This window comes from Lynx canadensis, chromosome B3 (genome assembly GCF_007474595.2).
Source record: "Lynx canadensis isolate LIC74 chromosome B3, mLynCan4.pri.v2, whole genome shotgun sequence".
NCBI lineage: Eukaryota > Metazoa > Chordata > Mammalia > Carnivora > Felidae > Lynx > Lynx canadensis.
Window position 1 is genome coordinate 375,439 of NC_044308.2, and position 103,711 is coordinate 479,149.

The following is a 103,711-nucleotide window of genomic DNA, read 5'->3' on the forward strand; positions in this document are numbered from 1 at the left end:
AAGGGCAGGGCACATCTCGGATGTCACAGTCCCTGGTCCCAGACATCCAAATACAGATCAGGACGCCCTCAGGATGCAGGTCAGCCCAGGCCAGCCCTGGTTCCTTGCAGGGGATGCCCAGTTGTTGCCTGGGGACCATACAGCCTAAGCTGGCCTGGAGTCAGGACGCTGGGCCCAAAGCTGGCTCACTCTGTCCCCAGGCAAGCCCCTGAATGACACTCTCAGGCCAGTGGGGTTTTTTAGGTCACTAACCCACTCTGTCACAACATTCACATATGATCGACCTACCCTCGGCTTGAATACCTACAGGGATGAGGAACTCACTACTTACCTCTTTGTCTCTGCAAAGACGTGGCTTCGTCTAAGGGAGACAGTGCTGGGAGAAAGCTCCACGTCACCCTGGGTCCTGGCTCTAGTCCCTCCTCCCAGCAGCACCGGCTCCTTGCAGGGGCACTTGTGAGGGACACCTAAGATCTGGGAAGGTGCTTCGGAAACAAGGTCGTGACCACGTGAAGGACATGTAGGACCTGGCTTGGACCGTAGCCGCAGGAAGCCTACGACTAGATTCTTGCAGAATCTAATAGTTGTGTGTTTTGTTTTTTATCAATGGAAACACATTTTTCATACAGTGCAATGTACAAAGATGAGTGGAATGTGGTGACTTTTGACAAAAAGCACGCACTTCTGTAATCAACAACGCTGTAGAAATACAGACGTTTCATCAGCCCGGAACCTTCTTTGCTCCCTTAGAGGCAACCCTCGCCCCCTCTTGTGTAAGCAGCCTGTTTTGACAGACACTGTTGCGGCTGTTCCTGAACACCTTGTAATGGGGATCGCGCAGCGATACCTGGTAACGTCTGGCTTCCTTCACTCGTTACGTCCGTGTTAAGTGTTTTAGCAGCTCGTCCCCGTGTGCTGTTGATGGATGCTGCTGTGCGGCTGGCCCACGATCCCATTATCCGGTCTTCTGTTGAGGGCCTTTGGGTCGCTTCCAGTTTGGGGACTTGATGAATATTCTTGTGTGAGGTTTTTTGCATACGTGCATATTTCACTTTCTTGGATAAATCCCTGGGGTTACCATTGCTGCATCAATGCTTTTGAAGAAGTCACCAGAAGTTTTCCCACATGGTTGTACTGTCCTCACTAGCATTTTGGGGAGCCCCGCATCCTCGTCAGTGCTGGTATTGTTATTCTTTTTAACTTTAGCCATTCCAGTGGGTGAATGGTGGGATCTCATGGTGGTTTCAATTTTAATTTCCCTGAAAACGATGTTGACTGTATCTTCAGGTGCTTACTGGCCATTTCTTATATTCTTTTGTGAAGTGTCTATTCAAGCCTTTAGCCCATTTTGTAACTGGGTTCTTAGTCATTTTGTTATTGTTTGTAGAGATTCCTCATACATTCTGGACATCCGTCCCCCATTAAATATATGTATTGCAGGGGCACCTGGGTGGCTCAGTCAGTTGAGCGTCTGACTTTGGCTCAGGTCATAATCTCCTGGTCTGTGGGTTCGAGCCCCGCATCAGGCTCTGTGCTGACAGCTCAGAGCCTGGAGCCTGCTTCGGATTCTGTGTCTCCCTCTCTCTCTCTCTCTCTCTCTCTGCCCCTGCCCCACTCATGCTCTGTCTCTCTCAAAAATAAATATAAACATTAAATAAGAAAAAAAAAAAAAACAAAGCCAGAGGGGTCTAAAAAGTGGCATTAATTTTCAGGATGTCCAGAGGAGAGTGTGGATTTCTCTAAACCCATAATGAGATATTCCTTTTCCTTTAGAAATGACCCTGCAATTCTCAATTTAGCTTCTTGATCTTCTGGGGCCATACACTGAATCAATCATTTCTGCAAGGTGTCAGATTTTTCCGAATTAGGGAAGAAGGATCGACACTAAATGCTAAGAAGGAAGCAGGACCATTTTCTTCTTCTGCAGAGAATCTCGAAAGCCTTCAGACCAACAATCTAACCAGACAAATGGAGGCTCCAGGATCTGAATTGGAGCCATAGGTGGGATATTTCCCATGTGCATTTATTTAACAGAATGGACTTAATCATTAAAATAGAATCAGTCAAGGGGCATCTGGGTGGCTCAGTAGGTTCAGCGTCTGACTTTGGCTCAGGTCATGATTTCACAGCTCATGAGTTTGAGCCCCGCATCACGCTTTGTGCTAACATCTCAGAGCCTGGAGCCTGCTTCGGATTCTGTGTCTCCCTCTTTCTCTGCCTCTCCCCTGCTCATGCTCTATCTCTCTCTCAAAAATAAATTAACATTGGGGCGCCTGGGTGGCTCAGTCGGTTAAGCAGCCGACTTTGGCTCAGGTCACGATCTCGCGGTCCGTGAGTTCAAGCCCCGCGTCGGGCTCTGTGCTGACAGCTCAGAGCCTGGAGCCTGTTTCAGATTCTGTGTCTCCCTCTCCCTGACCCTCCCCTGTTCATGCTCGGTCTCTCCCTGTCTCAAAAATAAATTAAAAAAAAAAGTTAAAAAAAAAATAAAAAAAAAATAAATTAACATTAAAAAAATAAATACATAAAACCTTTAAAAATATATATATATATTGCAAATATTTTCTTCCAGTGTGTAAATTATCTTCACTTTCTTACTCATGTCTTGATGAACAAACATCTTTTATTTGATAAAATCCAATTTATCTGCTTTTTTCTTTAATGGTTACTGACACGTGTCCTCTCTAAGAAATCTGCCTACACCAAGGTCAGAAAGATACTTAAACATTTTTTTTAATGTTTATTTAGTCTTATTCTTATTCTTACTTATTCTTTGATTGCTGTCCCTCACTTTCCTGCCGGCTCCAAGTGAGAGGCCCATGGGGCAAGGGCCGAGGGAGACCTCCAGCCAACAGCCAGAGAAATTCAGTCCAACAATTCACTTCTGGAGAATTCAGTCCAACAACCACCGGCAGCCACACGAGTAAGCTTGGAGGCAGGTCCTCCCCGGGTTGGGGCTGCAGGTGGAATGCGGCCTGGCTGACGGTTTGCGGCCCCGTGGGAGACTCTGAGCCACAGGCACCAGCTAAGCCCCACCTGGAGTCCCAACCCACAGCAACTGCATCGTGGGACACTTGTTACGCAACAACGAGTGACTGATACACTCACTCCTTTGTGTTTCCGTGCAGCATTTAGAATCATCTTGTCAGTTTCTACAAAAGAGACTGTTGGAATCTTGACTGGGAATGAACAGACTCTATATTTCAAGTCAGGGAGAATCTTCTGGTCCACGAACATAGTCGTATTTTCATTTATTGAGATATTTGATTTCTCTCATCTGTGATTTATAGTTGTCATCGCAGACGCCTTACACGTCTTTTCTTAAATTTGTTTCTAGGAATTGTATGGGTTTTGATGCTACGTAAATGTATTTTGCACTTAATTTTCTAACATTTGTTGTTTGGTATATAGTAATACAACTGATTTTTTAAATGACCGACCTTGTATCCTGTGATCTTAATAAAGTCTTTTATTAGTTCTAGTAACTTTTTTTGGAGACCCCCCCCAAGCTTTCATATTTGCACAGTTTTATTATCTATCAATAAGGATACATCTACTTCTTTGTTCCCAGTCATTTTGCCTTTAAATTCTTCTTGCCTTATGGCACTGGCTAGCACCTCCAATATCACGCTGAGTAAGAAGGAACATCCTTACCTGTTCCTGATATAGTTGGCATTTCCAGTGATCTGCATTCCTTTCTGTAGATTCATGTTTCCTTCTGATGCAATCCTGTCAGCCTGAAAATTCCTGTAGTATTTCTTGCAGCGAAAGTGTCCTAATTATCCTGTGCCTTAAGAAATCACTCAAGGGGCACCTGGGTGGCTCAGTCGGTTGAGCGTCCGACTTCAGCTCAGGTCACGATCTCACGGTCTGTGAGTTCGAGCCCCGCGTCGGGCTGTGGGCTGATGGCTCGGAGCCTGGAGCCTCCTTCCGATTCTGTGTCTCCCTCTCTCTCTGCCCCTCCCCCGTTCATGCTCTGTCTCTCTCTGTCTCAAAAATAAATCAACGTTAAAAAAAATAAACAACAACAAAAAAAATCACTCAAAAGTGTGGTGCCTCAAGCCGGTAACGATCGTTGATTATTTCTCATGGGTCAATAATCTACGGGCACCTTAGCTGAGTAATTCTGGCTCAGGGTCTCTTGAGGCGGCAGTCAAGGTGTCAGCCAGGTGGCCCTCATCCAGAACTGGAGCTTTTGAGCTCCCTTACAGCTGTATTAGTTTCCCGTGGCCACTGTGACGCATCACCGCAAACCTGGTGGCCTAAGACAGCAGGTACTTATTCTTCCGCGGTTCTGGAGGCCATACTCTCCCTGGGCTCTCAAGGCGTCAGCAAGGCCCTCGGGGAGAGTCCGTCCCTCTGTCCCATTTCCGGCATTCGCCCCGGACCCGTGGCCGCACCACTCCCATCCCTGTCTCTGTGGTCGCTCTCCCCTCCCGTGAGGGCCCCTGTCTCTGTGGTCGCTCTCCCCTCCCGTGAGGGCCCCTGTCCCTGTGGTCGCTCTCCCCTCCCGTGAGGGCCCTGTCCCTGTGGTCGCTCTCCCCTCCCGTGAGGGCCCCTGTCCCTGTGGTCGCTCTCCCCTCCCGTGAGGGCCCCTGTCCCTGTGGTCGCTCTCCCCTCCCGTGAGGGCCCCTGTCCCTGTGGTCGCTCTCCCCTCCCGTGAGGGCCCCTGTCCCTGTGGTCGCTCTCCCCTCCCGTGAGGGCCCCTGTCTCTGTGGTCGCTCTCCCCTCCCGTGAGGGCCCCTGTCCCTGTGGTCGCTCTCCCCTCCCGTGAGGGCCCCTGTCCCTGTGGTCGCTCTCCCCTCCCGTGAGGGCCCCTGTCCCTGTGGTCGCTCTCCCCTCCCGGGAGGGCCCCTGTCTCTGTGGTCGCTCTCCCCTCCCGGGAGGGCCCCTGTCTCTGTGGTCGCTCTCCCCTCCCGGGAGGGCCCCTGTCTCTGTGGTCGCTCTCCCCTCCCGTGAGGGCCCCTCTGTCCGCCTCTTGTAAGCGTTACGTGGGATCGCAGGGAGGGCCCACCCGAAGGATCCTGTCACTTTAATCACATAAGCAAAAGTCCTTTTTCGGTTAGGGGTGGGGTGGGGTGGGCTGGGGTAGTAAAGGGTAATGTTCGCAGGTTCCAGAGATTAAGATGTGGATATTTTGGGGGGACAGTTCTCCACTTACCACCCTGGTTGCTGGCCAGACACCTTAGTTTTGCCAGTGGACTCTCTGTAGGCTACTTGACGTCTTGACCTGCCAGCGGGCGGCTGAGCTGGGGTCACCCCAAAGTCTGTTTTACTTGTGCATCCGGCAGCTGCCTGGGGTGGAAAGGCTCGGGATGTGGGATTTGGAAGCTGGGCTCCCCATTATCCCCCTGTATTTCTACGTGGGGCCCTCACGTGGCCTCCTTCCTGGTGGCTTCAAGGCAGCCAGACCTCTGATGTGGTGGGTCAGGGACCCAAAATGCTGTGTCCCGAGAGCCAGGCGAAACCATATCACCTTTTAGGATTTAGCCCTGGAGACCAGAGCGTCACCGCCGCTACGTTGTATTTGATGGAAGCCCGTCGTTTAAGGCCAGCCGTCTCTGAGGACACAACCCCAGTCGGAGGGCGTGAGAGGATTTGCACACACGTGCGGGGGCAGGGGGTGGGAAGCCCTCCCACCTGCCATTCGGATGAAATGTCAGCACTTCATCTTTGTTTTGAAAGCCAATTTACGGGGAAGAGTGCCAGGGTGACCATTTACTGTAGCACTTGAGCGCATAGGGTTCCATCGTCTTTCAGGCCCCTTTGTCCTCATGGAAAGTCAGTCGTCGTGTCCACCTTGGTGTCCTGTTAGGTGGCACACTTCCCCTCCACCCGCCTTGGTTGCTTTTCAAACGTTGTCTGATTTTCTGTCTCTCAAAAATAAATGAACGTTAGTAAAAAGAAGTGGGGGGCACCTGGGTGGCTCAGTCGGTCGAGCGTCCGACTTCGGCTCAGGTCACGATCTCAGGGTTCGTGGGTTCCAGCCCCGCGTCGGGCTCTGTGCTGCCGGCTCGGAGCCTGGCGCCTGCTTCGGATTCTGTGTCTCCCTCTCTCTCTGCCCCTCCCCCACTCGTGCTCTGCCTGTCTCTCAAGAATAAATAAACGTTAATAAAAAAAATTTAAAACAGGGTCTGATTTTCAGCAGCTTCACTGTGATGGATTTAAGTGTGCGTTTACTTCATTTAATGCAGATTAGGCTCAGTCAACACGTATGATTTCTAGATTTTGCCTATAATTTGTAGGCTGGTGTTTTCCCCAAATTTGGGGGAAAATTAGACATTATGTTTTCCAATTTTTTTTGGCCCCATTCTCTTTCTCTTCTCAGGGGCTCCGATTAAATGTGTGCCAGACCATTTGATACTGTCTCTCAGGTCACTGAGGCTTTGCTCTTTCTTTGAACGTAACAGCTTTATGGAGGCAGAATTCATCTGTCATACAATTCACCTGTTTAAGCTGTAAAATTCAACGGTCTTCAGTGCGGCCGTCACCACAGTCACTGTTAGGACATTCCTGTCCTCCCCCAAGAAACCCTGTTAGCAGGGGTTAAGCCTGTCAGCAGTTCCCTTTCCCCTCCAGCCCCCGACCCCAGGAGACCACGAACCTCCTTTTTGTCTCTATCGATTTCTTCTTCTGGGCATTTCGCTTCCGTGAACTCATGTGACTTCTCATCCGCCGTGAATGGCTTGTCCACCGAGCATGTTTCCACGGTTCGGCCACATTGTGCCGTGGGCCGGCGCTCCTTCCTCGAGTGGCCATGGGTTCCAGAGCGCGGACGCGTCTCATTCTGCTCACCTGCTCGCCCACTGGATGACATCTGGGTGTGGTTTCCCTTCCGGGCGTTCGTGAACGATGCTGCTGTGCGCGCCTACGTATAAGTTTTTATCTGGCCATGTTTTCCTTTCTCTTGGGTCTCCGCGCAGGGAGGGAATCGCTGGGTCATCGTGTAACCTTTGAGGACCTGCCAGACTGTTCCCTGCAGCCGTGTGTGAGGGCTCTGACTCCTCACGTCCTCGCGACACTTGTTATTACCTGCCGTTTTGATTACGGCCGTCCCCGGGGGTGGCGTGGTGTCTCGGGGGTTTGGGTTTGCGCTTCCTGATGGCTGACCTTGAGGAGCACCAGTTAACGTGCCCGTGGTCCATTTGTGCGTCTTCCTTGCAGAAATGTCCGTCGAAATCCTCTGCTTTGTTTTCATCAAGTGATTTGTCATTTTATCACCGAGTTGTCGATGTTCTTTGTATATTCTGTGTGTAATTCTCTTATCAGATACATAATTTGCCAATATTTTCTCCCACACTGTGGGTTATCTTTTTGCTTTTTGTGAGGTCCTTTGAAGCGCAAAAGGCTTAATTTTGATGGAGTGCAACTCACCTGTTTTCCTCTTTTGCCCGTACCCTTGACATCATATCTCAGAACGCTGTGCCTAACTCGAGGCCGCATAGACTTATATTTTCTTTTAACAGTTTTGAAGTTTTAGCTCTTACATTTAAGCCTTTGATGTGTTTTGAGTTAAGTTTCTGTGTGTATGACGTGGTCCGATCTCATTCTTTTGCGTGTGGATGTTCGGTTGTCCCAGAATGATTTGTTGCAAAGACTATTCTTTGCCCCATGAGTGGCCTTGGCACCCTTGTGAAAACCAAATGACTGTGAGGTTGGGTTCTGGAGCTTTCACTCTGCCCCATGTATCTAATGTGTTTATTCTTATGCCAGCACGGCATTGTTCTAATTACTGTAGGTGTGTGGTATGTTTTGAAATCAATCCAACTTTGTTCTTACCCAACATTGTTTTGGACATTCTGGGTCTTTTGAATTTTCATATAAACTTTAGACCAGCTTGTTAATTTCTGCAAAAACGTCAGCTGGGGTCTGATGGGGATTATGTTGACCTGTAGATCAGTTTAGGGGGGTATTGTCATACTTACAATGTTATGGCTCTTGATCTCCAGATGCCTTAACATTTGTTCAGATCTTAATTCTTTTTTTTTCAACAACGGTTTGTCATGTTTAACTTTAAAACTCTTTTTTCCCCTCTATTCTTTTGATTGAGAAGTTTCTATTATTCTATCTTTAAGTTCACAAAAATTTTTTAACAGCTTCCAATCTGTTAGACTCATCTGGTAAGTGCTTCATTTCGGAGATTGTACTCTTCTTACCCTTCCTATTCTCATGGGGCAGTCCTCCACTGCTCATCAATTATGTCTACATTTTTTCCTTTAAGTTATCAAACGTGTTGATAACTGCTTGAAAGTCCCTGCATGTTTACTGCACCGTCTGCATTACGTCTGACTTTGTTTCTATTGACTGCCTTTTGTCTTGATTTTGGCTCACATTTCTTGCTTTGTCAGAGGTCTGGTCATTTTTTGTCATATGTTGGAGATTGCGATGATCTGTTAGGAGTACGTCGATTCAAAGACTTTAACTAGTGTCTCGGCCACAGTGCTCTGCCTTTCTGAGTCAGTTGGCCCTGAGAAATCCCTTGTTGCTGTTGCCGAGCTGTGTACAGAGATGTCCGGAGCCCCAGGTTAGGCAGCTCATGTGGTGCCTCAGAGCTCAAAATCTGGAGTCAGACCATCTGGCTTTGAATCCCGACTATTCTGATGACTAGCTGTATCGCCCTCAGCAAATTACTTTGTCTCTGCGCTTGCTCAGCCCCATATAATGGGGGTTATATTGTAATCCGGTACCTACTTTATAGGATTCTTGATATAATTAAATGACTTAATACATGGAAAGCAATCGGAAGGGTCCCTGGCATATGCTAAGTCCTCCGTACACGTTAGTTTGCACTTAAAAAAAAAAAAGTGAAATGGGGGCACCTGGGTGACTCCGTCGGTGAGGCCTCCGGCTCTTGGTTTGGGCTCAGGTCATGACCTTGAGGTCGTGGGATCAAGCCCCACGGCAGGGTCCGTGATGAGCGTGGAGCCTGCTCCGAATCCTGGGTGTCCCTCTCTCTGCCCCTCCCCTGCTGGCGCTCTCTGTCCCTCCCTCTCTCTCTCAAAAACAAAACAAACAAAAAAGAGTATAAACTCTGAAACCTACCTGCCTGCATCTGTTGCCTGACTCTGCGAACCAAGAGACCCTGAGCAAGTGACAAAAATCTCTGTGTACCTCAGTTTCCTTGTCTGTAAAGGGAGAATGGTAGTGAGAGCCACTTCATCGGGCTGCCTGCGGGTCGGACGTGCTGATGTGCATGAGGTGCAGACGGAGTGGCCTGGCGGGCGACAGGTGCTGCACGACGCCCGGTACCAGCTATTACGTAAGTTTATTACGTCACCCCCTTCCCTCTGCCCCTCAGGCCGAGGGGCCCGGCAGCACGGAGGCTTGTGGCCTTGACCCTGCCTAGGGCAGCAGAATTCCAGTGAGGCACCCAAATCCGGTCACAGATGGAAAATCGGAAGGCCCGGCATCCGGGACGTATCTGAGGAAGCTGAGTCCCAGAGAGGACCAGGGACTCACCACGTTCAGCCAGCCGAGGCAGATCCCAGGCTAGAACCCACATGTCCCAGGCCCAGAGAACTTTGTCTCGGGCACAACCGGGTTACCTGCCAGCTCCTTCTGGGTTTTGCAACAGAGCCTGAGGATGGATGCACTTATTTCTAAGCAGCTTTGTGATCTGTCCTGACAGCGCTCTTCATGCTGCTCTCGCCAACTGGGTTAGAAGTGAACTGGCCGGTGGCGCTGACCCCACCCAACACGGCAGGAGCCAACCCAAGAGACCGGGACCAGCCTGGGAGGCTGAAGCCTCATCCCACACCCGCTCCCACTGCTGGAGGGGCTCAGGCCGCAGGGCGTTTGCCCCAGACACCAGGTCCGGGGAACGTGTCTTACACCATCCTGCCCTGTCCCCACCTTTCGGAGAGACTGTGGGTCCCCAGAAGACCTCTGCTTGACCGAGGTCCCCCGTGAGCTGACCTGTCACCAGGGCCTTGGCACTTCCCCCTCGGGGCCAGCCTCCCCCACTGCGCCATTGCCTTGGGACACTTGTAAAATAGTCGAACCTTCGCTCCTTGCCAACTTTCTAACCCCAGCCCCAGCCTGGGTCTGGTGACCCCAGTGACCTTGAATGCTTCTCCGTTTGCTGACTGTCAATGCCACCATCTCTCAGCCTCCAAGGCGAAAGCCAGGATCTTGGTCCCTCTGCCCCATGCCCCCGCAGTGTCTGCATAGATTGCTGCTAAGCCGGTCGTCACCATGGGAAAAGGACCCTCCTGGAGCCGTTGGCCGCGCGGAAGGGAGACATCAGCTCTGAGAATGTGGGCTTAGTTAAGATTTTTATTTCGTGGTAGACAACTATGTTTACTAAAATAACACCCAGCCTCTATGCTAAGTGCTCTGGGAGGGCTCAGCCAGGGCAGCTCCGGAGGGTCCCTCCCAGAGGGCTTCTTGGAAGAGGAGGGATCTGAAGAACAGTGGGCAGGCCAGCTTGTGGGCACTGCAAGGAGATGGAAAGCCAAGATGACACGTGTCCCCAGCCATCCCGAACCTGGAGTTAAGCCCATTTGCCTGGCCTCCTCATCAGTTTAGAAACTGTACCTCCAGAGGGGAGGGCACATGAGGCTGCCCAGGGGGCTGAGAGAGCCAAGCCTGGGGTTCTTGCCAGCCCTTGAACTTTCTGCCGCCGGCTCCCAGCCACTTGCATGCCCAGCACCAAGTCCAATGATTAACATCGCCTCCTGGCCCTCTGCGGGAGAGCAGGAAGGGAGGCCAAGAGGCAGGCGCATCCTCTGAGACAGAGACATGTCCTCAGGGGTTGGGTCAGAGCACAGGTTTCCAAAGTCCACTGGGGACCCCAGGGCGGAGGACGGGGAGAAGCCGTGGGAGGCTGGGGGCTAGTACCGCGGACCCAAGCTGCCGGGCATCCGCGGGTGGCTCTGGTCACGTATTGCAAGGAACAGAGAACTTGAAGAGTTGGGATTTGGGGACGGGCAGAATTTTCTTGAAGTGAGCACGCTGGCACCGACCCACCCCCTCCGCGGAGCGGTCTGCGGGTCTTCTGCCCTCCGACTGGGTTCAGGGCCTTGGAACGGCCCAGCCCCGTCGCGGCCGCTGTGCCCTGCTCCTGGGCCTTCACATAGGATTTAAAATTTCCCCTTAACACCCAGTAGGGCTGTCTGCAGTAGGGGTGAGGGATCCCGGGCCTGCAGGGGTGCCTGGGTGGGGGGCGAAAACTCCAAGGAGCAGGGGCCCTGGTGTTAGAAGGTTCAGGTTCAAGTCCCTGGACCGAGACAAGCCCTGGAGGAGCACCAGAGGGCAAGGCGCAGGCGCGAGGTCATCCTGGGGCAGGGGGCGGGGCTTCCCGGTGCGCAGATGGGGTGCACGCGGTGCAGTGGCGTCCTGGTTCCAGCGCGGGGTCCGGGAGGCGTGGCGTCCGTCCGGCTCTGCCTCCCTCTGCGCACGGACGCCGCGCCCCTGGGCCTGTGTAGGTGCCTCCTCGGGCCGTGGAGCCTGTCCCCAAGTCCCCGGCACGGGGCTGCGGGCAGGGCGCCGGGAGCCGACGCACCCAGAGCCTGGGCACGGTCGTGCATTCCGGAACGGTTAAAAAGGCAAAACAAAACAGGACGAAAAGTGACGCTTCCGGCAGCCGCGGGGCCCAGGCCGGCCCAGGTGCAGGGCCCAGTGGCGGAGCGATGTCGCCCTGCCGAGGACCGAGGACCGCTGCCAACAGGCCGCCCGCCCGCCCCCGCAGGCCCCTCCGGGCCTTCCCACCTGCTTATGTAAGGCCTGCAGGTGGGCCGCTGGGCCGGAGCCAGGTGGGTCGGAGGTGTCGGCCACGCCTTCCCCGGTGCCTTGGGCGGTCCGGGGCGGGTCCCCGCAAGCACGCCCAGCCTCGGCCGCCTCATTACCGGGAGCAGCGCAGCGCGGGCCCCCAGCTCTCGACGGCTGGCTTGGCCCACGGCGCGGGCACACGCTCCGGACCAGCCAACATAGAGGGGGAAGGCCCGCTGGGCCCACGCGGCCCAGAGTCCTCGGCGCGGCCCTCTGCCTGGAAGCCGGGTCCCTAGAGAGCTGCCGGGACTGATCTTCGAGGTGAGACGGGCCACCAGGGGCGTGGGCCACTGTGGCGGGGGTCCAGGAGCCGGTGAGGAAGCTGCTGCCGGGGCAGGCTGCGACCCACCGTGTGACACGGAGCGGGGCACCTGGAGGTGATCTGGCCCGGCTTCCAGCCTGGGCCTCTCAGGGTTGGGGAAATGTTTGGGCCACGCCCTGCACAGAAGACACTGGGCGTCCGGGAGCTGGGCTCTCTGAGCGCCCTGGGCAGAGGGACATCGGGAACAGGGTTGGGGAGGACTGCCAAGGGCGGTGAGGACTCTGCGTAGCAGGAGGCCTGGGGGTCCAGTCTCTTGCCTCATCCTAGTGAGCGGGCCTGCCTGAGAGTAGAGACAGAGGCCTACGGCGGGTCGGTTTCTCAAGCTAGTGGCCTGTGGACTCAGGAGGCAGCAGATTAGAGACCGGTGCCAGGCCCAGAGTGGGTGAGCCCTGCCTGGGGCCCAAGCGGCCTCGGCCGTGACACACGCCGTGTCTCTGTTGCAGGGCGGTCTGGTGGAGCGGGGCCTCCCCCGGGCTGATGAGTTCCCTGCGGTCCCGGCGCTGTCCTGGGTGAGCCAGAGGCCGCGGCCCCGCGGGGACCATGCCAGAGATGCTCCTGCTCAGGTCTGCCGGCTCCGTCCTGAGGACCGTGTAAGGAAGCAGGCCCCGCCTCCTCCACCGGCGCTGGACCCCCGGTCACTGCACTTAATCACCCTCCCAGTCGTACCAAAGCATTGTCTCCTCCTTACTCCCAGAAAGATCCGTGACGGCCCCGGAAGTAGGAGGAGAGCAGACATGCACATGCACTTTGCAGGGCTCACATGTGCTCATGACGCCACAGGGTTGACACGGAGCACCGGGGCTCAGAGAAGGTGCAGTGCCTTGCCCACAGTCACCCAGCTAGTGAAGCGAGCTGAACCCAGGCAGGCCAGTTCTGACGAACCTCAATGCTATGTTGTCCAAGAAGGCATTTATTGAGCCCCTGTTGTGTACAGGACAGTGACCTGGCTGCTAAAGGCTGAAAGGGAAGAAAGACCACAGAGATAGCCAGGCGATGCACCCCCGTCCAGGAGGGGCTCCCATGGGAAAGCCCATGGGCTTGTGTGTCTGCTGACTCCTGCTCTGCACGTCAGTGTGCCCCAGGGCCCAAGGACACACGGCCCACAGAGCTTACCAAGCTATGTGTGGCCTTCAGAGCCTAAACCTGAGTGTTCAAAGGCTGTGAGAGTGAGAGTGTTGCAGATAATCCCTGAGGGCACCCTGGAGGAGTTGCTGAGTGAGGCTCAGTGGGCTCTCCCATCAGCACCTCTGGCAAGACAGGAAGAGAAGAGAGAGACCACCTGACCAGAGATGGTCAGGAGAGGGAGTGCAGGCTCCCCCAGGCCCCCGCCCAGCCCCCACCACACAGTGTATGCACGCCACGCTCCCTTCGAGGGCTTCCTTGCTCCCAGAGCCACTGGGCAGGTGCTAAAGACATTTGGTTTCTGTGTAAGAAGAGGGCTAGGTGCTTATGGGGTGTGTGAGGGCAGGAGTGTGGTGTTCCAGAAGGCCGGGAACACTGTGGTAACCACCTGCGTCGGGCCGGGGCGCTAATCACGGTGGCCCCACCTCACCTGAGGGTCCCTGAGTGGATCCCGGTGCCACGCTGTCCAGAGCACAGGAGTCAGAAGGGCCCAGGTGCGTGTGAGGGGTCAGAGCAGTGGGGACGCTTCGCATGTCACGTGCCCTCTTTTGAGGATGACAGATCCCACTCTGGAAGCTGTGCCTCTGGCTTACAGTCTGGGGACAGCAGGCTGGGTGGTCCGGCTTCGCCATCATGCACCCCAGGGTGCCCCAGGTGAGCGGCTGCCCCCACAGGAACGCAGGGAGGGTGAGCGATGATACAGCAGCGGCGTCCCCAACGCCGATATGGGGGCTGCGGCCACGTGGGAGGGCGCAGACCCCAGCGCGACAGGGCGTGGCTCCCTTCCCGGGCGTGTTCTGAGTGGAAAGGACACCGGTTACTAGTTATGGCCCCGAGTGAGCAGGAACGTTATGGGGAGGTCGGGCTCAGTCGGTGGGCGAGGGTGACATCCCCGGAAAGAGATGGGATCTCAAGGGCTCTGGTGAGGGGAAGAGCAAACTTTCCTCACTTGGAAAATTGGAATTTGGCCTTCTCTTAATTAGGCATCCGGTATCCTTCGGGCACAGGGCTTAGGGGTTGAGTAGGAACCTCTTGCCCGACGTGGGCCGTGAGCAAGCTGTCCCCTGTCACGGCAGGCAGAGGCAGGGGATCCACTCCACCCTGTCACCGAGGGAAGGACAGAGCAGGATGGGGGAGTGGACGTCAGCACATCTGAGTCACGAGAGACCGGCCAAGGTCCCCAGCAAACAGAAGGCTCTAGTCATGATGAGTACGTTTGGCTCGCGGCTTCCTTAGGCGGCCGTCTTTTCCTGTAGTCTGGGTTTCGCTGTTTTAAATCCAGAACCAGTTTATACAGATTTCATTAGCGGGGGAAATGTCTGTGCCTTTTGATGGCGAGGGTTTCCAGACTTGTCTGTGAGGAGGTGGCTCGGATGGCGAGCGATCACAGCCAGTGGCGGCCCTGGCCCGTCGGAGGGTGAGCTGCCCAGCGGGTGCTGTGAAAGGCCAACCCTCTGGAAGACTCGCTCGTCTTCGGGACGTGGCCGGGACAGCATGGACGTTGCACCAAGTTCGTGGCACCCGCGTTGGGGCTCCCGGTGGGGGACCCTCATTCGTGTCTGCGCCCAGAGCTCAGGGCTGTTTGTATCAGTATAATGTGGGGGGGCCCCTCTGCGACCCCAACGTAATGGTGGTGACCAATGACCCACAGTCGGCTGGACAAGCTCCAAGCTCAGAACCCTCCGCCTGGTGCGGAAGCCCCACCCCAGAAATTGTATCCTTTCACCCCTCCGGTGGCTTCCCTGGGACAGGCCACCTTGCTCACACACAAGAAGGGGACCAACTTAGCCCCCACTCAGCCCCCTTGTCCCTACGCCCCTCCCTTCACAACCTCCTGATGTCTTTCGATTTAAAACCTATCAGGTTCTTAAGCAGACTGCCTCCAGGTGGGCCTGGGTGTGTTCGCAAACTTAGTTTGAACCTGCAGTACCAGCAAGAAGTAAGACCGAGTGTGACAAACAGGTAACTGGCCCGACAGCCTGGGAACCGGGTGGGGGTGGGACCAGCCCCACCCTGACGGGAGCCAGGGTCCTGTCCTCAGGGCTGCGGTGACCAGTTGTGCAGGCTGCAGGCTGCACAACTCCAGTAGGCACTGTTTGCATAGCCGATGACTGTGAAATGTGCCCCTGGAGTTGTGTGGGGTTACATTCCTGCCTGGCTGAGGTGTGCACTGACCTCCGTCTGCTCATCACCCGGGCGGTTGAGGTCTGGCCGGTTGAACCCTGAGGAAGAATGCTGCTGTGTGGATCGATAGGTTGACAACGGAGGCCCTACAACCCCTTGGGCTCTCTGGCTGGAAGGGAGATCATTGTCCAGGGCCACCATGCCTGGGAAGCGAGGAGGATGTGGGCCGGAGCTCTCCAGCCCACGCCTGTCCTCTCCACTGGGGAAGGCATAGGGCACCCCGCACGCCCTCCCGGGGAGGAGAGGCCCGTGGGAGCCCTGGCACCGTCCTCAGCTCCGCTCTGAGCTTCTAAGCGTGACTGTTTTCAATGCCTGAGGCCCGGTGGGTGTGGGGTGAGGAGGGGGGCCCCCGCTGGAGTCGTGCTCGGAGTCCTGTCCGGACGGGGACACCGAGTCCAGAGAGAGCCACGCAACAGAGGAGTGTGCTGAGGGTGGCCCTACAGCTACTGAGGTCCTGTTCCCCGACCCCCACGAGGACGCAGAGCAGCCCGCGAGGCGGAGAGAGGCCGGCGGCACCCCCAGGTGCCGACGTGGGTGCGGGGCTGGCACTGGAGCGCCGGGCCAGGCCCCGAGGGTCTCACGCTGTTTCTCCCCTCCCCTCTAGCTGTCCGAGTGATGGGCAGGCGCTCTCCAAAGAGTCCCTCGGCCGTGCTCTCCCGCTCTCGTCCCTGGAGAAGGCGAGGGGTGCCCAGCTGGATCGCTCAGGTGAGCGGCCGGGAGGCCGTGGGCTGCGGGCAGGGGCAGAGGCGAGCCGGGGGCCCGGCACACCCTTCCCTCGTGGCCGCGTCGGGGCCGAGCGCGAGGGAAGGCAGGGGGTGGTTTGGGAGGGCCGCGGCGGGAGGCGGTGGGTTCCTCCCCTGGGGCCGGGCTGCCGGGCCGCTGGGACCCGGTGGAGCCCCTGTGGCCTGCGGCGAGGCCGGTGGGTGGCAGCCAGCAGAGTCCGTGCGGAGGCCTGGAGAGTCATGTGCCCTTTTAAAGACTTTGACCCTCAGATAATTGCACTTTGAGGGAGGCAGAGTTACCATTTACCCCGAAGAGTCATCAAAACGGTAGTAACACAGGGCGTGCTCGTTTTTAATGGCTCATGACAACACTGTGGCACGGCGCGAGCCGAACGAACACGGACACAGCGAGTGCCTGGCACGGAGGGTCGCCGTCCCCTGAGTTCTGCGCTGTCCGTGGGGTGGTCCACTGTTGTCGTTTGTCCCTGTCCGGTGTCACCTCTGGGGGGCAAAGAGCGGCCCGCGGAGGGGCGGGTCTTCCCGGGCTTGAGTCCCCCGGGCTCCTCAGAGCAGCCCCGGTCCCCAGAGCACCCCAACCCCCGGCCCGGGGCTTTGGTGGAAGCCTTTGTGGCGGGCGTATCTCTGTAGAATGATCTTCAGTCCGGGCCCACCTGGCGTCCTCCCCGTGGTCAGCCGAGGCGTGGGTTTCGGGGAGCAAGCGGTAGTGCGTGAGGTGGTGTTTGGACCCCTGGACGGGTGAGGGCGGAACCAGGCAAGAGGTGGAAGGGGCGGCCCGGGGCCCCCTCCCCCAGATTTCCTCTGGCCTGGCTTTCCTGGGCGGGGGACGGGCCTGGTGGGAGGACAGAGGCAGGGTCAAGGCGGAGGTCGCCATGCCCGTTGGAAGAGACGCGAAGAGGCGTAAGGAGGGCGGGTTCCTTGGGCGCCCAGGGCCGCCTGGCTCCCTGCGGAGCAAATGCCGGTCGCCTCCGCCGTGGGGCGCCTGCTGCCATCAGACAAGCTGCTCCTCTCCCAGGCCGAGCATCCCCGGCCAGAGGGGTCTCCTGGCACCGTTTCTGTCAGCGGGCACCGGGAGGAGCCGCCCCACGGGACCCTGCACTGCCCAGGGCACTGCCTGGCAGGCCTCCTGAGCCCCCACGGGCCTGGCGTGCGGCTTGTGCTCGGCCCAGCCTCCCCTGTGCTGCCCCCGTGTCTCTGGGGAGCAGCTACGGAGACGCGCCCGGCCAGGTGCCAGCCTGCTGCCAGGGGCGGGGCGGGGGCAGGGGCGGGGGGCTTCTCTCCAGACTCCCAGGCAACTTGAGGAGCCCGGCTCTCCCCGGGGAGGGGGCGGGAGCCTGTGCTTCTCTCGAAGGTTGGGGGAAGGCGCTGGCTGCGTGGGAGACTAAGGGGCGGGGCTTGGAGGCTACCACCGGGATTGAGCCCTGAGAGGAGGGCGGACTTCTGTTGGACTTGTCCCCTGGGCCGGGCTTTGTGCCGCCGGCACTCTTCACCTCATCTTCAAAGCAGCCCTGGGGCGGGCACTTCCGCATTCCCATTTGATGGAGGAAACCATCTCAGAGAGGCCCCGTGAGTTTCTCAGAGTCACACAGCTAGTGAGAAGTAGAACTCTCAACTGGCCACGCTGCCTCTTTGGGCCTTGGTGACAGTACAGTCCCCTCCAGGCCTGGCCAGCCCCTGCCTCCCCTCCAGCTAACTACTGGGCTAGCAGCCCCCCCCTGGGCGTCTTGCCTTCAGGAGTGAGCGTCCACCTGGGTCTCCTTGAGTTCCCAGAAGCTTGGAGGTCCCCAGGCCCCTGTCCAGGCTAGGCTCTGAGCTGGTGGTGGGGGTGGGGGGCGGGAGCCCCTGACTAGGGCCACAGAGCTGCCAGAATCTGACCCCTACACAAAGGCAGCCTTGTGCCAGGGCCTGGGGACACATTGCTTTCTAGTTCTTTCTAGCTGAGCACAAACCCCCAGCTGGAGCAGGGCAAGGCCAAGACCCCAGGGAAGGGGAGGAGGGCAGGGGAGAGCAGCTGCTGGGGACGGGGCTTCTTCCCCATACCTGTGCTTCCTAGGAACCCCCCACACCCACTGGGGAGCTCTGGTGCTGGGGGTTTCTAGCCCCGTGAAGCCCCTGGTGGGTCAGGGGGTACACAGGGCCCCGCTCAGTCTCTCAGTCTTGCCCTCCCCAGATGCTCAAGGTCATGGCTTCTCTTTGGCTGCAAGGAGACAGATACCACCCTGGTCCTGGGGAGCCCACAGCCTGAGGCTGGGGACAGTGGGAGGCAGAAGACAGCTCAGCTGAGCCTGGGGTGGAGGTGGGGTGGGGGTGGGGAGGGGATGGGAGGGAAGGCTTCCCAGAGAACAGAGGACACTCGAGCAGGTAGATCCTCACCTGAGAAGCGGGAACAGTGGGAACCCCAGCCTCCTCAACCACAAAACAGTGGAGCCTCTGGGGATCCTTGCAGAGACTTTTCCTAATCATATGTCCAGTTCTGTCGAGGTCAAGTGTGGATCAGAGGCCATGTCCAGGCCCAGAGCTGCTCATGGCTCTCCCCGAGGTGCTGACAGGGCGTGTGCACAAAGGAGGGGCCAGGAGGCTGGGCTCAAACCGAAAATGACACAAATGCAGCCTTGGGCAACTGGGGTCCAGCCCCCGGGGTGCCCCTGAAGGTGGTCTCTGTGGGGCTGAGAAGTCTCTGGGGCTTCCAGAGGGAGGGCACCTCTGTCAAGGTTGGGGGTGCCTGCAGGTGTCACTGGGCATCAGGCAGGGACCCGGGGACCAAGGCGCCCATGCAGCCCCTGCCTGGACATTGTCTGGACCCCACCTGGATGTTCCTTACCTGGCCGTTCCCTGCCCCGCCCTGCCCGTGCGTGTCAGGTTGGGGGCACCCGTGCCCTCGGGCTCTGGGCTGAGCTGCTCCCACCCCGGGCCCAGACCTCTCTTCTCTCCAGCCGGTGGAGACCAGCTCAGGGTCCCCTGTGCATTTCCGGAGCACGTCCACCGCCGTGTCCCCAGAGCCCATGTCAGCCCGCCCCAGCCCCGCCCTGCAGATCCAGATTGCAATTCAGATGGGGAAACGGAGGCCCAGGGAGCCCAGGGTTTCTCCGCTTAGTGGCCACAAGTCCACAGCCCCTGGCCCTCGGGCAAGAAGGCTGGCTACCAGGTGGAATGGGTGTCTCCCCTGAACCACTGAGAAACCTCAGACACCGTGCAGCCAACACTCCATTCTAGTGCGTTCCGTACAAGGGCTAGACAAACCGTTCTGTCCCAGGCCGGCCTTGTCCTTATCTGGAGTCACGTCCTTCTCTTTCTCTTATCCGTCCCCTAGAGTGCCTGGCATGGGGTGGGCGGTTTCCAAGGGCCCGTGTGGAGTGGGAGCGTGCCGGCTCTAGTCCGTGACTGGCCTCTGTGGCAGGGACACCAGGGTCCAGTCAGAAGGAGCGTTCTTGGAGAGAGATCTGTCCCTGGCCGAGAACCGCCTTTCTCCTAGGGCCAGCGTACCCCTCCATGTGTACAACAGGCCACTTCCCACAGAAAACATCCCTGGGGCCTCTCCTCTCTGAGTTCTCCTCCCCAGACAACTGAGAGTGATTTCCTCTGCTATTCAGATGCTGTTATTCCAGAGCCCCGAAGAAAATAGCTCCCTGCCTGCCCAGCCACCCCCTGAATAATGGGTGATTGATAAGGTCAGGCCGTGACCTGGGCCGAGGGAGAGAGATAGGAGGAGTAGGGAGATGAGGATGAGGGGGGGGGGGGGAGGATTGATGGTGGAGGATGAAGTGTAATTGGCGTAGGGAGGATTAGGGACAGGAGGATGTGGACTAGGGAGAGAATGAGGGGATTGATGATGAAATGCTGTGTTTTCTTCGGTTTTCTTCGAGGTTATCGGCAGGAGGTCGCCGCTACTCAAGTTACAATTTTGCGTTATGCGTTGTTCTTCGTCTTTCTCCTGGCCAGATGGTCGTTCCCTGTGAACAGCCCACCCGCCTCACTCCCTTCCTTCACCCTCTGCCTCGTGCTCTGGCTGTGGGCTGCATTGTTTGCTGGCTGGGTTCTCTGTCACTTGAATGGCTGTTGCCTTTTGGAGCTGGGTCCAGCCGGGATCTAGGGCGCCTTCCTGGGTGACAGGGACCGTGATTGGGTCCTGGCCGTGCCCTTGGCTGTTACTGTAGCAGTGAGCTTGGTTGGGTCTGGCAGATCTGTGTCCCTGTGAACTTCAAGGTGGGGGTGTGGACGGCTCGGTCGGTAGAGCATGTGACTCTCGATCTCAGAGTCGTGAGTTTCGGGCCACACGTTGGGGGTGGAGCCTACCCTAAAAGAAGAAAAAAACGAAAAGAATAAAGGACTGGCAGGTCACCCTGACTTCGTATGTCTCTACCATCAGCCTGGGGACCACATGGCTTGTGTCCCTCCCTGCTGCTTGGTTCCGGGCGGCCCACCCCGTGGCAGAGGGTCAGGGGACTCGGCCACCACTTTCTCCTCCCCCAACAGCATCCCCCAAGGGAACGGACTGTGGCCCTCCCAGGCCTACACCCGTTCACTGACCTGCCTCTGGGTGCAAGGCAGCCCCCAGGACGGACTGAGGTCTTGTCCCACTTCTGCCCCTACCCTGCTGTGACCTTGGCTATCCCTGCCTCTCCGGGACTCAAGCCTTCTCACTCTGACGTGCTGTGTGGGAATTTGCGACTGGCCCTCTAGCCCCCAGCTAAAGTTCTGTCTGTCGGTATCCCTAATGGGTGGCACACGTGTTCCCACCAGGGGGCGCTTGCAGGGGCGCGGAGTCTAGGGGAGGAAGGGAGAGGTTCCTGAGGCCGAGCGTGGGAGCTTTGTGATGCTCACGCACATGTCTGCACTTGTGACGCACACTGTCCACCCGATGTCCTGTGGACGTTTCCTGGTCGTTAAACGTCCTTAAACACTTCGTTTTAATGGCCACCGAGAGCCCAGGGCGTGGCCGCACCCTGGTGGGTCCCCAGCCCCTGTTGGACATCGGTGACCACAGTACTGTCCTCTGTATCTCTGCTTGGTTCCTGTGGCGCGTCCTGGAAGCCGTGATTTCTGGCTCAAAGGTGACTCCGTCTTGGAGCCCGTGACGTGTGTCACCCGCTTGCCCCCAGGAAGGTTGCGCCACTCACACTCCCACCCTGCACAGCACCCTGGCCAGCAGTGAGTGTCGTCTGGTGCCTGGGGACATCTCTGCTGCTTCAACGCTTTCCACTTTGGGAGAGACCCAGGTCAGCAGCTGGCGGTGGGTCCGGCGGCTTCAGTCCCAGCAGGTGATCATGAGGACAGGCAGGGAAGGAAAGAGCCCAGGAGGTGGCCAGGGACTCCGCTCCCCGCCCGCCGTGGCCTCCGTCACCCTGTAGGTCAGCGCGCCGGCCCCAGACAGCGGCCTCTGTGGCGCAGTGGCCTCGCGGGCCTGGTTCAGGGCCTGGGCTCTGTGCCCAGTCCTGCGGTCGGGGGACACGGCTGGGGTCCACGGCTCAGGCTTGTGGGCGTGTGCGTCCTTCCGAGTGCTCCGTCCACCTTGCTAAGGAACGGGGCTTCTGACTCAAGGTCCAGAGACTTCTATTTGGACAGAGATAAGGCTGAGCGGTGGGGAGCACGTGGAGGTGAGGGGGACAGAGGGGAGCGTGAGACACCCCAGGCTCGGAGATGCTCTGGTCTTCCTTCTGGGCAGCCGGCACCGGAGGCTGAGGCCCCGAGCTGTGGCAGGTGCACCAGAAGGATCCTGAACAGGTCAGGGCCTCCAGGCCTGCGGGACGGGAGCCCCCGTGTGTGGTGGGGAGGGGGCCCAGCAGCGTGGTGGGGGCAGGGGGGCCGAGCACCGCTCAGGCTGGCTGTGAGGAAGGGGGCGGGCCGAGGTCACAGGGGCCAGGAGCCCTTTGGGGAGGGCCTTCCTAGAAGCCACAGTGTGGACACAACCCTGTGGTCAAGGGCAGTCACGGGAGGCCCTCGAACAGGTCAGATCTGGGTTCAGAAAGGTCACTCCGGGAGCCCCAGAACATGGGAAGAGGCAATGGCCTAAGGTGACAGCTGTCCAGGATCACGGCTCCTGAGGCTTCTAGGACTTGGGCAGGAGGCAGGACAGTCCTTTCCCAAAGGAGCTGCGGTCAGCATGGGCCTGTGGGTCAGAAACCCAGCTTTGCCCCCAGCCGGAAGCTGTTCCCCGGCCTGCTTCTCATGGGGTTCTGCGGGGACGGAACAGAGGTTGTGACACAAGACACACACCTCCACCGGTGCACGAGGCAGGTGCTCGGAAGCAGGACCTCTGACCACAGGGGAGTGACTCCGGGGGGTGAGGACTGGTTATCGAGAGGGGCTGGAGGTGGAGCCCCTGGCCCCGCCCCTGCACAGAGACAGAGGGCCCTTCTCTCCTCCTTCCCCTCTGTCCTCACTCGAGCGGGAGCGCGGGTGCCGTGAGGTGAGGCCCGCTGACGGGGGAGGGGTGGTCCGCGCCGGGCGCAGGAGAGCAGAATTTAGATGAAGGAGCTCTAAAATGTCCCCCAAAAGTCCAAAAGCTTTTCCCTTCTGATCCAGTGAACACTTCTAGAACTCTCTCCTTCGGGGAGCCTAGAACGAGGGTGAAAGCTGGGAGCCGTCTGAGTGTCTGGGGGGGGGGGGCGGGGGGGGGCTGAGATGTGCTCCACCAGGGACTTACTGGGTCACAGAACTGAGGATGGGTGACCTGGTCCACACAGTGTTTTCTAGAAGTGTGAGCCGACATTTACAACTCCCAGACGTCGGGTGAGCCTTGGTATCCATTCCCGCCAGGCGGCAGCGCCTAGGCCGAGGGCGGCCTCCCCTTCAGCGGGGCCGTGCCCCCCAGTGCCCCGCCCCCCTGTTCCTCCCTGACACAGAGGCTGGTGTTAGGTCGGGCACCGTCCTGGTCTCGACCAGAAAACAGAAACAGGAGGAGGCTCAGATCAGCCCCTCTGGGGGCTGCCGCTCTTGTTGCTTTGACCTTCTGTCCGGCCGGTCTGTCCCCGGCCCGTTCTCAGGAGGCAGAGGCAGGACTCGGGGTCCTGAGGGAGCCCTGCCTTGGACAGTTCCAGCTGTCCTGACGGCGTGAGCAGACACATGGGCCTCCCGCGTCTCAAAGGCCTCCGCCTCCTTGCTGCATCCCGAAGCCTTGACCGTGCTTCGGGGCCATCAGTACCATCCTCCTCCTGTCAGCCTCCCGCCTACCCCAATCCCTCGCCTGTCTGCCGGCAGCCAAGCACTTTCGGGACCAAAGTCCCGGCTCGAGGAAGGCCCAGGGGCCCCGGGAGTGCGGTGACCCTAGGCCGGCGTGGTCCAGCCGCGGTCTCCCCCTGCAGAGGAGCCGCTGTGGACCACCCGGGCCGACGGCCGCGTTCACCTGCGTGTCCACACCACCTGCCCACAGCCGCCCTACACCGTGCACCAGATGTTCCACGAGTCCCTGGACAAGTACAGGGACCTCCGCGCCCTGGGCTTCAAGCGCCAGGGCGTGTGGGAGCACATCTCTTACTCCCAGTACTACCTGCTGGCCCGGAGAACCGCCAAGGGCTTCTTGAAGGTGAGGGCCCCTCCCTAGACCTGCCCTCCAGCTCTGGGCCCTCGGAGGCCTGCTCCCCGACCCCCCGCCTGACAAGCCTTTAGCAATGATACCTGTGGAGCCTCCAACACTTTCTGGGTGGGTGCGGTGGGCCGGGCCCCGTTCTGAGGGTTTTAACCTTTACTGAGCCCTCATCACCCGCCGGGCACTCAGCACTTACTTTTCGTTTGTGCTCGCGTTCGGATGAGCGGGGCCGCCTGGTGTGCTGGGCGGGAAGGGCCTGGGGTGCCCTCTGACTGGGTGCCTGGAGGCTGTCCCTGCGCTCTGGAAGGGGCCCCGCTGGGCGTGAGAGGCCCCCTTCTGAGCCGGCTGACCGGGCCTGTCTGCCTTGGTCCTGGAGCTCGGCCTGGAGCGGGCCACAGCGTGGCCATCCTTGGCTTCAACTCCCCGGAGTGGTTCTTCTCGGCGGTGGGCAACGGTGTTTGCAGGGTGAGTGGCTGTGGGTGGGGCAGGGTCTCTGGTGGTCGGGGGGGGGGCCGAAGTGGAAGGAGGGTTGTTTCCTCCTCTTCCCCGAACTCCCCTTCCTCCCGGGGGCCCCCTGCCTGTCTGGGCCCTCCAGGGCAGGGGATGGGCCTCTGCACTGGCTCAGACAGGAACCCCTCCTGGTCTCCCGCATGGGCATCGTCACCGGCATCTACACCACCAGCTCCCCGGAGGCCTGTCAGTACATCGCCCACGACTGCCGCGCCAACATCATCGTGGTCGACACACAGAAGCAGCTGGAAAAGATCTTGAAGGTCTGGGGGAGTGCGGAAGTGGGCTTGGGGGCCCCGGGGCCGGGTGTCCTTGTAGACCTCCAGATTACAAAGGGCTTTTCCATCCCTCCCTCCCGGCCCCTCCCCCTCATCCTCCACAGCAACCCCACATCACACACACACACACACACACACACACGTACACAAGACAGGGCAACGGGTACCCACCCACTCGCCTGGTCGGGCCGCTGAGGCCCAGAGTTAGGAAATGTCCACCCCAGGTAAAATTTGCATCATGCAAGCTTCCGAGCAGACCCAGGCTGCGAGAGTGTGGCCGGCCCTCGTGTGCTGGTCCCACATGTCCGTTCTGGTCGTGCAGTGCGCCGGTCTGTGCCTCTTCGCTGAAGTTTTTGAAGCAATCTCTGACATGAACTCATGTCCCCCTGAGTATTTCAGTAGGCATGCATTCTCCACGAGCACACGAAATGTCTCTCATACGATCCCGGTGTTCTCAATCAGCCACCCACCGCAGGGCCGTTTTGACATAGGTGCCTTTGAATCAGGACACGAAGCGGCCACAGGCCGTGTGTGGCCATGTCTCTGTCTTTAATTCAGAACAAAGCCCAGGCCGGCCGGCCAACAGCGTCCTTACTGGGAACCTGCTTGAAAATGCAAACCCCGAGGCCCCACCCCAGACCCGCTGCGTCTGACACCGGGGCGTGGGCCCTCGCACGCTGTCCTGACACGCCTGCCGGGTGTGGGGGTGGGGGGGTGCGCAACGGGGACCACACGTGGGGGCTGTTGCCGTCCAGCCTGCGGCAGAAGCCGGGTCGACGGTCCCTGGCAGTGTCCCGAGATCCGGATTTATCTGCTCTCCTCCTCTCCTCAACTTCTGGGGGCGGGGGCGGGCACTGCTCCTCCCACCGTGACGGTCCCCCCAGCCTTTCTCCACTGATGGTCACCACTGAGTGGCGGCAGAATGTCGGTTTTTCCTAATTCACACGCTGGGACTTTTCTCCAGAGAGAGAGCTTGTCTCACCGCCTGGGGCACTTTGCCACCAGAAGCCCCTGTTTGTACACACGTGTGGTGGGCAGGATGACGCGGTGTCTCGGCGACTGCTCCCTCTGTGCACGTCTGAAAGGACACGCGTCGGCGACGTGAACGTGGGCGTGGCTGATGGCTTCATCGTGTGTGTCCTTTCGATTTTCTCTTTGTTTCCACCGAGACCAGGGCCGAGAGCTGAACCCCCCGTTGTGATTGTGGATTTGTCCGTTTCTGCTGTCAGTTCCATCAGTGCTGGCTTCGGGGGTTTTGCAGTTCTGTTACATATATACCTGCATGGAGTGTGTGTCCCCTCAATTCAGTAACCGCTTTGTCGCTAAGAAACGTCCCTAAAGAGGAACATTCTTGTCCCAGAGCTACTCTGTCTTACGCTGCAAGAGCCACCCCAGAATTCTTGTGATTAGTGTTTGCACGGCGTGTATTTCTGCTTTATTTTGCCTGGACCTATCGGGTCCTTAGGTTTAGAGCAAGTCCCCGTAGACTGCACAGACTTGGGTCCTGCCTTTCTGTCCCCACCGGACAAACTGTAAATCGACCAGTTTGCTGCTCCTAGGTGTCCTGTGCTTTGTCCCTTTTCTCCCCCTTCCCGGAGTTCTTTTGGATTGAGTTTTTTATTTTTACTTTATCTTGTTTTTTGGTATTCCGTTTTCCTCTCCGGTGGCTAATTAGCTCCCCCTCTTTGCTATTACGCTAGGGTTTGCCTTTGCCTTTTAACTACGCACAGTCCACTTTATGACACGATCTATACTGCCATCTAGTGTCTGGCCGTACTACTTACCATCACAACGACTGCATTGCTTCACATGGTATGCAGGAATCTTGCAACAACATACTTCCTCCTCCCCCGTCCTTGGCGGCTGTTTGCAACGTACTTCTTCTATAAGGTTATAAACCCTATAGTACACTGTTTTGAACACAATTAAAATTGTTTTAATTGTTTATTTTTGAGAGACAGAGACAGAGCGCAAGCAGGGGAGAGGCAGAGAGAGGGAGACACAGAATCTGAAGCAGGAAGCAGGCTCCAGGCTCCGAGCTGTCAGCACAGAGCCCGACGTGGGGCTCGAACCCACGAGCTGTGAGATCGTGACCTGAGCCAAAGTCGGATGCTTAACCGACTGAGCCACCCGGTGCCCCCACAGACATTTGAAAGAAGGAAAAACGTCTTTCATATTTACCCACGGTTTGCCACCTACAGTCCTCATTCCTTTACGTGGATACATGTTTGCATCTGGGTGTCATCTCCTGCCTTAGGAGTTTTCTTCTGGGGCGCCTGGGTGGCTCAGGCAGTGAGCATCTGACTCTTGATCTCAGCTCAGGTCATGATCTCAGGGTTGTGAGTTCAGGCCCCTGTTCTGGGCTCTATGCTGGGCGTGAAGCCTGCTTAAATACAATGTTTTTTTCTTGTAACACAGATCTGATGGTAACACATTCTCTCAGCCTCTCTCTGTCTGCAACATGTTTATTTCCATTTCTTCAAAAGATATTTCATGTAGTTTAAAATTCTGTGATGACGGTGTTTCTTTCATTCTTTAGCCTTTTAAGAAGTCCATTTCAATGTTTTTAACTTACATTGTTTCTGGTGAGAAGTCTATTATTTCATATGTTTGTTCCTCTCCGTATATTTGGATATCTTGATTCTTTGGTGCTTCTATTTATTGATGTTTTTTGGCCTCCTGTTTTTATTTTAATTCCAGCACAGCTAACATTCAGTGTTAGGGTAGTTTCAGGTGTACAGATAATGACTCAGCACTTCCCTACGTCACCCGGTGCTCATCGGGACAAGTGTCCTCCTTCCCCATCCCGTTTCCCTGTCCCCCACCCCTGCCCCTTCAGTGAGCTCTCTGTAGTTGAGAGTCTGTTCATTGAGCTGTCAGTGAGCTCTCTGTAGTTGAGGAGTCTGTTCATTGGTTTGCTCCTCTCTTATTTCCCTTTGCTTGTTTGGTTTCTAATTCCACGTGTGAGTGAAACCATACGGTATTTGGTCTTTCTTGATTTATTTTACTTAGAATAATACTGTCTAGCTCCATCCATGTTGTTGCAAATGGCAAGATTTTGTTCTTTGTTTTAAAAATATTTTTATTTATTTTTGAGATAGAGACAGAGCCTGAGCAGGGGAGGGGCAGAGAAAGAGGGAGACACAGAATCCGAAGCAGGCTCCAGGCTCCGAGCTGTCAGCACAGAGCCCGACGCGGGGCTCGAACTCACAGACTGTGAGATCATGACCTGAGCGGAAGTCGGACGCTTAACCGACTGAGCCACCCAGGTGCCCCGATTCTTTTTTTTTTTTTTTTTTTTTGAGTTTATTTATTTATTTTGAGAGAGAGAGAGAGAGAGAGAGAGAGCGAGCGAGCAGGGAAGGGGCAGAAAGAGGGGGAGTCCCAAGCAGATTTTGCACTGTCAGCACAGAGCCTGACTCAGGGCTTGAACTCACTAACCATGAGATCGTGACCTAAGCCGAGATCAAGAGTTTGATGCTTAAATGACTGAGCCACCAGGTGCCCCACGATTTCATTCTTTTTGATCATCGAGTAATACTCCCTTATATATATATGTATATAGATACCACCATCTTTATCCGTTCATCCATCGATGGACATCTGGGCTCTTTCCATACTTTGGCTGTTGTCGATAGTGCTGCTATAAACACGGGGGTGCGTGTGTCCCTTCGAAACAGCACACCTGTATCCCTCGGATAAATGCCTAGTAGTGCAATAGCTGGGTCGTAGGGTAACTCTACCGTTAGTTTTTGGAGGAACCTCCACGCTGTTTTCCCAGAGCGGCTGCGCCAGCTGGCATTGCCACCGACAGTGCACGAGGGTTCCTCTTTCTTCTCTAGCTGCTTTTAAGATTTTTTCTTCATCGCTGGTGATCAGCGTTTGATTACGTTGTATCTTGGTGTGGTCTTGCTTTGTTTATCCTGCTTGGGGTTCGTTGTGAGTCTTGAACTGGTAGGTTATAATAAAATGTGAAACTTCTCAGGCTGCTTTTCATTTTCAGAAAAAAAGTTCCTGGGACTCCAGTTACACGTACGTCAGGGGTCTTGATATTCTCCCATAGGTCGTGTTTTTCCAGGATTCTTTTTTCTCTCTGAACTTTACTTTGAGACTCGTGTTTGGCCCTTCTGGGCCGGTTTATATGGTCTTCACCCTCAGGCTAGGTTAGCTCCAGCGCTCAGATCTGACCTTTCCAGGCCTCCGCTCCGCACGGCAGGGGCCCTGCGTCCTGCCTGCAGACACGTGGATGGTTCTGGCCCCTGTGGCCTCCCGTGGTCCTCCAGCTCCCCGGTGGTTCACTCTCTGCCGTGCACACTGGCTCAGCCAAGGACTCGGGAGGACAGGGCCCCTGACTACAGATTTCTAGAACTCTCTGTCTCCATAGTGTCTCCTTGCTGGTGTCCAGTCCCATGGCCTTCCTGAACTCTGGGCTCTGTTAACCTCCACTCAGCAAGATGACCAAGTTCTGTTCTCCCTCTGTCCCTCTCTCTGTCCCCCCATCCCCTCTGTCCCCCACTTTGTTCCCCCCGTCTGCCCCCCAGTCTGTCCCCTCCCTCTCTGTCCCCTCTGTCCCTCCTCATCCCTCTCTCTGTTCCTGCCCCGGTCTGTCCCCTCCCCTCTGTCCCCTCATCTCTGTCCCCTTTGTTCCTTCCCTATCCCTCTCTGTTGTGGGATGAACCATACTTGGGGTTCAGCCAGCCCCTGGGGTGCTTGGTTCCCTCCTGAGGGGACAGCTGTGCACGAAGGGTGGCCAGCATCCCAGTGGGTCACAGGTCAGAGCCAGGGGACCCAGCGACCACAGTGCCTGCCAGGCAGACTGCAGCGACCACAGTGCCTGGAGACGGGGCTCTTGTCGGCGGGTAACTGTCTTTAACGAGACCCCATTGTGTTTCCCGTCCACACAGATCTGGAAAAACCTGCCACATCTGAAGGCCGTAGTGACATACAGAGAGGCCCCTGCGAGGAAGATGGCCCGCGTGTACACGGTATGGGTGGAGGGCCTGGGGACGGGGGCGCCCGGCCAGCGGCCCAGCTGACCGAGTGCCCGCTCTCCCCGCCTGGCTGCAGATGGATGAAGTCATGGGGCTGGGGGACGAGCTGCCGGAGGAGACCCTGGACGCTGTCATCAGCGCCCAGCAGCCCAACCAGTGCTGTGTGCTGATCTACACCTCGGGCACCACCGGGAGCCCCAAGGGCGTGATGCTGAGTCAGGACAACGTAGGGCGGGGCCCAGATGGGTGGGCGCGGCTGCCGGTGGACGTTGCTCTGGCCCCTCAGCTCAGGGGCCCGGGAGACCTAGGACAGCCCGTGGGTCTGCGTCCCGCCCGCACCGGGCCCAGCAAAGGCGGGGAGGGGGGCAGGGGAGGCCTGTCCCCGCAGAGATGTCCCCGAGGTAGCCGAGGCCCCGGGGTGAGTGAGTCTTCCGGGGCCGTCTGCCCGTCCTCCAGATCACGTGGACGGCGCGGCACTGCAGCCGGGCCGGCGGCGTCCAGGCGGCGGAAGTCCAGCAGGAGGTGGTGGTCAGCTACCTGCCCCTCAGCCACGTCGCCGCGCAGATGTACGACTTGTGGATTGGCATCCAGTGGGGGGCGCACATCTGCTTCGCCGAGCCTGACGCCCTGCAGGTCAGTCCGCTCGGCGCCCCGCCCCGAGCGCGTGTGCTTCCGGTGGCCGTCGGCGCGGCCAACAAGAAGGGACTGACTGCGAGGCCACACGGAGGAGAGGGCCGGAGGGGATGGGCGGGTCCACGCGCCGTTGAGCCCTGCTTCTCAGTCCCGTAAACTACACCCATGCTGTGAAAACTCCCGCTAACCATGAGGAGCTGCCCCCCGGCCCCCCCCCCCCGGGCCTCCCGCACCCCACTGGCCCTGAGCGGTGTCCCTTGTCGGCTCCTAAACTGGTCCGTTGCTTCGGGGGGGTTCGACTGTCACGTCTGGGGGACGGAGCCGCCCCCGGGGCTGGGAGGGACCCAGGAGCTTCGAGGCCTCTGGCCACGTGACCAGGAGGGGTGGCAGCGTGAGCACACGAGGTGGGTGGTGTGCAGATGCACGTGTCCACGTGTGGGTGCCCGTGGGGGGGCCTGTGTGCGGGACGCCCCGGAGGCGAGCGCGCGGACTCGCTGTGGGGGCTCCTGGCACTGACCACGGGCCCCCCCTCTGGCGGTGGACAGGGGAGCCTGGCGAACACGCTGCGGGAGGTGGAGCCCACGTCCCACCTGGGGGTGCCTCGGGTGTGGGAGAAGATAATGGAACGCATCCGGGAGGTGGGGGCCGGGTCCGGCTTCATCCGGCGCCAGATGCTGCTCTGGGCCATGTCGGTGACCCTGGAGCAGAACGTGACGTGCCCCAGCAGGTACCACGAGGGCCGGGACAAGGGGACGGGGGGCCGGGACAAGGGGACGGGAGGCCGGGCGGGGGCAGGGCGGGGGCCACGCGACCGTGGACGGGACACGCTGGCTGTGCGGAGGCCCCGGCAGGCGCTGGGCGCGAGACCTCCGTCGCCGCATCTCTGTGCTCCGAGTGGAGGGACCAGCTTGCTCCGTCTGCGGCGGCGTTCGCCTCCCCGGAGCGGCTCCTGGGTCTCCGGAGGGGTTTCCTGACTTCAGCAGGTGTCTGGGGAAGGGGTCACACTGACGAGGGCTTTTCCAGCCTCCGGGTGACCACTCGGAGGTCACCCCACTGCCTCTGACCACTTATCACGTTCCCACGGGTGCTGTGGGAGGGTCAGTGGCATAAACCTGGCCTGTGCCGATTTAGAAACAGTCTCCATTGCTAGTGAGCCTGCGAAACGGTATCACGTCTCATGAGACATGTACCTGTGTGCAAATACAGCTTCGTTTGCACAGACACGGAGCGTGAATACGCATGAACGACTCATTCATGGGCTTCGGACGGGGTCAGACGTGTGTGTGCACGCGTGCGTCCACGCACATGTGCTTCGAGTCTCTGCGCGTACGTGCGTGTGCGCCTTGGACACAGCTGAACCTGTCTGACCTCCGGGCTCGGGACGTATCACACCTGTGTGTGCGTGCACGTTCACAGGTGGCCAGGCCGCCGTGCGCCCACCAAATACTCACCTTTTTCATGTGAGTGTGTGGTTCTTCCTGTGGACCGTTCTCCTTCCCCCACCAGTGACCTGAAGTCCTTCAAGGCCAGGCTGGCAGATTACCTGGTGCTGGCCAAGGTCCGCCAGGCGCTGGGCTTTGCCAGATGTCAGAAGCACTTCTACGGAGCGGCCCCCTTGACCACAGAGACGCAGCAGTTCTTCCTGGCCCTCAACATCCACTTGTATGGCGGCTACGGCCTCAGCGAGACCTCAGGGCCCCACTGCATATCCAGCCTCTCCAACTACCGCCCCGGCAGGTACACGCGTGCCCGTGTGCCCGTGCTGATAGCCCGGGGGACCTTGAACAGGTTCTGACGGAGGGACCTCCCTCCCTCCAGTAGGGTGGGGTGTGTGGGAGGGCGTCCCCCCAAGGCTGATGGCCCGGGCTCCACTGGGCGGGGGGGTTGGGGGACGGGGCCAGCCCCCCCCCCCCCCCGGTAGGGAGTGAGTGGAGGGTCACCTGCCGTGCCTCGAGACCTCCCCTCCCTGCCGGCCCATCACAGGGCTTGAAGTTGTGCATTGGGACTCCATTCATTCGTTCGTTCACTCATTCGTTCGTTCGCCTTAAAGCTTCTTATTGGCGCCCCCCTCAGTTCTAAGTCCCCTGTTGCAATCCACAAATCCTGGGAGGGGACACCTTCTGGCCGTCGGCCAAGAATGAGGAGCTGGGGAACCCGGGGGCTCCCAGGTGAGGCCTGACCCTGCCCTGAGGCGCCGTCTCCCTCTGACCGCCCCCAGCTCCGGCAAGGCGGTCCCAGGCTGCCTGGTGAAGCTGGTGAACGAGGATGCGGAGGGCGTCGGGGAGATCTGTCTGTGGGGCCGCAACATCTTCATGGGCTACCTTAACATGGAGGACAAAACGACTGAGGCCATCGACGCCGAGGGCTGGCTGCACACAGGCGACACCGGGCGGCTGGACGAGGACGGCTTCCTCTTCGTCACCGGACGCCTCAAAGGTGAGCTCCGCTGGCCGGCCTCGTGGCTGCAGGCGTGGTGGGCGGGTGTACTGCCTGCACTGTTTGTACCCCGAGTACGGAGCGCGTGTCAAGTTCCTGCACTTGGACTGACATCGTTTTATTCACCCCGACTTCCCAATGACGACACCCAGAGAGGTTAAGGAACTTGCCCAAGGTCACTCAGCTAGTAAGTGGTGGAGCTGGGATTCAGACTTCTTAAAGAAACAAGGCAAGTCTTTCCAGAAGATTCTGGGGTGTAAATATCACGTATTTTTACACGCAAACACGGGGACGATATCGAGAACACAGATTGGATATAAAATTTAAAATAAAACACGAGACCTCAAATTTCCCATGACGAACGGGGCCCTCCCAAGGAGGAGAGCTGGGGACTTCCGCGGAAAAGGTGCTTTGCCCACTTGGCCCGAGGGGATGTAATGCCCAAACACATCCCTGCAGGAACCCCCACCCGTTTCCTGGGGAAACCGGCTCCATGAGTGGATCTCTCCAAGGCAGGGGTGCCGTCGGGCCGGGCTCTGCTGGCCGTAGAGGGCGGGCTCTCGGCCGAGTCTGGGCGCCCAGGCTGCGCGCTCCCTGCTGCAGGGGTGGACTGACAGCGCCCTCTAGGGCTGAGCTTGGTGATGGCGGGGGAAGGGTGCAGTGTGGTTGGAGGTCAGCGCCCAGCATCACCGCCCAGAAGCCCGCCTGTCCCCCGGCGTCACCGTCGGGGGCTGGTCTGCCCGCCTGGACTCGCACCAGCTCCCCGAGTATCTTTGTGACACGGCCAGACGTCCACGTGAGGCCGTGGCCTTCCTCTGTGAGACGGTGCTGGCTACCAACAGGCCTGCTGCCTCCAAAAGCCCTCCAAGATTTCGAGTTTGGTTCCATCGGATCTGCTGACTGATGCGGTGAGAACGCATCTCTTCGCCACACTGAGTTCCGATCCATAAACGCGGTACCAATCGCTCAACGCTGGACAAACACGTTTGAAAACATGAATGAGATCATTTCGTGGGAAAATGCAACTACCGGCAGAAAAGATAGTAAATTTAAACAGACCGGTTCCCATGGAAACAATAGTGACTGGCCCCTCCCCGCCCCCCCGCCACACACATACACAAAAGACAAAACGCGGAGACCAGCAGGTGTCCTGAGGAATCCCAATGACAATTCAACTGTTTTTTGGGCACAGAAAAGAAGGAAAAACTCCAGATTTTTGGTGAGGTGGGTATAACATTGATACCAAAATCTTGAAAAGGTTGTATTTAAAAAGAAAACTGTGGACCAATGACGTTCATGAGCATATATGCTAAAATCCTGCATAGACTACTCGCAAACAATGTCTGCCAGCACATTAAAAAAGTAACCCATCCTAACTAAGTGGGATTATTCTGGAAATGCAGGGATACGTATTAAGAGAACTTTAAAAGTTTTATCATCTGCACATATGTTGAAAAGGTATTTCGCAAGAATCGTTAATGTCTTCATTCGTGGAAAAAAGCACGGGATAAAACCAGAAACGGATGACCACTTGCTTAGCATAATGAAGCCAGAAGCCAGGAGCAGGACCGGATGCCCACCATGCGCGCCCCGCAGTGTTCACGGTGCCGGCCACGGCCGTGGGACGGAGAGCCAGCTCCCTAAGGAGGGTGACAGCACCGCGCACACGGAAAGCCAAGGCCGCCACCGGGAACCGTGGCTTCCGTTTGCACGGCGGTTTAGAAGGACTAGTCCATCTACGATCACAACAGGGAGGATAAAACATTTACGCTCAGAGAACGGAGCCCATGGGACTGCTGGAGGAAAACAGAAAGACAGAGAGATTCTGTGTCGTGTCGGAAGGCGGGAGGTCTGTGGCTCCAGCCATGGGAGCCGTGAAAAGGGACTAACAAACTTTTAGTACATTACAGACAGAACAGACCAGTGGTCAAACCACCACGAGCAGAGGCGGGCGGCGAAGCTGGGAAAGTGTCCGCAGCCCCTGTGGCGTCAGTCGGGGTCACACAGTCCAGTTTAAACAAGGACCCCGTGTATCCCTCGGCATCCTTAAATTTTTTTTTAATGTTTACTTATTTTTGAGAGAAAGAGACAGCACGAGTGGGGGAGGGGCAGAGAGAGAGGGAGACACACAATCTGAAGCAAGTTCCAGGCTCTGAGCCGTCAGCCCAGAGCCCGTCGCTGGGCTCGAACCTGTGAACCATGAGATCGTGACCTGAGCCGAAGTCAGGATGCTTAACCGACTGAGCCCCCCAGGCGCCCCCCGCCCTCCGTGTGCTCACACTGAGGTCTGTCGGCAACGTTCACAGCGCGCGGGTATTTGCACGCCTCTCCTTAGATTTGCCCTGAGTATTCTATCGTGGGTGCTGTCGTAAATATCATCACATAAAATCTGCGTTCTGCTTGCCTGCCGAGGGCACACAGGCTGCTTCCGCGCCCTCCTGGGCACGGAGGGCCTCGACGAGTCATGTGACTCTGCTGGCTTGTGTGTTCCTTCCAAACCTTCAGGGACACGGTCGGATCCTCTTCAAATAAGGACGGTTTCGTTCCTTCGTTCCATTCCTGTATCTCTCTTGCCTCTGCGCCGGCAGGACACCCGGAGCCGCGTGCGGTGAACGGACGTGGGGACGGCGATCGTCCTGTGTTGTTCCCGATCTCGGGAGGGACACTTTCAACATTTTATCCTGGAGTGTGTTTCGCGTGGGGTCTTGGGGGGCGTTCGTCTCCATGCCGTTTGCCGAGGGTTTCTAGCGGGTACTGACGGTGTAAGACCCAGGTGGGGGTGAGCGGGTGGTCAGGGAAAGCGCAGGAAGGCAGGGGTGGTGAGGGACGCCCACTCTCGCTGCCCTAGACACGCCCGGTCTGACGGCTTCCTCCCCGGCCGTCCTCTGTGCCACGGCCCGGTGAGCTCGCTGCAGCCAGGGGCTGTCTCGTTCTTCTCCTCTGCCCGACGTCAACGTGGGGCCCGCACACAGTGTGACTGATTCCTCTGTGTCCAACTAGAACGGGCCACAATCCAGCTAGGGCAGTCCAGGTGTATTCAGTAAACGTCCGCTTACTCCCGCCTGGCCTGGCGGGAAGAGACCAGAGCACTGAGTGCCAGCACCTGCTCGTGCACGGCCCTCCGCAGGACGAGGGGCGGACGCTGTGAGAGCAGCTTAGACCAGGGAGGGCCAGCGTGGACGAGGCGGGGGGCCTCCTGAGCTGAGAGGCCCTTGAGAGCAGGCGGTGCGCTCTGGACTGCTGCGGAGGGGAGGGCGTTTGGGAAGGGGGTAGGCGAGTCAGAGGTGCTTCCGAGGGTGTGCGCCGCCCCCCCCCTCCCCCCCCCGCGCCGGCTGCACCTCCCCAAGTGGCCGGTGTGGCTTCCAGGGCCCGTGGCCCAGGCTTGGGTCCTGGTTCCGCGGGGGTGCTGGACTAAAGCCTGTGCCGGGGGCCTGGCCCTGCCTCCCCAGAGATAATCATCACAGCCGGAGGGGAGAACGTGCCCCCTGTGCCCATCGAGGATGCCGTGAAGATGGAGCTGCCCATCGTCAGCAACGCCATGCTCATCGGGGACCAGAGGAAGTTCCTGTCCATGCTGCTCACCTTGAAGGTGCGTCTGGGCGTCTGGCTCGGGAGGGGCGGCCGGACTGGGGGTCCGGCCCCAGCAGAAGGCATGCCCGGCTGGGGCACGCGTGGGGTCTCGTGACTATATCCTGGGACGACCTGTTGGCTACCTGCACAAGGGGTGGTGTAGCTTGTGGGAACACGCTCTGCCCTGCGCACCGCCCCCAACCCCCACAACTGATAACGTACTGCTGTGACCGTCCCTCTGTCCCAGCGCTGCCCCGCTCACACGCTCAGAGCCCAGGGTGCCGGATGTACAGGAGAAGGTCCCTGCTTTAGACCATGGTGTGCTGGCCAAGGGCCGTCCGGTGTCATCCCACCACGGGCTCCACGCACCATGGGCCCCACACGGCCGGGGTGGCGTCCTACCCACCGTTGAGCCAGCTTTCGGGAACAGCTCACAGTGAGCCACATCGTTGGCCCCAGCAAACCCTCCTCAAGATGGGCTCGCGTCTCACGGGGTGAGGCCCGCGCCGGCTCTGACCTCTGGCTTTTCAGTGCACGCTGGACCCCGACGCCTGTCACCCAACGGACCACCTGACCGAACAAGCCGTGGAGTTCTGCCGGCGGGTGGGGAGCAGCGCCACCACCATGTCTGAGATCGTGGGGAGGAGGGACGAGGCCGTGTACCGGGCCATTGAAGAAGGGATTCAGAGAGTCAACAGGAAGGCAGCCGCCCAACCCTACCACATCCAGAAGTGGGCCATTCTCCAGAAGGACTTCTCCGTGGCAGGGGGAGAGCTGGGTAGGGGTTCCCTCGTTTGTCCCCACTACTCCGGGGGCCGTGCGGGAGGACGCAGCTGGCCAGGCGGGGTGAGCCTGGCGAACCCACAGTTCGGTTCCAACACGACCCTTAACTCTGCTTCGACCGTGGGACCGTTTCCCCTGAAATCACAATGGGACCCCCCAGACTGACACCGAGGCCCTACTGGTGCCTGGGCTGGGGCCAGCTGGCTCCCGGGGGGGGGGCGAGACCACCGGCATCTCCTGTGAAGTCGGGGGTGGAGCCCCCCCGCGGCACAGCCCACAGACCAGAGCAGGCCTCTGGTGCCGCCTCAGCTGGACGCGGGGGCCGCTCTCCGCTGTAGCACGCTGGGGTGTCCGCCCCGGGGCGGGTGGGAGCGGCTTCCCCCGGGAAGTGCCCTCCGAGCCATCAAGGCCGAAGTGGGGGGTAAGCGCTCGGCACCGCTGAGCTGCCGTCAGAGGCGCGGATCCCCACGACACATCTTCCCGGATTTCTCCGAGCCCGGGCCTCACCCCTCCTTCCACTTGCTCTCTCAGGTCCCACGTTGAAACTGAGACGGTTCACAGTCCTGGACAAGTACAAAGACGTCATCGACTCCTTTTACCAGGAGCAGAAAAAGTGACAGGGGGACATCCTCCCAGCCTCTGCCGAAGACGGCAGGGCTCCCGGGGACATCCTGCGTTCCAGGTCCCCTTCGGTCTGGGAGGTCTCCGGGTCAGGGTGAGGCAGTGACGCTTTGCCGACGGCAGCTGACAATTCCAGGAAGCTTCGCCTGTGGGTACTTTTCGTTTTCGGCGTTGCCTTTTGTTCAGGTGACACGTGAGCTCGGCTCTCCCCCGGAGCTGATGGGGGGGGGGGGGGGGGGGGGACACGGGTCCCGGCCCGAGCGCCAGGAGGATTCAAGGGCTGCGGCAGCCGGGCCGGGGCGCAGGCCGTGCACAGGGGGAGGGCGGCCCAGTCGCTCCGCGTGGGCAGGAAAGCCCGGTCAGCGCCTCCTGACGGCCGGCTCGCCCTGGATCTAGCGGACGCTGCCGCTCGGGCACCGGGCCGTCCCGTGACTCGCACCTGCTGATCTGACGCTTGATAAAACTGCGGCTGCCGACGTGATTGTACGGAGAGCGAAATTTGAATATTAAACTATTCGACAGAATTGCCACCGAGCCCCTGACTTTTCTTGTCCGTCGAGCGGGCGGGACTAGTCCCGAGAGTCATGGGTATTTAACCCGGGGGACAGCGTGCCACAGGCGTGAGACCATCGGGCAGGACGGCACCCGGGGGGGCTTTGTGGGAACGCGCCGGCTTGTGCCGGGGTGTCACCGCCATCCCACCCCTTCACCCCAAATACCTGGAGCCGAAACGGCCTCTGGCGTCTCGCCAGGAAACAGGTGGAGAAAGGGTACACTGCAGGCAGCTCTGGAATTCTTTATTAGGGCGAACCCGAGGGTCATTGGTCATTAGCACAATGCGACAGAAAAGAGGAAGCTGCGGCTTAAACAAAGTAAAAGACGCCGAAGACTCGGGTCTGGTTACAAGCCTAAAAAAGCACCCAGTCAGTGAGATTTGCTAAGACACCCCTGTGATCCGGGTGCTCTGTGCGAAGCCCCCGGGCCTGCAGTGCCACACGAAGGGCAGTCTGTTCATGAAAATAGTGACTGCGTGTCTGCCGTAAAGGACAACGTGCTGGGGGCGGGGGGGTGGGGGGGAGGGCAGGGTCACAGCTGTGCCCAGCCCCCACTGCGGGCTCCTCTCTTACCAGCGCTGGGGTGGGTGGCAGTGATTCGGTGCTCTGGGGAAGGGGAGGGGCAGCCACTGAGACAGGAAAGTAACGGCCAGCATCCCCAGTTAACTGGGGGCCGAAATATTCGTGGTCAGGCCTCCAGGTGGCTCTGGGCCGAGCGAGGCTCACGCCACAGGCTCCACGGCCGACCCAGTGCCTCGCACATCCACTGAAAGGAAGTCCCCTCCGCGCCGTTAAAGCTTCCGCCAAGAAGAGTACATCTGGAGAGACCGAATCATCCACACAGACGCACGTGCGTCTTCCTATCCCACACTCTACCTACGTCTACATCTCGTATGGATTTCTTGGATTTGAGGTCTTTATTCATACTCAGTAATTCACGGGAGAATGTACCTACCCGTCTACTTCCCACAGCACTAAGAGATATGCCGCATTCGCTGGGGGGTGGTGGCCTGAACTTCCCGGAACCCTCTCCTGTGGCCGTGTAGCTTTATGAGAATGTCCTCTTGCGCTATCCTGCCAATATTCCACCTTATTCCTATTATGTTTTTCATAAACCAAGGAAAACAGGGTTTTCTTTAAAAAGTTAGATGTTTTCTCTTATTAATCCTGTATCATATTTACAGCTGAGGAAAAACCGTTTTAACTGAAGCGTAAAATGATTAACATGGCCAATGATACAGTCCACAGAGAGCTTACAGAAGACGCACACCGGACAGACACGTCATCAATAAAACGGGCCCTCAGGAAAAGTCCTCGGAGAGCAGGCCTAGCGCGTCCCTGCACCCTCCACAGAGATCTGGTTGAGAAAAGGCCGGATCTAGAAATGTACTGTCAGGAAAGAAGCAAACCGCATGTGTGCGTGACGTGGTGCGCGTGACGGACGCGGGCTCCACGCGCAGGAGCTTCAATCCAAATCTCGAACTCGACGGCAGATTTCCTCCGTGAAGTCTGAGCACTTGGCATTGCCTCCTAGATCTTTTGTTAAGCTCTGAGAAAAGAAGAACAGCCAAGATAAAATGGATCCACACCCTAAACAAAGCCAGGATGCTTTTCCGGAAAGCCCCCAGGGAGATGTGGGCCCAGCCAATCTGGCTCCCGCTGGAGAGGGAGGCCCCCACCCCGGAGGACCAAGGCCCAGGTTAGCGCTCAGGGCACCCTGAGGAGGACACAACAGGGTCGCGACAAAAGAAGCAGGGAGGCTTTCCAAAATGTCCCCTCTATCCCTACAGTACATGTGGGAAAACACTTGGTTATGTTGGGGAGGGAACGCTGTCTAGAAAAATGAGCTGACTTGACCCAGATCGTACACTGACCACGGGACCCGAGGCCTAACCGACTGTGGCTCCCAGGCCATGGCTCTTCTGCCCGTGCGTCTCCGCGTCAGCACTTCCCGACCCTTCCCCGACCTGACACGCGGCTCCCCCCACGGAAAACGCACAGGCAGCGGACACAACGCGGGGGGACGCGTCCGACACGGCCCAAGCACGGACGACCGCCGATACCTTCCCATCCTTAATTGTGGCAAAACACGCAGCCTCGACCCTGGCGGCGTGGTCGGAGAGTCCCATGTGGCGCAGCATCATCACGGCGCTGAGCAGGAGGGCCGTGGGGTTGGCCATGTCCTTGCCTGCGATGTCCGGGGCGGTGCCGTGAACCTGCCCACGGGAATGGAAGCATAGTCAGGGGGGCCCCCGCAGACAGCACTCCCCTGGGGACGCGGGGCCCGGCCAACCTTTCCTCACCGACGAGGGGCATCGCTGAATGGCTACCGTGCCCATTCAGCAGACGCGGGTCTGAGAAGGCAAGTGTGAGAAAAAGAGCCAAAGCAAGGGGGAGAAAGTGCAAACGTAGGGACTAACCATCATGCCCAACTTTCGGGAAGATGCTCTGAGGGAGGACGCCCAATAAATAACACGGACACAAAATAAAGAGGGAAGTGAATGAATAAACCAGGCTCACATGACAAACCTACACAAAGCATCAGTTTCTTTTGACAACAGGGAAAACCCATCACTTGGAACCTATTTACACAGCCAACCTGTCAGGGGCTCCCGGCCTCACCAGGGTCTTACCGACTCGAAGATGGCGACCCCGTTGGCTCCAATGTTGCCACTTGGTGTCACACCAAGGCCGCCAATCAATCCCGCGCACAGGTCACTGGGGGCGGAAAAGCATTTTGAGAGTGTTCTGAAAAGTGAAGCTTCTCACCCAGCACCCAGACTTTGGTTTTGAACTACCACCCTCCACCAAAGGGCACGGGGTTCCTCGGAGAAATGGCCAATCCCGGACCACAGTGAGAAGATCCAGGATAAGTCCGCGGCATCCTGCTGCACCGGAAAGCAAATGGTGGGCCGCGTCCAGAGGACACAACACAGCTCACAGGGACCCGCACCGGCCAGGATGGGGTGACCCGAGCACCAATACGATGATGGCTGTGGTGGTCCCGCCCACGGTGACGTCCATGCATCCAAACGGAGAAGTACGTACGCAAAGAAACAAGCTTATGCGCACACAACGCCAACCAAAAGGCCCTTTCTCCTGCTTACCCTCTTCCACCAAATCCTCCACTCACATCATGAGCGAGACTCAGGGGGAAACAAACGTGGTATTTTTCAAAGACAGACCATCACTGCTGTACGTCCAGCCCCTCCTGCAGGAGGGGGGCCCAGTCGTTGGGGCTGGACACTTTGGGGGTCTAAATCGAGGCGTCCCGAAACTTCCAGCTAGTTACTTAAGGTTCTCTGAGCCTCAGCTGCCTTATTTATAAAATGGAGGCAAAATCTATTCTATGGAATTGTCAGGATTAAATGATATAATGGGATAAAAGAACTTAGCAATGACTTTTAGTCAAAAGTTAGTTGTTGTCCCTCTAGGTTTAGCACTTCTGTGAGCAATGTGTTGAAACTCCTAAGGCCTAAGTGAAGGAGCTAGAAATGTAGGAGTGACGGCCAACTTTGTGGGGGGGCGGGCAGCGAGGGCAGCCGGGGAACCATAATGTCGGTGTGGTCAAACGTCAGCACCTGGGGGCTGTGGGTGCCGGCACACAGGAAGTCCCTGTACCTTCCGGCAACCTTTCTGTAAGTCTGAAATTGTGTCAAGTGTCACAAAAATTCTGAACAAATGACCACTCGCTAGGTGGCTATACATGACAACACACTGAAATCACTCAACCAATAAAACATCTCAAAACGGGAAAAGGGACTAATCATTAGGGAACAACGGCCCAGAGCCGATTTGGCAAAGAAACGAATGACCCACCCAATGAGTAATCGCTGACACGGCCGCCTGAATCACGAGGACCCGTATAACACACGCTGTAGTTCATGGCACCTGATGGAAACTCTGTAAGCCACGTTTACTTTAGGACATTTATAAATAAACTACAGGTGGAAAAGGTGTAGTCGGACTCACCTGAGGATGTCTCCATACAAATTCGGCATAACGAGAACGTCAAACTGGGACGGGTCTTGGACCATCTACGAGGAATGCGTCGGTGTGTTTAGCAATCAAAGCCACAGCCCGCGCACGGGACGCTCCGCAGAAGGCAGCAGGCAAGGAAGTGGGCGTACTTACGTTCAGACACACCGTATCAAGGTACATCTCGTTAAATTTAATATCTTTACAGTTTTCAGCAACTTCCCTGCATTTTTGCAGAAAAAGCCCATCTGACATCCGCCTGCATTTAATTAAATAAAAACTGTTGAAGGAAAGACTTGCAGAAAGAAAAGGATCAGATCAAAGAAGGTCAACAAACGTTAGTTCCAGAAGCCCAGATGTCCGATTTCAATTATAGTAAAATTGTTTTTCAGGCAGTTAATAAGACACAAACTGAAAATGTCTGGGGATGTTTCCGGAAGCACAAAAGGATACAAATATAAAATAGTTTGGTCATAATAAAGACTATTATTTTTTAATAGTCTTGTCTACCAAGAATTAAGGAATGTGTATTAATAAAGTGTTAAAATTGCTTTAAAAGACTAACTCATCGAATCATTTAGTTGGTTTTACTATCGTACATGCTCAACACCTCCCCGTCCGCCCTGGGGAAACTGCTTCTGCGCACACCCGCCTGGCCTTAAGCGGGGTGGGGGAGGGGCTCGCCCGTGAGGGGAAGCCGAGGGAAGCCCCCGGCACTCGGTCACCGCAGAAACGCTCCCGGTTCTGCCTGGACATCAGCGCCCCTGCCCTGTGACTCGCAGCCTCGGCGGAACAGCCACAGCGTCTGGGGATCCCGTCTCCAGCGTCTCTGACAGTTCTCAGGCCCGCCTTATACCCCGGATCCTGAGCTCCTGCCCCCCAATCTGCTCCATAACCGGGAGAAGGAAGGAGAGCCGGGTCTCCGCTCCCTGCACACAGCGAGCGGGGCTCTGCCCGGCCCAGGACTCACATGATGTTGGCCTTGTGCACGGCCGTGACGTTGCTGCGGTGATTGTTGCGGGCGTACGCAAAGGCGAACTCAGCGATGCGCCGGCTGGCCTCCTCGGTGATGAGCTTGATACTCTGCACAACCCCATCCACGATCTGAGGGAGAGGGGGTCCTGCCTCACCGGAACAGCCGCACTAGGCCGCTGGCAGCGAGGGGGCACCACCACTGGGGGTGTGCTCACACAGTGCCAGCTGCCACCGCTCGCGTCGCGCACGTGGGGTGTCGCCGGGGCCGATAACATCGACCCCGGCCCTACAAGGTAGGTAGAATAAGGCCCACTGCACGGATGAGGAAAACAGGTGCAGAGATGGCCCCGGGCCCCAGGACCCGCCTGTGAAGCTGAGGATTGTAACCTGAAACAGAGGACACCCCCCCGCCCCCCCTCCTGCTGCCAGGCAAGGCGGGGCCAAGGCAACCGCCCTCGCCTCCTGGGGGTCAAGGCGAGCCGTCTCTGCCAGGTGTTCTCAACAACTGGGGGTCTGAACAACTGTCCCAAGAGCACAGAGAGCAACCCCAGTAAGAATTTAAGTGTGGAAGGAACATACCACATGCTCAATGCCACTGTATTCTCCTTCTGTGTTCTCTCGGATGGTGACAATGTTTACATCGGTGTAAGGGGTTTTATAGCCCTCGATGGACACACACGGCCGCACGTTTGCATAAAGGTCAAAGGTCTTACGCAGCAATAAATTCATAGATGGGTGACCAGCTGCTATTGGGGTCTTTAAAGGGCCTGTGATAAAGGAGAGAACCCACATGACAACAGGGTACATTCGGGGGTGTTTCTTCTTTTTGTTTTTTTTTTTTAAGAATTTATTTCCAAGTAATCTCCACACGGAACATGGGGCCCGGACCCACAACCCTGAGATCAAGAGTCGCACGCTCCACGAACCGAGCCAGCAGGCACACCTTCTTCCTTCTAAACACAAGTACCTCACGATTACTGGAAATTCCAGTTTTCCTTTGTTTTACTTTTCGGTCGCAGCTCGGCTAGGGTCCTTCCTTTGGGGGAGAAGTAGCCGTGCGGTCGGTCTAACGTGCGTGCCCACGAACAAAGGGTCCAACGAGCAAGGGCCCAACAAAGGGCCCAACGAGCAAGGGTCACCTGCTAACTCCCCCGGGCTACTCTGGAGAAGGCATCTGTCTCTAGCTTTACCCTCTACTCCGGTGAAGGAGGAAGATCCGCACGGAAGCTTTCGGGAACATCACTGTGCACCCGCTGGTGGAGGACCAGGCTCCAGTGTGTGACCCTCGCCACCATCCGGGAGGTGACATCGCCCTTGCTGTCAGTTAAAAGTGAGCAGGAAAACCACAACCAAGAGAAAGAAACCTACCGGAGCCTCCCGGCGGTCAGTGGCAGACAAGAGATCGCAACTTGGATCTGTCTGGACTGAAAGCCTGGGCCGAACGGGCGTCTGGCACACGCCAGTGTTTTGAACCATGACCTGAAGCGCATGCTAATTAGAATAGCACCGAAAACATGAGAAGTATGCACAAGATAAATCCAGGTGAAGATAAACACATACTTTCATTTGACACTGGCCAGTAACACCTTCGTGTTTTTACTGGGGAGAAATACGTCCCCAGATGAAAACCGCAGCATGTCACTGTAAGTTGCTTCGTGTGGTGACAACATAACGTGGAGAAGGCGTCACTACGATGCGCGCCTGAAACCAGTATCGTGTTGTGTCGGCTGTACTCCGGCAAAAAAATTTGGAAAAGGAAGTAATAAGTAAATTGCTTCAAAAAGGGTGGCTTCACTTGAACACGGTCAGGCCGCATTTCGCTTACATGCATAAACTTTCAAAAATGTAACCGCTGTAGCAGAAAGCCACAGTCGCCATCGGATCCACTACCTTTCAAGCCCATCTTGTTCTTATCCATGGACTCTTTGGCTTCTGGAGGGATCATCCACTTTCCTCCGGGTCCCTGGATGGCGGTGACATTCCGCTCCTCCCACTGAATGGGCGCCTAGAGGCGGCACAGAGCACAGGAAGCTGCAGAGTGGGACTCACACGACACTGGTTACAAACTGCTTCACCTGCCGGTGCAGCCGGTGGAAACGTACAATAAAGGTCCGGAAAGTTCCTGACACGCGGGAAGAGAGGTCATTCTCCACGCTGCCCTGTCCGGTCCACACCTCACTGACACCTGCCCACTTATGTGTTTTTACTACTCTTAACGCGGCTAAAATTAGAATATCGCAAGGAGCTGAGAAACATGGTCCGCGGAAACACGACACGGTCCCGACACGCGGACGAACCTAGCGGTCCTTGTGCTGAGTGAAGGAAGCCAACAGAAGACGGCATGAGATTCTATTCCTGCGAAATGTCCAGAAGAGGCACATGTAGGGACAGAAAGCAGCCGGGTAGCCACCTGGGGCCGGCCGTGGGAGGGGAGGGGGCGGACGGTGGGGGATGGGCAGTGACTGCTAATGAGCCCAGGGTTTCTTTTGGGTGGTGACGGTGCTCTAAAGTTAGACACGTTCCTGGGCTCGTGTGCGCCTCGCCACTGGCTTGGACCGCACACAGCAAATGGGGGAACCGTGCAGTTCCTTGGGGACTCCGCCACCAGGCGAGCTCCATCTCCTCTATGAGGGGCGTGCTTCGGGGAGCAGGGTATGGACGGTTCAGACCTGCCCCTGTCCTCCCCCTGCACGTGACGGCACCTGGCAGCTGTAACTGCCCTAACTGAGCATCGTGTCAAATAAAGCCCAACGTCCCCTACCCCCGAACGAAAGCATTTTAAAATATCTACCTGCGCGGAAGGCTGGGCTGCTAGAATAATCAGACCTCATGCTGGATGGTGACACCACATCAGAAATTTGTTTTCATCTCTGAAAATCTCCTACACAGTGTTTTGCAAAATCGGTTCTATTCTTCTCGGCGGGAGGGCACATACTGAGGAGACAGGTGACCTGGCAGGGCTCAGGGACCCACGCGCACGGCCGCTCGACACCGGCCTCTTGGCGGACGGCTGAGCCGGCGCACGGGCTTGCCGTCCCCAGCACGAATGCTGCTGACGTCGGTGTCGTGGCGATGGCCACACGCCTTCCCGCGTCGCCAGATGAGACGGTTGATCCCGAGGCCACGGACTCCGGCCGGCTAAGACAAGTTTTCTGCGAGCATTACCAAAGGTCGTTTTCAAGCGCGCTTACCTTGGCAGCATCAAAAATCTTCATAACGGCCGCCGAGATCTCTGGGCCAATGCCATCCCCGGGAATTAAAGTTACCGTCTGAACCTGAGTGTAAGAGATCGCCAGAGAAGACAGGAAGAATCAATTTTTGGCGGTCTGGAAAAGAGTATCCCCGACAAAGAAATCGGCTTACGGGGGCCGGGGGGGTGTCTCAAGAAGACCCAAAGGCCTTCAAGAAAATAGGGGTGCCTCCCAAGAGCTCACCGGAACGGAGGCAAAAGTCAAGAGACTCGATTCTACTCTTTACCTGAGTTCGGAGGCTTTAAAAAAACTGAGGTGATGCTCTACAGAAAACAAAAATAAATCACAGAGTAGACCTCCTAATTCGTATTTTTTTTTCCAGACAAGCTACAAAGAGCCCAATTAATTCAAGTCTGTGAAAGCAGAGAGAACAAAAATTTCAACCATGTTCTCTCGCTGAAATTCAGAGAGTTTCTCAGGAAGGCAACCGCTCTCCTCTCCACTGGGATCCTGGAAAGTTAGGTTTCTCACACAGTTTGCTCAGTCTTAAAAACACTTCAGACACATTTCCAGAACACTGCTGGGGTCTGTTTCGGAACTCAGAGAAAATCAGACCTCCAGTCACAAGGGGATCCCCGCTTCTCTGAGCTCCTCTGTGAAGCCGGCTCCTCGAGGACAAATGTCACCTAACTGAGCTCAGCGCAGCTTGTCTGTCACCTGTCAGAACAGCACACGTGCTCATACTGGCAAAGTCTGAGTTAGACGCGGAAGGACACGAGTGTCTATAATGTGACACCGGTGGTTTATTTCAAAGGCTTCAAACAATCAAGCCAGCATTTCAAACACAGAAATAAAAACGCGTAAAGGGAAATGATGACAGGGCTTCAACGACTTAAGGTAATATTCAGACCCTCTCTCCCTGTTTGGAGACCCTACATGTCATTAGGTGGGGCCTTTCTCTTGCCTGGGGGTCTGGCCCGGGTGACGGTCCCCGGTCTGTTCCAGGTCTAGTCGTCTGTGCTACCTTGTTTCAAATCACTGATTCGAGTTTCCCTGCTCTTCTGCCCTTCCACTGCAACTCACTGAGCGCGTGGACGGTTTCTCAATTTTTCTGTGTTACTGAAGAAATCTTCTAAACACTTAGCTCCTCTTCTTGTTTCTTTCAAATATAAACCCCTCCCCACCAGGCTAATATTTTTTACACGTGGACGGCCTGAAAATAAATAATAGCAGAGAGCAATGATCTTCTCATTAGCTTTCAGAAAACGTTTGAAATGCCAGCTTGGCTGTCCGTGAGCTAGGAGTGCAAGCCTCATTCTGTGTCTTTTGCACACGCAGAGCCAAAAGAACCTTCTGGCTTCTTGTTCCTGTTCTCCCAACATGTAATAATAAGTGTCACCAGGCCACCAGAAGAAATCCACATCTCTTCCACGGACCAGAGAGCGACTGGAGCGAAAAGGTACGAGGACCCGATGCACCCTCACAGAGTAAGACGTGATATGGGAGTACAGGAATTGTGAAATCCAAATCAGATTCTGTAGCAAGGGGCAAAATAAAACCAAATAGGAACTCACTGACCCACAGTCTTAGAAGGCTCTAAAAACGCGGTATCAGCCTTTAAAGCGCCGAGTTCTAACGCCGGGGATTCTAAAAGCAGCAGATTTAATGAGAAATAGATGATCCACTAACACGATCCTCTCTGAAGGCCGAGGAGGGGAGCGTGAGCCCACGGGGCTCACAGATGTGTGAGCTGCTCCTCGTTAGTGGGCCATCTACCGTGTTCAGGGAAGCCCACAAAATAAAGATGCAAAGCAGGTTTTGAAGCTTCTCAACAATTTTCTCTCAACTTGCACTAGTTTTGAAAAAAAACGTGTCTTACAAAAATGAGATTGTGAAATAAAGTAACAGGTTCAAGGGCCATTTCAATTTTTAACAAGACTCCTTTAAGATACTAACGTGACAGGCTTACGAAGCCAGCTGTGATGTAATTCTTTTAAATGTGCAAGTGACCTGATGCATTCGTGCGTGTGAGCCAGTGATTTAAATATCCAGGAGAAGTATGGCAAATTTTCCTTAATTTGAAGTAAACAGAGACAAGAGACTGTATGATAAACATGTTAGAGCATCTTTCTTGAGAAACTTCTAAAAGGAAAAAACGAAAGATGTAATCGTACTCACACCACCAGCGAACCCTCGGGTCACCTGTTTCTGGTTGTGCAGCGCCCCCAGCAGCCGAGAGACCTACGCCAACATCAACAAAGAAACGTCACTCACAGAACTAAACCACTCGGAGCGAGAGGCACAGACCAGGCCATTTCCGAGGGCTGACAATGTTACAAGTTTGCACGCATATATTCAGGAACTTCTGAGGAGTAGTCTTCTCATGTATTAGCTCAATGTGACAAGCCACCTCAGATCTGAAAACCTAACTGTTCAGTTTACCTTCGCTTTGAAAATTTAAGTACTGAATACTTTCAACGTGGATTTGATGCATATGAGTTGTCAAAAAGTGTTCAAGGTGGAATGAGACTATATACCTTTTTAACTCAAACACTGGATTTTTCTCAGATGATCTGGAAGGTTTTATGTCAACATTCTCAACTACTGCTTCAGGGTGGGGGTACCACATAATCTATCACTAATTTTAGAGCTGGAGGAGTCCTTAAAAACTCCAGAGCCCAGTCACTCATCACACAGGTGGAGACATTGGTGTCTAAAGGGTCAGGATTTGCCTAAGGCCACAGAGTGACCAGAGACCAGAATTCAGGTCTCCTGACTCCCAGTCCAGTGCTCCTTTAATTACACATTATTCCTATTCTTCTCCCATGAATATTTAGTATTTAGTCTTTACAATAACAAAAAAAATCTAACAAAGTTGACTTGATACTTGGGTCATACAGAATGAAGATTTTAAATAAGTTACTTATTTTTTCTCACAACACAGGTAACATGGTCATTACTGTTTTTTTTTTTTTTTTTTTTCAACGTTTATTTATTTTTGGGACAGAGAGAGACAGAGCATGAACGGGGGAGGGGCAGAGAGAGAGGGAGACACAGAATCGGAAACAGGCTCCAGGCTCTGAGCCATCAGCCCAGAGCCCGACGCGGGGCTCGAACTCCCGGACCGCGAGATCGTGACCTGGCTGAAGTCGGACGCTCAACCGACTGCGCCACCCAGGCGCCCCGTTAACATGGTCATTACTGTTAATTGCCGGGAAAGGGACACAAAAAAAAAGTCACCTACCAACCCCACTAGCCCAAGATGGTACCACTGGTGTACTGTTTTCCATGTAACACTCTTAGACACCAGAAACAGAAACTTTAAAAGGTGATTTTGAACTTTAATAACTCAGTCACTGAACACTGGGACAAAGTCCTACTACGTTAGCATAAACAGAATACCATCAAAGAAATTGAGTACATCAACCAAAGCTACCAAAAGCCGTTAGAAGTTTTCAAGCTAACTTTTTTTCACGCTGGATACATAAGCGAAGACACATCTGTTACGTCCTGTCTTAGTGTTTCCTTTTGGGGTCACTTCCCAGGAGGCCCGAACCTTTGCTGTGATACTGGCATCTACTAACGAGATGCCAACCAACAGCCAAGAAGGTATGAACGAGCGGTATTCTCCCAACTGGCATCCACGGTCATCTGCCTGCACTGAAAATACAAGATGGGGCCAGATCCAAAGAGCACTCGATGCCAAAACCACTGGCAAAAATGTTAATCCTGGAACATGATTCACCCGCGACAGATGGCTGCTGGAAGACAGATCTGCCCGAGTGCTTCCCCTCCCCACCCCTCCCCACCCCAGAAAGAGGGGAAGGACATCCATCCGGAACAGGCCCCGGTCTCCGTGACCAAGACCCAGCTTCAGATGTGAATCCACAAGCACCTTGGGATCCCCAGGGCCCAGGGCAGCTGGGGGCTCACAGTAGGTGCTCAATGAATATTTTTTGGAAAAACAAAAGCCTGCTTCAATCACCTCTCTGTCGGCCAAGTTCTCACCCCGCAAACGCCTCTAATACTTGCAACCAGTCGGGTCGGCGTCTGTCATCTGTCCTATGTGATCTTAGAATAAGGCAGGATTCGTCCAAGTCATTAAAATGACCCAGAACTCTAAGCAAGATTTTTTCGAGCACAGGCTGGCTTGTACTTTACAATCTACATGTTAGTTTCTACAGAACCTGGAGAGAGAGGTGTCAGTGGCCCTTTGCAGATAAGGAGGCTGAGGCCGGGACCTCCGGTCCTTCTCCTGTCACAGCCCCTCACCTCCTGTCACCTTCCTGCCCAACTCAGACATACAAATACAGTGCGGGGCGCATGGCTGGTACTCTCTCAGTAAGTGTCTGCTGCAGGAAACTGGCTTGTTGTAATCATAGCATGTTAGAACCAGAAAGGTCTTTAGAAACCTAGTATTTTCTCAAAATTGAGGTTTTAGGGAAAAAAAAACCAATTTAAGTTGAAATCACTTTTTTCAAATAAAACCTTGAATGGAACCAATAAAGGAACTGCTCTGATTGAAGCCGCCCTAGCTCAGCGTCTCCCACATCCCGGGGCATCGGTCCAACCCCCAAGGGGAGAACCTGGCCGCACAGAGGTCAAAGGCCTCACAGCCAGTCGACGTCAGAGGGGAACATCTTCTATCACGCTGGGCCCCACACTCTGGGCAAAGCGCACTTACCCGCACATCCCTCACCAGGTGGGCTGCTCAGTCTACCATCTGAAGGCGTGGTGAACCCACCAAACAGGAATCAGGTGGTAAGTGGGGCGACAGGGGCACGAAAGCCACTCCACCTTCTGGAGCAAGTGTGGCCTAACAGTCACCGTCACACACAAGCCCAGGTCTGAAGAGGCTAACCAAGCAGAACCGCCGTCTGCTCGGGAGGGCGAGCTGAAAGCTTCAGATCTGTGTGCTGCTGCTTTCACACCATTTAACCTCCACAACTCGGGGAGCAAGCATAGGTGTTTCACAGATGGGTGCACACACGACCAGGGGCGTTAAGTCATCTGCTCAAGGTCATACAGCCAATCAGCGGCACGGCCCGAATTCGAACCTAAGACTCTGTGTAGGCGGCGGGGAACGAGGCAGCGAGGCCCCTGGGGCCGCCCGCAGCTCCGACACCGACTCCCGCGTGACCTTGAGCGGCAGCATCCGCAGACGCAGGCTGGCTCCGCCGGGGAACCGGGGAACTGCGGGGAGCCCCTGAAGCCCCTCCCGGTTCCGGCTCCGGCTCCGGCCCCGGCCCCGGCCCCGGCCCCGGCCCCGAGCTGCCAAGGGCACCACAGCTCTCGAGGTCGCGGCTTTCTCCCCAACATCAGCGGCGGGGGGCTCGGACGGGGACTCCCGCGTACAGGGGCCCCGCGCCCTCCGAAGGGAGCACCGCGTGCTCCCGCGAGCCCCGCGCCCACACCCCGGCCCCGCCGGCCGCGCTCGAGCCTCCCCGGGCTCGATGCCAGGCCCAGCCCGGCCCCGGCGCGGCGCTCGCGGGGGCACCCGGGCCCCGCCGTGACCTTGGCCGGCCCCGCCTCAGGTGCGACCGTCCGGGCGCAAGGCTGCCCGCACCGTCCGCGGCCCCGGCGCCCGCACCGTTCCCGCCCGGCCCGCCGCCCGCCGCCGCACACCGGCCCGCCCGGCGCTCACCTTGGAGATCCACGCGGGACCAGCCATCGCGACCCTCCTCGCGCCGCGACGACAGCAGCGGCAGCAATGCGCAACCGCGCAATACGGCCCGGGGCCCCGCCCCCGAGTGACCACGCCCCCCGGTCCCCGTCCCGCCCCCCGCCGGCTCCGCTGGCCAATCGCCTGGCTGACCTCGCGGTGACGCGCGGAGGCGCGACCCGGAAGCCATCCAGCGCGCGTCTCCAGGAAGGCCCCACCCTCTCCTCGCGGCTGCCGGTGTCGGAATCCGTTGGGGATCTGAGCCTCCGACTGCCGGCGTCCAGGTCTGGGTGGGCGGTGGGCTCCCTGCTGCGGGCGCCCGCGCATCCCCGAGACTCGCAGGCTCAAGCTACAGCTTCTCTCGCGGAGTTTGCAGTCTCGTGCAGGTAGATGGGACGGCTCACTCGTTCCACAAATGCTTATTGTGTGCCGGCTTCATCGACGGTTAATCCACGGACCCGGGGGTCCGATGGTCTGTAGTGAGCGCAGACGGCTGCACGGCCGCCGCCGCGGTCCTGTCCAACGCGCGGGTGTTGCGGGCCTGCGCTCAGCCCGCCCGCGCGCTCCGGGCCTCGCGGGGACGCGCCGGGAAGCGGCGGCGCCAGGAGGTCCGCGAGGCGAACCCGGGGACCCGGCTCCAGCCCATCATGCCGGAACCGGCCCCTCTTGGCCGCCCTCGCCTCACTTTGCGGGGGGGCCGCGGCCGGGGTGACTTACACGAGACCTCCCCTCCCTGCCCTGCCAGGGCTCAGTCCGGAGGGGAGCCGCCCCCGCGCCCAGAGAGGTGATGAATCGGGGCCGGGGGGGGGGGCGGGAATGACGCCAAAGGCCTCGGGGATAAAATAATCTGCAGCTACGTCTGTGGCCTGGTCAGGGCAGAGGGATTTCGCCAACCTCCCGCCGGCCCTTCCTGTCCTCTGACCTGGCAGTCCTGCCCTGAAGAGTTCACAGACCCTCGCCTCCGTCCCCACCCTGCCCTGCCCCCCGCCCCTCAGGTGCGACCTGACCACCCTTCCTCCCCACAGTCCGCCCTCAAGCACAGCTGCATCCAGGGACCAGCCTGGCTCCCCGACCCCTGGCTCCCCCTCGCAGTCACCTCTCACCGCTATTTTCAGCCATAGTGTCCCGCCACTCCTTCCAGCCCCACTGTCCTGGAGCACCAGCCAAGTAGGACTGCTGGCCAGCCCCCAAATGCTTCCCATGGTTTACTTGCCCCACGCTCATGTCATTCTGACTGTCCGACTGCCCTTTTGCCCCCATTTCCACCTGCTGAAATTCCAGCCACTTGTTAAGACAGCTCGGATGTTGGTTCCTTTGGGAAGCACCCACTACCTGCCCACCTATCCCTCTCCCTACTCAGGACCCCCACCCCCCACCCCAGCGCCAGCACTTGGTTCCCACCTCCCTGCTCCTGGGGACCTTATGGCATTCTCTCCTGCTCCGTGTCTTTGAGAAGATCTTCCTCAAGCCCAGAGAGGATCTCTCATGGCTTTGCTTCCGGAACAGAAAACAGCACATCCAGCTGCTCAGTGACTTTGAGACAAAGATTGGAGGACTTTCTCCAGTCCATATCCAATCTTCACATCAACCCCGTGAGGAAACCGAGGCACAGCGAGTAGCAGTGATGGCGGCATTACACTGGACGCCTGATTACTGAGACAGTTCTCCTAACTGCTAGGTTTCTGTGAGGGGCCATGCAGTTCAACAACGGCTTCCCAAGAGAAGTCCTATCAAGTGCTGGGTGAGGACGAGTAATGAATACGCCCAGGCCTACCCTCCAAGTCTAGTGAGGGAGAAACACAGAAATTCAGTGACAGGTGCTTGAAGGGGTTTGGACAGGGTGGGGCTGGCTGGGGAAGATCCCGTCTTGGAGATGGTGTTTAAGGCAGTCCTTGAGGAGGTAAGATGTCAGCAGCCTGAGATGGGGTCCGGACGGACCGGTGCCAGCAAAGACTGGGAGGCAGGAAAGCGTTGAATCCTCACAAGCTTAGGTTCTCAGACTGAAACAGCCCTCAGAGGCCTCCCGGTGCAGCCCCCATGGCAAGGTGCTCCCTGCTTCCCGAGCAGCTGGAGAGACGTCATCTGGGAGCCCCTCCCTCAATGGGCCACAGGTTCCAGACTGCTCATAGACGTTCTGGCATTCCTCCAACATGCGGGCCAGTGTCCCCTGGACAAGCCCCTTTGTCCTGTGCTGGCACTTGGGAGCGCCCAGACGTGCCATCAGCAAGGCGTGTTGGGACCAAGGTATGCTTGCCACTCAGGAGAAGGATCTGGAAGGTGTGTCCTTGTTTGTGACTACAGCACTACCCCGTCCAGGGGTGCTGTACTCTACAAAATGGTTTTAATCAAGGTGGTGGCCTTTAAATTAATAAATCAGCAAAATACATTATATTTACTCACATGCTAAATGCTTCTTTTTGCTTTTTTACAAAAGGAATGCAAATTTTTTTCAGTAGAGTTTCCCTAATTTATTTTCCTAAATATTAGAACTTTAGTAAATAAATGGGCAAGGGACCCGAACAATCCTTTCACAGCCAAAGAAACCAAGAAACTTTTAACCAACCTTAACCATAATCAAGTACATGCAAAATTTTTAAAAGTTAGAAACGTCTTTGGCCCTTTTATTAGAAAGTATGGATAAAATGCTCATGTCCTCTACGGTCTAATTGGTGGTGGAATGGCTACACTCTGAGTTCTGGCTGGCTCCCAAATACTGTACCACCACCACCTTTCTGGAAACAGTTCAGTGTGTCTCAAGACTTCTGTGTCTTCACTCTTTCACCTCGTACGTAAATCCGTTCCTGAGAATCAGTCCCTCGAAAAACCCCACAAAGATCCATCGGCACAAAGATACTCATTATAGGGTTGTCTATAATATCGTTAATTGAAAGAAAAGCAGTCTTAATGATTAACAAGGGAATGGTCGTGATTTAGGGTAAAGAATCAAATGGAGCGCTGCACCGCCCTCAAAGGTGACCATTGGGAAGACTCTTTGGCATCTTGGTAATTCTTTACACTTCAATAGTCAGAAAAAATACATCGAAACTTAACGTGTCTTCTGTGCTTGTCACCTCTTTCTACGTGTGAGCGATGACGAGCGGGAACCAGCTCCCTCATTCAGCCTTCCTCTCCGTGAAATGCAGCTCCAGTCTCCCAGGTGCCCAGGTCAGAAGACCTGAGGGTCAACTCTGTTTTCTGAGGTTGAGCTACAGGCAGATACTCCCCGCCTTCCCAGGTCTAAGCCAGAGTCCTCTCTGGGCAGAACCAGGGCAATAGCGCGCACGCTGGTCTCCCTGCCTCCCCCCTGCCCCTCACAGTCCGCGTCCTGCCTTAGGGGTCCTGTTAAAGCAGGAGACAAATACACCGTCCTCTGCTCAGAACAGCCAGCGACACCTGTCCCTTGGAGTAAAAGCCAGCGCTCTGACCACGGTGCCTCAGGCCCTAAGTAGTCTGCTCTTGCTTCCCGCCCCCCATGGCCCAGATGGGGGGTTTTCCCCACGACAGGCAACTCTCTGCAGCACCAGCTGGGTGTCCTACCGCTTAACTCGATTCTGACGCCATCTTTCCGGAGCTGTCACATCCCGAGGACCAAGGGCTCAGTCCTGTAAGACTGTCCCCATGACAGCACTGGGTGCAGGTAGTCCCTCCTGCCTCTGACAGTCAGCTGCCAACACGACCTGCCCACATTCCCCTCCTTGGGTCCGGTTCATTTGCCAGAGTGGCCCCCGAGCTCAGGGAAACTCTTTTCACCGGTGTATTAAGGGGTGCGCCGAAGGGCGCAGGTGAACAGCCAGGCGCAGAGATACAGAGGGCGGGGTCTGGGAGGGTCCCGGGCACAGGAGCTTCCGTCCCTGTGGACTTGGGGTGTGCCCCCCCCCCCCCCCCGCGCATGGGCGTGTTCACCAACCCGGAAGCTCCCCAAACCTCACGCGTGTGCGACTCTTACGGAGGTTTCATCATGTAGGCATGATCAATTACTAACTGCTTCCAGCCTCTCTCTTCTCAAGAGGATGGGCAGGGGGTGGAAATTCGAAACTTCTGATCATGGCTGGACTTTTCTTTCGACCAGACCCCTCCAGGAGCCCACCCGGGGTCACCTCATTAGAACAAAGGACGCTCCTATCCCTCACGAAGTTGCAAAGGTTTCGGGGGCCCTGTGTCAGGAAAGCGGGGGCTGGAAAACTACAGGCCACGGGTGAGCTCTGGCCCACGGCCTCCTCTAAGCTAAGGAGTTACGGAATTGCTTTCACACTTACACTTTCAAAAGTGTATAAAATCAACAAGTTCATAAAAATCGGTAACACTTTGTGAGACTTCAGTTATATAAATTGGAGTCGCAGTGTCGCTAAGTAATGTCTTGCTGGAACACCGCCAAGCCCATGTGTTTGGTGGCCGCATCCACAGTAGAGGGGAGTAGATGTACCAGAGGCCGTGGCTGTGGGGCCAGCAAAGCCTGAACTCTTTCCCATCCGGCCCAAACAGAAAAGGCTCACTGAACCATACAGTAATGATGCTCAGACATTTTGGTCTCAAGACTATTCTTAAAATTTGAGGACCCAAACTTTGGTAATACAGATTATTAATATTTATCGTATTAGAAGTTAAAGCTGCACATGACCCCCGATAGCTATTTTAAAAATATGTTTTAAACAATTATAACAACTAACCCGCTATGTGCTAGCTTAGTGCACATATTTCTATGGAACATAATATTTTTAAAGACGTAAACATTTAGTGAGAAGAGTGGCGTTGTTTCACATGTTTGCAAACGTCTTTAAAGCCCGGCTTAATTTAGCGGAAGGCAGCTGGATTCTCGTGTCTGCTGCTTCGTTCAGCCTGCCGCAGCACCGTGCATGAAACTTCTGGAGAATTCCGCTGTGCACTTGTGAGAAGATGGGAGTGAAAACAGCGAACGATGTTTTACATTGTGGAAATGATGCTGACCTCACAGACCTTCTGTAAAGATCCCGGGGACCGTGCTTGGAGGGCAGCTGCCTGGAGGCGGGCACACTTTCCCCAGAAGCCCACACTCCAGAGGCTCGTCCTCCAGTGCCTCCGCGGTGTGAAGCCATCCCAGCAGCGGAGGATCCGCTCATTAGCCAAACGGATGGGCAAAGCGCCTGGCCTGGCTCAGACAGCGGTGCCCCAAGCGTGTTGGGTGCCGCCCACGGGCCTCTCCTCTCCCACGGACAGAGCACGAGACTCCATGGGCTCTGGTCTTAAAGGACCTCGTGGCCTCGGGGTCAGGCTGCTGAGCGAGGGCGCGGTGACCTGATCCCGAGTCGAAGGCTGTGTGGATCCGGACCCTTGAATGCCGCTGCTTCTGCTTCGGACTGAGTCAGCGCCTGTTATGACACCTAAAAGGACAGGGATGGAGTCCACCGTGCTCGCCGAGCAGGTTGTGTAGCCGCTGAGGACCTCCTTGCTAATAGGTGACGGTCCACGGCGCAGAATTCAGCCTGAGGCTTCTTGCGTCGCCCCAGCCACCCCGCTCCAACAGCAAAGCTCCGCTCGTCTGCCGCCCGCCACTGGAGCTGAGTCAGATCCACGACAAAACTGAGTCCGGTGGCGAGTGCCCTGCCCTGGTCATTTCCTGACAGACACACCACAGTGATCCCAGAGTGATGGGGATACAGTGCTACAGGTAGGGGCTCTGGCTGGCGCAGGCCGTGCTGAGGGGCGAGTACGGGTAGGGAAGGAGGGGGTCACGGATGTCCCCGAGGGTTTTAAAGGCGCCTGAAAGGACAGTTTGCAGGAAGTCACCATCAGGTTGGTCCCGTTCTCAAGCACCTGGGAGCCTCCCACATCCAGAATGACTTCTGGCAGAGGGTCCGGAACAGGCCCACAGGGGCCATTCGGGGAGAAGGTGGGCTCACCTCATTTGCCCTGCACTAAAGGGCTTGGTCTCTTGATCCTCCAGCAGGAAAACCTTCTCCACGTCAGAATATTTGGGGAGTTACTTGATTCAACGTGTGAACAGGCCCAGGAAATGCAGGCTTTTAAAGAATGTTGATTCGCTATTTACCAAGACAGTGTCCTAGACCCTGGGGATAGAGCCAGATAAGATATGCTGCAGCCGTCCTGAACGCTAGTGTCGGAGAGGAAACAACACCTGCCCCCTCCAAAGGACACAGCCCCAGGCTGTGTATGCATCCGTCCCAAAGTAGTGAGATCTATGTGCGAAGTGCTGGACATACGGGGAAATGAGGAGACAAACTGTCCAGTGCTAGGACTGAGTTAGGTTAAATAGGCGGTTGCAGGGGTGTGTGTATGAGATTGAGGTGGACCCAGTAACCGCTCCCGGAATATAAATTGCAGCTTGGGAGAGGCCAAGATGACCAGTGCTCTGTGCACGGAGATAAGACTTCCGGGAGGAATGAGGTTTGAATGGCCACTAAGATAGAGAAGCCGAGATAGTGGTAGCACGTTCCAGGAGGGGCCCTGAGGCGGGACAGCAAAGGCCGGGTCTGCGGGAGGCGTCTTCACCGTAGAAGACATCCCGCCCAGGCCTCGGCCGGGACAGCGTCTCCGTCCCCGTCATAGAGGTCCCCTCAGGCTCCAAGTCGTAGAAGACTACTTGCAGACCAAGGACATTTCATCACAAAGAATGGCAACTAGTGCAGGAGGAAGGACAGGGAAGAGGGATAGAGATTCGTGTTTCGTTGTGTAAGTTCACTCCTTGGGTTTTGATCCCTCGCGTTTTCCGTCCAACTTTTAAACTTTACGGAAGGAGTCAGAAATGAAAAAAGCCAACGTTTAATGAGTGCTTGCAAAGTGCCGGGCGCCACCATGGGACCCTCAGCTCCCTCTCGGCATACCTTCTCGGGGCGTGTCATTTATAAGACGGCGGCTGACTAGGAGTCGAGCTCCCGGAAGCAGTGGTAACCCCGTGTTCCCATCATCGTGTAATCAAGACTTAAATCCACCTGTTACCGACTGAGCAGCTCTTCTCTGAGACTATTGCTTCATCTGTGAAGTGGGCAATAAGGCCAACTCTACAGACTTAAGAGGCGTGGATAAAATGTTTTGTGTTGCCCCTTCCTTGCTGGGTGGCTCCAGGCAGGTCACTCTGCCTCTCTGAGCCCAGGCTTTCTCAACTGTAACATGGGGCTGTAACTTGCCCTCCTCACGGCACTGCTGTAATAGTTTAGGACAGAGGGCCTCCTCCACTATTGCCATTGCAATAGTGATCACGGACGTTTTAAGGGAACTTTCACGGGGGTGTGAAGACAGAATCACAGAACTGAAAACCTAGTCTTCTTCACAGAGGTTCTGGCTTCTCTGCGATGGAGCGCATGTCACACAAATACGCAAGCGTGTTAGACAATGTACCCGGGCAGGATCTGAACACTGAATTCCGGCCTGCTCATGGGCAGTGTGGCGTCGAAGATGACGAGAAGGAAACGTGTAACAGTGACTGTGTGGTCTAAGGGGGCTCCCGTCTCCCCAGCTCTCTCACACGGGAGAAAAGGGAGGTGCAGAGAGACTCTTACAAAGGTGTCTCTGCTCTAAAATTCCACAGTCTCTGAATTACTGGTCACATAGCCTGCCTTCTTTCCCACGGCTGAGACCCCATCGCACGTCTTCTGAATTGCTTCCTGCCCTTCTGATCGCCTCTCGTGACTCTTTGGATTTGAACAGGGTGGCTTGTCTGTTTAGCTGATAGCTGCTGTTCTCACCTGAAGGTGGCAAAATGTTAGGTAAACCCCAAACAGGAACCTCAGGTAAAAGGAACATGTAGAAACACCTGGGAAATCTGCCAAACTTGGAGCCTCTAACCTCCAGCGATGATTCTCAAAGTGTGGTCGGGGCCAGCAGCACCAGCAACACCTGGGATCTTGTTAGACCCCCGCATTCTGGGCCTTCCCAGACATACTAAATCAGAAACTCTGGGGGGGGGGGGTGGAGCCTCCCACGTGCTTAAAGAAAGGAACCATCTATTTTTAAAGCATAACATGCTGAGTTCATGGAAGTCCAGGTGTGGAACAGCAGGCTGAGTCAGCACCTGAGTCCAGCCCAGTCCCGCTGCTTCCCAGCCGTAGGACCTGGAGTGTTACTGACCCTCTCTCAGCCTGTTTCCCCACCTATAAAATGCAGATAATGCCAGTAGGATCAACCGTCCTGGGGTTGGAAATAACACATGTATGGGTGGGATTCCTGGAAGGACTTAGCAGTGGCTCTGTTTGCTGTGGTCTTTGGCATTTGCTTAGAAGTCCCAGGTGAGGCGCCTGGGTGGCTCAGCCGGTGTAGGAACCCTCTTGATTTCGGCTCGGGCCATGATCCCAGGATTGTGGGATGGAGCCCAGTGACCATCTGCACTGAGCCTAGAGTCAGCTTGGGATTCTCTCTCTCCCTCTGTCCCCGTCTCCTGATCGCGCACGCGCTCTCTCTCTAAAACAAATAAATAAAGATTTTAAAAGTTCCTGGCCTTTGTCACACTTCACTGGACACGGTAAGTCCTGTAAATCCTCCTCGGTCTCGTGTGCAGCCAAAGATGCAAAGAAAGGCTAGTGAATCCTGTCCCGCTAAGGAACCCAGAGGGCCCGAGATGCACACCCCCCCCCCCCCCCCGCGCGCAGCGGCCAGAGGTCCGCTCACCTGCAAAGAAAGGCCAACTCACTGACCCATCCTTTGCAGCGGAGGGCCGGCCCGCCGAGCCAGGAGCCCTGGCCCCGCCCAGCCGGGGGTCCTGGCCCCGCCCAGCAGGGAGTTCTGGCCCCGCCCAGCTGGAGGTCCCGGCTGCGCCCTGCCCCAATCCTGGCCCCGCCCAGCCGGAAGTGAGGCGGGGAGAGGCCGGGCAGCACCTCCCGCGGAGGGAAGGGGCCGCCCCCTGACGGGGTGGGCGCACCGCACCGCGGGGCGGGGTCGCCCGGCCTCTCCCCGCCCGGCTCCGGTCGCACTCCCGCCTCCGGGTGGCCGCGGGCTCGGGCTCGGCGCCCGGACGACGGCGCGGCGACCGCCATGGGCAACAAGCAGACCATCTTCACGGAGGAGCAGCTGGACAACTACCAGGTGAGCCGGCGCCCGCCCTCCCCTGCTTTTGGCCGCGTGCCGAGGCCCCCAAAGCCAGTTACTGGGTTCGGACTCTGCCCCTGCCTTCAGGTAGGAGCGTGACCTTGGGATGTGACTTGCAGCCTCAGTTTCCCCACCCTTGCGTTGAGAGCGCTTTCCTCGCGGTAGCCCTTCCTTTTCATCCCCGTTTAGCCTCCTTACTCTCGGCCCCTCGCTGGCCTCGAACCCCTCCCCAGACACCTGTCCCAGCGCCCACCTTGGCACGGAGTTGGAGGGTCATGAAACGTGGGCTGCAGGGAGGGTCCCCGAACCCAGGAATCAGCCCAGGAGAATGAGTCTCAGCAGAGCAGAAATGACCTGGGGGCCTGTCTGGGTGGGGAGTGAGGTGTATCGGCCCCCAAGTCAGATTTAAGTTGGGGGTGTCCTGTTTACCCGTTTGGGGTCTCTACCTCTGGCCCCAGCATGGAAATAATTGGAGCAAGAAGGCAGGCCATGTGCCGGTTCCCACGCCCCCCTGCAAGGTCCCTCAGCCCCCAGCAGCCACCTGCTAAGACCCTCCTAGCACCTGCTGCCTCCAGAGCCAGGAAACTGCCCAGATCCGAGGCCCCGAGGCCCTTCTGCCACGGGGAGGCTTGTGTGGTTGCAGGGTGAAGCCCAGCCCCCTGACTTGCTGGGGCCCTGGCCAGCCTCCGGGGCTCCTTCCCTGCCCTGTGTGCGGCAGCCACCCCTGGGCTGTCGCTGGCCTCCTTCCTCCCTCCCTTTGCCCATGCTCTGGGACGCCCCTTCAGATTTCCCTCATCCTTCAAGGCCCAACGGGGACGCCTCTGCCCGACTCCCCTGGGCAGAGGGGGCCTGCTTGGAGTGTGCTGTGGGAGAGAGGCACACCGGCAGTGTCTCCTGTTGCCTTCATGAATATTTCTTTTCGTAATGGGCCTGAAGTGTGGGTCCTCTGAGGCCCCTTCTCCTCGGAAACACTGGCCGTCAATAATGGTTATCAGCTCCATGTGAGGCCCTGAGAAGGACCAGGAAGCCACGTTCATGGAGCACTGCTGTGTGCCAGGCATTGGAACGGATACCCTCTAGGAAGGATCCTCACGATGGGGCGGATTATCAGCCCCATTTCACAGAAGAGTAGACGAAGGCCGAGGAGCCACTCAGTGCCTGGCACAGTCCGGGCTCAAACTGGACTTTGAATCCTTTAATCCAAGGCTCACTGCTTTCGTTTGGGGGCAGGGCCTGTGTGTACTCTTTGTCCCGGAGAGGTCAACCTTGGCCTCGTGAGAGTACGAGGTGCTCCGGGGAAGGAGGGTACTGGTGGTCCGTGGAAGACCCGGAGGGAAGGGGAACTTTTGCTCTGCAAGATTCAGAGAGAATGCAGTGCTTGAGCAGGGCCTTTGAAAGGTAGGCCCCCGCAGGCCCGGAAGGAGGCGTCTGGGTGGAGGGGAGCACGTGGGTGAAGGCTGGGGGGTGGCACAGGCAAGCAGGCGGACCCTGCCCAGAAGCGAAGCATAGCCCCATGGGGGGTGGGGAGCCTGAGTTTCCGCTCACACCAGCCTAGCGTTGGGTTACACTTGGGAGCCAGTCCCGGGGCTGGGTTGTGACCCTCCACCAGAGCCAGGCAGGGTGGGAGGAACGAGAGCTGACGAAACCTGAGAGCCCCAGTCCCCCGCCCTCTGCGCTCCATCCAGCCCCACGCCTGCCAGGCTCCCAGTTACGGCCCCCTTTCCCCAGTCCTCAGGCGCCAGTGATTCCCAAGTTCGGGTTTCTTTCCAGACTTCTCTGCCCTCCAGGTCAATCTCCCAGACCCCTCAAACTGCGGCGCAGGGCTCCCAGCCTCCCCCAGAACCCACCACTGCTCCTCTGGCCATTCAAGTCTCACAGGCAGCCCACGTTTTCAGTTAAGAGCAAGCCCTGTAACTCACCTGGGGACCCCCTCCTCTGTCTCCACCCAAGGATCCAAGGCAAGACAAGACACTTAGAATCGGAGCACGAAACCTGATTCCCTGCCAGCACTGCCAGAATCCTGAGAGGCCTTTACGGTACTTGCCACGCTCACCCCCCAGGAGCTGCCTCCCTGGGATGAGGTCCAGGCAAGGTCAACAGAAGAAAAGGCAAAACGTTAGTGGGTGAGCAGGCTCGTGGCAGTTTGGTGGTAATGTTGAAAACCTACAAACAGCTGCTGCCGCGTGTTCAGGACGAGGAGAGAGTTCGGTTAAGCAGGGCCAATGCCTGTCGTGAGACATCCTGCAGCCAGTGAAGCGTGTGGAGGGCTTACATGGGAAGACCTGTTCCTCGTCCCGGAGCCCTGTGTCGAGCACGCATGGCGCTGGATGTGGAGTACGCGGCCGGGGCAGGACACGAAGCGGTCAGTGGACGTGGTCATGGCTGGACTCTACAGTCTGTGGACTGCGGTCAAGAAGCAAAAGCCCCAGGCTGCAGTCAGCCCTCTGGGCTGCGTGTGCAACTTAGAGCAAGCTATTCAACTTCACCGAACCTCGGTTTTCCCGTCTGTAGAGTGGGGAGATAATGCCTGCCTGCCTTCCCCCCCGCCCCCCACCACAGGCTAGGGACGAGGGTTGAACAAAATTGGATAACCAGAGCCCCCACGGACCAGGCCTGCGGTGGTCACGGACGGGGTGGGGTGTGGTTCTCAGCCTGGGCTGCACGTTGCAGTCATGGAACCTCTGCAAACTCCGATGCCGGGCTCCACCCCGGGTGATTCTGCTCCAGAGCCGAGGCCCTCGTTTTAGCGACAGCATCACTGCGGGTGGAGCATCTTGGAAAGATTCGGATTCCTGGGCCCCACCCCCAGAATTTCTGGTGCAGCAGGTCTGGAGTGGAGCCTGAGAACCTGCATTTGCACTAAGTCCCCAGGTGATACTGGTGCGGCCAGTCCCAGAACCACACCTTGAGGACGGTTGATGTAGACAGGTGTAAGTGGTTGTGATAAGGGACCAGGGTCCTTTCGCTCGTAGGGCCTTTGGGTCAGGACCCAGATATTTCCTTTTCAACCCAGGGCATGGGAGAAAGGAGAGCAGAGGGGAAGAGGGGAGGCCAGGGCCTCTCCCTGTCCCTGGTTATGCCGACACCCCCACCAGGCAGGTTGGGAGGGGCCGAGGAGGGTCTGTGCCTGAAGACTCAGCTAGGCTGCCGTTGGGGCTCCAGGGTCTTCAGGAAATCCGTCCCGCGTCCCCGCCTGAGTCGCAGACAGGGACTCCGAGCTTGGTGAGGGTGGGGGCGGAGGAGCTATTGCCTAGGGCAAAGCCTAGCCCGCTAGGACAGGTCCCTGGGGTCCGAGAAGGGCAGGGCGGCCTGCGGGCCTTTGGCCTAACTCCTGGGCGGCAGACTGGGTTGCAGGGGACCCGGGAGTTCCCACCGGCTCCCCCTTTCCAGCCCTCCCGCGGGCGCCTCCTCTCTGGGCTTCCTGAGTGTGCGGCACAGCTGCTCCGGTGCCCAGGGACTCCGGGTCTCACGCGGGGCAGGCCTGGCTGGCTGCGAGCCTGGGCCGCGGCTGTGAGCCCCTGGTCAGCACATCCCCAGGGGCAACGGCGGCGAGGGCAGGGGGGCCAGGGCCAGGATAAGCACAAAAGCCCTTCATCCCTGGGGTGTTTTTGCCTCCATACGTCGCACCGTGGCCAGGCACCACAGCCACCGCCACCAGGCAGGCCGGCCCGTGGACAGAGGCAGGTGACACGGACAAGGCAGGACACCGGAGACCAGTTTATAACTGGGCGACCTTAGGACCCGAGCGCTGCCCCCGCCCTGAGGGTCCTAGCCGCTGCCCCCCTGCCTCCTCCTCCCCTCGCTTCCGCTCACCTGGCCCCCACCGCCTCCCCGTGTGACCCCCTCTATTCCTGTGGCTTCAGATGCCACGTAGGTGCCGGTGTTTCCCCAGCCTGTGTGCCCGGGACCTTCCATCTCTGTGCCTGGGACACACGGCACACGACGCGGGGCACCGATCTCGCGCTGCAGTGTGGATGGCGCCCCCTGCAGCTGAGACCCTGCCGGCCTTACCTCCTCACTGGTCTCCCAGCCCCTTTCCCCGCCGTCCCACAGAGCAGACCACAAGTCAGTGCCATCCGCCTCCGGCTCGTCCCCCCGCCTGTGCGTGCACGCCCCCAAGGCTGCCCCACAGACCCCCACACCATGCCGCAGTTCCCTGGGCCAGGCCACAGCTTCAGGAGGTGGCTTCCGGGCCACCAGGCCGCTCTCTGCCCAGGCCGAGGCGGTTCCCGAGAGGTCCCGAGGGAAAGCGGGGCGTGGGCCCTGCAGCGGACTGTGTGTGTGTTTTCCCTTCACAGGACTGCACCTTCTTCAATAAGAAGGACATCCTCAAGTAAGTGTGGCCTGCGGTTCGCCCGCTGGAGCCGGGCCGGGCACCTCGCGTGGGCTGGCTGCACGGGCTGGGACCAAGGGGGGCATCTGCCTGTCGGGAGCCAAGCGCAGGCCGCTGTGAACTGGAGAACTTCCCGCCCCGCCCGGCGCCCAGACCCTTCTGCCAGGAATCAAGTGTCTCCGTCTTGCGTGCCCGGCTCTTTGGGGGGCCGTTTCAGGCACGTTTTCATTTTATCCTCCCCGCGACCTTGTAACGGGAAAACCTTTTGTCCCTACTTGGCTGTGGGGCCTGAAGACCTGGCCTCTGACTCCAGGCCCCTTGCTGTTTATTTGACCGTGTCCGGAGATCTGTCAGACTCGGGGTCCCTGAGATGCCCTCTGGCTCCAGCCCTGATGTCCCTCTGCCCTGGGAGGCCCAGAAGTCAAGGGCCTGGCCTGCATGCCCCCAGCATGCCTGAGCTTGCCTGCCAGGGGCCCTTCCCTTTCCGGGACAACTCCTTTCTTTGGGATGGAGGAGGCGGGCTCTGAGGGAAGAGATGAAGGGGGTTGGCAGCCTTGGAGCCCCAGGCCCAGGCAGTGAGCACGACCCACAGGATGCCGGGCCCGGCCCCTCACGGGCCCTGTGCCTGAGCTACCAGGTGGCGTTAAAAGCCGGCGAGGTCACAGGACCGCTTTCCCCGGAGGCCGATGGGCGGGCTGGGGCTAGGGCCTGCAGCAGCTTCCCAGGCGAGCTGGCCAAGGACGCAGGCCTGCTTCACCCCACGCCTACCTCCAGTGGTCTCACTGAGAGCAGCAAGGTTGCCCATGGTACGGGCACGTGGCACGAAGGCCAGGCATTAGACCAAACGTGGTAGGTCTTTGGGGTGTCCCTTGTCCCCTGGCAAGTGACGAGCCCCAGGCAGATGGGGGGATGCCCCGCAGCCCTGGCCTGCCCAACTCTGAACCCTTCAGCACCCCAGCCTCTGTAGCTCGACCCAGAGCCCAGGCCGGGCCTGGGGTCCAGACACGGGTAGGATCCCCTCTGGCAGCTGGATGCCACTTCCTGCTTGTCCCGCCCCTGGTTCATTCAGGCTCTGCCACTGTGTTAACACTCACTGGGGACCCACGGGACCAGACCCGGTGCTTTTTCTGCAAAGTGGTCATGTCAGGAGGAGGGGGCGGGGGATGGAGCGCCTGCTGGGGGTCATTCCCTGTCTCTGCACTGTCCCCCCGCCCCCAGCAGGCCCCCGTGTTCAGCACAACACGGGGCCGCTTGGGGTTTTATGGCCACCCGTGCACCCTCGGCAGGGGTGGTGAGAGCAGGCAGCACGTGGAACTGTGGCCCCTGGAGGAACCACGATAGCTCCGTTCCATTTTGGCCCCTTCTCTTTTCTCCAACCTTCTCTCTGGGCCCCAGCGAGGGCCAGTGAAACCTACCAGGGACTGACCACCCCTGCCGGGTGAGCCCTCCCTCTCTGCCGTTCACACCTCAGGTCCAGGCAGGGCAACCGAGGCCCGGAGCCCAGCTCGGCAGCGTGCAGCAGGCCGTCGGCAGAGCCGGGCCCCGGCCCGCCTGGTGAGCTGCCCCCAGCCCTGGCCCGGTGGGTGGTGCGGAGGAAACCCGAGCACAGGTTCTCCTTGCAGCGGCCCTGGGTCACAGATAACCATCGGCGGCCCCCCCCCCCCCCCCCCCCGGTGGATCCAGTTGCTCGCGTGCACCTTTTCCACCCTCATGCGGAGCCCTCTTCCTAGCAGGTCCCAGGTGGCACTCTGACTGCCCTCTGCCCCCCGTGGGCCTGTGCTCCTCGGTGAGGGGACCCGAGTCCTTGCCCCCCGGTGCAGAGAGGCCCTCCAGCTAGCACCGCAGTGTTTCCCTGTGTCAGTGTTTCGTACCTTGGTTTCTCAACGTGCTGAAAACTCTGTGGGCTCTGTTTTAATTAAGCTTTTTATTTCATATGTGATACGTGATGACCGTAGAGAAATTCGAAAACAGGGGCGCCTGGGGGGCTCAGTCGGGTGAGCATCTGACTCTTGGTTTTGTCTCAGGTCATGATCTCACGGTTCATGAGTTCGAGCCCCGTGCCGGGCTCTGTGCTGACAGTGTGGATCCTGCTTGGGATTCTCTCTCTCCATCTCTCTGCCCCTCCCTGCTCGCTCACGCTCTCTCTCTCTCTCTCTCTCAAAGTAAGTAAATAAACATTAAAAGAAAATCAGAAATAAAGCCAGTCGAGAGAAGACGAAAATTACCTGTAACCCCATCACTTGGTGGCGATGAGCGTTGATGTTTTGCTGTGTTTCGTGTCAGTGTTTTTCCTCTGTGTGTGTTTATCAAAAATGTGTCTCATGTTGTTTTATAATGTGCTTAAAATTGCTTTTCCTTGGGGCGCCTGGGTGGCGCAGTCGGTTAAGCGTCCGACTTCAGCCAGGTCACGATCTCGCGGTCCGTGAGTTCGAGCCCCGCGTCGGGCTCTGGGCTGATGGCTCAGAGCCTGGAGCCTGTTTCCGATTCTGTGTCTCCCTCTCTCTCTGCCCCTCCCCCGTTCATGGTCTGTCTCTCTCTGTCCCAAAAATAAATAAATGTTGAAAAAAAAATTAAAAAAAAAAAAAAAAAACATGATCTTGCCACATCCTTAATTCATTTGGCTGGACGTGTAGGTTTTCAGCACTTGACCATTGTAATTAGTCTTGTGACAGCACGGCTGTGCCCCACACCCCTGCGGTAAATTTCTTTTTTCTTCTTTTTGTTTTAAACTTTTTTTTAACGTTTATTTTTGAGAGAAAGAGAGACAGAGTATGAGCGGGGGAGGGACAGAGAGAGAGGGAGACACAGAATCGGAAACAGGCTCCAGGCTCTGAGCTGTCAGCACAGAGGCCGACGGGGGGCCTCGAACCTACGAACCGTGAGACCATGACCTAAGCAGAAGTCGGCCGCTTAACTGACTGAGCCACCCGGGCGCCCCTGGGATAAGTTCCTAACAGATTTCTGAATTGAAAGGTATAGACCTTTCTTTCTTTCTTTCTTTCTTTCTTTCTTTCTTTCTTTCTCTCTCTCTCTCTCTCTCTTTCTTGGTATACACATTCTTAAGGCTTTTGATTTTTACTGCTAAATTGCCCCCCACCCCTGAGAGCGCTTTTGAACCACCTGCTCTGCCAGCTGCCCTGCGTGAGGTCCCATCTCCCTCCTTCCTCAGTCACGCTGGCCGTTGCATCTTTGTCTTCCGTTCCCCCAGTCATTTACTGACTGCCCCGGGGTTCTAGCCCACAGTCGGGCCCACCCGCACGGTGGTGGCTTTAGGGGGACTCTGCAGGAACCGCCGTTCATTGGCCCGGGGCCAGTCCAGACTTTTCCTGTCCTGTTTTCACTCGTAAGTTTTGGCAACCAAAGTTTGGATTACTGTTTCAATTTAATTTAATTATATGTACGTGAGCGCTGAGCCCAAATGCAGACCACCAACCAGTCTGTGACTTCCAGAAGAATCCGCTTCTCCCAGTGATTTCAAATGCTCTTTGTCGTGGACTGTCCTCACACCCGTGCTGCGCTGTGTCTGTGCCGCTCGGGTCCGCGAGGTGACCGGCTGTCCCCTCAGACTCTGTTGTCACAGCTGAGGGGCAGACGCCGCCCCCCCCCCCCGCCCCGGGTGCCCTCTTTCAGGCCCTCCCCCCCTCCCACACTGGTGCTTTCACACAGACTTTTGAATCTGGTCGGCAAGTTCTTTGTTTCATTTTCTAATTTAATTATTTTTTTAAATTTACATCCAAGTTAGTATATAGCGAAGCAATGATTTCAGGAGTAGATTCCTTAGTGCCCCTTCCCCATTTAGCCCATCCCCCCTCCCACAGTCCCTCTAGTAACCCTCAGTTTGTTTCCCATATTTATGAACCTCTTCTGGTTTGTCCCCCTCCCTGTTTTTATATTATTTTTGCTTCCCTTCCCTTCTGTTCATCTGTCTTGTCTCTTAAAGTCCTCATATGAGTGAAGTCATATGATGTTGGTCTTTCGCTGACTGACTAGCATAATCCCCCCAGTTCCATCCACGTAGTTGCAAATGGCAAGATTTCATTCTTTTTGATTGTGGTCGGCAAGTTCTCAAACAAACCGCTGCAGGTTTCAGTTAGGACCGTCTTCATTTGGCAGAAATGTGGAGACAGGAAATAGAGGCACTTACCTTGCCACCCAGATAGATACTTTACATCTTTTTACACACTTGGTTTTCACACTTAGTTGTTGTTGGGGGGGATGATTTTTTTTTCCTATCGTGATTTAGTTCTTTTATATCTTATTTTCGAATAGGCTGATGCTGGTACATAGAAAACTATTTTGAGGGCACCTGGGTGGCTCGGTCAGTTAAGCATCTGACTTCGGCTCCGGTCATGACCTCATGGTTCGTGGGTTCGAGCCCCTTGTTGGGTTCTGTGCTGACAACTCAGAGCCTGGAGCCTGCTTCAGACTCTGTGTCTCCCTCTCTCTCTGCCCGTCCCCGGACTCATGCTCTGTCTCTGTCTCAAAAATAAATAAAACATTAAAAAAAAGAAAACTATTTTGTGCAGAAGGGCTACTGAGCCCTTTCTCATTCAAATAGTTTTTTAACTGATTATTTTTGGTTTTCTGGCAAATAATAATTCTCCTCCTTTCCAATATTTAAATATACCGTCTCTTCCCGCACTGACCACCATGGCCAGCGGTCACGGGGCGATGCCGTGTAGCGGTGGTGATAGGCGGCCTCCGGCTTTTCTTGGGGATGGCTCTGGTGTGGTGTTGGGTGTTGATTTGGGGTAGAGCATCCCTTTGTTTCTGTTTTACTGAGGATTTTAAGCTTTATTATTGATAAAATTACTACTTAAAAATATTTATATTTTAGTGACCACTTTAAAAATTCACACAGTTTGGGAGCAGGTGAAGTGACAAGTGAAAGCTGGCCCCTTCTTCTCGCTCCTATCTGCCCCCACCTCGCAGGGGCCAACAGTGTAAATGTGTGGTGCACATTTTGGCCTTTTTCCCTGTGTCCATACACCCATCAGGTCATAAATGTAGCTACCAACTTGACGAGACAATTTTTTTGCCGACTAATATGATTCGTAGCCACAGATTTTCGAAGGGTTAGTCCAACGGCGTATTCCTGGCTTAAATCCTACACGGTCTGAATGTGTCACTCTCTCAATACCGTGGGACTTGATTTACCAATATTTCATAAGAGTTTTGCATCTGTGTGCGCGTCGTTGGTCCCTTTTGGATGCCACCCGTCGGGTTCAGCGAGCAAGGTTCTTACTCAGTTTCTAAAATGAACGGGGAGGCGCCTCCCCGACTGCTCTGTGCTCCGGGGAGTTGAAGCAGCACAGGTGTGACTTCTGCCCCGGGTCTTAGGACAGGGCCAGCATGCCCTGTATTGGGACGGGGTGACTGTTCGGTTTCCCCACAGTGATTCAGCCTTCCAAATTCTGAGTTTGCCTTAGAAAAAATAAGTAAATAAAATAGCAGGGCCACCTTAGTCCTGGCGTCAGGGCAGGAGTCGGCCCTCCTGCCCCAGGGGACACCCCAATCTGCCAGCGCTCGGCCCTGTCCCCACCTCCCTGGTGGGGTGCCCCTGGCGGGCAGGCAGCTGAGGGCCAGGTGGCCTTGCTAATGCCATCCTCCCTGACCCCGCAAGTGTGAGGACAGCAGGACAGCCCCCATTCGCTGATAGGGAGGTCCGTGGGGGTCCGACCTCAGTCTGCCATGTGGCTCGTGCTGCGGCCACCCTGCATGCCTTTGGAGGTGGAGGGCAATGCCCACGGCACCCAGCATCACACCCCACATGTCAAAGGTCAAGGGCAGGGTGAAATGCAACAGAAGTTTAGCATGTCTGTCAAGAACGCGAAGCCAGCTGTGTAAATTGTGATATGCAAGTGCTGGTTCTGTGTTTGGGGACAGTAAACAAGGACAGGTTTTTCCTCAACTCGGAGAGCGAGAGCGAAGATAGCCCTTGAATGCCCCTGGCGGAGAGTCCTGGCCCCATGCTGTCACTCGGGTATCTGCTGACGAGGGTCGGGCTTTGGGATCTCCCTCCAGCCCTGTGTTTCCCAGTGGTGGCGCTTCTGTGCGATTCCGGGACGGTCGTGGGGACTTGTGGCTGGGGGAGTGGCCTCATGGCGTTTTGCTCTGCGTGCACCCCGCCGGTGCGGAGCCAGGGCGGCCTGATAGAGACACCAGCATCCACCTCCCAGGGTGGTTGAGGGATTAAACGGAGTCATCCACACGGGGGAGTCGACCCAGAGCCTGGCACAGAGTGAGGACTCGTAAACGGGGCTGGTGTTACGTGTGCACCGGGCGGGTAGTAAAGTGCTTCGCCGGAGAGGGCTGCGGGCCTGTTGCGGGGACCCGGGGTGTGTCTGTGGGCCAGCCACTTAGAACACTGGCTTTAGGGGAGTGGGCCAGGCAGGGCGGGGGCTCTGGGGGTGCTTTGGTCCGATTCCCAAGAGTCCTAGGCCCCCCGTTGGGTGGGTCACCCGCCTCAGCCCCTGGTCGGTGCCCCCTGAACTCGTCCCCCCATCTGGCAGCACGTCTTGGACACGATTTCATCTGACCTGAGCTGCATTTGTGTGGGGTGGGACTTGGGGGCTATTCTCCCGGATGTCAGGGGCAGAAGAGGACTGAATAATGGAGGATGGGCCTCCCCGTGAGCTAGCAGCAGGAGGTCCCACACCCTGGAGGGTCCTCGGGTCGTTCAGGCCAGCTTGTGTCCTGGGGCCACCTGAGCACTGACCGGGCTGCCAGCAGGGCGGGAGGTGGGAGTGACGGGGGCCCCGGCAGGGCCTGCCTGTGGGCGTGAGGGCTGCCGGTGGCCATTCCAGAGACCCAGCCCTCGGAGCCTGCTCGGGACCCAGCAGCAAACGGCCGGGGCTCGACAGCTTAAGGACTGGGGAGGAGGGGTGAATGCCCTGGATCTCCAGGCCTTCGTTCCAGCCACGTCCCTCGTACCTCCAGTTGTGTGGCCCTGGACAGACGGCTCTTAACCTCTTCAGGCCTCGGTTTGCCACGCTGAGAGCTGGGGGCGCAGCTCACCTGTGTGCACAGCCGGGGGCAGAATTAATGGGGCGACACCGCTGGCATACAGAAGGCCTTTATGGGGCCCAGAGAGGGAACACGGAGACCTGGGGGTGGGGGACACGACCCGGTTATCAGCATGGGGGCCTGTGCGGAGCGGGGGGCTGGGTGCAGGTGGGGCAGCATCGGCCGAGGGGGACTCAGGGGATGCACACACACCCCCACCCCCACCCCCGCCCAGCTCTTTCCCTCTGCCTCCCTCGCAGGTTGCACGCACGGTTCTACGAGCTGGCCCCCAACCTCGTCCCCATGGACTATAGGAAGAGCCCCATCGTCCACGTGCCCATGAGCCTCATCATCCAGATGCCAGAGCTCCGGGTACGACAGAGGCCGCTGCTGCTGGGCAGGTGGGCTGGGGGGCAGGCAGCGGAGGCACCCAGACCTGTGGAAGCCGGCTCCGCCCTTGGTGGCTGTGTGGTCCTGAGAGGATCACTGGACCTCTCTGTGCCTGTTTCCTCCCCTGTACTCTCTGAATAAATGAGCCACACGTGTGGGGACTGCGTACGGGTGGTCAGTGCTGCCCTATAGTCTGTGTCACCTGCTTGCCCCTTTGTGACACGGCTGGTCATCTGTGCATGGCCGACCTTATGTCTGCTTTTCTAGATTCCTCTGTCTCCCTGTCTGGCATTAGCCTCTCTAGCACGGCTATCCACACCATCGCTTCTCAGACTTGAACGTGCACAGGGCTGCCTGCAGATCCTGTCAGGGCCAGCAGGTCTGGGCCAGGAGGTCAGGGTCAGCGGGTCAAGGTCGGAAGGTCTGGGCCAGCAGGTCTGGGTGAGCAGGTCAGGGCCAACAGGTCAAGGCCAGCAGGTCAGGGTCAGCAGGTCTGAGCCAGCAAGTCAAGGTCAGCAGGTCTGGGCCAGGAGGTCAGTGTCAGGGCCATCAGGTCAGAGCCAGCAGGTGTGGGTCAGCAGGTCAAGGTCAGGAGGTCAGGGTCAGGGCCAGCAGGTCAGAGCCAGCAGGTGTGGGTCAGCACGTCTGGGCCAGCAGGTCAACGTCAGGAGGTCAGGGTCAGGGTCAGCAGGTCAGAGCCACCAGGTGTGGGTCAGCAGGTCAAGGTTAGCAGGTCTGGGTCAAGAATTCAGGGTCAGGGCCAGCAGGTCAGAGCCAGCATGTGTGGGTCAGCAGGTCTGAGCCAGCAGGTGTGGGTCAGCAGGTCAGGGCTAGGAGGTCTGGGCCAGCAGGTCAACGTCAGGAGGTCAGGGTCAGGGTCAGCAGGTCTGAGCCAGCAGGTGTGGGTCAGCAGGTCAGGGCCAGCAGGTCAAGGTCAGCCGGTGTGGGCCAGCAGGTGGGCACTAAGATTCTGTTTTGCAGCATGTTCCTAGGTGAGGCTGTACCTGCTGGACGCCACACCACGTGGGTATTTGACACGAAGGTTTCATTTCACAAGCTCCTTGCCTGTAGTACGTCGAGGGCAGTCCCACAGTAGGGAAGGTTGGCTTTCGGGGCACAACTCCACGCAGCTGTGCAACTCTGCCAGCAGCCCCCTGCCAGCCCTTGGGTGTGTGTTCCCGGGGTCAGGGCACCACGTGGCATCCACTCCGGCGCCTCTGTCCCAAGGGGTAGTGAGGCACCGGCCTGGCCACGGCTCAGAGGGTACCTGGAGGGGTGGGCAGTCTGGCAGCAGCCCCTCGGCTGTTCCAGAGCCTCCTGGGCTCGGCACAGAGTGGGGGCTAGGGTGGGGGCTCCAGGAAACTTGAGCCCCCAGAGACCTGGGATCAGAGGGAGGAGTCGGGTGTGGCTCCCCGGAGGAGGGGCCCCCTGGATCTGATCGAGGCCCGGCGTCTGACTGCTTGTCCGGGCTCATTTCTCCGAGCCTTTGGGGCCCCACTTCTGCCCGGCAGGACCCTGGCCTGACCTCGCATAGCCAAGGGCTGCCTGCGCCCTGGGCCTCCTCTTCTCCTCCCCATGGCGGCAGGCACCCCTGTGTACCCCTTGGGGCAGTGGGGAGCACACCTTGGCCCTGCTCTGTGCAGGTCTGAGCGATGGGTGGGACACGAAGTGCGGTGCCTAGACTGGCATCCACACCTTCCGTGCTTTGTCTGCCCTCACAAACCAGTCACGCAGGTGTGGTGATTCCCACTTTGCGGGTGGGACGGGGTGGAGGGTTGCTCGGGGTCAGGTCACTCGTCCAGGGTCACCCTGCACCCACACAACCACTGTGGCTGTTTCCTCCAGGAGAACCCCTTCAAGGAAAGGATCGTAGAGGCTTTTTCAGAGGATGGTGAAGGCAACCTCACCTTCAACGACTTTGTGGACATGTTCTCCGTGCTCTGTGAGTCGGCTCCCCGCGAGCTCAAGGCAAACTATGCCTTCAAGATCTACGGTAGGGCCCTCGGGCTGCGTGCTGGTGGTGGGGGTGCTCCCCTCGGGGGCTGCTGCTGTTGGGGGTGCTCCCCTTGGGGACTGTGTGCTGGTGGTGGGGGTGCTCCCCCTCAGGGGCCGCGTGCTGGTGGTGGGGGTGCTCCCCTCAGGGGCTGTGCTGGTGGTGGGGGTGCTCCCCTCGGGCTGCGTGCTGGTGGTGGGGGTGCTCCCCCAGGGGCTGTGCTGGTGGTGGGGGTGCTCCCCTCGGGCTGCATGCTGGTGGTTGGGTGCTCCCCTCAGGGGCTGCGTGCTGGTGGTGGGGGTGCTCCCCTCGGGCTGAGTGCTGGTGGTGGGGGTGCTCCCCTCAGGGGCTGTGCTGGTGGTGGGGGTGCTCCCCTCAGGGGCTGCGTGCTGGTGGTTGGGTGCTCCCCTCAGTCTGCGTGCTAGTGGTGGGGTGCTCCCCTCAGGGGCTGCGTGCTAGTGGTGGGGGTGCTCCCCTCAGGGGCTGCGTGCTGGTGGTGGAGGTGCTCCCCTTGGGCTGAGTGCTGGTGGTGGGCGTGCTCCCCTCGGGCTGAGTGCTGGTGGTGTGCGTGCTCCCCTCGGGCTGAGTGCTGGTGGTGGGGGTGCTCCCCTTGGGGGCTTCTGGTATTGGGCGTGCTCCCGTCAGGGACCGCGTGCTGCTGGTGGGGGTGCTCCCCTCAGGGACCGCGTGCTGGTGGTGTGGGTGCTCCCCTCAGGGGCTGTGCTGGTGGTGGAGGTGCTCCCCTCAGGGGCTGCGTGCTGGTGGTGGGCGTGCTCCCCTCGGGCTGAGTGCTGGTGGTGGGGGTGCTCCCCTCGGGCTGCGTGCTGGTGGTTGGGTGCTCCCCTCAGGGGCTGTGCTGGTGGTGGGGGTGCTCCCCTCAGGGACTGTGCTGGTGGTGGGGGTGCTCCCCTCGGGCTGAGTGCTGGTGGTGGGGGTGCTCCCCTCGGGCTGAGTGCTGCTGGTGGGGGTGCTCCCCTCAGGGACCGCGTGCTGGTGGTGTGGGTGCTCCCCTCAGGGGCTGTGCTGGTGGTGGAGGTGCTCCCCTCAGGGGCTGCGTGCTGGTGGTGGGGGTGCTCCCCTCGGGCTGAGTGCTGGTGGTGGGCGTGCTCCCCTCGGGCTGAGTGCTGGTGGTGGGGGTGCTCCCCTCGGGCTGCGTGCTGGTGGTTGGGTGCTCCCCTCAGGGGCTTAGTGCTGGTGGTGGGGGTGCTCCCCTCGGGCTGAGTGCTGGTGGTGGGGGTGCTCCCCTCAGGGACCGCGTGCAGGTGGCGGGGGTGCTCCCCTCAGGGACCGCGTGCTGGTGGTGGGGGTGCTCCCCTCGGGCTGAGTGCTGTTGGTGGGGGTGCTCCCCTCAGGGGCTTAGTGCTGGTGGTGGGGGTGCTCCCCTCAGGGACTGTGTGCTGGTGGTGGGGGTGCTCCCCTAGGGCTGAGTGCTGGTGGTGGGGGTGCTCCCCTCGGGCTGCGTGCTGGTGGTTGGGTGCTCCCCTCAGGGGCTTAGTGCTGGTGGTGGGGGTGCTCCCCTCGGGCTGAGTGCTGGTGGTGGAGGTGCTCCCCTCGGGCTGAGTGCTGGTGGTGGGGGTGCTCCCCTCAGGGGCTTAGTGCTGGTGGTGGGGGTGCTCCCCTCGGGCTGAGTGCTGGTGGTGGGGGTGCTCCCTGAGGGGCTTAGTGCTGGTGGTGGAGGTGCTCCCTCGGGCTGAGTGCTGGTGGTGGGGGTGCTCCCCTCGGGCTGAGTGCTGGTGGTGGGCGTGCTCCCCTCGGGCTGAGTGCTGGTGGTGGGGGTGCTCCCCTCGGGCTGCGTGCTGGTGGTTGGGTGCTCCCCTCAGGGGCTTAGTGCTGGTGGTGGGGGTGCTCCCCTCGGGCTGAGTGCTGGTGGTGGGGGTGCTCCCCTCAGGGACCGCGTGCAGGTGGCGGGGGTGCTCCCCTCAGGGACCGCGTGCTGGTGGTGGGGGTGCTCCCCTCGGGCTGAGTGCTGGTGGTGGGGGTGCTCCCCTCAGGGGCTTAGTGCTGGTGGTGGGGGTGCTCCCCTCAGGGACTGTGTGCTGGTGGTGGGGGTGCTCCCCTAGGGCTGAGTGCTGGTGGTGGGGGTGCTCCCCTCGGGCTGCGTGCTGGTGGTTGGGTGCTCCCCTCAGGGGCTTAGTGCTGGTGGTGGGGGTGCTCCCCTCGGGCTGAGTGCTGGTGGTGGAGGTGCTCCCCTCGGGCTGAGTGCTGGTGGTGGGGGTGCTCCCCTCAGGGGCTTAGTGCTGGTGGTGGAGGTGCTCCCCTCGGGCTGAGTGCTGGTGGTGGGGGTGCTCCCCTCAGGGGCTTAGTGCTGGTGGTGGAGGTGCTCCCCTCGGGCTGAGTGCTGGTGGTGGGGGTGCTCCCCTCGGGCTGAGTGCTGGTGGTGGGCGTGCTCCCCTCGGGCTGAGTGCTGGTGGTGGGGGTGCTCCCCTCGGGCTGCGTGCTGGTGGTTGGGTGCTCCCCTCAGGGGCTTAGTGCTGGTGGTGGGGGTGCTCCCCTCAGGGACCGCGTGCAGGTGGCGGGGGTGCTCCCCTCAGGGACCGCGTGCTGGTGGTGGGGGTGCTCCCCTCGGGCTGAGTGCTGTTGGTGGGGGTGCTCCCCTCAGGGGCTTAGTGCTGGTGGTGGGGGTGCTCCCCTCAGGGACTGTGTGCTGGTGGTGGGGGTGCTCCCCTAGGGCTGAGTGCTGGTGGTGGGGGTGCTCCCCTCGGGCTGAGTGCTGGTGGTTGGGTGCTCCCCTCAGGGGCTTAGTGCTGGTGGTGGGGGTGCTCCCCTCGGGCTGAGTGCTGGTGGTGGAGGTGCTCCCCTCGGGCTGAGTGCTGGTGGTGGGGGTGCTCCCCTCAGGGGCTTAGTGCTGGTGGTGGAGGTGCTCCCCTCGGGCTGAGTGCTGGTGGTGGGGGTGCTCCCCTCAGGGGCTTAGTGCTGGTGGTGGAGGTGCTCCCCTCGGGCTGAGTGCTGGTGGTGGGGGTGCTCCCCTAGGGCTGAGTGCTGGTGGTGGGCGTGCTCCCCTCAGGGACCGCGTGCTGGTGGTGGGGGTGCTCCCCTCGGGCTGAGTGCTGGTGGTGGGGGTGCTCCCCTTGGGGGCTTCTGGTATTGGGCGTGCTCCCGTCAGGGACCGCGTGCTGCTGGTGGGGGTGCTCCCCTCAGGGACCGCGTGCTGGTGGTGTGGGTGCTCCCCTCAGGGGCTGTGCTGGTGGTGGAGGTGCTCCCCTCAGGGGCTGCGTGCTGGTGGTGGGCGTGCTCCCCTCGGGCTGAGTGCTGGTGGTGGGGGTGCTCCCCTCAGGGGCTGAGTGCTGTTGGTGGGGGTGCTCCCCTCAGGGGCTTAGTGCTGGTGGTGGAGGTGCTCCCCTCGGGCTGAGTGCTGGTGGTGGGGGTGCTCCCCTAGGGCTGAGTGCTGGTGGTGGGCGTGCTCCCCTCAGGGACCGCGTGCTGGTGGTGGGGGTGCTCCCCTCGGGCTGAGTGCTGGTGGTGGGGGTGCTCCCTTGGGGGCTTCTGGTATTGGGCGTGCTCCCGTCAGGGACCGCGTGCTGCTGGTGGGGGGTGCTCCCGTCAGGGACCGCGTGCTGGTGGTGTGGGTGCTCCCCTCAGGGGCTGTGCTGGTGGTGGAGGTGCTCCCCTCAGGGGCTGCGTGCTGGTGGTGGAGGTGCTCCCCTCGGGCTGAGTGCTGGTGGTGGGGGTGCTCCCCTCGGGCTGAGTGCTGGTGGTGGGCGTGCTCCCCTCGGGCTGAGTGCTGGTGGTGGGGGTGCTCCCCTCGGGCTGCGTGCTGGTGGTTGGGTGCTCCCCTCAGGGGCTTAGTGCTGGTGGTGGGGTTGCTCCCTTCGGGCTGAGTGCTGGTGGTGGGGGTGCTCCCCTCAGGGGCTGTGCTGGTGGTGGGGGTGCTCCCCTCAGGGGCTGCGTGCTGGTGGTTGGGTGCTCCCCTCAGTCTGCGTGCTAGTGGTGGGGTGCTCCCCTCAGGGGCTGCGTGCTAGTGGTGGGGGTGCTCCCCTCAGGGGCTGCGTGCTGGTGGTGGAGGTGCTCCCCTCGGGCTGAGTGCTGGTGGTGGGGGTGCTCCCCTTGGGGGCTTCTGGTATTGGGCGTGCTCCCGTCAGGGACCGCGTGCTGCTGGTGGGGGTGCTCCCCTCAGGGGCCGCGTGCTGGTGGTGGGGGTGCTCCCCTCAGGGACTGTGCTGGTGGTGGGGTTGCTCCCCTCGGGCTGCATGCTGGTGGTTGGGTGCTCCCCTCAGGGGCTGCGTGCTGGTGGTGGGGGTGCTCCCCTCAGGGACCGCGTGCAGGTGGCGGGGGTGCTCCCCTCAGGGGCTGCGTGCTAGTGGTGGGGGTGCTCCCCTCAGGGGCTGCGTGCTGGTGGTGGAGGTGCTCCCCTCGGGCTGAGTGCTGGTGGTGGGGGTGCTCCCCTTGGGGGCTTCTGGTATTGGGCGTGCTCCCGTCAGGGACCGCGTGCTGCTGGTGGGGGTGCTCCCCTCAGGGGCCGCGTGCTGGTGGTGGGGGTGCTCCCCTCAGGGACTGTGCTGGTGGTGGGGGTGCTCCCCTCGGGCTGCATGCTGGTGGTTGGGTGCTCCCCTCAGGGGCTGCGTGCTGGTGGTGGAGGTGCTCCCCTCGGGCTGAGTGCTGGTGGTGGGGGTGCTCCCCTTGGGGGCTTCTGGTATTGGGCGTGCTCCCGTCAGGGACCGCGTGCTGCTGGTGGGGGTGCTCCCCTCAGGGGCCGCGTGCTGGTGGTGGGGGTGCTCCCCTCAGGGACTGTGCTGGTGGTGGGGGTGCTCCCCTCGGGCTGCATGCTGGTGGTTGGGTGCTCCCCTCAGGGGCTGTGCTGGTGGTGGAGGTGCTCCCCTCAGGGACTGTGCTGGTGGTGGGGGTGCTCCCCTCGGGCTGAGTGCTGGTGGTGGGGGTGCTCCCCTCAGGGGCTGTGCTGGTGGTGGGGGTGCTCCCCTCAGGGGCTGCGTGCTGGTGGTTGGGTGCTCCCCTCAGTCTGCGTGCTAGTGGTGGGGTGCTCCCCTCAGGGGCTGCGTGCTAGTGGTGGGGGTGCTCCCCTCAGGGGCTGCGTGCTGGTGGTGGAGGTGCTCCCCTCGGGCTGAGTGCTGGTGGTGGGGGTGCTCCCCTTGGGGGCTTCTGGTATTGGGCGTGCTCCCGTCAGGGACCGCGTGCTGCTGGTGGGGGTGCTCCCCTCAGGGACCGCGTGCTGGTGGTGTGGGTGCTCCCCTCAGGGGCTGTGCTGGTGGTGGAGGTGCTCCCCTCAGGGGCTGTGCTGGTGGTGGAGGTGCTCCCCTCAGGGGCTGCGTGCTGGTGGTTGGGTGCTCCCCTCAGTCTGCGTGCTAGTGGTGGGGTGCTCCCCTCAGGGGCTGTGCTGGTGGTGGAGGTGCTCCCCTCAGGGACTGTGCTGGTGGTGGGGGTGCTCCCCTCGGGCTGAGTGCTGGTGGTGGGGGTGCTCCCCTCGGGCTGAGTGCTGCTGGTGGGGGTGCTCCCCTCAGGGACCGCGTGCTGGTGGTGTGGGTGCTCCCCTCAGGGGCTGTGCTGGTGGTGGAGGTGCTCCCCTCAGGGACTGTGCTGGTGGTGGGGGTGCTCCCCTCGGGCTGAGTGCTGGTGGTGGGCGTGCTCCCCTCGGGCTGAGTGCTGGTGGTGGGGGTGCTCCCCTCGGGCTGCGTGCTGGTGGTTGGGTGCTCCCCTCAGGGGCTTAGTGCTGGTGGTGGGGGTGCTCCCCTCGGGCTGAGTGCTGGTGGTGGGGGTGCTCCCCTAGGGCTGAGTGCTGGTGGTGGGCGTGCTCCCCTCAGGGACCGCGTGCTGGTGGTGGGGGTGCTCCCCTCGGGCTGAGTGCTGGTGGTGGGGGTGCTCCCCTTGGGGGCTTCTGGTATTGGGCGTGCTCCCGTCAGGGACCGCGTGCTGCTGGTGGGGGTGCTCCCCTCAGGGACCGCGTGCTGGTGGTGGAGGTGCTCCCCTCAGGGGCTGCGTGCTGGTGGTGGAGGTGCTCCCCTCGGGCTGAGTGCTGGTGGTGGGGGTGCTCCCCTCGGGCTGAGTGCTGGTGGTGGGCGTGCTCCCCTCGGGCTGAGTGCTGGTGGTGGGGGTGCTCCCCTCGGGCTGCGTGCTGGTGGTTGGGTGCTCCCCTCAGGGGCTTAGTGCTGGTGGTGGGGGTGCTCCCCTCGGGCTGAGTGCTGGTGGTGGGGGTGCTCCCCTCAGGGACCGCGTGCAGGTGGCGGGGGTGCTCCCCTCAGGGACCGCGTGCTGGTGGTGGGGGTGCTCCCCTCGGGCTGAGTGCTGTTGGTGGGGGTGCTCCCCTCAGGGGCTTAGTGCTGGTGGTGGGGGTGCTCCCCTAGGGCTGAGTGCTGGTGGTGGGCGTGCTCCCCTCAGGGACCGCGTGCTGGTGGTTGGGTGCTCCCCTCGGGCTGTGCGCTGCTGGTGGTGGGGTGCTCAGGGACCCCGGGAGAGTGCCTGACCTGTGGGGACAGATAGCGTGTGAGGACACCAGGGGTCCTGGGGGGGAGGGAGGTCCTGGCTCCCTGGGGGCGCGAGGGGTGTCCCTGGATGGGACCAGTGGGGGTGGGCGTGCCCAGTGGAGGGAATGACAAGGAAGCGTGCCAGGCTTGAGGAGGTGAGACGCACCCGGTGGTGTGAGCCAAGGGGGGTCACAGGACAGGCTGTGAGGAGCCAGCCACGAGTTTGAATCTGGTGCCCAGGACTGCGGGTCCACTGCAGGGTTCCAGGGAGGGCAGGACAGTTCTGGGCTCTGGAGAGGTCACTGGGCGTCCTAGAGGTGTGAACTGGAGACCAGGGGCAGGGGAGGGCGCCTCTGCCAGGCAGAGAGGTTCCCAGGCCCTCCCACCCACCCCTGGAGGTGGAGGTGGGCGGCCTGCCTTCTCACCCCGGCCCAGCCTGTGACGGTGGTCACACGGCCACCAGAGGGCGCTGGACCCCCAGAGGAGAGAACCTCATGAGCTGGGCCTGCCCAGGGCCGGTGGTCCTCAGTGGGAACACTGAGGCCCAGGGAGGGGCTGGGACCCGTCGTGGACCAGAGGAGCGGTGGGCAGACCTCCTGTCCCAGCACCTTTGATCAGCTGGTGGCTCCCGGGCCTCTCAGGCTTTTTCACTTTGTTGTAGTCAGCCTGTCCATTTCCGAGGCCTGGTCCGGGTCCACGCACGCACCCCTGTGTGCGCCCATCAGAAAGACAGCCGCTGGTCTACCCTCCAGTCCCAGGGCCCCGACATCGCTCCCGGGGAAGGCTGCTGTCTGCCAGCCGGGGGGTGGGGGTGCAGCCGGGCAGGAGGGGCAGGCCCCTTGCTGCCCTGCTTCCGGACAGAGGGGGTTTGGTGCTGGGGAGAATCAGGACCTGACTTCCAGCGAGGGTCACACACCCACCCCCCCACCCCTGCCCCGCCTCAGCCTGTGCACGTGAAACGGGCACAGGAATCCAGCCAGCAGCCCGCACATCTGCACAGGGCTTGCTGGGCGCCCCTGTGGGGCGGAGATGAGTCCCACCCCTGCCTGTCCCAGAGGCGGTGCTGTGGGCACGTGGCGAGACGCTGGGGTCCAGTGCTGACCGGGGATGTCACTGCAGGACCCCAATGCTTCATCCTTGCACAATGGGGACTCTGCTGGACCTGCCAATCAGCTTGTGTTTGGTGGGGGGTGATGGGGGGCATGAGGCGGAACGCGTGATGTCCCCTCAGCAGCCACACTCTTCATCACTGTCAGCGTCTGGGCGCGGCCCGTGCAGGGGGCTCAGCAGGAGGAGCCCGGAGGTCTAGAAAGCCCCCTGAAGGTGGTGTTTGAGCGGAAACTTGAAGGACCAACGGGAATTTGCAGGACAGACAAGTGGGGGACAGTCTGGGCGGAAGAAGGGCAGACATCTGGGAGCTAGGCTGGAGACCGGGGCCCATGTCGGGGTCACTGCCGTGATCACATGCCTCTCTGAGCTGTGCGGCTGTGCTGCGGGCAGCAGAATCAAACCACGCGCCTGGCTCTGTGCACAATGGCCAGCCTGGGCCTCCCTCCGAAGGGCTTCTGAGTCCTGGTGCCCGTGGTGCCGGGCGGTGCAGGGGGGCGGGGGGTGGGGCACCTGCGGGAGGCTGCAGGGTGCAGTTTAGGGAAGGGTGTGCTTACTGGCCAACGGGCTCGGCTGGCGGCCAGTTCCCCCTCCAAGCCACCCTCAGACCTGGATTCGGTCACTTGGCCTTTCTGGGACTCAGTTTCCTCCGCTCCAGGGGGGGGGGCACAGGGCCTGCTGTGGGGTGCGGCCGGGAGGTCCTGGTGTCCCCACAAGCCTCAGATTCAGACTCTGAAGTGTCTCAGACCAGGTTTGTACCTGTGGCCATTGTGGGGACTCAACAGGGTCATAGATGTTGACTTGGCGGATGTGGTGTTCGTCTTGTGCCCCCTTGGCCCCCGTCGGCTGGGCACAGGGTCCGGGGGCCCCGGAGTGTGAACGGGCTGAGGGCCGTGGGGTGCCGGGCGGGACCCCTGGCCTGAGCACCTCCACCCGCCCCCAGACTTCAACACAGACAACTTCATCTGCAAGGAGGACCTAACGCGGACGCTGGCCCGGCTCACCAAGTCTGAGCTGGACGAGGACGAGGTGGTGCTCGTGTGCGACAAGGTCATCGAGGAGGCCGACCTGGACGGGGACGGCAAGCTGGGCTTCGCCGACTTTGAGGACATGATCGCCAAGGCCCCCGACTTCCTCAGGTGTGGCCCTGCGGCCGTGGCCGGGGGCTGGGGTCCCGGGGACAGCTGGGTGTCCAGCTTTCTGCCTGTCCTTGGGGTTGCTCAGTTGTGTCCTCTGCACCCTCCCTAAGGGACCGTCCAGCACGGGCCAGGGGCCTGTCGGCGTTCCACCGAGGGGCCCTCACCCAGACAGCCCTCCTCTCTTTCTAGCACCTTCCACATCCGGATCTGAGGACACTGCTGAGGGTGCGGGGCCCAGAAGCTGACCCTCTGGCTCTGCTGTCTACACGAGTGACCTCCAAGCTGCCCGGAAAAGACGCTGTGGCCTCTGGGGTCATACCAACATTTCCTTGGCCCTTTCAGCAAAAAATCCTTAGCCAGGGAAGGGGGGGGGTGTGAGGGCAGGGCCCTTCCCAGACTCCAGACCCCACCACAGGCCCTCCTCCGTCCCCCCCGAGCTCCCCAGACCCTCATCCTCTCCCCGCCGGAAATGGCTGCCCCGAGGGGGGAAGGCACAGGCCTCGCGGGGCAGGGGATACGGACGCGTCCCGGTGCTGGGCAGGCGTCCTGGTCGCCCAGGGCAAAGCGAAAAATGAAAGAGACCAAGGTTTTGTGAGCTGCACGGTCTTTCTCCAGAACCCAGTGCGAAGCTGTGTGGACGCTGGGCAGAGGGCTCCATCCCTGTCCCCGGCTCTGGGCACCGAGACGGAATCCTCACTGGTGCGTGCTGTCCACACACTGGTGAACTTCTGGGAGTAAAGCACTTTTGCGTCCCTGTGCTCTGCCTGCCATCATTAGGACGTGCTCAGTGGCCCCTTTCTCCTGACCCTTGAAATCCCACGGCCAGCGCGTCACCTCAGGGTCAAGTGTTGCCCTCCGGCTCTGGGCACGAACTTTTATTTCAACCTTTGTGCCTTTGGGAGGAAAACACATTGGTGCCCCAGATCCCCAAGGTGACAACCGTGTCCATTTCCCTCATGACCGTGGTCGTTCCAGTGACAGCTTATGGAGCGTTTGCTAACCATGTGTCTGAATGGGGCTGCTGGCTGTACCCCTGTCCCACAAGGCCCCCGGAGGGGGCCTCTCAGCGGCACAGGCCGCCACAGTCCACAGGCGTGGCCTGAGCCAGCTCGGGGACGCGGGCGGGGGCCACGGCACTCCCTCTGGGGAGGGTCAGTCGGCTTTCTGCCTCCGCCGCCTGCTCAGTCTTACACGAGGGGGACGCGTGGGCAAGAGGGACCCTGTGGGCGGGGACCCAGGGAGAGCGGGAGACGGGAGCGCCTGCGTCCAGAGCCGATCGCCCGGTCGGGCCGCCCGTCGGGTCTGGGTCTCGGGGAGAGGTCTGAGAACTAGCCGGAGAGGCCAAGGCCGGCCGGAGGCAGAGGGCAGGGGAGGGTGGCCCAGGCGTGCACCCGGGCCGAGCCCCGCAGCCAGCCGGGCCCGGCCTGCTTTACGGGGGTGTGCGCGCGCAGGCCGTCAGCATCATGTCAGGCAGCCTCCCGCTCCCCTCCGGGCCTGGGATTTCCCGTCCGCGCCAGGAAGGGCTTGGGTGGGGGCTGCCCGGCCTGCATGATCCGGCCGGGATGGGCGGGGGGCAGAGAAGGGCCCAGGGGGGCTGCCCCCGGGAGCCCGGCCCTCCGGGCTCAGAACTGTTGCCTCAGGCCAGGGCTTCCCCGGCGGCGTGGCTCCGGCCGGCCGCCCCTTTCGGCTGACGGGGCCACAGGAGGGAACCGGCTTGGGTCTCAGGAACAACCGCGTGGCCTTGCCCGTGCCCTCGCGCAGGGCCGGCCGCGTGCTCGGGGACGGTCAGCGGGGTGGGGGGAGGGGCGGGCCGGTCGACGAGCCCGGGCCTCAGGGTGCTCACCTTGGGGATGGGGGTGCTGACCCTACCTGTGGTCAGTCCCCCACCTCCCGGGCCTCCACCCCTCTTGGGGCCAGTGGGGGGCCCTGGGGGGGGCGGGGGGGGGCCGCGGGCTCCCCGGGAAGCCCCCCGGCAGGCACTCCTCAGGCTCTGTGCTTCTTGTCTGTGAAGAAGATCCTCCGGTGCTTGTCGGGCTGCAAAGAGGGAGAAGATGCTGGAGCCCGGGCCCCTGGACAGGGGGAGGCCCGGCACGGCCTGCTGATCGCAGACTGGGGCCCCAGCCCGGGGAAGGCCGCACGGTGCCCCAAATCCCACCTCCAGTCCCCGGTTCTGGATGAGGGCTCTGTCCCTTGTGGCTGAGGGGAGGAGGGGTCTCCCAGAGCTGGGGTGCGGCCGGGCCGGTACCCGGGGGGCGGGGGTAGGGTGGGGGTGTCCGTGGCACCAACAGGGACCAGAGAGGGTGCGGGACTTTGCAGGGGTGGGGGGAGCTGTCACGGGATTCCTAGAGGGCCTGCCCACGGGCAGGGTCTGTGGTCCCGGGAGAGTCAGGGCCCCGCCCTGGGTGAGCCGGGTCCCAGGATATGTGGGGTGGGGGTGGGGGGCACAGCTCCCAATCTACGTCTCACAGGCTCTGGGACCCCGGCAGTGGCCTGGACAGGGAAACCTGGTCTGTAGAGGAGGACCTCAGAAGGGCCCAGAGACCCCCCACCTTACATTCAAACCGAGCACCTGCGAGCAAATGACAGAGCTGGAAAACTCTGGGTCCCTCCGGGCAGTAGCAGTGACCTGAGCTGCTCACGCATGAGGGCCACAGGTCCCTCTCACCAGCAGGGGCTGGCGGCCACCCCCTCCCACCACGGAGCCCACCTTGTGTGTCCGTCCGGTCTCCTTGCTCCTGGCCGCTGGGATTTGTTCATAGGTGTTTCTGGGCTCGGGGAGCCCCGGGGCCCCCGAGAGGCTCCCGTAACCGTAGACTGTGGATCCTGGCAGCTTGCCGGACGGGGCGCCCGTTCCAGGACACGGGGGCCCAGCTGAGCTGCCCCAGCAAACTGGGGCCGGTGCCCAGGTGCCGCCTTCTTGGTCTGGCACGTCGCCGGGCTCTGGTGGGGGACCTGCCGTCTGTAGGAGCTCGTAGGCGTCTGCCGGGCTGTCCTGGGAGCAGGGCTGAGCCCTGTGGCTCAGCTTTGGGGACGCCTGGCTCCAGGTGGCAGCAGAGGATCCTAGGGCCTCAGAAGGGGGGGCCGGGAGGCAGCCCCGGGAAGTGGGAGGCACCACAGGACCCCGGTCTGGGCTCGCCCCAGAGAGGGCGGGCCCTGGGCCGTCAGGCCTGTCCCGGCCTCCATCCGAGCGCCTCCTCGGGGGCCCCTTGCCTGGGGAGCAAGCCAGGCTGCCAACTGGGCCCAGGCCGTGCCTGCTGGACACCTCCGCGCCCAGGCCTGGCCGTGCCTGGTTCATCTTCCTCAGGTCTGAGTAGATGATGTCGTTGGGGCTTCCGAAAGACTCGTCCAGAAGGAGGGCACTCCTCTCAGGGACGGGAGGCACTCTGACAGGGACCTGGGGAGACAGGAAAGAAACTGGGCGTCTTGCAGGTGGCCTTGTCGCTAAGATGCCCTCAGGTGAGCGGAAGACTGTCTCGGACAAGCTGAGAGCCCCGCACTGGCTCCGTCTACCTGCTGTGTGTCGGCATTCGTTGCCATTCAGGTCCCTGCCGCCCCCGTACTCCTGAGTCTGGCCTCTGCCTTGGCATCCGAGGCCTGCCGTCGACGCCCAGACTCGTCCTGCCCTGTCCTCCCTGCACAGTGGTCCACTGGTCCCTCAGAGCCCCTGAGCCCACTCACGCGCCGCTCCCTCCCTCTAGAACAGACCACCCCCGAGTCCGTCATTCGGGTATTTATTCCACCAACGTTTACTGAGCAAACTGTGTGCCACACGCTGTCCCAGGTGCCAAGGACTGCGTGGCGAGCATTCCCACTCTAAGCTGGGAGATGGGCAACGACCCACCCTGTTACGTCATCTAATACGACTGACTCACGATAACAGGCCACGAGATGATTGACTGTCAGGTCAGGATGGGTGGGACGAAGAAGAGTGAGGCAGGGTAATGGGATGGGCACAGTGATGGGTGGGCAGGGCAGCCTCTGGGCTTTCTGGAAAGATGGCATGCAAGCAGGGAATGGAGTGCAAGCTGCAGGCATCTGCAGGAAGGACATTGCAGCAAGGGCACAGCAAGTGCAAAGGCCCTGAGGTAGGAGCGAGGTTGGTGTGATCGGGGAAGATCCACGGGCCAGTGAGGCTGGACAAGAGCGAGAAGGGGGGGGGCGGTGCAGGAGCCCTGCTGAAGCCCCCACGGACCCTGGGGAAGGCCTCAGGCCTGGGGTGTGCTGTGATCTGTGTAGAAGGAAAACCTCCCTGAGCCCCTCTCAGGAGTGAAGGCACCTCCCCTACAGTTTAGAGGAATTTTCAGGCATTTTTTTTTTTGTATATAAATTTTTAAAAATATTTTCTAGAGAGAGGGGAGAGGGAAGGGCAGAGAGAGAGGGAGAGAGAGAGAGAGAGAGAGAGGGTCCCAAGCAGGTTCTGCACTGACAGCACAGGGCCAGATGCGGCGCTCGAAAACCCACCAACCGTGAGATCACGACCTGAGCTGAAGTCAGATGCTCAACTGACTGAGCCCCCCAGGGGCCTCCTTTCGGGCATTTCTTACTCATTTTCTCATTCAAGCGTCAGGGGACCTTAGGAATGGTAAACTGAGGCACACAGCTAGAAAGACCCAGCCGAGGCTTGAACACATCCGGCTGGCCGGAGGCAGGCCCTGGTGTGGGTGAGCCCGCACCGCTCCGGGCCTGGCTCTCACACCCCGCAGCCCAAGGGCCGGGCCTGGGGACACGGGCACAGCCCCGCCCCGAGAGGCTCCTCACCGCCATGCATTCGTCCTCAGAGAAGCTGCAGGAACTCACGTCCAGGTTCTTCTTTGTGTGGAGGAAGGACACGGGTGGCTTTGGACAGGGGCAGGGGCTGGCAGCCTCGACTGGGCCCCCCGGGGCGGACGCCGTGGCAGGCGGATTTTCCAGGCCAGGGGTGATGGCATCGTACAGATCGCTGTCCTCCGGCTGGGGTGGTGGGGGCACAGCAGGCGTGTGGTCACGCACCCCCGGCCGGCCTCCAGCCTCCTGCCGGAGATTGCCACGTGCCCACCAGGCCCCTGACCTCAGGTGGGATGCTGCCTCGGTCTCCCCTTTCCAAACAGGGACCCCGAGCCGGCACCGAGTGCCCCTGGATGGCGGTGAGTGGGGAAGGCGAGTGCAGTCATGTGCCCCCGCGGTGGACACCCCAGGCCTGGGCGCCCGGCCCCACCACCCCCACTCAGGAGGAGAGGGGTGCGTACCCGGGGGCAGGCAGCAGACAGGGTCTCCCCAAAAGGCTCAAACTGGACCTCCTGGTAATGGCGCACAAGCTCGGCCAGCGTGCCGTGGCTGCACGTGTCCCCCGAGACGAGGTAGCGCCGGTCGGGGAGCTGGTTGATGACAAAGTGCCGACAGCGGTCACTGCCCCTGCAACACAAGCACGTGTGGCCTGGGGCTGTGGGCCGGGAGGGCGCGGGGTGGGGGCTTCGGGGCCGGGACTCGGGGCCCCCGAGGGTGCGGGGCGGGGGCTCCAGCAGCGGGGGGGGGGCACTCACTGGGGTGCAGAATTTGAAGGGTCACCACAAAGCTCCGTAATCAAAATAACCAGTAAGGCAATATTCTACAAAATTAAAATCAATACCAGAAGTTCTGTGATGGACAAAGTCTCAAAACAAGACAAGGTCCGACCCTGGGCACACACACACTCAGCCTCACTTGTCCGTCCCCCCCCCCCATCCCCGCTGTAACCTGCCCCCCTCCTGTCCTCTTTCATGGAAGGATAATTCTACAGCGACACACACACGTCCCAACCGTGGGCAGCGACAGATTTCCACACATGAACACGCCCAAGGGACCAGCACCCAGAGCAAAACCGGAAACACGTCCAGCTCCCCAAAGACCCCCTCCTGCCCCCTTCCAGCCTGGGCCCCGACCCCGCCTTCAGAGATCAGTTTGCGGGTCGTGGAACTTCACATAAATGGAATCAGTTTTTCTTCTTTGACTCAACATTGTGTCTTTGAGATTGATTCCTGTCGGCGTGGAATTAGCTTCCTTCCTCCCCCACCGATGTGTAGTATTCCATTTAATGAAAAGATCCACAATCTACCCATTATGCTGGTGGACGTTTGGGTCCTTTCCAGATTGGGGGGTGCTATAAATACAGCTGCCGTGGACATTGTTGTACGTGTGTTTTGGCGAACGTGTGCGCTCACTTATGCTGGGAATACACCAAGGAGTATGCTGGTGGGGCCGGCACCCCCGTCCTTCCCTTGTAGCCCTTCGTTGTGGGTTCCATTTGTATCTCCCTGTCACTGATGCCGCTGAATGCCGACATATTACGGTCCTTGGCGTATCCTCTTTTGTGAAGCGCCTGTCAAGTCTTTTGCCTTTATGGTATTGTCTTTGTCTTATTGATTTGCGGGAGCTCTTGATATATTCCGGTACGAGTCCTTTGTTAGATACGTGTATTACAATACATAACTTCTCCAACACTCTGGTTTGTCCCTTTATTCGCTTGATGACATCTTTTGATTAACAAAAGACTCAGTTTGAAAGAAATCAGATGTATCAACCTTCTCTTTTATGGTTAGTAGGTTTGTGTCTTAAGAATTGTTTGCCTTTCTCAAAGTCTTGAAAAACTTTCCCATTTTCTTTTAGGATTGTACTGTTTTGGGGCACCTGGGTGGCTCAGTCGGTTGAGCGTCCAACTCGTGATTTGGGCTCAGGTCATGATCTCATGGTTTGTGAGTTTGAGCCCCATGTTGGGCTCTGTGTTGAAATCATGGAGCCTGCTTGGGATTCTCTCTCTCTCTCTCTCTCTCTCACTCTCTCTCTCTCCCTCTGCCCCTCCCCTGCTCGCTCACACAAGCTCTTTCTCTCAAAATAAATAAATAAACTTAGAAAAAAGAGAAATGTACTACTTTGCTTTTCTCACCGGGGTCTGTGGTCCATCTAGAATTAGTTTTTGCGTGCGGTGTGGGATGGGCGGGCCCTTGCTTTCCGGCTGGACGTCTAGTTGCTTCCCCACCACTTACTGCCTTCCCCACGGGACTGCTGTCCATCAGGCGACCGAATGTGTGGGGCTGTTTCTGGACCGGGTGGTGCTCCACGGATCGATCCATTCCCAGAGCTGAGCAGTCCACCAAAGACCATGTTTGGAAAAAAGAGCCTCGATGCTAAAAAGACATTTGAAAACTGCTGAGCTCACGTGTTTCAAAGTACTTAGCGTAGTACTGGGCACGTAGAATAGTAGTGTCTTAATAATGACTGATGTTTATTTAGTCCTTACGATGTTCCAAGCACTGTTCAACGTATAAACTCATCCAACACGTTCGGCAATCCTACCAAGAAGATACTACAATGTTCCCATTTTACAGATGAAGAAACAGAGGCGCAGAGGCAAGGTTAGGACCTGAGGTGCAGCGGTCTGAGCAGGCGATAATTTTGAATCTGATCCCAGGCCTCCGAGGTGGGCCCTGGAGCCCTGGCCCCCCTTCCTGACCGGGGGAGGGGACTTCTCTCTTCCTGCCTTCCCCCACCCAACCTCCTCTCCAGACCGGGTCTGATGTCACCATCTCCGCTCCGTCCTGGCTGTCCTGCCCCCTCTCCTGCACCGTAGCCCAGGCCTCGTCATCTCACGGGGCGCTTGGGCCTCCCCGCGCAGGCTGCCCGGAGAGCCCTCGAACCGTGCGAGCCCCCCTCCACAGGAGCCTGCGCCCTGCCTCCCCGGCCACCGCGCCTCCCCCAAGCCCGCAGTCTCCCCTGCCCCTGTACCTTTGCACCTGCGGCCCCGCCGGCTGGAAAGGCCCTCCTGGACTCCCATCCTACCCTCTTTCATCCCCGGCAGATGGCTCAAGCTTCACTTCCCGGAAGCCCCCCAGCCCCCCCCAGGGGACGCTCTCCCCTGCTCCCGGTCCGCTCCCGTTGAAGGCCCGGGGCTGCCTCCTAGGTCCAGTGCTGCTCAGGAAACGTCCGCTGAGCCTGTGATCGGCAGACAGGGTGGGAGACCCGCGCCCAGTGGCCTGTCGGGCCCCTGTGATGATCTGCACGGCCGCGTTGCGGGGGCCTCACAGACGGCTCCTCTCCTACCTGTAGGACAAGATGTAGCTGGTGGCCCGGTCGCTGAGGCGGATGAGGAAGGAGCCCAGAGCTTTGTCCCCAAGCAGCTTCTCCGTCTGCCTGGGCAGAGGATGCGCAGTTAACCGGGGCCTGTGCCCTTCCGGCTGGCTGGCCCCGGGCCTGCCTCAGAGTCCCTGCTGGCCATGCCCTTGGGCGCCAGACCCAGTGCACACCCCTCCAACCCTCTGTAGAAGGCTCTCTCAGACCTTCGGCTGGGACCGAGCTCTGTCCCGGCTCAGTCAGGCAAACTCAAGCCTTACTCTTGGGCTGGGTTGGAGTCCCGCCCCCACCGCCCCCACCGCCATGCCCCACCCTCCACTGCAGCCTCACTGGCAGCACAATAGCCGCTGACCCCGGCCACCCACTCTCCACCTGGACGGCTCTGTGGTAAGAATGAATCCACACAGCTAGAGATCTTTAGTTTCGGGGAGCTCCCTGCCACAGGAACACCCTGTACAGTTGTGCACGTTGTGCACTACACAAGAAGTTTCTGCAGGGAGGAGGTGCTATTATGTCTGGAGCCCGGTCACAACAGCAACCCCTAGGTCCTCGTCTCCCCTGCATGTCCCTTCCGGCCCTAGGCAGCTCTGGGTACTCCTGAATGGTGCCAAGTATTTTGGAGACGTGGTGGAAAATTCCAGCTATCTTCTGTCTTGGCAGTAGGTAGACCACTTGCTCCCCAGATACTGAGTGCCTACTCTGTGAAGGCCTACTGCAGGTTTTACCCAGCCCAGCACTGCGTGAAAATGCGGAGCCCCGGGGTGCCCGGGGGCTCCGTCAGTTAAGCATCCGACGACGGCTCAGGTCATGATCTCACGGTTTGTGAGTTCAAGCCTCGCGTCGGGCTGTGTGCCGACAGCTCGGAGCCTGGAGCCTGCTTCGGATTCTGTGTCTCCCTCTCTCTGCCCCTCCCCTGTTCACGCTCTGCCTCTCTCTCAAAAATAAACGTTTAAAAAAATTAAAAAAGAAAGTGTGGATCCCCTTGCTCAAAAAGTAAGCATTTCAAGACGGGGACCGCAGAGGGCTAAGTTGAGTGCGGGACCCCCGAGGGCTGCTGGCCGGCGTGTGCTGTGGGACGGCCAGGCTGGACTGCTGTCCCTCCTCTCCTGCTCCGGAAGCTTGCAGATCCCACACCGCAGCCTTTATTCCGGAGTGAGTGCACGTCCAGGTTTGCCCGGGACGACCCCCACCCCAAATGGCTCTGTCGGCCTCCTTATGAGCAGTGTTCTGGTTGGGGGACGGGTGACACGGCCCCCGGTCACTCACCCGGTTCTCCGGGCCCGGTCTGCCCTCGCCCTGCGCCTGCCCGCCCTCTCGGTCAGAGTGGGGGCCGGCGTGCCCCCCGCCCTGCCCCCACGAGCGGACCCAGGAGCCAGGCTTGTCCCAGGGCCCCCAGACCACTCTCGTGGCCCCAAGGGGCTGTGGGTCTCGCTGGGCATGTGGACGGGGCAGCCTTACTTGCGGGTGACGAATCCGTGAAACCAGGGGGGCAGGGCTCCGTCGTGCAGAATGAGGGGCGCCTGTGTCTCCATGAACCACGTCCAGGCCAGCTCCTGCAGCTTGGCCAGGGCCTGGCCGTCCCCCACCTCTTTGGGCCCCTTCCCCTGGCCGGGCTGCTTCAGGCCGCCCTCCATCGTGGCCAGCACCCCCGGAAGCAGAGGGCAGACCGCCCACACGCCTCTATATCTGCGCGCCCCGCTCATTTGCCTGAGTCCCTGCCCTCCCCGCCACCCGCCGCACAGGAGCCCTATTGTCACCTCTGGCCGGCTCTCCTTCCTGACTCTGGGGCGGACACCTGGTCACATTAGTAGTGAGCGGGGGGTGGTGGATAGGGGAGGAGACCTCAGACTTCCTGGCCCCTCGCCCCCAACCTCCAGTCTCTGCCCTGGCCGACGTCCTCAGCCCAGCCACCGTTATTAGCTGGGCAGTGGAACTAAATTCTAGTTCCCTCTCCCTCATGGAGGCCACTTGTGTTTTGGTGAAGTTCTGTGCTGATTAATCTCCTTCCACTCAAGATTTATTGAATGTCTACCGTGTGCACGAACCCCGGGCTGTCGGCATAAAGTCGTGCCCCAAACAGCATTTCGCCCTCCTGGCACGTACGTTCTAGCTGGGGCAGGAGGGTGGGACGGAGACCTGAGGGGTCCACATAGAGAATGTGCCGTGGGGGGTAGCGTGCATCCCGATGACGAGGGAGAGGGAGGAGGGGCTCGCACCACTCAGATGGGGGTAGGGACAGGGGCGGGGGCCGCAGGAGCCTTGCCCAGGGGGAGGCCCTGGAGCGGGCAGGTTCCCTGGGGAGAGACGCTGCTCGCCAGCAGAGGGATGAGGAGGGTCTTTGCCGGAGGCTCATGTCTGGGAGCCGAGGGGCCTCTGGTGTAGACGGGCCCCCTGGAAGGGCCAGGAGGAGGTTAGGGTACAGGATACCTGCTCATCCGTGAATCCCTCGCGTGACCCTGAGCCCCACAGCGGAAACCCAGGCCTGGTCGACATCTGGGCAGCAGGTGCACAGGGCCAGCCCCAGGGAGAGGCTCCAGGTTGGGGGTCCTACCTCCACGAGACCCCAGGCCCTTCGCGACTACGTTGCTGCAGGGAGGGAGCTCCATTTCGTCGCGTGTAAAATGGGAACAGAAGCAGCAGCCGCTCTTTGACTGCGGGGCCGTGAGGACAGACGGTTAAGGTGACACACGTGGACATTCAAATCCAGACGGCGCTGCAAGGTGGTGGCAGACGCGGGGACAGCGGCTGCCTGGGGGAGCTCGTGGCCAGGAGGCGCAAGGAGTGGCCGGGAGCCACTGGTATCCTTCCCTGGGTCTGGGCGCCGCGTGACTGCAACGTGTCCCCCCGTGGTTCCTGGAGCTCTGCACCCCGGGTCTGGCCCTCTGCCGTTTATGTTCCGGCCGTGGGACCCTGAGCAAGGGATTGACCTTCGCTGGGCTGCAGCGTTGTCTCTGCAGCAGGGCCGACGGTCCCGTGGCGGGAAGGTGGACGAGCAAAGTCCCAGTGATGGTGCTGGGAGTCTCGGAAAGAGACAGAACCAGCCGCTACTTTGACCGTGAGCGTGCCCTGACCTCACGGCTCTGAATCGCGGTTGTTTAGAGCTCCACGTGCTCATCCCAAGTCAAGACCAAAAGCCTCTGGCGACCGTGTGACGCACACAGTTGTGAAACTCCCCCCCCCCCCCACCTCGGAGTCTCCGTTTCCACGTCCACAGAAAGGGTGCCAGGCGGTCCAGTCGCCCCCCCCCCCCCCCAGGGACGGAGAGACATCCGCAGGGCGTGCGTGTCCTCTGCACAGGGACAGGCGCACCGGCCCCACCAAGTGCTTCCGGAGGGTCGGCTACTGGGCACATCACCTTCAGGAACAGTTAATTTCCAGCCTTGATAGCGACGCTCCAGCCAGGGGGCCGGGGACCGACACAGGTGCGCAGGCAGTTCTAACCGGTCCTCCTGCCACAGATACAAGCCTGGAAAATACTGGGCTCAGAACGGAAATCCCAAGGACGAAAATTTTCTACGTGGGGACGGGGGGCGCGGGGGGGCGGTGTGTGGGTTATATCTTTATTTTCCCTAATCTCTAACTGAAATTCAGCAATTTCTCCCATGACTAGTGCGGGGAACAAGGCTCATTCGTGCTCACGTCACCTGTGACTTTGTCACCAACAGAAATGACGAGACGTTTGCATGTCCAGCTACTGCAGACATGTGGAGACGCTGGATTTTTCTCCTTGTTCCGTCAAAACGATAGTAGTTGGACCCGACGCGGGATCTCGGTTTTTAACACGCTAATAAAGAAACACGGCGTTTCTACACCACAGATATTTCACCAACCCTATTCCAGGGTAATTGATCTCCACCCTAATGCTACGTGTTTTCCTACGCGTGTTTGAAAACACTTTTCCGAGAAGAAGCGTGCGGCCTTCACCGGCACCAAGGGGGCCCGGGGCTCAGCAAAGGTGAGGGAAGCTGGGGTTTACCGCCGGAGTGGAGCCCTGCAAGTATTCAAATGCAAAGAAATGTGTTTCTACAATTTTCCATCAGGTTCTGTCTTCCCGCCTCCCTTTCAGGCAGGGCACCGTGGTGAGCAGAACCTGGTCGTTTGCATGAGAAGACAAAGGCGGTTTGTGACAGAGGGCCGGGGCCAGGGTTCTCAAGTCAGGCAAACAGCTGGGAGCCTGTGTCTGTGCTCAGAGGAACCCCGGGCCCAGGTCTGGCGGCATCAGGAGCCCCCCGAAGGACTGGGGTGGGTGATCTCTGGCGGTGCTTCGCACCCCCCTGCTCAGCCTTGCCCCCCCACCCCCGCCCCGCCGTGACCTGTGCTTACCTTTGGGCCGGGCCGGGCACAGAGGTGACCCTGGCGTGGCCCTGCCCCTTACAGCCCCCCTCCCCGGGTGCCCTGAGGGGCACAGGCTCTAGGGTCACGCTGACGGGCCTAGGACCCCGGCCCCTTGTTGGCTCTGCGGCTTTGAGGGGGCGCCTAGCCTCCCCGCTCGGCGTCTCTGTCAACGACAGAGGGGAGAAGCCCACCCAGCAGGGTTTGGGGACTCAGAAGCCGGTCCAGGTGATAGGGCAGCAGGAAGGCAGCTGCATCTGTCGGCTGGGGAGTCTTCCGAAGCCACGTCTGTCTGTCTGTCTGACCAAAACCTCCCCGCGCTGGGCTCTCCTCCCCGGGTCACGCTCCTCCCGTAGGACCCAGGGATGCTCATGGGCCATCCAGGAAGTGACTCCTGCCTGCGGGGGCCTAGCTCGCCCTCCCGGGAGGCCACCCCCAGGTCTGCCCGAGGACCCCACACCAACCCTCCGTGAGTCCACGTACCGGGGACGGGATGCCAGCGAGGCCTTTTCAGGGAATCCTGGTCATGCGCGTGGCCGTTCTCACACCCTTGATGTCCTGGCAGTGGGCACGGATTTGCTCCCTAACACGAGGGGGTGGAGAACAAACAGGCCGTTTTCTTTCTTCTCAAATTGTCCGCCTCAGTCTCCACTCTCCTCCGTGCCGAGAACGGGCCTGGCTACGGTCAGGCGCTCGACAGGCGTGTTTTAAATTATTATTCCGATGCGTGATACACCCACATGCCTTTAAAAAATAAAAAAAATATTAAAAAGTTGGCACGCCTGGGTGGCTCAGGCGGTCGAGTGTCTGACTTCGGCTCAGGTTATGAGCCGGGGGCTCAGCTAGTCGGTTTGAGCCCCGCGTCGGGTCCTGTGCCGACAGCTCGGAGCCTGGAGCCTGCTTTGGATTCTGTGTCTCCCTCTGTCTCTGCCCCTCCCCCCACTCACACTCTGTCTCTCACTCTCTCAAATACAAACATTAAAACAAATTTTTTTAAATATATTAAAAAGTATCCATAAAAACATTTCCCCCCAAGCATTAAACGCCGTTGTGCCCAGGTCCTCCTCGACTCCACAGGCACTACCCTTTCCTGACCGTCCTTCCTGGGTTTCTCTGCGCACGACCAAGTCTGTATGTATGTCTCTTCTCTTACGTAAAGGGCAGGGTCTACACGGTGCTTAGTGTATGTCCAGACGTTTGCTTTGTAAAGCACGTTAATTCTGTACCTGGGAGCTCGGCTGCAAGAGGACTCGCGGGGCAGCTACGGTTTCCTCGCACCGTAAGTTTTGTAACCCGCCCCCACGGGAGGCCATTTGGTGGTTTCTAAGACGCTCCTATTTGCAGCACGGACTTGACTGCACGAGAGTGAGAACACCCACGGATGCCTTCCTGCCAGTGGGGTCCCTCCGTTCAGAGGGCGCTTGCATTTGGAGTTCTGATAGATGTCGCCAACTTGATTGCCTTCTTTGAGGGCTGGATTCATTAACGCTCGGTATCGCTGAATGAACGGGTAGATGAATGGGTAATATTTTCGAGCTTAGTCATTGCACGGCCGCTGGCTTGCAAGGAAAACTGGGGGAGGGGCTGCTGCGGATCCGGAGGGGTCGCCACTGTCACTACGAGCTTTTCCGGCCCCTCGGTGCAGCTGAGCAAGTTTGTTTCTGCACAGCTACTGGGGTGTGTGTGTGGGGGGGGTACCCAGAGATGCCATTCCGGCCACCCTCCCACCCCACACGGGCAGCTCGGCTGTACCCACAGCACGCTGGCAGAGCACTGGGAACCTGACAAGGGCCTATAAAAACGTCTGTAACCTGGGGCGCCTGGGTGGCTCAGTTGGTTGAGCGTCTGACTTCGGCTCAGGTCATGATCTCACAGTTCGTGGGTTTGAGCCCCACATCCGGCTCTGTGCTGACAGCTCGGAGCCTGGAGCTGCTTCAGATTCTGTGTCTCCCTTTCTCTCTGCCCCTCCCCTGCTCATGCTCTGTCTCTCCCTGTCTCTCAAAAATGAATAAACGTTAAAAAATTTTTTTCTAATTAAAACAAATTAAAAAAAAAAAAGCAAAAAAACCAAAAACGTCTGTGACCCGAATGAGGAAACACCTCCAACCCGAAACAGTACTGGCTCTGAAGTCCCAAGAGAAAGTTGTAAAGTCACAATGAATACGTGTGTGAGTAAACGTCTATGCGATGGAATATTCATGGAAGGTTCATCGCATTCGATGATGGTTTGGGGGTCAGATTATCTGACCCCACCAGAGTCCCCGAGTGTGTGGGAAAACTGCCAAGACATCATCACCAGTTGTCAGTTCAATGAATTCTCAAAGCCAAATCGTTCCAAAGCAAATGCATAAACATAATATTTTCCCAAAAGCTCAAAGCAAAAGAAATATGTGTATATGTTTACACACAGTTTATCATGTAAAATGTGACTGCCATTACAAAATTAGACACATTTGCTATGAAGTGATAGGAGGATTCCAAAGAGCGCCTCGGGCCTCCCACGGTCTTAAGGGCACAGCCAGCGCACCTGGTCCACAAGCCCCTGCTGTGGGCTCCTGACCACCCAGAGGGAAGGGAAACCCCCTCAGACCAGCGGGCTTCCCCGTCGACTGTCAGTTTTCACGGCAAAGATGAGTTAATTTCTCTATAGATTATCTGGCCTCCCCAGTGAGGAGTTCTGAGCCCGGCACAAAAATGAAAATCTGCAGGATTTGCATGCTGTGTGCTCGTGAGGCCTGAATAAGGGACAGCCAGTGCGAGGCCAGCTTAGGGCCCACCGGCAAGAGCAGGGCTCTAAGAGCACATGTTAAGAACACTTGTTGGGGCGCCTGGGTGGCTCAGTCGGTTAAGCGTCTGACTTCGGCCCAGGTCACGATTTCGCAGTTCATGGGTTCAAGCCCTGCGTCGGGCTCTGTGCTGACAGCTCAGAGCCTGGAGCCTGCTTTGGATTCTGTGTCTCCCTTTCCGTCTGCACCTCCCCCTTTTATGTTCTGTCTCTCTCTCTCTAAAATAATGAAAACATTAAACAAAAAAAACGATGGTGGGGCACCTGGGTGGCTCGGTCAGTTAAGCGTCTGACTTCGGCTCAGGTCATGATCTCACAGTCCGTGAGTTCGAGCCCCGCGTCGGGCTCTGTGCCGACAGCTCGGAGCCTGGAGCCTGCTTCCGATTCTGTGTCTCTCTCTCTCTCTCTGCCCCTTCCTCGCCCATGCTCTGTCTGTGTCTCAAAAATAAAAATAAAAACATTAAAAAAAAAAAAAAAAAAAAGAACACTTGTGCTACTGCCTCGGAGGCCAGATGGCTGCCCTGGGGCCTGGCACACAGGACACCTGCCCCCTCCCCCACAGCTGGGACAACAGCCCGACAGCGGGTCTGTAAGGATGCTTGAGTCCCTACTGTGCGCCAGGCACGTCAAATACAAGCACACACGATTTCACGTTTGCCTCAGGCACTAGAGGTGGACGACGGAGCCTGCTTGTCTCCACTGTGAAGACAGGAAACTGAGACCCGGGACTAGAGACAGATACGCTGCACCCGCCTGCCCGCCCCCCCCCCTTGCTCCCGCCACTGCCCCCGCCCGGGGCTCTTGCCCTGCTACTCAAATTCCGTGCGCACCTCAACAATGCATCGAATCAAAATTAATAGATATTTAGCCAATATATTCAAAATTCAAAATACAAAAGAAAGTCCAGATAGGCTCTTTCGGGGTCTCCTTACTGCCTGTCATCACTCCCTGTCTTCAGGGGGCTCCCTCCCAGCTCCTGGCTCCTCAGTGCTTGGCTTGCGTGAGCATCTCTTAAACTCCTTTTGGAGGCCCCTTCACTGAAGCAGGGTGGTGTCTGAACTCTGTTCGAACAGCCCCTCTTCGAGTGGTCACTTGAAATGCCCCCACCGCCCAGGCGGGCCTCACAGGCAGAGAATTCGGTGCCTAGAAGTTGTGTGAGGAGGGGGGTGGAATCTGAGGGCAGGGGACCTGGGGAGAGGAGCCCCGAAGGCAGATGGGCCCGAGTCCTGAGCACAGAGCCAGGCTGAGGAGCAGGACAGGAAACAGGAAGGACCCAGGGCCTCTGCCGGCACGGCCTCCCTCCCTGCCCCACCGGGGTGCAGTCCTCACCTGCTCCCTGGGCTGTGTGACTCCCCCTAACTCCTGGGCAGGCCCCAGCCCCTGCCAACCCTCTGCCCTCCACGGGCTCCCGGGCCTCCGCCTGTCTGAGCCCTGGTGCCCTGGCCCCCCCGGGGCTGGGAGGGTGGCCAGCGCCCCAGGTGCCCGCCCTCTGGGAAAGGGAACCACAATGTGTGGAGATTTGCCTGCCCATTTGGTAGGGAAACGAGGCCTCCTGGAAGCCAGAGTCTGCAAATCCGGGCTCAGAGGGTCCCCGGCGGGGCTCCTGTCTCTGCGGCTCCCCCGCCCGCCCGGGGCCAGCACCCGTGGGAGGTGGAGGCAAGGAGCCGGGGCTGGAGACTTGTTGAAGTAGCCGCCACCCTGGGGACTCACTGAGCACCGGATGCTGTGCCAAGCACTCCACGTTTGTTAACTTAAGCTGTACGACAGCTCTAGGAGGTAAACGCCATAGCTGGCCCCATCCTGCAGATGAGGAAACCAAGGCACAGGCAGGCGGGTGATACGCCCGGAGTCACACGGCCCCTCCCTTACTTTGGCCCCCTCCCACTGGCCCTATCAGGGCAGGAGGCGCGAGACCTAGTGGGACCATGTGGACAGCCTTCTTCCCAGAGGGGGTCTCCCTGTGGGGTGGGGAGGGGGCTGTTCCCTGGTCACTGCAGCCTCTGCTCTGCCGCCTGCCTGCCCCGTTCTTCCTGTTCCCTCCCCGGCACCGCCCCCTGGCCTGTGAGCTCCAGTCCCCTCCCCGACCAGGACAGCTTCCTCCAGACATGCTCTGGGGTTAACAAGGCCCTACCGAGACAGTGCCTGACCTCCAAATAATAGAGCCATCTCTGTGCTCTATGCCTCAGGGACAGGGGCGCCCCATCTGTGCCGTCTGGCCCGGGGAGCTACGGGAGGAAGACCACAGGCCTCACGGCTGTGCCTCGGGCCACTGATCATTTCCTAGCAGGCAGGACAGGGCCCCTCGTGGTACGGGTGGGAAACGTACCCGCAGCCCAGAGAGGGCACACACGTGTCTAAGGACACACAGCATGCCAGGTGGTGAAGCCTACTTTCCTTTCTGGACTCCCCACTGGACCGCGAGCTCCTCCTGTGGCTGGCTGGCATCTCTGGGGTCTGAGAGGCGCAGAGGCTCTGCGTGGCTGGGCCTCTCACCCCATCCCTCTCGAAGGAAACAGGCCCAGGATGAATCACTGGCTGTGTGTTCTCCCGGGGCTTGCCCAGAGGCTGGCCATGTGGGAGCAAGTTCACTGCCCAAATTTCCCCTTTTCGGTAAACAGCAGCCACTTCCTCCTGGGCTGGCCACTTCCTCTGGTCACTGGGCTCCAAGAGGCACCAAGCACGCCTGTCCTGCACACAGGGGAGGGATGCAGGCCGTGTAAGGCTGCCCCCTGCCCAACAGGACATTGATATGCAATCTCAGAGACTCTGGGAACTGCAAAATGTCTGTTCAAAAAAGGGTTCCAAGGGAGAAATCAGGAGCCAGCAGAGGCGGGGGGTGGGGGGGGGTGCTGGTTAGAAAAGAAGGGAACTGGCCCCAGAGTCTCCATGTAGGAAGGCCTTCGGAGGGGGGAGGGCCTGGTTCAGCATTTTACATCAACTGTAAAAACTGTGCACGTGGAGGGTGGGGGAGGTGCCGCAGGACGCGGGAGGGGCTCCATCCTGCAGCCCTTCGGCTTGAGGCCCTCAGGAACGAGGCCTGACACAACGCGGGGTTTGTTCGTGGAAAACCAGCACGGTAGAGCGGCCGTGAGACAGTGTGCAGGGCCAGTGGCCTGGGAGAGGTCTGGGGCGGGGGGGGGCGTTGAGAGCGTGTTGGGGTTGGTCCTGGAGGCTCCGGCCACTTCCCCAGGGACTCTGCTGAGATGTTGTGGCCACTTGGCCCCTCAAGGGGATTCAGGGTGAGGCTGAGCACTCCCCACTCCCCGCACAGGGCCACATTCTGGGCCTGGACAGGGCACTTCGCTCCCTAGACTCTCTGCAGGCCCAGTGCCCGGCTCTGTGGCTTTCAAGGGGCCCACGAACTGTCTGTAGCCGAGGACAAATATACCCGAGCTCCAAAACCCAAGAGGAGCAAAATCCTAATTAATAAACACTTCGTTAGATGTCTACAAAGCGTGACATTATGTCAGCATCACAGTAATCATAAAAACGTCACTCCTGGGGCGCCTGGCCGGCTTGGCCGGTGGAGCGAGCCATTGTTGATCTTGGGGTTGTGAGTTTGAGCCCCGGGTTGGGTGTAGAGATGACTTAAAAAACTTTAAAAAATGTCACCCCCTTGGAAAACCATGTGTAGGCTGGACTTCTCTCACTCGCCAGGGTGCCCACACAGACACCACAATCGCCAAGAAATTGTTCGTCAAACATAAACTAAAATGGATTCCTCACGGTCAGACAACATCAAGATCACAATTATAAAAATTCCTTCAAAGGTTTTTAGAGCAAAGTTTATCATAGGACGTGGGGCATTTGAACATGTTTGCTGCGGTGTGGGGTGCGGCCCCGCACAAGGAACAGGGCACCACTGCTCCCCCACGGGTGACGTGGGAGGGAGTGGAGGCTCTGGTGCGGGACGGTCACGCTCGGCGGGTCACAGAGGCCGACCCGGGTCGGGTCCCGTCTGTCCGGCTGGGGGCTCAGCCCTGTTCCTGGGAGGGGGCCTTCCTCATGCTTCGCAGAACTCTGTCTCTGCCACAGGCCACGGCCGCCCCACATTTGCAGAATTGGCCCACAGGGCTGAGGACAGTGGCTGTCCCCTGCTCTTCCCTGTGCCTCCTGCAGCCACGCGGATCTAGTAGGATCCAGCACTCCCAGCTGGTCCCTTTCCCATAGGATTTCCCGGTCGCGTCCCACGCTGCCGCCTCACCCTGCAAGCCCATTAGTCACTGCCCCTCTCACCCATAGGGCGAGGCCCAGATGGAACTTGGTTCCCTGACTCCACAGTGTGGCCCATCCCACTCCTGCTCTCTCGCCTCCCCCATGCTGGCTGGTCTGCTGCAGGACTGCCCTCTCAGACGCTGCTTAGGATAGTCGTGTTCACTATACAACGATAGTAATGACAGCTGGGACCTATGGAGGGCCTACTATGTGCTAGGCACGTGCTGAGGACTTTGCTGTGCATTTCTCCTGTAACCCTCACAAGGACAGTAGTACGAACTGTATTATCCCCATTCCCTGGGTGAAGAAGCTGAGACTCAGAGAGGTTAAGTAACTTGCCCAAGGTCACACCTCTGGTTAGTAGCAGAGCTAGAAGACGGATCCCCTCAGTCTGGCTCCAGAGATCACCCTCAACACCTGTGTTCTGTGCTCAAAGAGAACCCAGGGCATGAAGGTGGGGGCCACGCCGGGCAGATCCTTGGGGTGGGGGTGGGGGGCGCCCACCAAAGCTATGTCCCGCGACAGTGAAGGTAGGGGGCATGTCTGGCCGGCTGAGCTCTCTCTTCCCGGAAACTGGTGGTGCCCTGGCCATCTCAGAAGGCTCAGCTGTCCGCCTTTTACTGAGTCTGTTAACGGACCTGTGTAAAAAAACGCGGAAGGAAGACGGCTTGGTATTTGCTTTGAGTTGGCCCTTTCAGAAACTCGGCTATTACCTTCCTCTTTCAGCGGAAGTGCACTTGGCACACGTGCTCCACTGGTCTCAGGTGCACGACAGTGACCCGCCGGTGTCGCTGCTACATCAGCGTTGTGTCTCTGTGTGTTTTTCAGTTTGTACACGAGGGCCTTGGGTCCACGTTGTCGCCACCGGCAGGGTGTCGTCGTTTCTCACGCTTCCTCTCTTCTGGCGGCGGCCGGTCTGCACGGTCGTGGCCTCTACCGGGCCGCCCCGCCCTCCGCGACCGTTCCCCAGGCCGGGGCCCCGCCCCCCCCAACTCCCGCCGTCGGCCGCCTCCCCGCACCCCGCCCCCTCCCGCAGGTGCTGCGGGCCCCGGGCGAATGGC

At 59.0% G+C, this 103,711-nt stretch overlaps 4 protein-coding genes across 7 annotated transcripts; 2 read left to right on the plus strand and 2 right to left on the minus strand.

Moving 5' to 3' along the window:
* The first annotated feature begins 11,874 nt into the window (after positions 1-11,874).
* ACSBG1 (acyl-CoA synthetase bubblegum family member 1) lies at positions 11,875-37,912 on the plus strand. The gene is given in 17 exon segments (XM_030317194.1): positions 11,875-12,027; positions 12,532-12,678; positions 15,074-15,172; positions 15,999-16,099; positions 23,436-23,656; positions 24,036-24,048; positions 24,051-24,115; positions 24,289-24,432; positions 29,352-29,432; positions 29,515-29,664; positions 29,895-30,071; positions 30,617-30,798; positions 31,578-31,808; positions 32,290-32,507; positions 35,957-36,096; positions 36,609-36,855; positions 37,392-37,912. Coding segments are annotated over 16 exon segments (2,205 nt in total). The 5' UTR covers positions 11,875-12,027; positions 12,532-12,628; the 3' UTR covers positions 37,478-37,912.
* A 345-nt stretch (positions 37,913-38,257) lies between these two features.
* On the minus strand, positions 38,258-51,904 carry IDH3A (isocitrate dehydrogenase (NAD(+)) 3 catalytic subunit alpha). 2 transcript variants are annotated; one of them, XM_030317193.1, is made up of 11 exons: positions 51,824-51,904; positions 48,382-48,420; positions 46,180-46,263; positions 44,879-44,993; positions 43,568-43,755; positions 42,984-43,117; positions 42,170-42,272; positions 42,008-42,072; positions 40,669-40,753; positions 40,099-40,251; positions 38,258-39,584 (listed from the first exon to the last, which is right to left on the minus strand). In XM_030317193.1, the coding sequence occupies exons 1-11, from the start codon at positions 51,848-51,850 to the stop codon at positions 39,501-39,503; spliced, it is 1,077 nt and encodes a 358-aa protein (XP_030173053.1). In that variant the 5' UTR covers positions 51,851-51,904; the 3' UTR covers positions 38,258-39,500. The 2 variants fall into 2 exon arrangements, with proteins under 2 accessions (XP_030173053.1, XP_030173052.1); XM_030317192.1 differs by having other exon boundaries at positions 48,358-48,420.
* Positions 51,905-60,727: 8,823 nt separating this feature from the next.
* On the plus strand, positions 60,728-83,992 carry CIB2 (calcium and integrin binding family member 2). 3 transcript variants are annotated; one of them, XM_030317196.1, is made up of 6 exons: positions 60,728-60,853; positions 65,155-65,189; positions 72,455-72,566; positions 74,430-74,526; positions 83,041-83,236; positions 83,426-83,992. In XM_030317196.1, the coding sequence occupies exons 1-6, from the start codon at positions 60,803-60,805 to the stop codon at positions 83,445-83,447; spliced, it is 513 nt and encodes a 170-aa protein (XP_030173056.1). In that variant the 5' UTR covers positions 60,728-60,802; the 3' UTR covers positions 83,448-83,992. The 3 variants fall into 3 exon arrangements, with proteins under 3 accessions (XP_030173056.1, XP_030173055.1, XP_030173057.1); XM_030317195.1 differs by having other exon boundaries at positions 60,729-60,853; positions 74,430-74,577; XM_030317197.1 differs by lacking the exon at positions 65,155-65,189 and having other exon boundaries at positions 60,773-60,853; positions 74,430-74,577.
* Positions 83,993-84,948: 956 nt separating this feature from the next.
* SH2D7 (SH2 domain containing 7) lies at positions 84,949-100,924 on the minus strand. Its single transcript, XM_030317202.2, has 8 exons — positions 100,762-100,924; positions 96,134-96,394; positions 92,777-95,102; positions 91,289-91,378; positions 88,462-88,627; positions 87,995-88,186; positions 85,944-86,630; positions 84,949-85,270 (listed from the first exon to the last, which is right to left on the minus strand). Exons 3-8 carry the CDS (start codon positions 93,019-93,021, stop codon positions 85,220-85,222), a joined length of 1,431 nt encoding a protein of 476 aa, XP_030173062.1. The 5' UTR covers positions 93,022-95,102; positions 96,134-96,394; positions 100,762-100,924; the 3' UTR covers positions 84,949-85,219.
* Between the last annotated feature and the right edge of the window lie 2,787 nt (positions 100,925-103,711).

Coding starts and splice junctions, on each gene's coding strand:
- IDH3A (XM_030317192.1), bottom strand. CDS start 51,850: ATGGCTGGTCCCGCGTGGATCTCCAAG. Junction 42,073..42,169: donor TTGATACGGTGTGTCTGAAC/GTAAGTACGCCC, acceptor CATTCCTCGTAG/ATGGTCCAAGACCCGTCCCA. Junction 40,252..40,668: donor GGGTCGCCATCTTCGAGTCG/GTAAGACCCTGG, acceptor TCCCGTGGGCAG/GTTCACGGCACCGCCCCGGA.
- CIB2 (XM_030317195.1), top strand. CDS start 60,803: ATGGGCAACAAGCAGACCATCTTCACGGAGGAGCAGCTGGACAACTAC. Junction 65,190..72,454: donor AATAAGAAGGACATCCTCAA/GTAAGTGTGGCC, acceptor CCTCCCTCGCAG/GTTGCACGCACGGTTCTACG. Junction 72,567..74,429: donor TCCAGATGCCAGAGCTCCGG/GTACGACAGAGG, acceptor TGTTTCCTCCAG/GAGAACCCCTTCAAGGAAAG.
- SH2D7 (XM_030317202.2), bottom strand. CDS start 93,021: ATGAGCGGGGCGCGCAGATATAGAGGCGTGTGGGCGGTCTGCCCTCTG. Junction 91,379..92,776: donor CACGGATTCGTCACCCGCAA/GTAAGGCTGCCC, acceptor TCCTCTGCCCAG/GCAGACGGAGAAGCTGCTTG. Junction 88,187..88,461: donor TGTCTGCTGCCTGCCCCCGG/GTACGCACCCCT, acceptor CCACCACCCCAG/CCGGAGGACAGCGATCTGTA.